At 43.1% G+C, this 144,179-nt stretch overlaps 1 protein-coding gene across 1 annotated transcript; it reads left to right on the top strand.

Moving 5' to 3' along the window:
• Window positions 1-46,382: 46,382 nt before the first annotated feature.
• LOC124620070 (ankyrin repeat domain-containing protein 65-like) lies at window positions 46,383-117,644 on the top strand. The gene is made up of 6 exons (XM_047146737.1): window positions 46,383-46,572; window positions 71,445-71,594; window positions 85,897-86,166; window positions 102,037-102,530; window positions 108,941-109,122; window positions 116,744-117,644. The coding sequence occupies exons 1-6, from the start codon at window positions 46,516-46,518 to the stop codon at window positions 116,929-116,931; spliced, it is 1,341 nt and encodes a 446-aa protein (XP_047002693.1). The 5' UTR covers window positions 46,383-46,515; the 3' UTR covers window positions 116,932-117,644.
• Window positions 117,645-144,179: the final 26,535 nt, after the last annotated feature.

Genomic DNA, 144,179 nt, shown 5'->3' with positions numbered 1-144,179 from the left:
GCTAATTCCACGAAAAGTATCGAGAGAAAGACAACAACCTCCCGAAGGAAAGTTCGTTGCCGCAAGAGACAATCAACAGCCTTATTGCTTATTTTGCTCTTCTCCCTATGTTATACGAGTGGAGTTGGTGGCTTTGAAACGTGCGTGTTTTTTCAGATATGCAAACGATATTTTTGTTCTTTGGCCTCATGATAGTGAAAATTCAATGACCTTTTAGAACAACTTTATTCAATCCGCCGAAATACTAGTTTCACGATGGAGGTGGAAAACGATGTCTGGCTTTCCTTCCTTGATGCGTTGGTCTCTAGCAAGGTTGATGGTACGATGGGACATGCTGTTTACAGGAAGTCGACCCACACTGTCTTGTATCTAAAGGTTGAGTGTTGTCACCTTCTGGATAAGCCGGAAGGCATACGTCGTGAGCTGTGCGTGCCTCGCAATCGGTTTCGAGTGTCTTGATATCGGGCATTATTCACTGGCGCTACTATTGGCAGTGCGAATCTATTGTAGCTTGTCACTGATTCTCTCTGGCACAGCGAGTCCTAAAGTAGGCCGTGAACAGCGTTGGTGGGGCGGTAAAAGCACGGCAATGAATGACGGCGGCCTAGAGGACATCATGGGCCGAGTTCCGGACATAATGGGTCATTTGGCCGTTAGTTCTGTTTATATGACGATTTGGTGTAACTGGTGAAGTCGGAGTTAAGACATGAGCTGAGTAAGGGATCCTTCTATCCGCGCCAGCTGACTTGTCCGGAAATTTGGAAATTTGTGGTAAGTTCCTATGGGACCAAACGGCTGAGGTCATCGGTCTCTATAACTAACTTACGCTAAGGACAACACACACGCCCATCCCCGAGGGAGGACTCGAAACTCTGACGGGGGAAACCGAGAAAACCGTGCAAGCCGCCTAAGACCTCGTGGATACCTTGTTCGGAGACATATCTGCCGCATTGTGCGTTTATTTCTCACACTGCAATACGCTCACCTCTGTTGTCTGTGCTTGGTGGCTTACTAAAATGTTTGTTTGAGCGTAATTATCTGAGCTAAAGTTCTGTTCCTTCAGATTATTTATATTTCTGATCAGTCGAGTATTTGAATGTGTATTAACTGAGCCTGTGTTGAGGATTTCTGTGCACCACTGAGGATTCGACTGTCGTATATTTGTGTTGACTTAACGCAGTGTGAAAGACTAAATTCAGTGGTCAATCTTAACCTTAAATATTTCCCCTTGATATGCATGTCGGCTTTCTTGCGCCGTAGTCTAGGGATAGCGTGTTTGATTAGTAGTCATAAAGTGCACGGTCCCGGGTTTGAAACCCGCCACCGCTTAACTTTTCATTAATAATCAGCATTGGTGACTCAAGACTTCCTGTATAAGTAGCCTTCATTCTGCCAGCGGCCAGGTCAAAGATTGCAGAGGAGCTGATAGAGGTTCAGGGCACTCTCTTGTCCTTGGAATGACAAACTACCCCTGCAGGCGGAAGAATCAGGAATCAACAATGGCATGGGGATGCAGAAGGCCGAGTTCCGGACATAGTGGGTCATTCATCCACAGGACGTGTGGCACGCAATTGAAAAAGTGTCATGATGATCTCTCTATTGGCAAAAGATTCCGGAATAGTCCCCAATCGGATCTCCAGGAGGGGACTGCCAAGGGGGAGCTGATCATGAGAAAAACATTGAATAATCAACGAAAGGATAACGTTCTAACAATCGGGGAGGGGAATGTCATAAGGTTGAACATGATGGTGAAGTTAGTAAATCTGAAAACGGAAATGCAGATGCTCAGTCTCGATACAGTGGATGTCAGTGAGATGAAATGGAAACAATAAAAGGTTTGTGGTCAGATGAGTGTAGGGCAATATCAACAACACAGAAAATGGTTTAACGGGAGTAGGATTCGTTATGAATAGGAAGGTAGCGAAGAGAGTGTTACTGTGAACCGTTCGGTGATAGGGTGGGTCTCATCAGAATCGGCAACAAACCAACATTGAAAACGACGGTTCAAGTATACATACCGACATAGAAAGCTGAAGATGAAGAGATAGAGAAAGTATGAGCGGATACTGAAAGAATAGTACAGTAAGTAAATGGAGATGAAAATCTAATAGTCATGAGGGACTGGAATGCAGTTGTAGGGGAAGGAGAAGAAGAGACAGTTACAGGAGAATATTGGTGAGGGATAAGGAATGAGAAGGGAGAAAGGCTAATTGACTTCTGTAATAAATTTCAGCTATTAATAGCGATACTGTGTTCAAGAGTCACAAGAGGAGGAGATATATTTGGAAAAGGCCATGTGATACAGGAAGATTTCAGTTAGATTACATCATGATCAGACAGAGATCACAAAATCAGGTAATTGATTGTAAGGCATACCCAGGAGTAGATACAGATTCAGATGATAATACAGCAGTGACGAAGAGTAGGCTGCAGTTTAAAAGTCAGGAAGAACCAATACCCAAATGAATTGGATACGGAACTACTAAAGAGTGACGAGGTACGCTTGAAGATCTCTAAGGCTACAGACACAGCAATAAGGAACAGTTCAGTACAGTTGAAGAGGAATGGACATCCCTAAAGACGGCCATCACAGAAGTTGGACACAATAACGATGGTACAAAGATGGTACCTGTGAAGAAAAGATGGGTAACAGAAGAAATACTTCAGGTGGTCGATGAAAGAAGAAAGTATAATAATGTTCAGGAAAATTCAGGAATACAGAAATACAAGTCATCGAGATAGGAAATGAACAGTTAGTGCAGGGAAGCTAAGACGAAATGGCTGGATGAAAAATGAGAAGAAATCGCAAAAGATATGATTGTCGGAACGACTGACTCAGCCTATAGGAGAGTCAAAATACCCTTTGATGAAATTAAAAGAAACAGTGGTAACATTGATAGTGCAACGGGAATTCCACAGTTAAATGCAGAGGAGAGATCAAATGGTTCAAATGGCTCTGAGCACTATGGGACTTAACATCTATGGTCATCAGTCCCCTATAACTTAGAACTACTTAAACCTAACCAACCTAAGGACAGCACACAACACCCAGTCATCACGAGGCAGAGAAAATCCCTGACCCCGCCGGGAATCGAACCCGGGAACCCGGGCGCGGGAAGCGAGAACGCTACGAGGAGAGATCGAACAGGTGGAAAGAGTACATCGAGGGCCTCAATGGACGGAATTTTTTTTTTTTATGTGATAGGAGAAGGAACAGGAGTTGATTTAGAAGAGATAGGGCATCCAGTATTAGAATCAGAATTTAAAAGGACATTGGAGGACTTAAGAACAAATGGTTCAAACGGCTCTGAGCACTATGCGACTTAACTTCTGAGGTCATCAGTCGCCTATAACTTAGAAATAATTAAACCTAACTAACCTAAGGACATCACACACATCCATGCCCGAGGCAGGATTCGAACCTGCTACCGTAGCGGTCGCTTGGTTCCAACTGTAGTGCCTAGAACCGCATGGCCACTCCGGCCGGCGGACTGAAGAACAAATAAGACATAAGGGGTAGATAACATTCCATAAGAATTTCTAAAATCGTTTGGGGACGGGGGGGGGGGGGGGGGCGGGGTGTCAAAGAAAAGACTGTTCACGTTGGTGTGTAAAATGTATGAGTCTGGTGACGTTCCACCTTATTTTCGGAAAAGTAACATACACACAATTCTGAAGACTACGAGAGCACACAAGTGCGAGAATTATTGCGAAACCAGATTAAACCTCGTGCATCAACGTTGCTGACAAAAATGATATACAGGAGGATGGAAAAGAAAATTAAATATGTGTTAAATGACGGTCAGTTTCTCTTTAAAGAAGATAAAGGCACTAGACAGGCAGTTCTGACGTTGCGGTTGATTATGGAAGCACGACTAAAAAAGATCAAGACCTGTTTGTTGGATCTGACGACCTGGAAAAAACTTAGACAATCTAAACTGGTGCAAGAGCTTCAAAATTCGGAGAATAATAGGTGTATGCTGTAGGGAGAGACTGATAATATACAACATGTACAAGAGCCAAAGGAGAATAATAAGAGTGGACGACCAAGAACGAAGTATTCGGATTAAAAAGGGTGTAAGACAGGGATGATGTCTTTTGTACCTACTGTTCATTCTGTACATCGAGGAAACAATGATGGAATTAAAAGAAAGGTTCAAGAGTGGACTTAAATCTCAAGGTAAAAGTACATCAATGATAGGATTCGCTGGTGACATTACTATCCTGAGCGAAAGAGAATAAGTATTACGAGATGTGCTGTATGTAATGAACAGTCTAGTGACTACTGGATATGGATTGAGAGTAAACCGAAGAAAGACGAAAGTAATGAAAAGTAGCCGAAATGAGAACAGCGAGAAAATTAATATAGTCACGAAGTAGATGAATTTAAGGAATTCTACTACCTAGGCGGCAAAATAACCAATGACGGACGGAGCCAGGAGGATTAAAAAGCAGGGGCATTCCTGGTTAAGAGAAGTATACTAGTATCAATCATAGGGCTTAATTTGAGGAATAAATTTCTGAGAACGTACATTTGAAGCACAGAATTGGGTGGTAGTGAAACATGGACTGTGGGGAAACCTGAACCGAAGAGAATCGAAGCATTTGAGATGCGATGCTACACACGAGTGTTGAAAATTATGTGGACGGATAAGAGGAGAAGGTTCTGCGCAGAATCTGAGAAGAAAGGAATAAGTGGAAAACAATGACAAGGAGAAGGTATGGCATGGTACGACATCTATTAAGACATCAAGGAATGACTTCCATGGTTCTAGAGGGAGCTTAAGAGAGCAAACATTGTAGAGGAAGACGCAGATTTGAACACATGCAGCAACTAATTGAGGACATAGGTTGGAGGTGTTACTCTGGGGTGAAGAGGTTGGCACACGAGAGGAATACGTGGCGGTCCGCATCAAACCAGTCATAAGACTGATGACACTGGATATTTCCAGGACTATCAAATATCTCTGCGCCCCCCCCCCCCTCCACGAACCATGGACCTTGCCGTTGGTGGGGAGGTTTGCATGCCTCAGCGATACAGATGGCCGTACCGTAGGTGCACCCACAACGGAGGGGTATCTGTTGAGAGGCCAGATAAACGTGTGGTTCCTAAAGAGGGGCAGCAGCCTTTTCAGTAGTTGCAGGGGCAACAGTCTGAATGATAGACTGATCTGGCATTGTAACCCTAACCAAAACGGCCTTGCTGTGCTGGTACTGCTAACGGCTGAAAACAAGGGGAAACTACAGCCGTAATTTTTCGCGAGGGCATGCAGCTTTACTGTATGGTTAAATGATGATGGCGTCCTCTTGGGTAAAATATTCCGGAGTTAAAATAGACCCCCATTCGGATCTCCGGGCGGGGACTACTCAAGAGGACGTCGTTATCAGGAGAAAGAAAACTGGCGTTCTGCGGATCGGAGCGTGGAATGTCAGATCCCTTAATCGGGCAGGTAGGTTAGAAAACTTAAAAAGGGAAATGGATAGGTTAAAGTTAGATATGGTGGGAATTAGTGAAGTTCGGTGGCAGGAGGAATAAGACTTTTGGTCAGGTGAATACAGGGTTACAAATAGAAAATCAAATAGGGGTAATGCAGGAGTAGCTTTAATAATGAATTAAAAAATAGGAGTGCGTGTAAGCTACTACAAAGAGCATAGTGAACGCATTATTGTGGCCAAGATAGACACGAAGCCCACACCTACTACAATAGTACAAGTTTATATGCCAACTATCTCTGCAGATGATGAAAAAATTGATGAAATGTATGATGAGATAAAAGAAATTATTCAGGTTGTGAAGGGAGACGAAAATTTAATAGTCATGGGTGACTAGAATTCGAGAGTAGGAAAAGGGAGAGAAGGAAACATAGTAGGTGAATATGGATTGGGGGAAAGAAATGAAAGAGGAAGCCGTCTGGCAGAATTTTGCACAGAGCATAACTTAATCATAGCTAACACTTGGTTTAAGAATCATAAAAGAAGGTTGTACACATGGAAGAATCCTGGAAATACTAGACGGTATCAGATAGATTATATAATGGTAAGACTGAGATTTAGGAACCAGGTATTAAATTGTAAGACATTTCCAGGGGCAGATGTGGACTCTGACCACAATCTATTGGTTATGACCTGTAGATTAAAACTGAAGAAACTGCAAAAAGGTGGGAATTTAAGGAGATGGGATCTGGACAAACTGATTAAACCAGAGTTTGTACAGAGTTTAAGGGAGAGCATAAGGGAACAATTGTCACAAATGGGGGAAAGAAATACAGTAGAAGAAGAATGAGTAGCTCTGAGGGATGAAATAGTGAAGGCACCTGAGGATCAAGTAGGTAAAAAGACGAGGGCTAGTAGAAATCCTTGGGTAACAGAAGAAATATTGAATTTAATTGATGAAAGGAGAAAATATAAAAATGCAACAAATGAAGCTGGCAAAAAGGAATACAAACGTCTCAAAAATTAGATCGACAGGAAGTGCAAAATGGCGAAGGAGGGATGGCTAGAGGACAAATGTAAGGATGTAGGGGGTTATCTCACTAGGGGTAAGATAGATACTGCCTAAAGGAAAATTAAAGAGACCTTTGGAGAAAAGAGAACCACTTGTATGAATATCAAGAGCTCAGATGGAAACCCAGTTCTAAGCAAAGAAGGGAAAGCAGAAAGGTGGAAGGAGTATTTGGAGGGTCTATACAAGGGCGACGTACTTGAGGAAAATATTCTGGAAATGGAAGAGAATGTAGATGAAGACGAAATGGGAGATACAATACTGCGTGAAGAGTTTGACAGAGCACTGAAAGACCTGACTCGAAACAAGGCCCCGGGAGTAAACAACAATCCATTAGAACTACTGACGGCCTTGGGAGAGCCAGTCCTGACAAAACTCTACCATTTGGTGAGCAACATGTATGAGTCAGGCGAAATACCCTCAGACTTCAAGAAGAATATAATAATTCCAATCCCAAGAAAGCAGGTGTTGACGGATGTGAAAATTAACGAAAAATCAGTTTAATAAGCCACAGCTGCAAAATACTAACGCGAATTCCTTACAGACGAATGGAAAAACTAGTAGAAGCCAATCTTGGAGAAGATCAGTTTGGATTCCGTAGAAATATTGGAACACGTGAGGCAATACTGACCTTAATACTTATCTTAGAAGAAAGATTAAGGAAAGGCAAACCTACGTTTCTAGCATTTGTAGACTAAGAGAAAGCTTTTGACAAAGTTGACTGGAATACTCTCTTTCAAATTCTAAAGGTCGCAGGGGTAAAATACATGGAGCGAAAGGCTATTTACAATTTGTACAGAAACCAAATGGCAGTATATTGAGCAAACAATAAAGGAAACCAAGCAAAAATTCGGAGTAGGTATAAAATCCATGGAGAAGAAATAAAAACCTTGAGGTTCGCCGGTGACATTGTAATTCTGTCAGAGAGAGCAAAGGACTTGGAAGAGCAGTTGAACGGAATGGACAGTGTCTTGAAAGGAAGGTATAAGATGAACATCAACAAAAGCAAAACGAAGATAATGGATTGTAGTCGAATTAAGTCGGGTGATGCTGAGGGAAATACACTCCTGGAAATGGAAAAAAGAACACATTGACACCGGTGTGTCAGACCCACCATACTTGCTCCGGACACTGCGAGAGGGCTGTTCAAGCAATGATCACACGCACGGCACAGCGGACACACCAGGAACCACGGTGTTGGCCGTCGAATGGCGCTAGCTGCGCAGCATTTGTGCACCGCCGCCGTCAGTGTCAGCCAGTTTGCCGTGGCATACGGAGCTCCATCGCAGTCTTTAACACTGGTAGCATGCCGCGACAGCGTGGACGTGAACCGTATGTGCAGTTGACGGACTTTGAGCGAGGGCGTATAGTGGGCATGCGGGAGGCCGGGTGGACGTACCGCCGAATTGCTCAACACATGGGGCGTGAGGTCTCCACAGTACATCGATGTTGTCGCCAGTGGTCGGCGGAAGGTGCACGTGCCCGTCGACCTGGGACCGGACCGCAGCGACGCACGGATGCACGCCAAGACCGTAGGATCCTACGCAGTGCCGTAGGGGACCGCACCGCCACTTCCCAGCAAATTAGGGACACTGTTGCTCCTGGGGTATCGGCGAGGACCATTCGCAACCGTCTCCATGAAGCTGGGCTACGGTCCCGCACACCGTTAGGCCGTCTTCCGCTCACGCCCCAACATCGTGCAGCCCGCCTCCAGTGGTGTCGCGACAGGCGTGAATGGAGGGACGAATGGAGACGTGTCGTCTTCAGCGATGAGAGTCGCTTCTGCCTTGGTGCCAATGATGGTCGTATGCGCCTTTGGCGCCGTGCAGGTGAGCGCCACAATCAGGACTGCATACGACCGAGGCACACAGGGCCAACACCCGGCATCATGGTGTGGGGAGCGATCTCCTACACTGGCCGTACACCACTGGTGATCGTCGAGGGGACACTGAATAGTGCACGGTATATCCAAACCGTCATCGAACCCATCGTTCTACCATTCCTAGACCGGCAAGGGAACTTGCTGTTCCAACAGGATAATGCACGTCCGCATGCATCCCGTGCCACCCAACGTGCTCTAGAAGGTATAAGTCAACTACCCTGGCCAGCAAGATCTCCGGATCTGTCCCCCATTGAGCATATTTGGGACTGGATGAAGCGTCGTCTCACGCGGTCTGCACGTCCAGCACGAACGCTGGTCCAACTGAGGCGCCAGGTGGAAATGGCATGGCAAGCCGTTCCACAGGACTACATCCAGCATCTCTACGATCGTCTCCATGGGAGAATAGCAGTGTGCATTGCTGCGAAAGGTGGATATACACTGTACTAGTGCCGACATTGTGCATGCTCTGTTGCCTGTGTCTATGTGCCTGTGGTTCTGTCAGTGTGATCATGTGATGTTTCTGACCCCATTAATGTGTCAATAAAGTTTCCCCTTCCTGGGACAATGAATTCACGGTGTTCTTATTTCAATTTCCAGGGGTGTAGATTACGAAATGGGACACTTAAAGTAGTAACGGAATTTTGCTATTTGGGGAGCAAAATAACTGATGATGGTCGAAGTAGAAAGGATATAAAATGCAGACTGGCAATGGCAAGGAAAGCGTTTCTAAAGAAGAAAAATTTGTTAACATCGAGTATAGATTAAGTGTCAGGAAGTCGTTTCTGAAAGTATTTGTATGGAGTGTTGCCATGTATGGAAGTGAAACATGGACGATAAATAGTTTAGATAAGAAGAGAATAGAAGCTTTTGAAATGTGGTGCTACAGAAGAATGCTGAAGATTAGGTGGGTAGATCACATAACGAATGAGGAAGTATTGAATAGAATTGGATAGAAGAGGAGTTTGTGGCACAACTTGACAAGAAGAAGGGACGGTTGGTAGGACATGTTCTGAGGCATCAAGGGATCACAAATTTAGCCTTGGAGGGCAGTGTGGAAGGTAAAAATCGTAGAGGGGGGACCAAGAGATGAATACACTAAGCAGATTCAGAAGGACGTAGGTTGCAGTAAATACTGGGAGATGAAGAAGCTTGCACAGGATAGAGTAGCACGGAGAGCTGCATCAAACCAGTCTCAGGACTGAAGACCACAACAACAACATCAAATATCTGCCGCATTGTGCGTTATGGTCTGTATTCCTTACACTAGAATATACTCACCTCTTTCCCTGCTCTCTGTGGCTTACTGAAATATTTATTTAGTCTTAATTATCTGAGCTAAGACTTTTTTGCTAGATATTATTTGTATGTCTGATCAGTCAAATATTTGGCTGTAAACGTAACTGTGCTTGTATTGGGAATTTCTGTGTTCTGCTGAGAGCTTCATTGTAGCGCATTTATGGTGGCCATATACAGTCCGAAAGACTAAATTCAGTGGTTAATGTTGGATTTACCCATTTATATGGCTGTCGGCTTTGTTGTGCCGTGGTATTCTGGCTAAGTGTTTTGTCAGTAAGCTGTGGGAAAAATTTTGCCGGTTAAATCGTGATGTGAAATGTTTTTGAGGATTTTTCATTTAACCTTTTATTTCATATTTTGTTCGCTTTAACAGAAATTTCTTGTATTTAATATATCATTTATAATTGTGTTGTAGATTTTCAGGTCTAAATACCACAGAAGGAAGCATTGCTTGTAAGATCCAATTATTAAGAACTGCCTCGTTGAGGTAATCTTGTCATTTTCCTTAAGTAACTGTTCGGTTCACGGAAGGTTCCTTGACAAGCAGTTTGCCTAAATTAATGTCAGATCTTTGTCTCTGGACATTTATTAGGTTTTCCTGTATAAAATTTTATTCAGCTAAATGGTTTAAGGGATACTACCTTCGCCACTACTACGGATTCTTGATGTTTTGTAAACTTAGTTAAAGACAAATTTTTGAAATTTGTTGGCATATTAAGAGGCCTTATGCTGACCATTTCTCTAGAAGCTGGCCATTAATATTTGCTTAACTTGTTTGTCTGGCCTGTGTTTCACCTAAGTAGTGTTTGCTGACAGCACTGCTTGGTTTTCTGATATTCGCGTTTGCTTTTTCAGCAGCTGGTGGCGCCAGGGGCTTGTTCCTTTTACACACCACGTTCGCTTTTATTGGCTGCCTTTGAGGCATGTCCGAGACTGCCTTAGCACACTGGTTCATGGTGTCTGCTACTAAATTTTGAGTTACGCAGTGGCTATATTACTTTATGTTCTGATTTATCGAACCTTATTTGAGGTTTCATTTAAAGCTGTACATCTCCGTTGGAATATGCTTGTATTGCCCATGGTATGAATTTTGTGTAGCTAAGTTTTGTCTAAACTTCCTCAAGCACAAGGTACTGTGTTGTCTATTACATTACACGAATATTTCCGAAACTTTAAGCCATAATTATTGGTTTGAGCCCAAACTGGGATTGTACTTGCCTCACGTGTGGAAAACCTTAATCATTTTCGCAGTTTTGGTACTTGATAAAATTTTCCGTGGATTTTATGCTCACTTTTTAGCAGTGTGTTTGCCCTCTGTTTCATTAAAGAAAATTTATTAGTTTTCCAAAAGTCCTTTGGAGGCCTTAAGTGATCTTTTCTTAAAATGTCTTAAAAATACTTTGCTATTTTCCTTTGAGCAGCTTCTGTTCTTTTTTTTAAAAAAGAAATAGTAATTTATATATATATGCTTAGACTACGTTTTGAGGCTTGTTGAGACAAAATAATTTGTTAAGGACAGTTATTGCAGTAAGCAACTAATTATCATATTTATTTAGTCTTGCAATTATTTGGTTGTTAAATAAATGTAACCATTCAAACGACAAATTATGTTGCTATTTTGCGTTCGCCCTTCCCCGTCCTACCTCATTTCGTGTCTATCGGTCTCATTTAGTACCTATTTTCACTGGGCCAACGGCATTTCAGACCGTGAGAGTTTGTCAGAGTTAGCCTATCTTGAAGTCACCTTCCGTTAGAATGAATATAGTGAAAGAAAGATTGAGACTGTGTTGCACCGTCGAAAAATGTTGCGCGGGGTGAATAATGGTAACACCGAGTTGGTAGTTAAGTCTACGGCCTTTCTGCCTTACACAGGACGACTCTTCAACAAGATTGGTCATATTTTTCGGAAATAGCACATAAAATTTTTTTTCAATCTCCATCATTTTACAGGGTACATGTTCCCAATCCATACCCCCTCCTTCCCCATACTTCAATGCTTTACTATTTCTAAGACTGAACTGTGTGTGGATTATGATGGATGTTGCAGTTTTGTATCTGCGCGCTCCGTACGGCCGCGTGGAACTACAGAGAGGAAAGTCCATCGTGTTCGGTGTATGGTTCTGGCCCATCGTACTGGATTGGCAGCAGCAATATCCGCAGTAATTGGCCCCACAGTCACACAACGGAGGACTATTACAAATTGGTTACTTCAAGGACAGCTCCGGACCACACACCCTGTTGCGTGCAGTCCACTAACTCCAAAACAACTCCATTTGCGACTTCAGTGGTGTCAAGGTAGAGCTCACTTGGGCACGGTGGACGCCTCATGATGAGGTAGAAATGCCTCGCTGCCAGTGATGGCCGTATGTTGGTTAGGAGCAGGCCAGATGATGGCCTGCAATCAAACTGTCTGTCTGGTAGTCACACTGGACCTAAATATGTAATTATGGTCTGGAGTGCAATTTCGTACGACAGCAGGAGCATTCTCGCAGTTAGCTCACGCACACTCAGTGCAAATTTGTTCATCACCCTGGTGATTCGACCTGTTGTGCTGCCTTGCATGAACAGCATTCCAAGGGTTGTTTTCAAATGGGGTAGCGCATGCCCATATACCGCTGTTGTAAGCCAACATGATATACGTAAAGTCGACAAGTTGCCTTGTCCTGCACGATCACCAGATATGTCTCCAATGGAGAACACATGGAACATCATTGCACGACAACTCTAGCGTCTTCTAAAACCAGGTTTCACCGTCCCTACATTGACCGACCTAGTGCAGCATGCTTGGTGCTCCATCCCACAAATCGATATCCGGCATCCGCACAACACAATGCTTGCACGTTTGCATGCTTCCAGCCAAAATTCTGGCGGTTACGTCGGTTATGAGTGTAACAGGATGTCACATTTCAAGTGGCATATCTCGCACTTACATTGACCTGTGATCTTGCAATGTTAATCACTTGAATTTGTTGCCTAGACAAACGTATTCCAGAAATTTTCGTCAGTGTATTATGTTGTAATGCTGTGGGAATCATGGTTCTAGTTTGTTCACTCTGTGTGCCTAACACTACCACATAATTGTTTACGGGAAAACTGTTGTATTGTACATGCTATCATCGAGGCAGCGCATCAGTGATTGAGTTCATATCATGATGTCAACCCAATATAATGTAATTTTTCAGCAAACGTGGTACACAATCACGCTCTGTTGCTTGAGAGTTCTGTGTGAGAAGCGCTTAGACATTCTGTCTCAGACTCACCTCTTTGAAGAAAGGAGACTGTTTCTGAGGCATCGAATTTCGGGGATTGCCAAATGGTAAACGATAAAGAGTGTCTTCGTTTGCATGGTTTTAAGTGGGGCAGTAAATAGTAACATATTAATAATTAGAAAGAATGAGCAGCCAACATTGTTGCTTTCGAGCAGTTCGATCTTGCAAACTTTTGCTGGATGTATAAGGCTGTCAGTGGGTTGTGATCAGTGAAACACAAAAAGAAAAATTTTCTCCATGAAAATACCGGTGAAAATTTGCGACTCCACAAATGATTGCCAAGGCTTTTTTCTGACTGTAATTTTCTTGAAGTTCTCGAAAATTGTAGACAGGCGTGCATTCAGTGTACGCAAACTTGTCCTAAAACTGAACCTTTAATGTTCGGATGGTTTCCCAATCTTTGGCAGTGGGACGTTTTTCCTGACAAGTACAGCTTACGCATTACAGAATGACAATTTTGGGAAACGAAATTTCAATCCTGCCTTAGATAAGACCTGAAAAAGGCATTCTAAACTTCTAAGCTCTTCTTCCAATGTCTATATGCACATAATAATGTCATCCAAGTAATTAGAACATGGCGAATCTTCGTCGTCACTTGTTGTAAAAAGAAAACATTGGAATAAAGCAGCAGTTGAAGCGACTCCATAGGTAAGCCGCTGAGACAGATGTACGGGTCTTTGAACGTATTAATTAGCACCACATCTTTTATTTTGATGTCAAGGGGAAGTTGCAGGTAAGCGACAGTTAAATCGGTTTTCGAGAAAAATCTTCCTGCTTCTCACCTTTTCGATAATCCCTCGGTATATGGTAGTGTGAATGATTCTATCACTGTTTCGTAAATTTGCAGTTACTTTGAGATTTGCACTATTCTGAATTTTCCTGTTTACTTGCTAGCGATTATCAGACGAGATGCCCACTGGGTTGCGATACGCCGGTTTGTTCCAGTTCAGTAACTCCTCCGAAGAGTGTATGGTACAAGAAGTATTTTGTAAACTTAGCGTAACACACGATTGTAAATCCTACATTTAAGCAGTGCGTCACCGAAACGTATGTTGATATTTCCCACATAATTCTTGAATGCTTTCGTGTGAAATTTGATTACTGACTGCATGTATATTATCTTTAATTCACAGAATCGAATTGGTGAATATCAAATATGTTCAGTTCCGCTTCGAACGCCGAGCGGGAAGATTCTTGTTTATTTCACTTGCCGCAGCGTCACTTGTGTGAAGTTTTCCTCGTTAGCGTTGTTCTCCCTGCCGAGTGAGTCCTAGCGCTTCCGCTCCGCCTTACTGTCTGTTTGTGTTAGTCTAGTTGCAGCGGCGTCGGCCATTCCGCCATGGCTATAATGGTTTCCACGTGTATTCCACGACAATGTACTGTAAGATTCACTTTCGATAAACCAACGCTCCATGTGCAGTCCGGGTCTCTAGAAATCCACGATTGGCTTGTCGATACCATTCATGTGAACTCTGATCAGGTGCAAACCGCTTATTTTGACGCAGACGAGTACGTGTTTTACGTGAAATTTATGGATCCTCCCCACGTTGAAAGATTATTGTCGCGAGATGCTTCTCAGGTGCCATTCAAGCATCGCGATAATTCCGTTAGTATGGTGTCACTCGCAGATGCTGAAATTGACTACAGCAATATTCGAGTGTTCAACCTCCCGCCGTAGGTTGATGACAACTTTCTAAAGAACATATTGACTCCTTACGGTAACGTTAAAAACGTCCGTCGTGAACGTTGGTCTACTCGACACACATATTACAGTGTTATAGTGGAATTCGTTCCTTGGAGATGCATGTCAAACGCAACATTCCATCACATTTACTGGTGTGTGGTTATCGCGTTCATGTCATCAATACTAGTCAAGAGGGAACCTGCTTTCAATGTAATGACAGTGGACACGTTCAGCCTAATTGCCCATCGAGGTTTTTTGCATTAGAGCCGTCCTTATTGCAGCGTCGCAAATTCACGGTTGCTGATCTTGCACCTTCCACTCCCGACGTCAGACGTGCTTCTGCTTCAGATCATAATGAACAAAAATTCATTTCTGATAATCGTGAAACTGAATTTCCGCCATTACCTCCGCTACAGGTTCATAATTTTATTGCCCCGGTATAGAACCCGTAACAGTGACAAACAAGCGACGACGCACTCAAGATGGTGAGGACGAGGATTTGGCTGTGCCTTCTGCCCCACCCTCCTACACATCGATTGCGTCCTCTGCACCTCTCAATGCTACGATACCTCCCATCCGTGGTACGTTAAGAGAAGTTGCTCCTCCTGAGCTGCCTATGTGTAGAGAGGAAGCGAAGTCCGCCCCCCCCCCCCCCCCTTTAGTCTGTGTGTCCTCTGTTACAATCTGAGACAACGCAATGTCCTCCTGCTCCTTTGTCTTCAGATTCCGACGATTTCCAGAATTTGCCGCCTCCAACTCCTCAGCAAAATAAAAAAGGCGACCAAGTATCACCCGTTGTGTTGGTAGTTCCACAGAATGCTTCCGCCTTAGTGACTGGAGCTGCAGTACATGACTCTTGTTCTGAGTGGCAGGAGGCTGTCCGCCATATCACGTAGAGGCAGAAACAACGTATACAACCTGACCGTGTGGTGGCACGTAAGAAACCTTAGAAAAAAGGTTGTGATTATGGGGGTTCTGGTCTCCCGATGTCTGATTCATCTGTGGGCTCCACAATGGACCTTGACGCTCCGCTGTCCACCTAATTCTGCTCAATGCGTTCCGTACATCGTTGTATACCTGTGATCAATGACCCAAACCTACACGTTCCTTTCCTTAAATGTTAATCGTGTGGAATTAGAACTACAATTGGCTTCGCTGCGTCAGTTCATTTATGATTCATGTGCGGACATAGTCTTCTTACAGGAGGTGTTATTTAGTAATTTCTCCTTACCCGGTTTTCGTATGATCTACAATGTAGCATCCGAATATTCTACGAGGACCGCCTTATTTTTCCGCGAAGGCATTCCTATTGCTGAGGTGGAAATGTTGGGTTCTGGCAGAGGCATAGATTGTCAATTTTTTATTCTTACCTTGATTATTTTATTTGCCCCTTCTGGCACTGGTCGCGCAGTGGATCGTTCGCGTTGTTGTTAAGAGGATATTGTTTATCTGTTGCGTAAGAGTCCACTGGGTATTCTTTTGGGTGGCGATTTTAACTGTGTATTGCGTCTTGCAGATCATATAATGTTACTTAAAATCCGTCTTGATTGCAAATTTTTTTTTTTCTTATTATTCATATGACCGGTTTCGGTTCATTCAGAACCATCTTCAGATCTGTAAAAATAATTATACTAATTTACTATTTCACGAAAGCAAATCTTTTTCATCCTATCTACTCAACATCAAATGTACCAGAACGTACCTGATATTTCAGTTACATGAGTAACCCGTCCAAATCCAGCAACTTTCACATGCTACGTCACATCAGTCTTCAAATTTTAATTTCTCTCGTGAATTACATGAATTGGTCCGCTCCTTACGCTTAAGGACGTCTGGATACGTAAATGCCCAACGTTAGTTAAATTTACCCCCTTTACTGCGACTTCTAGTAGCAGTTTAGATAGGTTTTGCTATCACACTGCCTGAGCGATTGTATTCTTAATGCTAAAGTCATCCCAGCTTCCTTCACGGATCACTGTACTGTGGCCACAACTCTCAATCTTGCACGGCAACCAGTCAAATTGTTTCGCCCACCGAGGATGTTAAACGCTCTCTCGATGACATAATGCGAGTCGTGTGGGAGCGTACTATACGGTCCACTGGGAAATACTCTTCCATCCTTGACTGGTGGACACAGCTAGCAAAACCGAGGCTCAGCCAAACCTTGATACTTTTCTGCGCTGCCAAAGCGCGGGACTTTCGGAGAACTTATGAATATTACTATTCCATCCTGCGTGAACTTTATACTGCTTCGGATCACGCTCCTCTGCGAATTGCGGATGTTACGCGTGTAAAGGCTAAATTGTTGACCTCGAGGAGAACGTTTGAAAGTCCGATCGAAGCCGCGTTCATTGGTGACAGAAGAAATGACTTCCATACATCATTTGCCTCGGCATCAGACCCGTCGCCGACGTGCTTGTATTTATTCTCTCACGACAAGTGATGGACGTATCCTAATGGCGCAAGCTGATATAGTGTCTATCTTAGACCAGTACTATGTAGACATCTACGACATCGATGAGTCCACTGAAACCCTTTACGTGCCACGCGTCAGCGTCTTGGATACGACAATTACACCTGAAAATAAGCAACACTCTTAGCTGCGTTTCAGCCTGAGGAAGTTTACACACTTATTGTGGGATCGCCTTCTCAAAAGTCCCCTGGTCGAGATGGACTACGCAAGGGATTTTACGTGCGCTTTTCGCCGTTGTTGGGTGCTACCCTTACCTCCCTTTTGAATGAAGTGTTAGAGGGTAGGGTAGTATCGACCTCGTTCAAAATGGGAAAAATTGTTTTAAGCCGAAACGCACTGGACCGGCTGCCCCTTCTAGCTTTCGCCCACTTACTTTGTTAAACTTTGATTATAAGACTGTGGCGAGGGCAGTTAATAGTAGGGTGTCGGCTCTGATGGAGACGATTGTTGCAAAACATCAAAGCTACACACGTGGTCGTATCATTATTACCCGTATAGTCGAGTGTCGTGACGTGGTTTCGGTTGCTGCTGTAACGTCCGTCCCTTCTGCCCTTGCTCTTCTAGACTTCGATAAGGCATTTGATCGTGTTAATCACGACTTCTGCTTCGGATCCTGGAGGCAGCTGGTTTCACTGTTGACACACGGCATGTGCTCTCAGATCTGTTTACGGGTATTTCGGCTTCAGTGGTTGTTAATGGCCAACTGACGCCCCCAGTTAACATCCGTAGGAGAGTGCCTCAAGGAAGTCGGCTGTAAATGACATTGTTTGTGTTGTCTCTGGAGCCCCTACTTCGGATGCTAGCATCCCAGCTGACAGGTTGGACGCTTACTGGTGGGACTATAGCTTTTCGTGCATACGCGGATGACGTGATGGTTCTACTTCGCAATCCTGCTGAGATACCTCGACTGAAGGCTGTAATCGAAGATTTTTGTCGGAGCTCTGGTACAAAACTTAATGAAGGTCCCTTGCGAGGTTTTTATGACGCAGTTGTTCCATGGGCTGCTGCGGTGGGTCGACATATATCTATCCGTATCATCATTGATCGTTTTCCACTCAAAATGGCGGCGCTCAGCTGGAAGTGTGTTACGGAAAAAATTCAGGGAGCCATACTAGAGCATGAAAGGCGTTCTCTTACTCTGCTCCAGAAAGTCCGAATACTGGATACATATGTCTTATTCAAAGATTATTACGTTGGTCAAGTTTATCCGCTTCCCTCGATGATGGCGAAGAAACTGGTCGTTTCTTACGGAAAAGACATATATTTCGCTTACGTTATGAGGCGATTACGAAGCCTCGTTCTTTTGGGAGCTGGACCTGACTGATATACGAAGAAAGACGTAGACGCTATATGTGCGTCGTACTGTTTTGACGATGACTCCAGCAACTCACACATTCAAGTCTCATTTATTTCTCTGTGTCCGTCCTGCATAAATTATAAGTTAAAACACATGCGTGACTTCTAAAATGGTTCAAATGGCTCTGAGCACTACGGGACTCAACTGCTGAGGTCATTAGTCCCCTAGAACTTAGAACTAGTTAAACCTAACTAACCTAAGGACAGCACAAACATCCATGCCCGAGGCAGGATTCGAACCTGCGACCGTAGCGGTCTTGCGGTTCCAGACTGCAGCGCCTTTAACCGCACGGCCACTTCGGCCGGCTGCGTGACTTCTGTCTTGCGGTGAGCTGTTTAGGGGCTGACATCTTATGGAGACCTGCTCTCACCACTAAATTCCTAAAGACTCGTTGGGAAGCAGTTCCTTGCCCTATCTTTGGTGAAAGAGAATCCCCGCAAACAACTAGGACGACAGTTTGGTTCAATATCAATCGATTTTGCCGATGCGCGTAGCATCCTCGTGATATAAGGTAGCAAATACCTCGATTCCAATGAACGAGCGACTTTTCCGTATTGCTCTTAGTGACACGGATTTATGTCGTCGTTGTAGTCTCCAGATACGATACGACATCGCTTTACTTGTGGAGGTCATATGGCAAACTGGTTTTGGATCGGAACGCAACTGGCCTTCGTTACTCGATAGTCTATTGCGCCCGCATTTTTCTTTCTTTCCACAGTTGAAAGCCCATACCGTTATGAGGCTGCCGGGACACTGCGTTCATTATGTTGTAGAAGGCGAGGGGGAAGATCGCATGAACTTCATGCAGTACATGATCGCTGCTAATTGGACATGTTTGCGAATGCCTCGATATCGAGTCCTCTTCGCCAACATGTAAAATCTTGTTTCCCGTCTCCAAGGTGTTGGTTAATTTAATTTTTTTGTGATAAGTGCTTTTCTTTGTTATGTATGTTCCCATCTGATTGCTTCGGCTTGTCCTATCCTGGTTTCCCTGTTCGTTTTGTTTAGTGTTTTGACTCAGCGTCGCTCCGGTTCTATTGTAAAATGTGTATAGATGAAGTATAGCTACACATGAGCGTATACAATCCTTGCAGTCAGACTGGGATTTTTCTTAGTTTGCTATTCCGAATGTCATCTGGTTTCGTTTTTCGTTCTTCTTTTAGATTCTATTACAAAGTATTAAAATATATAAAAAACACAAAATAGTAAACAAATTAAAAAATTACTAAAAAACCATATAAAAGTAGTTGTTGATACATATGATGTGAGCTTGGTGGTGGTTTGTCGGCTACGTTCTCGATTTTTTTCCTTCCTCCTTTTATTTATTTTCATGTTATTATCATTCATTTTTTCTCTCATTTGCAGCTTATATTACATGATGATTAGGCTATAGTCAACTGAAGTGTCATGATAGTAAAAAGTCATTCTGATAATAAAAAAAATATGTTTGGAGTGGTGTAAAACCGAAATGCAGTCAATGTCACTGCTTTGGTCACATTTTTGTACTGTGCTCATACTGTACACGCCTCGAGAAGAGAAATTCTTTCGCCATTGTAAGTATTAGATGATGGTATGATTGCTGAAGCTTTTGGCTTCCTGATAGTTCGTATTATTTACTGATTAGCCAAAGTAACTGAAGCACTAGTGATTAATTCCACAGATTGATTTGCAATTAGTGAAATAATGATCAATTTGCGCTTATTTTCCTGTAAGACAGTTAGGCTTATAATCTTGGGTTAGTTCACGATGTGATTTTAATCTGTTTCAGGAGAGACCATGTTACTTATCAACACCGAAATTTTCATTTGCATTATTAATTTTACGCTTCGTGCGATTTCTCTTCCGTTTGACATGAGTCCTGTATGGAGGAGCGCCTGTATGTTCCGTTTGTGATATCATGTTTATTTTCCATTTCCGTAATTGAACTCCACGAGGAACTGAAATCACTTTGCGCATCTCCTGTAAGCATACTGCCGGCCGGTGTGGCCGAGCGGTTCTAGGCGCTACAGCTGGAAACAAGCGACCGCTTCGGTCGCAGGTTCGAATCCTGCCTCGGGCATGGATTTTTGTGATGCCCTTAGGTTACTTAGGTTTAAGTAGTTCTAAGTTCTAGGGGACTGATGACCTTAGAAGTTAAGTCCCATAGTGCTCAGAGCCATTTTGTAAGCATACTTGCACCGTGTGTCGCATTTTATGACAATGTCGGCACGCTGCTTGGTGGCTGTCTGTTCTGTAACACTTAGTACTTTGGCGCATGGCGGCTGCTGTTCCGGCTCCGTCGCTCTGCGAATTATTTCCGCTTGCGTCACCTAGCAACAAGAGCAGTTAGTGACTTGCTGGCCCGTGTTGAACACTGCTGCAACTATGGCCGCGTGAAGATCTAATTCCGAGAAGCCTTGTACTGTACGAGCTTATCACTCGCAAGACGTCGTTCAGACAGGTACTTCGATACTTTGTGTTTACTGCAGTAATTTTATAGTCTGTTGTATTTCCGATAATGACATCGTGAAGCAAATCGGTTCAAACGGCTTTGTGCATTATGGGACTTAACAGCTGAGATAATCAGTCCCCTAGAACTTAGAACTAATTAAACCTAACTAACCTAAGGACATCATACACATCTATGCCCAATGCATTATTCGAACCTGCCACCGTAGCGGTCGCGTGGTTCCAGACTGAAGCGCCTAGAATCGCTCGGCCACACCGGCCGGCACATAGCGAAGCATTTCGTCCCGAAATAAAGCTCTACAAGTGCAATTAATTTGTCATTTCCCAGTTGTTCCTTTAAGTTCTGCTATCCAATCTTCGTAAGACTGGTTATGATTTGTAACCGCTCTGAAACATTCGTAGCGAGTAGCCACATGTAGCTAAGACTTATAACATTCATCTGATTTATTCACTAAGTCAGCGTAGTCTGTCACACCACTTGTCGAAACAATTTTCTGAAAGGTTAGCGTAGGACGAAGTCTGTCTCTCTACACGTCGAAACAATTTTCTAAAGTCTCTAAACGTTTCTACTCGTTCCCAATATAAGAAAGAGTGACCGTCAGTGTTGTGCGCAGAGAAGTGCTGCTGGAGCTACGTCTTGCGAGGGGCGCTCAATGAGTAATGCAACACATTTTTTTCAAAGCAAATTTCCGCAGAAAAAAGTCAGAAATTGTTGTGGGACATTGTGGAGTATTCCCGCTTCAGCCCCTATGGTTTGATGAAGTTCCTAGACCTGTCATGGAGCTTCTTTTGGTGGAAAATCAGAGCATCAGAGAAAGTCATATGCATTTGCAGAATATCTACGGAGACCTAGCAGTAACAAAAGCATGGTGAGTCGTTGAGCGAAGCGTTTGTTATCATTGCAACAAGGTCGCGCGTACTAATCCGATCTTCCGCGTGCCGGCCGGTCGCACACAGCTGAGCGCTGTGTTGTTGGAACCTGCGAACGCTCACATTACAGGTGATCAACGGATCACGTTCAAACACCTCGCTGCACAACTGGAGTCTCTGTTGTTAGTGCTGACACAATGGTCCACCAGTTGGGGTACACAATGGTTTGTGTCATAAAGAGCACCGCCAGACCATCTTGACGAACTGAAAGCGCGTTATGAGGCTGATCGAGAAAATCTTTTGTCTAACATCGTCGCAGTCGATGAAACATGGGTTCATCACTTCGAACGGGAAACAAAACAGCAATGCATGGCGTGATGCCATACCACCTCTCCTCCGAAGAAAAGATTGAAAGCCGCACCCTCAGCCGGTAAATTAATGAAGACAGCCTTCTGGGACTTTAAAGTGGTTATTCCGTTTGATGTTCCTTTCCATGGTGCAATGATTAGTTTTGCAGTGTAGTGCTCTACCGCAAGAAATATTCGTCGCTACAAAAATGCAAACTAATTTCTCCTTCTCTATGACAAGGCAAACCCTTACACAAGTCTGCGTGCCAGAGAGAAGCTCAAAAGCTTCATTGAACTGTTCGTCAGCCATCCCACAGCCCGGATCTCGCACCTTCCGACTTGTCTGTTTAGCCCAACGAAGAAAGCACTCCGCGGCAAGCAGTACGTGGACGATGTGGAGTTCATTGACGCTGCAAACGCTTCCTCCGACGTCTACCAGCGGAGTGGTACCATGCAGGCGTACAGTTCCTGCCAGTAATATGGCGTTAAGGCAGTCGCACTGAACGGACATTATGTTGAAAAATAGGGTTTTGTAGCCAAACGAATAGGGAATAATACGGTTTATTGGAATCCTGAATAAGAACAACCTGCTTTCAGAATAAAATATGTTGCATTACTTACTGCACTCGTAATTTCGGGTCATTCTTCTACTTTGGCGTCGAATGATCGAAATGGTGGAGACGGAACTGAACCTGCGTAATTCTGTGCTACATTGCTTGATTTCCGCACTGCTTGGCGGTTTTGTTCTGCTTGAAGCAGTTATGTTGCGCAGGTCAGTAGTTTTTTAATTTGACGGCTCTGAAACTGCATAAGCATCGTAAGTGATTGCCCACCACTGAGAACCATTTCGACACAAATATTCAGTTAAATTAAAGAACAGCATGTGCAGTGTGGCCCAGGCATTTGACACTCAAAGACTGCCAGAAAACAAAGACAAAAGAAAAAAATTTTGTTTCAAATATGACGCTTCGATCCGTAAATAGTTAGACGCTTTTTCCTGCTGCTAATTCTTGGTTGCTGTTAGCGGCAGGTTTAATCTGGGTGTTTGCAAGCTAAATGTCACTGCAGTTTGTTCATTTATTATCTGCCACATTAGTGTAACCGTTATTCCTTTCACTGTATATCATGGGGAAGCCACACAATAACTTTTTTTATACTCAGTAGACATGAAGTCTATGTACGTAGTATATTTCTCTGTCATTTTGACAAACAGTTGTACTGCTACAGTGATATATGAAATGAAAGGATCCTCCTCCTCCTCCTCCTCCTCCTTCTTCTTCTTCTTCTTCTTCTTCTTCTTCACATTTCTAATAATGCTGGGTGAAAGTCCCTTATGGAACTGCTCACTCAAACTTCCTTGTGGTCAGCTGAGCTCCCAGCATGCTTTTGGTTTGTAGATGTATGCTTGTTGCAGGGGACGATCTTTGGTTATCCGTGATAAATGTGAGACCCATTACACTGGGTAGTTTGGTACTTATATCAACATAATATTCCTGATGAGCATGATTACTACTAAGTATATACATCTTGCCCTGTCGAAAAACTATCATATCTGTTTGTGCCCTTTCATGCCGTACTGTCTTAATGTCCATATCTCACATTCGTGAAAAGGTGATGGCTTCATGAAGATAAAATGCAAGTGGTTTTAAGATTTTTATTCGCATGTTTCCCACAGACCTGTAAATCTACCCATTCAGTCCGTTACACTTCTGAAAATTGTATTTTAGCGATAAACTTGTTAATGGAAATAATGTTTTGTGCAAATTTATGAGCATTCTCAACATTTCCAGCATTATGATTTTTGTCCAAGGCCGTGAAACCCTTAGGCTACGTACGACTCTTACCATTTTTCGCACGTGTGATTATTCAACAAACGATTCGCGAGCGCCAGATACGCTGTGTAAGTACCTTCCTAAAGCAAGACTTTGCTGTCTATGTGCTGGTCACGTATCTAGCGTTCATTTTATGTTAGTTTCATGACGTGAAGTGGCGGATGCGTGATTAAAGGCTGAAGCTGCTGCTTTTCTGTCGATAACATATTCAATTCTGGTTATGTTAACTGTGAGTCCTTAAGTGGTGGATACGAGATTAAAAGTCAAGCCGGTAGTGTTAAAAAGTTTATTTCAAGAGGGAAAAAACTTATACCAAGTAGTGTAACATATATTCTGCATTTCAGAACGCCTGCACAGCTAGTGACATCACTCCGAAATTTTTGGTGCAGTCTTTTGCGGCATTTTTAATATCGTTTGATCTCCATGCTAACAAACGTAAAATGATCATCAGTCAGACAGGGCAAAATACGAGCTACCCATTGCTTGTGATGCTGTCAGCACTGTAAGTATAGACGACTGCGTCTTCGAACTCGTATTCGAGCTGTATTACTAGTGAATGTCTTATAGGGAATGTGAATTGATCAAAAGTGTAGCCATATTTCTACAACATAAACAATAAACAAAGGATAATCATTGAGTTTTGCAACTCAAATAAAAATTTTTGACTTATTGAAATTTTTTACACTTATTGCTATTTCTTTAGTGGACATATGTTTCATAAAAACATGCTTGTTCTTCAGCAGTACCCAATACTCTATTGATACCAATAAAAACATCAGTTAAATCCCTTTTGTTGTCATTAGGCGGTCTCTCACATGTAACCAGGAGTTCTATATGATTGACACTGCATACAGATACTAGAGTAAGCATGTTATACCACATTTATAAAATAATAATTGTAATAGTACTGTTAAAAAACACACATACACACAGTTTACATGCGTCCGTGATAAATAAACAATAATTAGAGATTACGAAAAGGTGTGATTTTAATAAGCGCTAGCAGCGATGAGCATGGAAAGAGGGGCGGTCGACGAAGGGAAAGAGGAATGTGTTAACGCACAGTTAAAGAATAAGAGCCGGCCGGTGTGGCCGAGCTGTTCTAGCCGCTTCAGTCTGGAACCGCGCTGTCGTTGCGGTCGCAGGTTCGAATCATGCCTCGGGCATGTGTGTGTGTGATGTCCTTAGGTTTGTTAAGTTTAAGTAGTTCTAAGTCCTAGGGGACTGATGACCTCATATGTTAAGTCCCATAGTGCTCAGAACCAAAGAATACAATGGACAGGGCAAGAGAAAGGAGCATGTTTGGGAGAAAAAAGTACTGGCTTTATTATTTGACAGATGCTTGAATTGTGGAAATACCACAGTTGGATGTTGCATCATGACACAGCGCCACCTCAGGTGTCACTCCTTGTCTGAAACTGTCTGGCACAACACCACAATCCCGTTGTGCTCCATCCACCGTATTCTACGGACTTTTTCCTGTTTCCCAAGCTGTAAAACACTTTGAAAGGACATAATTTGCCAACCATAGAGAAGAGACAGACAATGAGACGAGAAACCTACCCGCATCCATCAAAATTTGTTTCAGGAGGCGTTCCGAAACTAGAAGAAACGACGGGAACGGTGCATTTCCAGTAGAGGGGACTATTTTGAAGGGAAAAGTGCTTAAAATGTTGTACAATACGCAGTAAAGCTGATACAGCAAAAGTTCTGTTTCTTTTTCAATACACCTCGTATACGTCAGTTTGGAGAAGCACTATGTGGATGACAGGAGAAAGAACTACCCACTGTTACTTAAAAGCAGCAGGACATCGAATTCTGCAGAGAGTGCAGGGCAGCTTGTTCCAGAGTCGGACAGCAGCGACAACTAATGAGTCTGCAAATGTTTCCGTTTTATGGTTAGGTACAGCTAGGAGACTAGATAAGTGAGACATTGCGTTTATTTTATGGTGGCACGAAGGATGTTTAATCTCTGGCAAGCTACAGAGGTGCCTATCCAGTGAGAAGCTAGTGAAGTAGACATAGCTTCTGGTAGTCCCATACTCTGCCCTCAGCCATCCGAACTAGGGGTACGAGCACTGACAGGTCATATCGATGAATGCTGCATATGTTCACTATTAGCTCTAACCTTCTCGTGTTTTCACTGCTCGTGTCATGCTAAGTTACATCACAATGGTGGGTGTTCGATAGAACGAGTGATTGCACGAATCTGCGTTTTATATCCTGTGGAAATATGTTCAGAAACTTTCTGTGTGCACAGAGGAAAGCGGAAGTCTTCCGGTGCATGGCAACAGTATTCTCTACCAATGATGATGCCCCTCCAAAATTAAACCAAGTTAGTCACTGCTTTCTAATATGGTACTGGGACGCAGTCGCGTTACATTGGGGGGGCAGCTGATCGCGGAAATCTGAACTTACTAATTTCTGATGAGCTACTATAGGTGAATACAGAAGTTCCATGTGGACAATGTTACCTATAGAGCTCCCACAAAAGGAGACGCCATCACTTACCTCTTTGAAGGGACATTCTCTCGGCGCTCACCGTGGTGTGTGTCAACAGTTGTTTGTAGACAGTGTAAGAAGACTGTCAAAACTCTTAATTACATAAAACGATGTAGCCAATATAACCCTATTCTTTGCCTTGAGTAAGCTCTCGGATATCGACAGTAACAATCTGAGAGCGAAACATGGGAGCGCGATTCTAAGCATTTGTAACCTCCCCCTCACTTATCGATCTTAATGACAGTGAAAAATTAAACCGCGTGCACCTAATGGAAATTTGGGAAAAGCAATCGTCACCGATGTTAATTTGTCGGTGAAGAGGGAGAAACGTGTTACATCTAAATGAAAGCTAAAATGCAAATGAAACTGGTGGAAATTATCTTTGAAAAGTGGTAAAGTTAGTAAAGAAAGTAAATGTGCGGTTGTTACGTCAACAATTAACTGGCGTTAATTAGATATTTGAGATTTGGAGAAAATTACGGTCGCCAGTCCTATGGACAACTACTATAATAACTGAAAATGAAGGATTAATGCACATATATTTAGCACTAAAATGGTGGCAACTAAAGGTTGACATGTGTTGTGTGAAAACTGAATGTTTGTCAGAAGTAATAAATTTCGCTACACTCTGACTTAATTTAGCAAAAGAAGTAATAAAACCGGAAAATTGAAAGTTAATTTAGTGACTGAAATTAATAGTGGACTCTGTTTCTGAAGCACTACGAAATTCAATAAAATAAGGTTAGTCTTGGGCTACCTCAACAATCATTTCAAAAGCTACTTGAATCCACGCAATTTAGAAATAAGAGATTTAACTTTGAACTTGAATTAAATGATTCTGAACAATTAACAATAGTAAAATTTAGTACGTACCAAGCTGAGCTGCAGTCACAGGTAAGCCAAAATGTGGTAACAAAACTCGCACTCTTAATTTGTGCTTGTGTAATCTAAATATTGTAGCCAACTATGAAAACTTTAACTGAACTTTGAAATTAAAGCAGTGAAATGGAATGATATTACATTAATGCTGGCGTATGAATTTCAACGACACTCGAGTTCATTTCGGAAAAGGAAGGGACCCTGCTTGGTAATGCAATTGGGACAATGAGCAACAAAGGTTCATGCTAAGTTGCTGTATTTTGCTAATGGAATAGTTTGAAAAGCTGAGGTCTGCCATACAGTTCTAAAACTTTACGTGCTTCCAGTCTTCCTTGTTGGTTGATTGAAGGTTTGAAGTCGTCGGTCGAGGGGGTGGCGACAGTCACTCATTGTCGGCCGTCGCTGTTGCAGAAGCTGGATGTAGGCGCGTTCTTCTCGACACTGTCACCAGGCGAAACGGGCTCTTGATGTGCGCCAGCTAATGCTTCCCGTCCGCGACACCGTGTCAGAAACTATCATAGCAAGTCGAGTGCTATTACATGCAGCCAAACCCCAAAAGCGCGGCAACTGGCGGGAGCGTCACTCAGCCAGACTCTCTCTGGCTGCGCCCCATGCGGCAGAGTCCACTACTAAAGATCCTAAACACTTTGGTTCTCCACACGTCCTTTCGATGTAGTCGTTCGATAGCACAGTTTTCCCTAGGCCAGACCCAGCATAAAAATAGAAATAATATTTACAAAACAAACCAATTATACATCGACATAAATGAATATAGTAAAACAATTACAATATATAAAGACACAGAAATGTCATATCTCCAGGTAACAAAATAAGGAAAAAATTCATAGTACAATAGATGGAAATAGGAGGATTGCATTTCCGGCGTTACATCTGCCCCACATTGTCTGAGGATGTTCGTGCAACCTAAACAGACTGCAATGTCCCAAAAAGGAAAAAAAAGCAGCGGAAATGCTTATGCTCAAAATATCAAGAAAATTTAGCATTAGGCTAATTAACCATAAACCAATTTTTAGACAATAATAATTGAGTGGAGACACTGGCTCAAATGGTTCAAATGGCTCTGAGCACTATGCGACTCAACTGCTGAGGTCATCAGTCGCCTAGAACTTAGAACTAATTAAACCTAACTAACCTAAAGACAGCACACAACACCCAGCCATCACGAGGCAGAGAAAATCCCTGACCGCGCCGGGAATCGAACCTGGGAACCCGGGCGTGGGAAGCGAGAAGTGGAGACACTCCTAACCTTATTCCAGTCTGTCATCTTACACAAAAGAAAACAGGTTGACAACATATTAAAATTCATAGAAAACATAGAAAATGGTTCAGCTATTCTAAATCAGCAACATTCCTAACAGTATCAAGAAATGGAATACTATTTACAAAATTAACCAGAGTACATGGTCACAAAAACAGGTATATCAAAATCCGCAAATTAATAATTAATTACATAGAATACACATTTTTAAATAATCTTTTCATAATTAATATTCTCGTCATGATAGTCCACTTAACGCTAAACAAGAAAATAATATTCAGCAGATCGAAGAAAACATAAATATTGACAGCAGAATTATTTCACATCAGCTGTCCGGGAAGAAAAACAACTCCGCCTTCCGTACCCGCAACTACAAAGAATGCCGAGAGCGGCACAAGAGCCGACAGCGGCTCCGCCTCGCCAGTATTGTTTCGCTCGCCTGTGCGGCACGCTTGATCTCACTCGCCTGTGTATCGGCATTTCCAGAACGTCCGTTTCACTGAATTCTTTCGGAAAAACTCACTCCCGAGTAATCTCAAGGAGTCCATTAATACTATCACAGTGGATAACTTCATACTGTCCAGCATCACATCCATCTACTAGCCTGAAATTTAAAACAGCGTCTAAGTACACCGGCAGTGACTAGTAAACCACATATTTATGAAATCTTACAGCTAGTTACAAAATCATATTTGCATTCCTTAATCTACTGTGACTCAGCTGAAAACTTAAAATAGCAGCTTGGACATTTCAGTTGATTAATAATGGGTTACTCTTAAATCATTTAGTCAAAATTAATTACTTATTAATTACAACTTCTTTAACGTCCTCTTGGTCAAGCAAACGCATGGCAATCTAGCAAATCGTTAAATCTTACACTCTATATTTACATACTTTACAAATTACCCATTCTGTGGTATTAATCAATCCTAGGTTGGTACAATTTCAAGTCTACTATTTTCCGTATACCTAATAGGTTTCCAGATCTTGGATACTCTAAGCAATAAGCATTTGTGTGAGGTAAACCAATGACTTTTTATGGTCCATTATAAACAAACTTAAATTTAGGGATTTCATTGTCTACCTCGCTCGATTTCTCTTGAGTTTTTACAAGTACTAAGTCTCCGTTTGCAAACTTAGCAAAACGCGCTTTAGCGTCACGACGACGTATGTGAGCATCGGCTTTTAGCTCCATTATTTCTCGCAAACGATCTTTTTTCACACCAATACTAATGTATTATCTCTTCCACTAAACTTTTACTTCTGTCATCCAACAAGATTTCCTCTGGAGAAAATTCCGTGGATTCATGTCTCAAGATGTTCATTATTCTCTCAAATTCTCCTACATATTTTCCCCATGTCCTATGGTTGTGATGGCAATAGGTATGGCAAAGTCGGCCTCGTCTTTGTTCATATTTTACGTTTGACACACCGTCTATAATACTCTCCAATTCACTTTCAACACTATTGTCAATGCTGAGATTCCTCACGTTAGAGTAGTTCAAATTCATACCTAAGTCAAAGGCATCCGGCCAGTTAACAATGTGTATAGGCTGGTATTGCCTATGCACACTGTCTCCTGCCTCATCAAAACTAACTACTATTGTTTTATCTTGGGACGTACATGTCAAACTTCTGCTTTCGTAATTAATCACTGCACGGTACTTTAATAGCCAATCTAACCCGATAATTATTTTCTTTGTTAAGTCTGATACGACGGCAAATTCTTGTTCAAATCGTGCCCCACATATCTCGAAGTTGACAAAAATCTGTTTTGTGACCGGATCTATTGGCCTTCCCAGTAGCACCGATAACTTTCACTCCTGTTACTGGCACAACTACGATACCAGGTCTGTCTTTCTGTAACTCAAATATTTTTCCAGATATAGCACTCAATTCTGCACTGGTGTCAATCAACACGTTTAGTTGTAGGCCGTGCATATTAACAGACACTACTATCTGTCTACTCTTATCCTCGACTGTTTCTTTATTTTCCCACAATAAATCCTCGTCTATATCCAGGTCATCCCAGAAAAAACCATCCGACTTTGATCCTAAATCCGGCTTATCTGGCGGCTTTTTCAGCCTCTGTTCACATACAGTTTTAATTTCAACACGTTTGTCCTGAGGCTTAGTCTGTAGCATCGCCTCCAATACCGAAACTTTTTCCTGTAACTCGTCAACTAGTGAGTGTTGCTATGCTATCAGTTCACTAATTGTCACCTTCGTTGATTCCTCTTTGGCCAGATTGATCTCATCTGCCAATCTACCTGGATGAATGTGCCCAGTAGTATTTGCAATTACTTCCTCTGGATCTGCGCAACCCACACTGCTACTGTCCGACCGTATAACGTCAGCTCTAACCTCATACACGCTGTAATCTACGTGCTATTCTACCAATCGTGTCCGGCTATCGCTAAAATTTCGTAATCTATCTCCTTAATACTCTCGCAATGTTTAAACTGGAGTTTTGCGTAGGATGGGTCGGCTATTTCTACCACTATAACTTTCGGTAACGTCTGCTGGTTAGGACCAGAACTTTCCATTACTATCTCAACATCCAACTCCTGCGGGACGAAACACGACGAATCTTGCTCGTGCTCTCCATTAACATCAACTGTTTCTGGTAAAGTCTGCCGGTTAGGGCCAGAACTTTCTATCACTTCACAAACACTACCTTCCTGCGGGACGAGACGCGGCAAATCCTGCCCGCGCTCCCCATAAATACTTCTCCCGTATAGCCCCCTATAATCTCTTAGTTCGTCGTATAAGCGACCGAACTGCCTTAACCAGACCTCATCCCCCTCTGCATCCCCTCGCTCGATGACGGACGTGTTATCCGACATCTGATCTTCTCCCAACAATTGCAAATCATTCTTAAACTCAATCTCTAGCTCCGCTGTGGGTGTTACAGCTGCCACTTTATAATCGAGTTCCGGAACACTACTTAAATTGTTCTCACTGACAGTGAATGTATTTTCTACTGCCGTGTCTACTACTGATCTACTACTTGTGGGCGCACTCCTTTCTCTTAACACAGGCACACTCTCCAGCCGTTGATTATTCCTTACGGAATTTTCATAACGACGACACCTGAGTTTTCTCCTGTTATTGGGCAGACAAAATTTCTCCACGCCCAGTCGGCCCCTCACCGGCGCGGCTAATGGTTTCCCTGTCTCGCCCCAGCAAATCTGCTCTCCGGATGCTGCTGAGACGGCTTATCACACCCTCTGGCGTTATTACTATTCTGTGAAGCCCGTATCACGTTAGTATGATACTGGTTTCCGTCATTCCTGTTATTATTTGCATTGTACCGATTGTCATTATGGTCCGAACCGTTATTGTTATTGCTGCCATGGTTTCGGAATTTATTATTCCCATGGTTATCGTTGTTGTGGTTGTTGTGGTACCCATTGTTGTTACCACGGCCTCTACCACTGTCGTGATTATTGCGCCAATTGTCCTCGTCCTCAACTCTTTCCAGGAAATCATTGATTGTCTTGTGATTGCTTCCAACGTAGCGTTTTGTATCATCTGGAAGCTTCTTGCAGAGTTCCCAGACTATTTCGGATTCCGTGCGGCGATCACGCAAATATTTCAACTTGCGGATCCAGCCCTCACAAAACTTCTTCATCGAACCGTGCGAATTCGCATCGAAAGGCCTCGATACGACAAATTCGCGCCAGACACTTTGTTGTTTTCGCTCTGACCAGTATTCAGCCAGAAACAAATTTTTAAACTCGTCAAAAGTCAGGTTCGTAATGTTGAGGTTTAAGCCCCGACGTTTGGCATCACCAGCCAACAAGTCAATAACCGCATTAATTTTTCTCTCATTAGTCCATGATCTGGGTAAAACTCTTTCACAATTTTTAATGAAATCCTCGTGTGTATACCGCCTTTTTTCAAGGGGTCGAACCGCTCCTCTTCCGTCAACAATTCCGAACTATGTGCACAGATTGGCACATAGCTCTGTTTTTCGTCAAGTTTCTTTTCTAATTCCGACACTCTTGTAACTACTTGGCAAGTGGTTGTCGCAAGCATTTCCACTTCTCTCTTTTTCTCTTCGCAGGTATTACCCTGCTCCCTAACTTTAGCATCTACTTCGGACACTAAAGCCTTTAAGGTTTCCACCTTCTGTTGATCCTCTTTTTTCACTAACTGAATTTGTTCCGTCACCTTATCCTCGATGATCGGAGCAACTGCTTCTCCTACACTTTTCTCGATTCTGCAAATTTCGGAATCAAAACGAGTATTTATGCTCGCAATTTCCGTCTGAACGCCTATCATTTCCTGTTTAAGATTACCGATTTCGGTATTAATTACAACAATATCTTCTTTGATTTTATCAACTTTTGTGTTAACAACTCCAACATTGTTGTTAACAACATTAATAGCTTTGTTCTGATTGTCTAGCTTCCTGTCCATATTTTCAGACTGATCTTCTTGCTTGGCAGACTGAGCTTCTTTCTTAGCAGACTGAGCCTTGATTTCGTTAATCAAAACATTCAATAAATCAGATAAATTCCCGGAAACTTCCGGTTTTACTTCCATAGCGGGTTCCTCTTTAATTGTACCCCTGTATTCCTCATCAATTGGTTAAAATTTGATTTTCATTTCCGATTCAGAAACATTTTCTTAAGTTTGGAATTCCATTTCTGCTCTTTGTTGCGTTTCGGCGGTCGCGTGTTTCATGCTAGCCGCCTGCCCCTGAGAAATGGGTTACGCGGTGCGCGTTTACCACTGTCCGACCGATTGTTCCGTACCCAAGTCTACCAAATTCTGGTAATTGTTACCTTCACTCATTTTACCAATTTTCAATATAAATGCCAAATCTCAAATATAATTAGGATGCCTCGCACTACTTATTCTTGCTGACGTAACGACCTGTTCGTAACCAGTACTTTGTTACGAGATTTTCACAATGCAAAATTCGTGTCCAGGGCAACCTCAAATCCGAAGATTGTCCTGTCACCAGGTCGCCACGTGTAATCTCCCCCTCACTTATCGACCTTAATGAAAGTGAAAAATTAAACCATGTGCACCTAATGGAAATTTGGGAAAAGCAATCGTCACTGAAGTTAATTTCTCGGTGAAGAGGGAAAAACGTGTTACATCTAAATGAAAGCAAAAATGCAAATGAAACTGGTGGAAATTAATTTTGAAAAGGGGTAAAGTTAATAAAGAAAATAAATGTGCGGTTGTTACGTCAACAATTAACTGACGTTAGTTAGATATTTGAGATTTGGGGAAAATTACGGTCGCCAGTCCTATGGACAACTACTATAATAACTGAAAATGAAGGATTAATGCACATATATTTAGTACTAAAAGCGTGGCAACTGAAGGTTTACATGTGTTGTGAGGATACTGAATGTTTGTCAGAAGTAATAAATTTCTCTACACTCTGACTTAATTTAGCAAAAGAAGTAATAAAACCGGAAAATTGAAAGTTAATTTAGTGACTGAAATTAATAGTGAACTCTGTTTCTGAAGCACTATGAAATTCAATAAAATAAGGTTAGTCTTGGGCTACCTCAACAATCATTTCAAAAGCTACTTGAATCTACGCAGTTCAGAAATAGGAGATTTAACTTTGAACTCGAATTAAATGATTCTGAACAATTAACAATAGTAAAATTTAGTACGTACCAAACTGAGCTGCAGTCACAGGTAAGCTAAAATATGGTAACAAAACTCGCACTCTTAATTTGTGCTTGTGTAATCTAAATATTGTAGCCAGCTATGAATACTTTAACTGAACTTTGAAATTAAAGCAGTGAAATGGAATGATATTACATTAATGCTGGCGTATGAATTTCAACGACACTCGAGTTCATTTCGGAAAAGGAAAGGTCCCTGCTTGGTAAAGCAATTGGGACAATGAGCAACAAAGGTTCATGCTAAGTTGCTGTATTTTGCTAATGGAATAGTTTGAAAAGCTGAGGTCTGCCATACAGTTCTAAAACTTTACGTGCTTCCAGTCTTCCTTGTTGGTTGATTGAAGGTTTGAAGTCGTCGGTCGAGGGGGTGGCGACAGTCACTCATTGTCGGCCGTCGCTGTTGCAGAAGCTGGATGTAGGCGCGTTCTTCTCGACACTGTCACCAGGCGAAACGGGCTCTTGATGTGCGCCAGCTATTGCTTCCCGTCCGCGACACCGTGTCAGAAACTATCATAGCAAGCCGAGTGCTATTACATGCTGCCAAACCCCGAAAGCGCGGCAACTGGCGGGAGCGTCACTCAGCCAGACTCCCTCTGGCCGCGCTCCATGCGGCAGAATTCACTGCCAAAGATCCTAAACACTTTGGTTCTCCACACGACCTATCGATGTAGTCGTTCGATAGCACAGTTTTCCCTAGGCCAGACCCAGCGTAAAAATACAAATAATATTTACAAAACAAAACAATTATACACCGATATAAATGAATATATATATATATATATATATATATATATATATATATATATATATATATATATATGTGTGTGTGTGTGTGTGTGTGTGTGTGTGTGTGTATGTGGAACTAGTAAAACAATTACAATATATAAAGACACAGAAATGTCATATCTTCAGGTAACAAAATAAGGAAAAAATTCATAGTACAATAGATGGAAAAAGGAGGATATGCATTTCCGCCATTACACATTGTTGCGAGAATGGAAGTAGTAGTGTCAGTCGACAGCTCGGAGACAGAAGACGTGTCACGCTACCCTTACGTCCTTGGTGACAGATCTTACCACAGTAAAGGGATGGTTTCATTTATATAGCCATGAGAGATCTAGATGGCTTAGCTACGCTTGAAGATGGAATTCAAAGTAAAAGCCGCAAGCAATACTCAAAAGCAGTTGCAGAGTTAGGCAGAAGACGTGTCACGCTGCCCTTACGTCCTTGGTGGCAGATCTTACCACACTAAAGGGATGGTTTCATTTATATAGCCAGGAGAGATCTAGATGGCTTAGCTACGCTTGAAGATGGAATTCAAAGTAAAAGTCTCAAGCAATACTCAAAAGCAGTTGCAGAGTTAGGCTCGTGATTGGGGCAGAGTTTGCAATAACCCCATGTTTTTGCTTGTCGGTGAAAGAAGCCTCCTTATCCCCCAAATAATGATAATTGTTGTCCACATCTAATTAATATATAACTGATGTCGTTATGAAATGCTAATGTAACTTTGAAATGGAAATAATTTGTTAATCTGGCACTCAACCATTATTGGTACCATGTCATTGTAATTCTCATTGTCTATTATTGGTTATGGGTTATGATGATTCTAAAGTTTTAAATAGTCTTAGATTATGAAATACCTTCTCACAAGATATTTAGCAGGTAACTGGGCCCAAGAAAACTCCTTTTCATTAAATTAATTCTTAGTAACAATAAGCTTTAGCAGCTGCTGCTGCATGCTGCTTCTAATTTCTGTAAACCACATGGAAAAAGGTAGTTATCAAAAGCGGTGAGTGCAAAAATGGTTCAAATGGCTCTGAGCACTATGGGACGTAACTACTGTGGTCATCAGTCCCCTATAACTTAGAACTACTTAAACTTAACTAACCCAAGGACAGGACACGCATCCATGCCCCTAGGCAGGATTCGAACCTGCGACCGGAGCGGTCACGCGGCTCCAGACTGTAGCGCCTAGAACCGCTCGGCCACTCTGGCCGGCGTGAGTGCAAAACGTAGGGCCACAACAGAGACACTGACACACCACAACATGTCATGTACTCTAATCCAGGAAATTCCGGTGTACTCGTTCAATCCAGATTCTGTATCAGTTGTAAATTCTTGTTTAAAATGCAGTACATTACAACAGCCAATCACAGAGTTGCGGTAAGACGATGCACCTGAACTACTGTGACAAGACAATAGGCTATATGATTCAGATTTTTATTATGCTGAATGATTGTAATATTCACAAAGAATTTGCGGTCAATTTCCCATAAAATATGTATCATTTTTGAGTAATTTAAGTAAAAAAATCTATAAATTACAAGATTTGATCATGTAATAGGTAATCTCTCTGTCACTGGCTGAAGCTCTGGAGACGTCGCAGGGTAGGAGTTAGATGAAGCAATACCTGTTCTATAGAAGTATTAGCCGAAGTTACTTGTCTTTTTCCGTACTTTTTCTGCAAACAGATTAATTATTTAGCATTGGAAAACACAACTTTTAATTAGCAGTGGAGACGAATTCTGTGAAGACTGATAGTGGCAGTTTTGGTCTTCAAAAACAACCCAGAAATAAGAAAAGTGAAACTTGCAGTGCATGGTGATTCGGACGGAAGTACCGCAACAGAACAATAAGTTGCAGAATTGTTTTAAAACAGGAACGGATTATTTTCTTGGACCACGCTGAAAAAGTTTTTCAGGGCGACTTGTGAAAGCCTACAAGCAGTTTTTTGTTCTTCCTGGTCATTAATTGAACCAGAGGAAAATTATGCCTCTTAAAAAGTATGCACCTGACGCGGCAGAACCTTCAAGTATCTGTTATTCTACTGCATTATTAACAGCTGCTGAAACACTATAATTGTGCTACCGAACGAGGTGGTACAGTGGTTATCACACTAGACTCGCCTTCGGTAGGACGTCGGTTCAAACCCCTGATTAATATTTTTCGTGATTTTCCTAAATCGCTTCAGCAAATGCCGGAATGGTTCCTTTGAAAGGGCACGGTCGGTTCACTTCCCCATTCTTCCCTCATCCGATGGGCCTGCTATCCTCGCTGTTTTGTTCCCATCCCAAATCAGCCAACCAATAAAAAATTTTTAAGCGGTCCAACTTTCATTTCATCGTAATGTCCGAGTCTTATGACATTTTCTTGTAGGTTGCAAGCAATGATCAACTGTTCTCCGTCAAATTGATACAGCTTCACAACATGCTAAGTGAAGACAGTAGGGAAAGGCAAATTCCGGCTGTAACGACTTGCTTGGAAAGAATAATGTTGTCGGAAATTGTTAAATGTTTTTTTAATTTTTCTTAATAAGACCTACATCATTCTTGAAGTACAGTTTCTTAACAGCATTGCTGTGATTCATCTCAAATCGATCAGGTGTAAAATGAAACTAATAAAGTAAACCTGATATTAAAACATAAATATTATAGAATTTAAAGCTCTTACATATCAGTATTACGAATAAAGTAAACTTTAGAAGACAGCAGTATTAAGCGAAGAGAACAGGATGGTAAAAGCAAAGAAAGAAACTCTTAGGAATGAGAATCTATCTTGCGAACACTGTATTAAAAATCCAGCAGCCATACCTAGTACGTTATAAGCGTCAATATGTTCATTTTGAGGGTTTCCTTCCATCAAAATTATCCTCTCACAAATAAATACAGGTAGTGACCGCTAAATCATTTGTATCTATACAAACGAGGCGCAACCACATTTTACGCATATTCTCGTTTTTGGGAAGACACGAAAATAATTTTTCCAGAGTGTTTATAAATGTATTTGTACAACTTGGCACTACGCTCCATTTGTAGCCCCTTTTCCGAAACGTAAATCGAAAGCATTATATTAATGTCAATGAGCCTTGCAATAGTGAGAGAAGCCTGCTAACCGGTAACGTCACAGGCATTACATGACTCAAATGGAGCATTTTATCGGTGTTACAAATACAGTGGATTTCATTTCTTTCATATTCTGAAATTGAAGATGAAAAGGATATTACATGCATAAAGCGACGCAATAAACATTTATGACGATTTACAGAAAACAGTTAAATCCCTGTTGTGTCATATCTGCGTCGATATAATGACAATGTGCATTGTGTACTGGAACACAAAGAAAATAAATAGCAGGCTTATTCACAAATATTAATGAGATAAACGAAGTAAATGTATAGCACCTGATACGTAGCCGAACTTTGATACTGGAAAGGAACTAAGTCTCACATAATGTGCGAGGTCTGACTGTCTCGTGAATTCCACTGTCATGAAATAATAAATTGTCTCTTTCAGTTCACAAAATATTAGGTATTAATGTAACATGTCCATGCTTTACGCCATAGATCAGTCTATCACCACAATTCTAATTGTAATAAAAAGCTGTTGTATAACATTCAATGGTTTTGCTAATTCACTGCGAAAGTATCATATTTCAACCCAACCTAGACACCATCGTGCAATACTGACTCACATTACTCTCATTAGGGATCACAGCCGTTTGAATCACCGTCTGGCTAACCAAATCCAAGTTTCCAGATCCTAGATCGCTAAAGCAATGCCGGGTTCGATGCTTTGAAATAGACATGATCGACTTCCCTCCTCGATCCGAGCTTGTGCTCAGTGTCTTAAGAACACCTCGTCGACGGTAAACTGCATTCTAAACTTCCTTAAGCATTTTCCTAATCCAGACATCGGGATATGCAAAAAATCAGTCTGTTCTCGCCGCCTGTATTCGAAAGGAAAAGTAATATAAAAATGCGACCCGCGAAGAACGTATAATGGTTCCACTTTTGACTTCCGAGATACATCGCCTCTTTTCTCATAGCTTATGGATTACCAAAATTTATCGTCTAATTGTTTGCATAAAACTGACATGTTGCTGACATATGTAATGTAGAATAAAATCGCTGATACGATATTGCTTCTCTTTAGGCTTTTAGCACTATGTAACCATACGTGAAAATTGTGACTCTGTTGTCTTCTCGCACGTATTTAAATTTGTGATGACTCTATATTGTCACGTCTCCACCACAAATTCTGTAAATTATTTTTGACCACATATCAGCAATTCTGTAATTGTTTCCTGGTTTGCTTCATTTAAGACGGACTAGGATGAGGGCCAAGTCTTCACCACAAATGGTCGTAATTTGGTTATTCAAACAGCCAACGAAAATATTATTGTAATCCGACGCTTGGTTAAATTCTGTGAATAGCTGTTTTTTTTTTCAGTGTAATTCAAGGAAGAAATTTAAAGTTTTCCATATTAAGAAGCTGTTGTGACCTGGGGGCATCCACTTTGATGAAAATTTCGTTGCTGGTGAGTAAAACTAATAAAGGCGTCCTGGTTGTACGGTTGCGTGGGTTCTAGGGGAACATTCACGAAATGAAATTAACACAAAATAGTGAACAAAAATATTCAAATGCGTATGATGACTTATGGGACTTAACTGCTAAGGTCATCAGTCCCTAAGCTTACACACTACTTAACCTAAATTATCCTAAGGACAAACACACACACCCATGCCCGAAAGAGGACTCGTACCTCCGCCGGGACCACAGCACAGTCCATGACTGCAGCGCCTGACACTGCTCGGCTAATCCCGCGCAATAGTGAACAGTAAAATATATTTATCAGCTTTGGCAACTTAGGTTACAGTAATTGTAGGATGCGGGTTTAGCCTGTCTGTTCTGCGTTGATTACAATTCCATGAACACAAAATAAATAATTTTCTCTGAACTAAAGTCCGGAGAAAACAAATCCTTTGTCCTGATGTACTGTTCGACGAACAGTTCCAGACTAACAGTACTCAGTTAAATCTCTAGGCAGACGGTCTTTGTCCATACACGATAATTCTATTCAATGTTCTGTTTCTACTGAATACTAACCACTGTCTATCTATCGGCCACTGTTTCTGTTCCAATCGACGATTTGAAGACTTGAAGACACGACGAACGTTGTGCAGCAACTCCCTAGTAAAGCTCTGACTTACTTGCCGGCAACTTTTTCTCATGCACTGTTACTTAAGCGCGCGTCTCTGTCCCTGGTGTCGCTGCCACTCCAGAGGGCGAGATCCTCGCGGACAGTGGTGTTCGTGCCACGGACGGACGTCCACGGAACTTCTGGTACCCGCTGTCGTAATCTCTTCTTGTGTGGTCTCGCAGTATGGTTGAAATGGCTCTGAGCACTATGGGACTTAACATCTGAGGTCATCAGTCCCTTAGAACTTAGAACTACTTAAACCTAGTTAACCTAAGGACATCATACACATCCATACCCGAGGCAGGATTCGAACCGGTTATCGCAGCAGCAGCGCGGTTCCGGTCTGAAGCGCCTAGAACCGCTCGGGCACAGCGGCCGGCCGGTGTCGCAGTAGAGCACACAATTAATAGCTCACTTCGTCCTTACAAACAACAAATACCGTTTTGCAGAAAGCAGTGGTACTTCGCAGCATGACAGTTTCACGTCTCTCAAGCAGCTCTTGAGCCATACGCTGCCCGGTCTTGTGTAACCACGCGCACGAACAAGATGCGTCCTCTGCCAGTGTCGGTAGCGAATGACAGGCGCCACATCGAGCATCGTCCGGGTGTGAGTCATCCGATTTGGCACGTGTATATTTCTGAAACTAATAAAAATATACAATGAATTTTGTTTTTTGATGAACGGGAAACTCAAAAAACTTTTTCATACCTTTTCATAGGTGTTCAATATGCTTTGACCAATATGTCTCAAATAAAGTAATACTTATGATTTTTTAAATCGGATGCACCCCGTATACAGGTGAACTGTTTAAAACCAGTGCGATAATTTCTCACTTTTGTCATTTCACACAACTTCAATACTTTTACGATCGTATACAGTCAGTTTATCAAAACTTCCTCAAAAAATACGTCAAAAATTGTACTTCTTCCATACAAACATTAGGAAATATTAATAACTAAGTCATTATTTTTGTCTTTACAGTAATTTAAGTTGGGCTTATTTATCACCACAGATTGCAATATGATGCCACAATCAACATTAGCTCACCCTGAATGCCAGGAAGGTTCTACAAATTGACTCACTTAAGGAATATTGAATTAAAATTTTATCCATCCAAGATACAAGATTATCAGATGAGAACACTGTGGATATTGGAAATTAAAGACTGTATAAAAGTAAAACAGACAAATGGAACCTTAAATATACATCATATCTCATTTCCACAAGAATTTATTAGTTCCGCAACGTCTGTAACGGAGATAAAACCTGTAGACAATAGACTGATGACAATGTACTTAAAATGTGCAAATAAAATGTACTAAGTAATTAATGCACGCATGGTTTCAAGTAAGAAAATAAAAAAGTCATGGAATGTGATAAGAAATAAGCTCTATAAATTCCACAAAAATTTACAAAATTTCTAATGGGCGAGTTTAGTGTACAGTTAACGAAGCGTGAAAAATCAGGAGAACTCAGGAAAATGAAAAATGTACCATTCAGAGTGGAAAGAGACTACTAGAGCTGTACAGAAATTTCAGCCCCAAAATTAGGTCAACACATTTAAAGAAAGAACGTGGCGATCATCCAACGAGACTACAGATGAATTCCAAATTTATCATATAACAGTCTCGTACCCGCATCACAAAATTGGAAATTTGTGGGAAAGTCTTATGGGACCAAACTACTTAATCTAACTTAAAGTAACTTACGCTAAGGACAACACGCACACCCATGCCCGAGTGAGGACTCGAACCACCAGCGGGGTGAGCCGCCCGGACCGCGAAAAGACACCTGAGACCGCGCGGCTACCCCGCGCGGCTACCCCGCGCGGCCGGCATCACAAGCTCATTCTAAATCTTCATGTACCCAAAAGAGGCAATACTGGCCTAGACGCCTGTAAAAGAACTTCATAAGGTGGTTTCCGCGCTTCTAACTGCCTGTTGTACAGCACTGACTTCTCTCGCTATGTTACACTGGACTCGCATTCGGCAGGACGACGGTTCAATCCCGTCTCCGGCCATCCTGATTTAGATTTTCCGTGATTTCCCTAAATCGCTTCAGGCAAATGCCGGGATGGTTCCTTTGAAAGGGCACGGCCGATTTCCTTCCCCATCCTCCCCTCACCCGAGCTTGTGCTCCGTCTCTAATGACCTCGCTGTCGACGGGACGTTAAACACTAATCTCCTCCTCCTCCCCCTCTCGCTATGTTAAGGCAACGCCATCGAGGGACAAGGTGGCGTTAACTATGGGCCGCTCCTTTGCGACAGCAATAAGAGGACGGATTCGCCCAGTAACAGCTCGTAAGATAATTAAACATTCGTTGACACTTACAGGTAATATGTTTTTTGCAACATTCTTTCGAAGTTACTGTGGAATATACAGTTTAGACTTCGTCAAAATTAATTTTATTTCTTACAACTACCGCATAAGTGCAAAATATTGACGCAATGATACAAAAATACATTTTTTGTGCACCAAGAACATACAAGTAAACCCGACATACGACAGCCCTGCGAATCGTGGAAGTTATTAAAGGTCCTTAGAAAAAACTGCGCCGGTGTTAGAAATGAATTAGGTCTAATATCAGTATATTTCGAGGAGTGCCACGCATATTTAATCAAACGTCGAAACGGTGAAGAGGGAAACTGATAATGTACAACTAATTGAAACTTGAGAGTATTGTCATGCTGGTAGATTGGAAACTGCAGTGATCTGCAGACAATAATTTTCTCTCTTAGTTTTCTGTAAAAAGTCTTCCAGTGAAATTCTCTGTCTAGCGGCTGAATTATGTTCGTTGTCCGGCTGTAATGGGCGCTTTACCTACTTGTTTGTCAGGAAGAGCTCAAAATACAACTATTAATGAATCAGAGCTTTTATGATCTGGCCACGAATCTAGAAGGAGGTCTTTTCCGGAAGAACAGAAGAAATACATGACACATGGAAATTGTAACGTTTTCATTTCCATTTTTCCTGACTTCGATGCGTCTACCGCAAAACTGTCTGCGTAGAACATTGTTCTTCTAACACGTGATCCCAAACGTCCCGTTGATTTTTGAAGACATAGTTTAGACAGTAATGAACCATCCAGAGTAATTATGTGCATTATAGTGTCTGAATGTGTGATTGTAGTCATGACCTGCTCAGTCACCTGTGTATGTTTTTGCCCTTTGAATGACAGTGTTTTTTAGAAAGCATTTCTTTTTGAAAACCGGACTGATCTGCATTGTAAAAGTAAGATTAACTGGAGCTATCGAACTTTAGCTTTGCATTCTTAATAGAAGCTTCTATTATTTAGATTTGAATCACTTCATTTTCCGACTGGTGCCTAGAAACAAATTAGTTAATGTTCTTGCCACAATTTTATGTGATCTCTTGGAGCGACAAATACAGCTTTGAGCAGTTGTAAATTCTTTAGCGCCAATTACGTTGACAATATCTAACACTCAGTCACGTAAAGCTGTATCCCTGACATTAAATGACTTGTCTGGCTTTGGTAAATAGCTCAAAAAGTCGCGCATTTAACTTCATCGGAATTTCCAGTCAACTCTTACGTCGTTCAGCTGCTTCCTTTTTGCATATGTACAATTCACGTTCGGAATGGACAAAGCGATACTTAGTTTGAACAGTACTGACACGTAAGCGTTTCTTACCGTTTTCATTCACCACTTTTCCTTTGCCTGATCAGGTAATTTTAATTCCTGGTGTTACATTCAGGGTTTATTGATGATTATATGTGGCACTATCACGGGAAGAGTCTTAAGAGTACAACTTTCTTCAGTTTCTTCGCCGTCTGTGGATTCGCAGTCTGCAGTATCAAATGTTTCAGTCGTTTCTGGGCACAAGTTTACGCTGTTTACATACTCGCCTAGAAGTTTAACTACCATTTCGCACATCTCAATGTTTTCATGGATGTTTTCTGTTGATAGCTTCATTTGGCGCCTGCCGTCTATCTCCATAGCAAGCCCATTTAGCCTTACCCATTATCATTATTTCTTTGTGTCTCTCTAACAAGGGAATTATCAGACTTGTCATGCCCAAACAATTATTGATTTTTGTAACGTTGCCAGTTAACTGTGAGAAAAGTCCGCAAGCAAAATAGTAGCTGCTGACATGGACTGGATGTTATCTAAGAATATCACGAAATCCGCTGTTTTCTTGCTTAGCGCTTGCAGTGAAGGCTGGCCACCCCTGAAAACCGCTATTAAAGAGATGTTAGTATGGCGAGTGTTGCGAGAGTGATCATGAAGTGTGCCCGTCTTATCGCAGCGTTCACTGAAGTCCTAATATCGCTGCAAGGTCTTCGTTATTAAGGGGAACTAATATTTGTTTCATTGGGATGCACTTTCTTTTAATTGTTCGTACGTATTTAGAAACATAGATTATGCTAGAACTGACATGTGATTACATTTTCACGCAAATTTAGGTGCATAGATCCTGAAAAATCAGTACTCAGAACAACCACCTCTGGCCGTAATAACGGCCTTGATACGTCTGGGCATTGAGTCAAACAGAGCTTGGATGGTGTGTTCAGGTACAGCTGCCCATGCAGCTTCAACACGATACCACAGTTCATCAAGAGTAGTGACTGGCATATTGTAACGAGCTAGTTGCTCGGCCACCATTGACTAGACGTTTTCAAATGGTGAGAGATATGGAGAATATGCCGGCAGATGTATAGAATGTGGTTCACAACCCGGTATAGGGTCAGGACAATATGCCGGCCAGGGCAGCAGTCGAACGTTTTCTGTTCCCAGAAACGCCCGTAGAGGACCTGCAACATGTGGTCGTGCATTATCTTGCTGAAATGTAGGGTTTCGCAGGGATCGAATGAAGGGTAGAGCCACGGGTCGTAACACATCTGAAATGTAACGTCCACTGTTCAACGTGCCGTCAGTGCGAACAAGAGGTGACCGAGACGTGTAACCAATGGCACCCCATACCACCACACCGGGTGATACGCCAGTATGGCCATGACGAATACATGCTTCCACTGTGCATTCACCGCGATGTCACCAAACACGGATGCGACCATCATGATGGTGTAAACAGAACCTGGATTCATCCGAAATAAATGACGTTTTGCCATTCGTGCACCCAGGTTCGTCGTTGAGTACACCATCGCAGCGCTCCTGTCTGTGATGCAGCGTGAAGGGTAACCGCAGCCATGGTCTCCGAGCTTATAATCCATGCTGCTGCCAACGTCGTCGAACTGTTCGTACAGATGGTTGTCTTGCAAACTTCCCCATCTGTTGACTCAGGGATCGAGACGTGGCTGCACGATCCGTTACAGCCATGCGAATAAGATGCCTGTCATCTCGACTGCTAGTGATACGAGGCCGTTGGGATCCAGCACGGCGTTCCATATTACTCTCCTGAAGCCACTGATTCCATATTCTGCTAACAGTCATTGCATCTCGACCAACGCGAGCAGCAATGTCGCGATACGATAAACCGCAATCGTGATAGGCTACAATCCGACCTTTATCAAAGTCGTAAACGTGATGGTACGCATTTCTCCTCCGTACACGAGGCATCACAACAACGTTTCACCAGGCAACGCCGGTCAACTGCTGTTTGTGTATGAGAAATGGGTTGGAAACTTTGCTCATGTCAGCACGTTGTAGGTGTCGCACAGGCGCCAACCTTGTGTGAATGCTCTGAAAACCTAATCATTTGCATATCACCGCATCTTCTTGCTGTCGGTTAAATTTAGCGTCTGTAGCACGTCATCTTCGTGGTGTAGCAATTTTAATGGCCAGTAGTGTATGTCCATAACTCCACAGAAAGTATAACGTTTATTATGTTAACCTACCTCACCAGATACGCCTTTCACATTTTATATTGTCAGTTACAGATAAAAAACCTTATCTGAAACACTCTGTATGTAGGTGTAGTCACACATATATGTTCGCAGAGCAGGGTGTAGCGACACTCGCCCCTGAAATCTTCTTACGGCGAGCGTACCTGGCCGGCCACTGTTTGCTAGTACGAGGCGTCTTCAAAGCGCGTCACGAGTATTTATAGCCGGGGCGGACTGCGGCGTCTGACGACCTAGCGAGCGAGGAAAAAAAGAAGGAAGGCGCAGCCAGAGACGTGACAAGGCCAGGCGGGCGGCCCGGCTCACCAGCTGTGGCTGTGGCGCTGCGGTGCCGCCGGGCCGAGATACGGCCGCGATAAAAGCGGCGGTCGGCGGCCGAGATAACGAGTCGCTAGCGGCGGGCCGCGGCAGCACGAGCACCACGCTAAGGCTACTAGCATGGCGTCTGCGGCGACGGGGCACCTCTGCGCTGGCCGCGCCGAGTCGGCGAACCAGGTAGGCGCTGCGCTGCCGCAAAGTACGCTGAGGCGACATAGGTCGTGGCATAGCTATGTGCACGTATACAGATGGAGGTAGTGCCGCATAATCAACGTATTACAGGGCAGTGCATTGGTGGAGCTGTCATTTCTACTCAGGTAATTCGTGTGAAATAGTTTCCAACGTTCAAATAACTTACGGGTTTGCCCCCGGGTGACGTCGTCGACCACCGCCGATATTTCGACAGGAGCACACCCTGCCATTCTCAAGGCACAAATGCAAGGAGGAAGAAATATGCACGGAAATTTAATAGCCGGCCGGAGTGGCCGAGCGGTTCTAGGCGCTTCAGTTTGGAACCGCGCGACCGCTACGGTCGAAAGTTCGAATCCTGCCTCGGACATGGATGTGTGTGATGTCCTTAGGTTAGTTAGGTTTAAGTAGTTCTAAGTTCTAGGGGACTGATGACCTCCGCTGTTAAATCCCATAGTGCTCAGAGCCATTTGAACCATTTGAAATTTAACACCTCGCTTCACAGAGGAGAAACAAGGAAGATACCACACACAGAACAAGAGTCAACACAAACAAAAATGACCAACATCAGAAATATCGATAGTGACCATTAATCAACTGGTGAGGTAGCACTAATTCTGTCCCTCTGTTTTTTGATGAGAGACAGAGCCGGATTCCAAGCAGCATTTAAACAAAATCCACCATCTCTGTTAATAAGGTTGCTTGATAGTTTGGTTTCAACAGCTTCCTTAATAACACTATCCCAGTTGCTGGACGTGCAAGCCAGAATCTCCGTGTTGCTGTATTCCATAGGATGACTTGTTTCAAGGCAATGTTCTGCAATAGCGGATTTGCTCGGCTGTTGTAAGCATGTGTGACGCTTATGTCCAATACACCGGTCTTCCACAGTCCGGATTGTCTCACCAATATATGACCTTAATCTTAGAAGGTGGTCGAAAAACACATTTCACATCCTATTTCCGCAAAATACTACCAATCCTGTTGGAAATGATTCCTGCGAAAGGCAAAAAGGCCGTAGACTTAGGTGCCACTTCGTTGCTACCGTCACTCACCCGTTGCACAGAAGGCTGATAGCGCAACGCACGTTTGATCTGCCTCTCACTGTAACCATTCTGACGAAAGGTGACTTCGAGATGTGATAGCTCAGCTGCCAAACTTTCAGGGTCTGAGATAACGTGGGCCCTGTGAACCAAGGTACGAAGTATTCCTTCACTCTGAGCTGGATGGTGACAACTATCAGCTAACAGATACAAGTCAGTGTGAGTAGGCTTCCTATAAATAGAATGTCCCAACGTACCGTCAGTCTCCCTTTCGACCAACACATCAAGGAAGGGAAGGCATCCATTCTTTTTCACCTCCATAGTGAACTGAATATTCGGGTGGACTGAATTCAGGTGTTCCAAAAACCGATTTAAATTCTCACTACCATGAGGCCAAACAACAAAAGTATCGTCTACATATCTGAAAAAACACGCAGGTTTCAAGGTCGCTGACTCCAATGCACGTTCCTCAAAGTCCTCCATAAACAAACTGGCCACAATAGGTGACAACGGGCTTCCCATTACAACTCCATCAGTCTGTCTCACAGAGTTTCCAACGTCATTATTGGCGCACGACTGGAATTAACAACTTTAAACGCGAAATGGTAGTTGGAGCTGGACGCCTTGGACATACCATTTCGAAATTGGTTAGGGAATTCAGTATTCCGAGATCCACAGTGCCAAGCGTGTGCCAGGAATACCAAACAGGCATTACCGGTCACCACAGGCAACACAGTGGCCGACGGCCTACACTTAAAGACCGAGAGCAGTGGCGTTTGCGGGGAGTTGTCAGTGCTAACAGACAAGAAACACTGTGTGAAATAACAGCAGAAATCAGTGTGAGACGGACGACGACATATCACTTAGGACAGTGCGACGAAATTTGGCGTTAATGGTCTATGGCAACAGACGACTGACGCGAGTGCCCTTACTGGAAGCGCGACATCGCCTGCAGCGTCTCTCCTGGACTTTCGACCTTATCGTTTGTACCCTAGACCACTGGAAAACCGTGGCCTGGGAAAATGAGTCCCGATACCAGTGGGTAAGAGCTGACGGTAGGATTCCAGTGTGACCCCGGGAAGCCATGGCCCCAAGTTGTCAACAAGGCACTGTGCAAGCTAGTGGTGGCTCCATGGAGTATGGGCTGTGTTTGCGTGGAATGGACGGCATGCTATGGTCCAAATAAGCCGATCATTCCAGAATGAGATTTTCACTCTGCAAGGATTCCCATTTGAGTTCCCGAAAGATCTCCGTTTAGTCCCATAACCCCCATTAATCAATCAATCAATCAGTCAATCAAGCAGCTCCGTAATCTGAAGTGCTTCGATTTCCTCCTTCAATCCGGCGTGGTGCAGTTCCAAGACACTCGACCAGTACTCAAAAATGGGTTGAACCAGTATCTTACATGTCGTCTTTTTTACACATGAGCTACACTTATTAAAATTCTCCAAATAAATCGATGTATACCGGTCGCCTTCCCTACTACATTCCATTTCATACCGCTTTGCAGAGTTACGCCCAGGTATTGATTGTGTCAAGCACCACACTACTGATGCTGTATTCGAACACTACAGATATGTCATCTTGTATCCTCCTACAGCCATTCCACTACGACACCTTCCGGTAAACAACAGCATCATCAGCAAACAGCCGCAGATTGCTGACCGCCCTGTCCGCCAGATCATTTACGTGTATAGACACTAACAGCGGTCCTGTTAAACGTCCATTGTTTGTCATGAACGCTCACCGCCTTGCACGCCGTACTGGGTTCTGTTGCTTAAGAATTCCTCGACCCACTCCCCATATCGGGGAACCTTTCCTGTATGCTCGTACCTTCGCCAACCGTTTCCGTTGGGGCACCGTGTCAAACATTATTCACAAATTTATGAATATGGAATCTACGTGTTGCCCTTCACTTATAGTTTGTACGATATCATGTGAGAAAAGGCCAAGTTGAGTTTCGCACGAGCGATGCTCTCTAAAACGGCCCTTATTCGTGGTAAGAAGCTTTTCCGTCTCGAGTAAAATAATTATATTGGACCTGAGAGCATGTTAAAGAATTCTGCAACCAACCGACGTTATGGATATTTTTCTGTATTCTTAGTGTTCATTCTTTTATCCGTCTGATATACAAGAGTCATCTGCACTTTTCTCCGATCGCTTGGACCTTCGCGATAAAAGCCTGCTGTGTACAGGAGTGCCGGCCGGGGTGGCCGAGCGGTTCTAGGTGCTACAGTCTGGAACGGCGCGACCGCTACGGTCGAAGGTTCGAACCCGGCCTCGGGCATGGGAGTCTGTGATGTCGTTAGTTAGGTTTAAGTAGTTCTAAGTTCTAGGGGACTGATGACCTCAGAAGTTAAGTCCCATAGTGCTCAGAGCCATTTGAACCATTTTTTTTTTTTGTACAGCAGTCTGTTCAGTGGTCAACCGACTGCATGTTCGTACGATTCTCATGCGTGATTTATTTCTTAAATGCGATATGTAAAACTTCGGCTTTCCTTTTGCTCTCTTCTACTGCCACACCAGACTGGTCAACGAGTAACTGGATAGAAGCCCTAGACCCGCTCAGGGACTTCACGAATAACTAGATGATGAGTGCAGAACCCCCTTTGACGTTCCTTAAAGTATTCATAAACGAAATTAACAAATATTGCCTGCTTCCTTCTGCCTGTCTTCATATTGTTTGCCTTGTAATCTGTTGGTGCTGTACGATTATCGCTGCAGTGTCGCCGTGAGTGTAGCGAAATGATGTCTGACGCTGCAAGCTAGCGCGAATGTTACTTGCTCGTTTGCATCGGGCCTTATGGTCTAAATTAAGTCATGGCACAGAGCACTTTGGGATAAGGAATTAATGGTTATGAATGAATATTTGGATTTCATATGAGGTAAACAACTTACATCTTATAGCAACAACTTGAGCTCTCCGTAACTATTCAGACTAAGTATTGAATTCGCAATAGGCGTATTACTATAAAAACTGTTAACCAAACTGAACTCTGGATTTGAAATCGTTTGAACCCATTGCTTGCTGACCTTTTTCTAACAAGACAGCAATTCCTGCCCGACTTCAAGCCTCCAAACTGAGTTCTTCGAAGATCAGAATGACAGAGAATGTTATGGCTGGGTGTAGATAAATGCTCTGCCATATAATCCAACGCCATTCCCTTAGACTCTAAAGAGGGATCAGCTCTTTCTGTGGCTTCAATGACAGTTCGTCGTTCGAATGTGCCTTTAAAAAAATAATAAAGAAGATTACGCTTTTACTTACGATCAACGACTGGGTCATTGGAGGCGCAGCACAGGCTATCAGCCGTGTCACTTTCAAAGAAAGCTTCCGGTATTTGGCTTAAGTAATTTCCAGAAACCATGGGAAACACAAACATTTAAGGCCGACTGGGGTTTGAACCCCCATCCTCCCGATTGTTTGTGTCCTGTATCTTATTCCACATTCACGAGGACCTTTCTATTTAGGATCTGTTGGAAGAGCACTAGCATATCTGTTTTTACATACAGATATTTATAATCTATTCTTGATATACGAGGGACGTACCGAAACTAAGTTTCATCATTGTGTTTCACATGGAAAGTTTATTGCCAAAAGCACGGTGGCATCATGAGCTACACACCTTGCGCCATTTTTCGACGTAGTCGCCACTGACATTCAGACATTTATCGTAGCGAACAGTCATTTTGGAGAAACCACTGTGGTAAAATTCAGTGCCCTTCGATGCCAAGAACTGGCGCACAGCCTACTCCACCTCAACGCAGCTTTGGAAGTGACCCCCCAAGCGTGCGGCTTTCAATGCAGGGAACAGCTGAAAGCCCTTCTCTCAATACGCAACACCAGCGACCAACCATTTGACAAGACATGACTTCTTCATCATACACGGACGGTAGGCGTTGTTGGATAACGAAAACAATAGTTCAACGCGCACATTCAGAGTATAGATATAAGCGTCAGAAAGTCGTTTCTGAGAGTATTTGTATGGAGTGTAGCCATGTATGGAAGTGAAACATGGATGATAAGTAGTTCGGTCAAGAAGAGAATAGAAGCTTTCGAAATGTGGTGGTACAGAAGAATGCTGAAGATTAGATGGGTAGATCACATAACTAATGATGAAGTATTGAATAGTATTGGGGAGAAGAGGAGTTTGTGGCACCACTTGACTAGAAGAAGGGACTAGTTGGTAGGACATGTTCTGAGGCATCAAGGGATCACCAATGTAGTGTTGGAGGGCAGCGTGGAGGGTGAAAATTGTAGAGGGAGACCAAGAGATGAATACACTAAGTAGATTCAGAAGTACGTAGGCTGCAGTAGGTACTGGGAGATGAAGCAGCTTGCACAGGACAGAGTAGCATGGAGAGATGCATCAAACCAGTCTCAGGACTGAAGACCACAACAACAACAAACAACACGCACTTCCACTGGCGACCACGCTATCAGTACATGTCCGTCTGCCGTCATGATGCGTACTCGAATAACATCGGGCACCCCAAGTTTGCTGATACTCTCTCTTCTTCAGTGGTCTGCGCATGTGGCATTCCTGCTCCACTGATGCCCCTTCCATCGTCGAAGCAGCAAAGAGTGTGGATTCATATGGCGTTTGTTTGTGTCACTTTGTGTGCCATCTGCTCTTCCAAAAACAATGACGACACCCACTTTCGGAACGTCCTTCTTATCAGTGTTCTACAGCCTAGAAGACCTCCTCACTCGTAATCTGTGGATGATAAAGTAATTTAAGATAACCGTTGGACAACTATGCTCGTGCCTAAGTTCAATCCACGACGATAAATTTGGTCTATTCTTTATGGAGCTGTTACGAAGTTTTACTCGTTTCATTCAGGAACCGAGACACTGCGTCCTGCTGCACCATATACTGAATACGACCTTGCAAATTCATTTAATGAGAAAAAATCGTACGTCGACAATCAGCCAGAAATTGTGAACAGTAGCAAACTTCGAACACGATTGTGTAATGCTTTTCAAAGTGGCACCACTAGCGTTGATGTGGCTGGCAGTATTTTTGTTAAGAGTGTAAACAGTTTGCAGATGCTCTGCCTCTTATTTATTGCCCATTGAAGGCATGGTACTGGCTGAAAAATTCACTTCCACATGTTCGTCTCTTGTCTCAAAAAGCTCGGTTTACAACCTCGTGCTGTCTGTACAATTTTAACGCAAAATATTTTCTTGAGTTGAGAATTTATCTGCAGGGACTGAACAACAGGGTATGGACATATTAATATAAATGCCTAATGTTCGGATCTTGTTTTCATAATAAGATTTATTTCCCCGTTATTGTAAAAGATTTGTATATATTGTTTCGAGATTGTAGTATACCTGTGTTTTGTTAGCATACTGCCGTTTGGAATCTTACAGACGACCCACTTAGTTGGTATAAAGGGGGACCAAGAAGTTTCCTTCCGAAGGCCGTAAAGTCCAGAATCGGTATGCCAGTCAGGCAAAACCACCGTGAGCATCGAGGCAATCAGGCTACCGACGCATCAGATTGGAGATACTCGTTTAGTAAAACGCCGTGTCCTTCTGTGTGAAGTAGACCCTAATTATCTGCTGCAAATCATCGTCCAACAGGAACCGTCGGCGCTTCAAGGGTTATTTAAGGGACCGAAGGTGTGATAATGGCACGGGGAAAGACCGGTACTATAAGGCGGTTGTTCGAGTCTAACCCATTTGCGTTGGCGTACCTTCTGCATTACGATATTTGAGATATGGGGACATGCGTTATCACGAAGCCACAGCACCGCTTGGCACGCCATTTCACAAAGTCGAATTTCGACAAACACACTTCTGCACACGCGTTCTTTATTCTCCGATGTATGTCTAACTGTATTCGTCCTTCGGCAGCCAAAAAGAGAATATCAGGTTGTTCTTGTTTGAAGGTATTTGGAAATAAAGTCGGCATAGTTCATGTTTTCGAACTTACCGTACGCACGCCGGAAATACACGAATGCCGTACTGATCATTTGACTACACGTCGGTGCTTATATAACCGCACCTCGGCTTCAACAACATCCTGAAACGGAAGCCTTTTGGCAACCCCTTATTGTTCTGCCGTTACAATCGCATTTACCTAAGAATCGTCTCTCGATATTGTCTGTACTGATGTGGAAAGGTACTGAGCAACAAACTGCAACTTAAAATCTGAAAGTGATGAGTGAGACCACAACTGAAGTATAATGTCAGCCCCTATCTTCGGACCTGTAATAAACAACTGAAATTAACATAACCTCGGACCAAGAGTTAATAACGAAACGGAGTATAGTGGTACCTGGAACTACCAATAAGCACACTAGACAAGAAATTCGAGACACTCAGGAGAAACCACGCAGCTTTTAGCTTTGATAGCGTGCACAGTTCTGAGACGAAGAGAGCTCATTACTGTCTGCAGGTGTACCGTGTCCACCTGAAGTCACCCATCAGTGATTATATTCCATAAAGCTACCATATTACGGGGATTCTGAATGCGACATTTCACCCGCTGTTCAAACCACGCACTTTATAGGCCAGGGATTTCTAACCTTAGCTTACCTGGGCCACAATGGAAGAAAGGGAGTACTTTGAGGCCGCTCAAAATATGATTAACTCCAACAATAACTGTTAGAGAGAGAGAAAAAGAAGGAAAAATGACAAAGGAAAACGAGATGGTCCAATGAAAGAATGTCTAATACTAATTTTATCATAACTTTACACAGTCGGAACTTCATCTAATTTTTTTTTTTGCGTATTTATGTTTTATCGACCGTGTGATAGATGCTCACTTGTTTTGCTGCATAGATAGTTGGTTTGGGCCACATGAGGCCCGAAGGCCGCGGGTTGGACACCCCTGTTCTAGGGTATTAAGACCGGATAATTTAGCGGGCCACTCAGTGTGCGATATAGTTCGTGAGTGTTCGCAAACCATGAAAGATTTTTGTGCAGCCCTGCGAACACCGCTGTTGTCGTTTTGTAAAATGTTGGCTCGGAAACTGGTTGAGATTCACCGTCAGTTACTGACAGTAGCAGTTCCTACCGGGTCTGAAACCGATCATCATTCACAAGGATTGACACTCGTTGACGGTCCTAGTCAGTTATGATCCTTTTATGGCCACCGTTCTTGTACCGGCTTCCACGGCTGTGACTGATACGCCATGCCTTCAAAAATGGTTCAAATGGCTCAGAGCACTATGGGACTTAACTTCTGAGGTCAACAGTCCCCTAGAACTTAGAACTACTTAAACGTAACTAACCTAAGGACATCACACACATCCATGCCCGAGGCGGGATTCGATCCTGCGACCGTAGCGGTCGCGCGGTTCCAGACACAAGACGCCAACGAATATCGCCTAAAAGCATGTTTTTTTCACAGTACATTCAATTTATGTTCACTTGTCTTCAGATGTTTGCATTTATTCATACGTAGTGAACGTTGTTTCTTTACTTACGACGTTTTACATTCGCTGTCCTAAAACGTTCCATTGCAAAATTCTGCTACGTGGCTAGTAAAGAAACAATCTTCGAGAAACGTAAATAAATGTAAACGTCTGAAGATGGAAACCAGGCATCTTTAATTACATAATGGAGAAATAAACACCTACAGGATAGAGTTGTTGGAACTAATTACTTAATCAGTAGATGTCGTGTGACTAGGGCCTTCCGCCGGGTAGACCGTTGGCCGGGTGCAGGTCTTTCGATTTGACGCCACTTCGGTGACTTGCGCGTCAGTGGGGATGAAATGATGATGATTAGGACAATACAACACCCAGGCCCTGAACGGAGAAAATCTCCGAGCCAGCCGGAAATCGAACCCGGGCCCTTAGGATTGACATTCTGTCGCGCTGACCACTCAGCTACCGGGGGCGGACACTAATTACTTATAAATTACATTTAACTTGAACAGTTACAGTGTTCTAACTTGTCCACAACGGGTAAGAATTATTCACTAACGTCAATGCGAGTAAGGACAGAAAAACAATACAGCATGAGGTAGGCAATTCCAGTCTACAGCCGGCCGCGGTGGTCTAGCGGTTCTAGGCGCGCAGTCCAGAACCGCGCGACTGCTCCGGTCGCAGGTTCGAATCCTGCCTCGGGCATGGATATGTGTGATGTCCTTAGGTTAGTTAGGTTTAAGTAGTTCTAAGTTCTAGGGGACTGATTACCACAGTAGTTAAGTCCCATAGTGCTCAGAGCCATTTGAACCATTGAACCATCCAGTCTACAAGGAATTAGAACATAACGATTTTGGGGTGGAGGCAGCTCATTTGAATGTTTGAAATTTAGTATGTTAATATCCGCAAACACTATTAGGAAGCATTTTTCAAATATTTGTCCTAAAATACTGATGATGAAACATCACATAGGCATGGTTTTTTTCCTGTAACACCAAATACTGTCAGGAACGTAGAAAATAGCACCCCAAGAGGCAGGGGGGGGGGGGCATCGGATGAAAACGGAATTCATTAGACGTAATGATACAGACGAGAGATTCTCCTGATCGCAGAATCAACACATTTAAGCCGATACAGTTTAGACAAATACAGTACAACAGTAGTAACGTGTTGGGCCACCTTTTGCTGCAATATATGCCACAGCGTGGTCCTATATCGAGTTCATTAGATGTCTGATGTTGTCCTGGGGAAGACTTGGCCACAAATCTTGAACAGCCACCTCCAAATCATGTACAGAGTGACAGCTGGTCTCACAGGTGCTGCATAGGGGACACGAGTAGGAAGCAGGCCGGGCATGGAAAAGTCGTAAATGACGCAGCAATTCTTGAGCATCTAGAGCTTTGTATTATATTACTGCGGAAGTTCCCGTGGTAGACAATGGAGGAAAGCTCCTCACGGGATGATTGACGAATATTATGATTATAACCCTGGCCCGTTAAGGTTCCACGAACCACAATGAGGCCGTCATCCCCCCCCCCCCCCCCCACTCCCCCCCTCGCCTGCAGCTAGACCATTAGGCCGGCAGTGCTGACGTCCACTAGTCCGCCCACATGCGGTTATTGTCTGTCCCCAAAACGCATCGGAACTCATCGTTAAACGTCATGTTTCGCCAGTCTATGGCACTGCAGGTCTGTTTGGATTGGCACCACTTTATACGGAATCGCCGATGTCTTGGTTTTAAGGGCAGTGGGCGACAAGAGCGCCTGGATTGCAAATTCACACCCGCAAAGTGTCTGGGAATGGGTTGTGGAACAGCTAGGGCCTGCACATATGCTTGTGACGTCGAGCGATTTACTGTAGGATCCCTGGTCGCCTGCTACACGAACCTTCAACCTCTCGGCTCGTTGTCTTCCTGGTCGCTCCGGACGTGGCACACGTGAGTGCCATTTCGTGTCCACTGTTGGCAAACAATCTGACGGAAAACCCCGAACAATCGGCATGGCGACTCACACGGCGTGTCGACCATATAGCGATTTTCATGATTAAGTCCCTCTCAAACTTGATTAACTGTGAGAAATGTCGTCTAACACGTCTCCCTGGCTTTATCTGCTTACTAAAGTCCTTCTGAAGTCGGGATGAGCTCGTCACGCATATGGCTCGTCGCCTATGCGCCGTTTAAATAGGAACCCATGTGTGATGACAGCGGAACTGCAGGGTCTGCAGGTGTGAACAGTGGCACAAAACTTGTACTATCGGGATGTCGGATCTCACTGTAGTTATCTGCGAGGTATCGCGTTTGTAATTCCTTCACGAAAGAAGACGAAGTAAATATTCCAGAATTCGAAACCGGAACAGCTGCTAGCATGAGCGACGTAACAGTAGATGCCTTAGGTGTTGCGAAACAACTCAAATCAATTAAGGCAACTCTTCCGGTCCACATGGTATACCGATCAGGTTCCTTTCATAGAATGCAAACGCAATGGCGCTTTTCTTAGCAATCATATGCAACCGCTCATTTGACGAAAGGTCTGTTCCTAAAGACTGGAAAGTAGCACAGGTCACAACAATATTCAAGAAAGGAAATGGGAGTAACCCACTGAATTACAGTCCCATATTACTGACCTCAATTTGCAGCAGGATTTTGGAGCATATACTGTACTCGAACATAATGAATCACCTTGGAGAAAATGACTTATTGATGCCTAACCAACACGGATTCAGAAAATATCGTCCTTATGCGACACAACTAGCTCTTTATTCCCGTGAAGTAATGATTGCTGTCGACAAGGGATCTCAGATCGATTCCATATTCCTAGATTTCCAGAAGGCTTTTGATACCGTTCCTCAAGGGCGACTATTAATCAAATTGCGTACATATGGAGTATCGTCTCAGTTGCGTGACTTGATTCGTGATTTCGTCTGAGAGGTCACAGTTCGTAGTGACATACGGTAAATTACCGAGCAGAACAGAAGTGATATCTGGCGTTCCGCAAGGTAGTGTCATAGGCCCTCTGATGTTCGTGGTTTTCATAAACGATCTAGGTGATACTCTGACCAGCCCCCTTAGATTGTTTGCAGATGATGCTGTAATTTACTGTCTAGTAAAATCATCAGACAATTAATTCCAGTTACATAATGATCTAGAGAGAACTTCTGTATGGTGCGAAAAGTGGCAATTGGCACTAAACAAAGAAAAGTGCGAGGTAATCCACATGGGTACTAAAAGAAAAACGATAAATTTTAGGTATACGATAAATCACACAAATGTAAGGGCTGTCAATTCGAATAAATACCTAGGTATTAAAATTAGGAGAAACGTAAATTGGAAAGGCCGCATAGATAATATTGTGGGGAAAGCGAAACAAAGACTGCGCTTTGTTGGCAGAACACTTACAAGACGCGACCAACCTACTAAAAAGACAGCCTACATTACACTTGTCCGTCCTCTGCTGGAAAATTGCTGCGCGGTGTGGGATCCTTACCAGGTAGGATTGACGGAGGACATCGAAAAAGTGCAAAGAAGGGCAGCTCGTTTCACGTTATTGCGCAATAGGGGTGAGAGTGTCACTGATTTGATACGCGAGTTGGGGTGGCAGTCACTGAAACAAAAGCAGTTTTCTGTGCAGCGAGATCTGTTTATGAAATTTCAATCACCAACTTTCTCTTCCGAATGCGAAAATATTTTGTTGACACCCACCTACGTACGGAGAAATGATCATCATAATAAAATAAGAGAAATCAGAGCTGGAACGGAAAGATTAAATGTTCCTTTTTCTCACGCGCCATTCGAGAGTGGAATGAGAGAGAAGTAGTAAGAAAATGGTTCGATGAACCCTCTATCAGGCACTTAACTGTCAATTGCAGAGTAACCATGTATATGTAAATGCAGATGTACCTTTGTTTCCTCTGGGTGAGAAACTTTCAGTATTCCTGAGTGTAAGTATGGTCTGATTGCTTCCTTGCACATCCGTTCCTTACATAAATGCTGGTGAGTCCGTGTTGATACTCCAACATACCAGGGAACTCAATTCACGGTGTACCGTCATGCGCACGTTCTTTGAGTTAACTCCTTCCTGCCTTGTCACGTGTACAGGTCGGAGCGTCTTACTGCGCTGTTACCACACGACTGGCCGGCACGTACGCAACACTTAACTGTCATTACCTACGTTAGCATCACAACGTCACACGACCGCATCGTACCAGTTTTACACAACCGACAACTCTCCAAAGCGTCTACCAGTGTGTTCTTTTGAGAGGAAGAGTCATATTTATATTGAGAGAAGCAGAACTCTCACTGAGAACCTGTAGACATCAAACATCAGTGCTGCTCCACGTCAAAGCAAATGGTGAACTGCATTTCTGATCTCAAATTCTGAGCAGGAAGCGTGTAAATTCGTTGCATAGTGTCTACAGATAAACGTAGTGGATGAGCTGGAAAGGTCCCTTCGTGGTGCGTTTTCTGTTCCCCATATTCATATCTACGTTTCAAACGTTTAAAAATGTCAGCGAATTTAGGAAGATAGCTACCACACTGTTCCCCCTCGGGAAATACTTATCGCGAGGCTCTTATTACGATCTTTTACAGTACCTGAATTCTCTAATGTGCTCACTTACCTCATTTCGCTGATTTAGGTATCGCAATTAAATGGTTCAAATGGCTCTGAGCACTATGGGACTTAACATCTATGGTCATCAGTCCCCTAGAACTTAGAACTACTTAAACCTAACTAACCTAAGAACAGCACACAACACCCAGTCATCACGAGGCAGAGAAAATCCCTGACCCCGCCGGGAATCGAACCTGGGAACCCAGGCGCAGGAAGCGAGAACGCTACCGCACGACCGCGAGCTGCGGACTGTCGCAATTATTGCCTACTATACAACTGTAATCAATCCAGATTATTCCGTTGATAATTCAACACAGACTCCATGAAACACGACCTTCTCCGGTGTGTGCTTGCTTGCATGAATATGTTGTGCGTGTGTTCCTTTTTCAGCGCCAACGGCCTTTCCGCAGTGGTAACACCGCTTCCCGTCAGATCACCGAAGTAAAGCGCTGTCGGGCTGGGCTAGCACTTGGACGGCTTGACCACTCACTCTGCCGAGCGCTGTTGGCAAGCGGGGTGCACTCAGCCCTTATGAGGCAACCTTATGAGCTACTTGATTGATAAGTAGCGACTCTGGCCTCGTAAACTGACATACGGCTGGGAGAGTGGTGTGCTGACACATGAGTTCCGTTTTTCCATGAAACTGTGCTCCGTGATTTCTATAAACTTCCCGTGCCCATTACACCTACTACTCTTCTCTGCGTACAAAGTGGCGTAATACACACGAACATGCCCGAACAAAGTTTGCTGAAAGGTCAAGCTGTTGAACACTAAGACACTTCACTTCGTTGATATTACTACAGGCCTTAACAGAAATGATTCAGATGGAGTATGCGTATTGACGACACGTATATTTCTGCCTGACACGTTTGACCTACGCTTGAGAAATGATACATTGCAGCTGAAAAGTCTCCAAAGCCGAAATCGGTTGTGGGTATGATAGTCCTCATTGGAGTCAAATGCCGAAAATTTTGTCGTTTAGGAACTTTTGGATGACTGTGGTGGCCAATAAAGAAAACATAACGTAGATTCTGTCTCAGTTCACGGAACTTCTATCTTCATGTTCTGTTTTCTGTAATTTTATAGCAAACTGACGACAAAAACTTCAATATTTATCATATCATCCATCCTAAGCCGCGCGTTATTTGCAGCTTTTTCATCACTTCCCTCGCTGTATGGAACTAAGCTTGTTCTGTTCCTTCTCTGTTCATATATCTGAATACATTGATACTTCGTTAGTCACGACTTCAAGACAGGCTCTCTGAAATACCACCATATACGAGTTGTGGCTATGAAATAACGGGATTGTTGCTGTAAAACATTTTATTTCAAAAACATACATATTTACTGATCGACACCCATAGTATGCTTCACTCCTCTATCACTATAACGCCTCATACCAATTTTCCTTTGATGGAAATAGCACTGGAAGTCTTCCTCTATGAGCCGCTTGATGGCGCATGCCGATTATCTTTTCACTGCTTCATCGGTCTGAAATCTTGTTCCTTTGAATGCAGATTTGACCTTGAGGAATAGATTAAAGTTACATGGTGCTACGTCACGCAAATAAGATAGGTAGTCTTCCACGGGATGCTGTACATTGCCAGAAACCTCTTAACAGACAATGCCACATGAGTGGGTGCGTTGCCTTGATGCACACACAACCCATCGCATATTCTTCCACAGTCTGGGTTGATTTTTTCTTATTTCCTCATGATAGTAATGTTTATCAATAGTTTGACCTTCAGAAACCCAGGGAAGATACACAGTTCCATCAATATCTAAAAAAAGAACAGTCGTTATCGCAGAAATATTGAATTGCTCATTCGACGTTTTTTTGCTCTCGATGCAGTCGAGCCCTTCCAATGTATGGATTGGCATTAATTCCTGGATCATAAATTGGAAACCAGATTAGCTGCATGCTATCACTATTTCCAAAAAAATCAAGGTTATTTTCAATAGTATTCACAGTGTCAGTACAAACATATTCTTGAGCTTGTTTTTGTTGAATCTTGCGGCACCGGTTCCACATACACTTTTCTATTGTTAAGTTGGTTATGCGCCTCATTCGACTCAGAAGACTTAACGCTTCACAGCTATTGGTCATTGATCTTAGGCGCATGCATACTGGCTGTGTGACAGCATCAGTTCAAGTTATTTTACAGCGACACCTTGCCTAGATGGTTGCTGTGTAGAAGTATTGTAATTATACGTAACAGACAGCAGAGTAAGTAAATGGAAATATACGTAACCGCGAGGAGAACGTTGCGCAACTACTTTCGAGGAAGTCGGAACCTTACACTGCGCAATCTTACAGAGTCTTTTCCCTTTGCTCGTTACGCGGCAGACAACTGCGAGCGTCAAATGAAGAAGGTGTGACAACCGTGCCTGGGACTGAAGGCCGCACAGTCATGTTTTATGCACGAGCACGGCGCAGCCAAAGAGGTTCCCACGAGTGCTGACTGCGTGCATTCCACTGGACCACAAGCTAGTTTAAGAGAAAGCAAAAATGTGGATCACATAACGCTGCACCTGTCGACGATACAGAAATATCAATAATTCATGGCAGAGACCCGTCCGCTTTGCACTACACAGTAATTTATAACACGGACATAAATGAAATGCCATATGAGTGACAGCGCATCCATAACAATTGTTATGTACTGACAGCTAGTTTGAGAGGATAAATCACTTAGCTACCAGTAACGTCATACTTAATGTATTAAATAGATTGATGTTTATTGACAGTTTTGGAATAATTTGAAGACAGATCCAAAATAAATTTCCTACTAAGCGAATTTCGTTTGCTGTACCAGAGAATACCTAGCACTGATGAGCGAATTGAAAAAGAATGGAGAAGTGACTCAGATTTAAATATTATTATAAATTCCCCTCTTCAGTTTTGAGTCCCGCCAAACAATGATTATTTAAAAAGCAGATTCTAAGAGCAGATTCGAAACTGAAATGTAAAATTACTGGTTACGTCTTTTATTTGGCGTTAACATTTCGAAATGCAGTTAATCAATGGCCTTTTGATTGTCTCCTTAGCTGGTGCTTGCCCTCGCCAGGACAGCTTCAACGTTGTACGGCCTTACGCCGACAATTCGTGCTTCAGATTCGCTGGAATATTTTCCGCTTTGGATACATCGTATTTATAGGAAAGGCAACGCAAGGCTTCTCAATAGAAAAAATTTAAAAAAGGAGTGAAATATGATTCCTCAAGCAGAAATATACGAACCAAGAAGACTTTCCAACCCGGAGCCACATAGCATTCTTACTAATTTCAAAAGTTTCATTCCTTAATCTACTCAGATACACATCACACCTTGGCTCAAACTTTCAGGCTACCTTCACATGTTAAACTCTACTGATTAGATGCTACGCAGTTGGCTTGACAAACACCGATGAGCGAAAGAGCGATGTGGAAAATTTTAAAAAGTATTCTTAAAGGTTTGTGTCTCACAAAACAACGTATGGCAACCATTCTAATTCTATTTCTTCGTGACATAAAAGATGTTCGTCTATGCAGCAGTAGATTTTAGTATGTTACTGCATATATCGGTAACAAAAACTGAATGACGTACAGCACATCACGTTCATGTTGGAAGAAGTAAACTCGAAAGGAAAAGAAGCAACGCCTGGCAACATACCTCAGCTACAGTCGTTTGCTTCTTGTACGGAGATAGTCACTATTTATGTGTGTAGCTGCTAATAAAGCATGTATATTTTCAACAACAAAATTCAAACAGTGATTTCTAAAATCAAACTGTGATTTGGTATAATGAGCTGTTAACTCATTAATTCAGTGATAGAGCCATTACGATAGTTTCAAAAACTAAACGCTTAAGACACGAATGCGTACACACCGAGCGCGCTAATGATCTATACTGCAGAAAATTGCTGGAGCATAGGAAATAAACGTCAAAGGAAGAATGAAGTATCTGATTTCAAGTTTTAGATAAATAAAAAGTACATTTTTTGAAGAGAGCGCACGTGTATCAAAACGATTCTCTTATAAATACATTACATGAATGTTGACAAAAGGAAACAATGTCATTATACGGGAAGTGCATTTTACAAGTAAGGAAATTAATGTAAATACAAAGAACAAAACATTCTTATATTTCTATTGCTTATCGGTGCCATTCAGCAAGGCTGAAGGACAAAAGAAAATGATAATATCCAATGGAATATGAAGACGAGTTGGTTAGTTAATAAGTCAGTTTCAAGTTCCATGGATCATTTGGACCATAAATCGTCATGGTAGGTTACGAGTTATTTCACAGTCAATAAAAAAATAATTTGTAAGTACAGTTACATGCTGATATTTTTTAAGTGTATAGGTGTGAGTTAGTAACTGCTCCTCAGCCCGCATCTCGTGGTCGTGCGGTAGCGTTCTCGCTTCCCACGCCCGGGTTCCCGGGTTCGATTCCCGGCGGGGTCAGGGATTTTCTCTGCCTCGTGATGGCTGGGTGTTGTGTGATGTCCTTAGGTTAGTTAGGTTTAAGTAGTTCTAAGTTCTAGGGGACTGATGACCATAGATGTTAAGTCCCATAGTGTTCAGAGCCATTTGAACCATTTTGAATTGCTCCCCACCACCTTCACACATTAAATAACTGAAACAGTTGTATGGAACAGAAAGTATTGGCAAGTAGAAACTTCTTCAGTTTGCTTACAAATTTTACTTTGCTGTCCGTCAGACATTTTACATCACTAGGCAAGTCACCAAAATTTTTGGTTGTAGTACTGTGCACCGCTCTTTGTTCTAAAGGAATGAGTGCAATTGTTTTACTTCTGATATTGTAATTATGTATATCATTGTTTCTTTTAAACTGCAGTTGATTATTTACAACATACTACACTAGGTAATAAATACATTATGAAGCAGTAGTCAAAACGCCTAACTTCTTACACAGTTTTCTACAAAATGACTGTGTGTGAACTCAACATGCTATACTTGCAGCACATTTTAGACCTGTCAAGACTTCCTTCTTAAAGATGAGTAACCGCAGAACATTACAATTGTCTTGTAAAAAAGAAATATTCTTTTCGATGATGGAAGGAAACATACATTCTAACCATGTTTATTCGCAATATGATCACGATTTCGTCAGAAGATGGGAAGAAAGAGTATGCCCTCACTTTCTGTTAACTAGCTAAGACAGGAAACCGTTTATAGTACCGGCACGCGAGGAAGATATTAAGCCGAGCCGATTGGCCACGTGGTTTAAGGTGCCATGTGATGGATTGCGCGGCCTTTCCCACCGGAGATTCGAGTCCTCCCTCGGGCATTAGTGCGTGTTGTTCTTAGCATAAGTTAGTTGAAGTAGTGTGTAACTCTAGGGTCCGATGACCGCAGCAGTTTCGTCCCATACGAATTTACACACAGTTGAAGAAATTAATATGAAAACATAAAAGATGGTACGAAAATCCAGATTCGCTTGCTTTTCATTTATAATTTTTTTCGGCACTACTTACATACAGGTTCGAAGTAACGGCTCTGTTGCGTTATGTTAACCCTCTGTTACGGTTTTAAAAATACTGTCCCTCTACTAACACCGATAGAATTCTTACCTTGTGGTCATTAAATAGTTTCGCCTACATTTTTACCGAGTATATGACAAATACAATTTCTTTTTCTACTTTTTGATACATTCAGCGATTGCTTTTCATCTCCCACACCCCTCAGCACCTCCTCGTCTGGCAGAGTGTCTGCATACTTTATTTTTTCTTAATCTCTGCTATGTGCAGATTCCAAATGCACACAGCATCTTCTTGACTGCCCTCCTCATTGTCCCAGCTTCGACAATGCACAGTGGGGAACTCAAGACAAAACTCTTTATTAGCTTTTTCGTAAGTAATATTTTCATTGTTTTGAGTCATCAGTCGCATGCTCCTGTACGGTTAAATGATGTTGGTATCCTCCTAGGTAAAATATTCGTAAGGTAAAACAATCCACCTTTCGGATCTCCGGGCGAGAGCTACTTAGGAGGATGTCGTTATCAGAAGAAACAGAACTAGAATATACGGTTCGGAGCGTGTGACATCAGATCTCTTGATCATGTAGGTAAGGTAGAGAATTTGAATAGAGAAATGGATATCCTAATGTCAGATATAGTGGGAATTAGTGACGTTCTGTGGCAGCATTAACAAAACTTTAGGTCACGTCAGTAGAGGGTTATAAATGCAAAATAAAATATGGGTAATTCAGGAGTAGGTCTAACAATGAAAGAGAAAGTAGCAACGATGGTACGCTACTGTGAACAGCACAGTCAACCCATAAACGTTCTCAAGACAGTCGTGAATCCAACATCCACCACACTACTAGAAGTCTGCATGCCAACTCTATAAGCAGAAAATGAACAGAGTTAAAGAGTTTATGATGAAGTTAAGAACATTTTAATTGTGATGGTTTACTGGAATTCGGTAGCAGGATAAGGAGTAGAAGGAAAAATGGTAGGAGATCACGAACTGCGGTAACGTAATGAAAGATGAAGGCGTCCAGCAGAATTTCAAACAGAATTTAATCATCGCTGTTAAAGAAACTGCAGAAGTGTGAGACATTAAGTAGATGGGAACTGGATAAGTTGAACGAAGCAAAGCACGTTGAGAGTTTCAAAAGAAGTGTTATTAACGAGAGACGAAGGTAAGGAGCACAACTCTAGGCAAATTAACCTTGAGAGATGAAATAGTGAAGAGACTGGAGAACCCAATAGGCAGAAAGACAAGAAGGCCCAACAGAATTACTGGAATAACACAATAGATACTAGGTCCAAATGAGGAATGGGTAAACACAAAAATGCAGCAAATGAAGCTGGCAAAAGGAACTACAGGCGTGTAAAAACTGAAACTGGCAGGAAGTGGAAAACTGGAAAACAGAGCATGCAAGTACGTAGAAGCATGCAGAACGAGGGCAAAAATGGATGAGGTCTACAGAAAAATTAAGGGATCTTTGGGGATAAATACAAGAGGCTGTACGGATCTCAAGAATTCAAAGGGCAAGCGGCTGCTAAGAAAGGAAGGAAAAGTTGAAGGGTGGAAGGAATTTAATGAAACCGGCATACAAGGGAAATGAAGATGAGGGAAATATTGTAGAAAGGAAAGAGGAAGTAGACGAAGATGAGTTTTGTACAGAGCACTGAAATACTAAGACGAAACTACGTGCGTGAAACACACGATATTCCTGCGGCATTATTGAGACCCTTGGGAGAGCCAGCCATGACAAAACTATTCCACCTATTGCGCAGGATATAGAAGACAGAAGAAATGGCGTCAGACTAATGCAGAAAGTAATAATGTCAGTTACAAAATAGCTGGCACTAATAAATGTGAATATTACCAAATTATCATTTAATAGGTCATGATTGCAAAATATTGACAAGTTTTTACGGAAGAATGGAAATACTGATAGTAAGATATTAGTCTGGGTTCCAGAGAAGCGTGGGAATTCGTGAGAAAAAGTTGACCCTACAGCTCATCTTAGGAGGTAGTATTCGTCTATAGCATTTGTAGGTTTAGAGAATGCTTCTTACTAGGTTAACTGGATTACACTCTTTGAAATTTAGAGGGTAGCAGAGATAAAAAAAACGGGAAACAGAAGGTTATATACAACTTGTACATAAACCAGACAGTGGTTATGAAAGGCATAAAGGAAAGCTCTAGTTGCGAGAGGACTGAGCCTGTCGTACCCCAACCCCTGTATACTGAAAAAGGAGTAAAGTAAACCAAGGAGAAATTAGGATATGGAATTAAAATTCAGGGAGAAGAGCTAAAACTTTTGAAGTTTACCAGTGACATTGTAATCAAACCAGAGCTATCAAAGTCTTGGATGAAAAACCTGAGTGGTGTGGATAATGTTTTGGAAAGATGTTATCAGCTGAATTATAGCAAAAGTAAAACAAGGTGATGAAGTGAAGTCGAATTACATCAGGTGATCGTAAGAAATAAGATTAGGAAATGAGACACTAAATGTAGTAGATGAATTTTACTGTTTGGGCAGCAGAATAATTGATGATGGCCAAGGTCGAGAGGGTAGAAAATGTAGACGGGCTAGAGCACGATAACAGTTTAGAAAAATAGGAGTTCCTTAACTTCTAACACAAACTGAACAGTTAGGAACTTGTTCCAGAAGGTATTTTTCTCGACTGGAGCGTTGTACGAAAGTGAACTTATAGGATTAGCTATTCAGACAATAGGGGAATGCATACTTTTGAAATGTTTAGCTATAGATGAACGCTGAGGAGGTAATAGGATATTTCTGTGTACGAAGGAATCGTCATTTTGCTTATGGAAAGAGTCCGGGAAGAATGCCGTGAGTAAAAATTGGAGACTAAGGGATGAATACTGTAAACAAGTTCAATTGACATAGGTTGCACTTTTTGTTTTGAGTCAACAGTGTTCTGATTGCTTTGATGCTGCTCGCCACGAGATCCTCTCCTGCACTAACCTCTTCATCTCAGAGTAGCACTTTCAGCCTACCTCCTTAGTTATTTGTTGGATGTATCCCAATGTCTGTCTTCCTCTACAGTTTTCAAATTTTATAGCCCCCTCTAGTGCCTTGGAGATTTTTCCCTGACGTCTAAACGCAAGTCCCATCATCCTACTCCTTCTTCTTGTCAGTCTTCCATATGTTCCTATCCTCGCTGATTCTTCGGAGAACATCCTGATTCCTTACCTAATTTTCAACATCTTCTATAGTACCACTTCTCAAATGCTTCGACTACTCTGTTCCGATTTTCTCACTGCCCATGATTCACTATCACACAATGCTCCGCTGTAAACGTAAATTCTGAGATTCGTTCCTCTATTTGAGGCCTATGTTTGTTATTAGCAGACTTTTCTTGGCCTGGGATGCCCTGTTTGCTTGTGATAATCTCCTCTTTATGTCCTCCTTACTTGGTCCGTCACGGGTAATTTTGCTCTCAAGGTATCAGAATTCCTTAACTTCGTCTGCTTCGTGACCACCAATTTTGATTCTGAGTATCTCGCTACTCTTATTTCTATTAATTTTCATTATTACGGTCTCTTTCCCATTCACTCTCAATCCATATTCCGTATTCATTAGATTGTTCATCTCATTGTAGTATTTAAATGGAGCGAACTCAACTAATTGTTACATGTGTTACAATCTATGTCTTCCTCCACAACTTTTGCCTTCTGTGGTTCCCTCTTGCACCATAAAAGTCGTTTCCTGTTGTGTTAACACGTGTCCCATCATCCTTCTCTGTTCTCCTATTGCCCACACTTCCTTTTCCTGAATGAATTTTTGAACAAAACCTCTCAGTTCTACAATACAAAAAAAGCGAAAACACCAATTTTGCCATTGGCATGATCAGTTTACTGTTGTTGCTACACCTCTAACTATTTTTTTACTCTACTCCTGACATGCTTAAAGCATTGCAAACATTGTAGTTTCTCTCGATTGGGCATTATTTTTATTCATTCATTTCCTCCTGTTATTATTTTCGTTGTCTTTGCCGTATTGTCCTTCCACAATAGTTTGCTGTAGCTTGAATCTTCTCTACCATTGCTTGGAACCCTTTTCCTTCCTTGCCTAGTAACGAGCGAGGAAGTGCAGTGGTTAGCACATTGGACTCACATTTGGGAGGACGACGGTTCAGTCCCGCGTCCGGCCATTCTGATTTAGGCTTTCCGTGATTTCTCTAAATCGCTCCAGGCAAAAGCTGGGATGGTTCCTTTGAAAGGGCACGGCCGACTTCCTTTCCCATTCTTCCCTAATCCGATGAGACCGATGACCTTGCAGTTTGGTCTCTTCGTCCAAACACCCCACCCCCTTGCTTAGTGTTGTGACGAGACGAAAATACTTTCACCTGGCCATAACTTCCGTGTATGCCCTGGGAGAAGATTCATCAAACTAGAACACCTGAAATATTAGTTTATTACATTATTAAATAAAAAATTTGCTTAACTTCCACATACCTCTTTGTCGCAGGTCTACTGGACAATTTACAACTATTATGGAATAGTAAAGCATCGCTTAATACACTGATTAACGAACTTTACTCGTGAGTTACACTGTTCAACATTTTCTAAAGAGCCACTTCATCAGGAACTTTGATAACCTGGTGGTCCTACACTGTGATATTGACTGCTTCGGACGAGGTACTGCATGCGTGACACAATATTGACCTGAACGCTGATATGCTGAGTGGGAGAGTGTGTCTTCTGGAGTGCCTCTCACTGGTTCTTGCGGACTGCAGCGAAGCCTCGGTAATCTCTGTGGTATTTATTCGCGTTGCTGATTTTGGTGTGGCACCGCGATTTATGGACGATAGCATACCTACAAAAACCGCATCCTCTGCAAAACTCCAACACCCTATTTGTCGAACTGTGAGGTTATGCCACATGGTCCTTTCGTTAGCAACGCTGAAGCACAGATTCTAAATATAATGATAAGGGTGATGATGACGATGTTTGGTTTTTGGGGTGCTCAAATGCGCGGTCATCAGCTGTCGTACAGAGTCCCAATTTTTCACAGTCCAATTTTTACACAATCCAGTCGAGCTACCGTCACGAATGATAATGATGATGATGATCATGATGACGATCATGATGATGGGGAAAACACAAAGCCCACTTTATGGGCAGAGAAAATTCCCAACCCGGTCGAGAATCGAAGTTGGGCCCCGTGATCCAGAGGCAGCAACGCTATGCACTTATTTTTTTTTAATAACTGCCAAGGCCACCAGTGCCCAAGCCCACACATCACACAACCTAAATTATCCCAAGGACAAACACACACACCCATTCTCGAGGGAGGACTCGAACCGCCGCCGGGACCAACCTCACAGTCCATGACTGCAGCGCCTTTTTTTGTTTCTTTTTTCTTTGACACAGGAAACACACTAAAATGGCAGTGTATTCCTTCAAAAAACAAAATATTCTCGTTTTTCCCAAAACACTTATTGAAGGCAACCAATTAAAATAAAACAAAAGAAGTCATTTCGACAAAAACAAAAGAGTGAAATCAAAAAAACGTATAGGAAGGATTGGGGTCAATTTCAACGTTCCCACACATTCTTTCTTCCGCCACTTCTACATGGTGGAACATATAAATCCATAGAAGTGCCCACAAAAATAAAAAAAAATAAAAAGGGGGCATTGCAAGTCATCGAACGCCTTGGCGACGAAAAGCAAGATACAACATACTAGAAAAGAAATTCACGATAACGGGGCATCCGGAGCCACGTCCAATGTGCGGTGGCCATATAGTGGAAACAGGCACACGGATCTGCGTCACATCCACTCACCATCACGTATTGGACATAATGGCCAACAAGCCACATGACGGTATTGTTCTTCGACCGAGGAAAGAAGGCTGAATCGGGACGTACGAGAATCTCTTCCGAGATAGCCGCCTCTGACGTCCTGAGGAGAAAAGCCAGTTGTCGGCGAAACCATCTCCAATGGTCATGACCGCAGGAAATCAACCGATGAGGTAATGTATCAGTTTCATGGCAACTATTGCAGCGATCCATTACACTGAGGCCAATACGAAAAAGTCGCACGTTGGTAGGTACACCACTAGACCACGAGCTGCGGACAGAGAAGAGTGCGCCAGATAATAACCACACTTCAAATCTGTTCCTTATGCTATCCACTCTGTTTTATCGGAGCCTTTTGATTGAGCTGTAGTTAGTTAGGCACGTGTCTGTCAAACCAGCTCTTTACCTTGAAATGTGTTCTCAACAAGCTTCTCCCAGTTTACATTGTCAAAAGCGATCAGAGCAACAAAAGTTTCGACGTTAACGGTTGTAAAGCCTCTGGCTCAGAGGGCACGTTGACAGACGGCACTCCTTCCCCTGTGCAGAGCACCACCAGCAGACACCGAGTGAGTTCGCTGCATGCGGCGGCGCGGCGCGGCGACTGCGAGGCGCTGCGTCACCTGCTGCAGGAGGGCGCCTCGACGCACCAGAGGGACTCACTGGGCCGGACCGCCCTCCACTTCGCTGCGGCTGAGGTGAGGACAACACCTGCACTCTCTCTACCGCTCCCGTGCAATCTGCCTTTTCGATTTATATATATATATCTATCTATGTAACTTCATTATATGCTATGTCATGAATAGGCTAGATCGCTACTCACCGTAAAGATGGACGTTGAGTATCAGATAGGCACTTCGAAAAGGCTGTTACAAGATCGGAGAAAGCAGTCATGTGTGTGAGGTGTGCTTGCTTGCGTGAATATGTGTATGTCTTTCTTTCCAAAGAAAACGACCTTGCCGCAGTGGTAACACCGGTTCCCGTCAGACCACCGAAGGTAAGCCCTGTCGGGCTGGGCTAGAACTGAGATGGGTGATCATCCGGTCTGCCGAGCACTGTTGGCACGTGGGGTGCACTCAGCCCTTGTGAGGCAGCCTGAGGAGCTACTTGATTGAGAACTAGCGGCTCCGGTCTCGGAAAATGACATACGGCCGGGAGAGAGGTGTGCTCACCAGATGCCCCTCCATATCCGCATCCGGTGACGCCTGTGGCCTGAGGAAGGTACGGCGGCCGGTCGGTACCGCTGGATCCGTCAAGGCATGTGGACGAGGTTTCATATTTACGTTTAAATTCCTTTCCAAAGAAGGCTTTGGTCGAAAGCTCATATGTCAAAGTCTTTTCGTCGTTTCTGTCTCCAGCTCAACGTGCCATCTTTGTGGTGAATAGAATTCCATCCTTTTTCATAATATTGGTGATACGACAACGTTAACTTCCCTTTATTTAACCTATACATCTGCAGTACACAGAAAAGATCCATATGCTCTCAAAGACGTCCGTTTTGAAGTTGCCAGCTATGTAGCTAACAGCACATAAGAGTTTCTTTTGTGGGTATTCCTTCCTACTTGTTGGAGAATGGATCTGCACGAACTTGACACCTGAATGTGGTTTTTGTCTTTATTCTCCCATAACCGTTACACACAGTGACACTGTAATTGGTCCCAGCCATGTTCCAAATGGTTGAAATGAATGTCTGAGTTTTAGTTCACATACACAGTGTCTTTACTAATACGAGTATAAAAGCAAATATTTCTATTGCTGTCTGACGACAGTGTACTGAATAACATTACATCAGTCTTTCTTTCATTTGGGGCGTAATAATTGTAGCTATTAGGAGGACTTGCAAGTAGGTGTGACAAGAGAAAGCCTTTATTTCTTATTTTTCGCTGGCCAGCAGGACAGGTGTTTAACAATGGACACGTGGAGGCAAAACTGTGAGCCTATAATGATAATCGTAGTCCACATAGTGGTGCAGTTACGACCGTGCAGAAAACCCCAGGTAGTAAATTATGTGACGTGTTTGCGGGAAGACTATCGACAACAAACACACTGAAGTGGATACATTTTAAAATACCAATGATCACAATATCAGCATTTATAAGCCAAGCACCCTTCATATTTTACATGTTATGAACCACAATGGAATGACTGGGCAAAAGTATTTCATGGTAAAACAGAAATAGTCGGATTTCACTTTGATGCCCGAACATCAGGAAAGTGGTAGTGTCCAAAAGTAATTCCAAACACCGTAATTCATTTTTCCATTGACAACAAGAACGAAAAGAAACGTTCATCAGCAGAGCGTCACACGGTCTCTGCCGAAATTCACTGTTATTGCAAAATACTCACTCCCATGCACGGTCGTCATTTTGCTACATCGACGACTGTGAGTAATCACTTCGTACATCTTCCACTTACTAAAAATGCGATCATTCCAAACCACTTCGCGTTTTTTCACTTTTTATAAGTGAATATAGGCAGCAGAACAACCAGAAAAACGGAGTTATGTTGCTTCTCTCAGTGATTGTCCTACCACTGATCTCTGCAACTGAGCTGTAATTTATTTCCTAAAATATGTGATGGCAGTGCTAGTAGTCTGTTTCATACTCTGATGCTCTAGTTTAGAATTGCACCTGTTCCGGGAATGGTTTCGTTTATTGCTACAATGTGTTTGTACAAAGGGACCCCAGTACACAGTAGGAAAACATCTCGCTGGACAATGATGCCACAGTAGCCTTCACGAATGCGTATGTAATATGGCCACCCGGAGCGGCCGCGCGGTTTGAGGCGCTATGTCACGGACTACGCAGCCGCTCCCGCCGGAGGTTCGAGTCCTCCCTCGGGCATGGGTGTGTGTGTTGTTCTTAGCATAATTTAATTTAAGTAGTGTGTAAGTTTACGGACCGATGACCTCTGCAGTTTGGTCCCTTAGGAATTCACACCCATTGGACGTTTATATACAATGTGAACCTCCATGTGGCAGGTCAACATGGTAAAGAACATAGGAGAGCAGACGCAGAAATGTGACCGAAGGCATGTATCAATAACTGCTAGATTCTGCGAGAGGAATTGTAAGCTTTTCATTATTGTGAAGTGCTCTTACAGAAAACGATGTTACCAAATGTGCACTATTAGTGTAGGGAAATAGAAACAGATGTTGCTAGAAAATAAATCGGTGGGACGACGAAGGACCTGAGTTGGCCAAAGAAACGTAAGGTCCCACAGAACTCGATTTTGTTTTTTTTACTTTTCGGGTGGAGAGACGAGAAAAGTAGGTATTCTGCTGTTGCGCACCTCTTTGCAGCACCTAACTTGAGGCACTTCTGCTGGAAGGTCGCCCGAGACTTTGGCACTGAGTGTAAGCAATGGCAGTCGACCATGATCATTGCGGGAAAAAACCTGATTCAGTGTGATACGGCCACAGTCGCACAGTCCGGCCACAGTTTCAGCCCAGAAATGCGGTCTTACAAGCCATTGGACTTCAGATAAAGCCTCGTAACGATACACACAAAAACATTCCTGTAAAATACTACCTGCTACGCTTCGCAATGTTTAGGTGCCTAAGTGAAGTTTCCACTTGACTAACAACGGATGCCGCACTTCCAATCCAGCGAAACATCTCTTAGTGGACGTTCGACCGTGCGGATTTCTAACTTTGAACTGACTTATCCGCTGACACATTCTGATATAAAATTATAATATGCCGCTGAATTGTCCCCGGACTCAAATTTTCCTGAAGCTGTGAGTGCATGAACAGAGGAATAAAGTAACTTAAAAAGCGTTGAAGGATCTTTATGTTTCCAGCACAGTAAGATACCAGGTCAACCACATTGACAGCTCACGTTTGTTGTCTTCTCTGCTGTCGGCAGAAGATGAATTGGTGGTTTCCAAGCAGATTGATACAACAACATATTTCATTGCTAGAGAATAATACGAGCTTTAAGAGTTGTTTCACAATCAATGGCTTTGCAGAAAATTTCCTCCCATTTGACTAAACAGCTATTAGTTTTAACACAACTGATATCGTATAATGTAAGCACAACTAAACAAAAACCGTCCCGTAACAACACCTGCACTTACTTTGTTTACTGAAAGTAGAGCTGTTCGCAAGACTTACTGTTATTCGCTGGATTACAAAGACTTTTGGTCTTAGTTCGGGCTGTGAAATGGTTCGCAGACTGTTCTGTTGTTGCGGTTTCTCACGGCAAACTGGCACATACTTTACTTGGTGTTGGTCGCAGACTGGTGCACCCAACTCACCCCTACTCTGCATTTGTTACTGACTCTTCTGACCGCAGTCTCCCAGTCCTCAATGGATTTAGCCCCAACTGCTACTGAAGTTGTCAGGTTGGCAGTTGTGTCTGCACGGCAGCCTAAAATCTGATAATCTCTTCAGTGGCGACGCTGCCAGGTTCTCGTTAGACGAATGATAATATTACGAGAACAGCTGACGTATCACGCCATATTACGCTTAATCTTAGTAGGCTGAATTTTGTAAAACAGTTTTAGAGTTAGTTCTTCGTCTCTGTTTCGTTTCCCAAAATGTTCTACGATTACTGAGCTTGTGCACAGGGAAAGGTAAATATTTTCTTGCACTGAGCGCCACATACGTACAGATACGCTTTATCTGAGACCAGGACGTGTTACTGGATCAGGCAACGTGATATCTGTTTCAGAAGATTTTTGATAAGACATAACAGAGACGTAGTTACTCGTTACGAAACACATTAAGGATTCTTAGAAACTTCCTCAACATGTGTGCGATATCAGCACATGAACATTTGATAGACGATACCGTACCACTTTACTTTTCAGTGGAATAGCACAGATCACATTCCTTATAGGAGGGCAGCAGAGCATCAGTAGAAAATCAGTCAAATGTGAAATAGACGTTTACTCGTAAGAGGCGTGATAGACTGACAGGAGCTCTTTTTAATGTATTTCAGGAACAATACGTTCCCGACATAAACCTTAATTCGTACCATGTGTATGCGCATTCGTTAGTGTGTTTAACAGAGAAAATTGACTACTTACTAGACACATTTAGCTACATACTGTACCTCAGGTTTACTTTGTGTGTGTGTGTGTGTGTGTGTGTGTGTGTGTGTGTGTGTTGCGGCGGGGGCGGGGGGGGGGGGGGGGAAGGGGGAGTGTCTGTATGTGTGTTTTTGGCTGTAGTTTTGATTTATTGCTAACATTATAGAGTCATACAACAGTTTAACTGTCCATGTTTGGAATTTATAAACCATATCAGGTAAGACTGACAACATATTCAGTCGTATCAAGTTATTATTACAAGGAATAGCTATTTCTCGGCATACATTACCTGGCCATATCTACCTACATACATAAATGAGATATATAATTAAATCTACAGAAGAGGGGCAACATCTTGACATAGTTTAAGGAGGTCACCCAGTTTTAGGAAACGAATGTAAAGAAGAGGCTTAGCCGGTAATAAGTTAATAGAACTCTTTCAGTATATTTTCTAAAGTACTCTCATAACGAGATCTTTGAGAGAGTACACGCTGAGCAATGCAGTGAGACATTGGAGAAATATCACTTGGAGCGCAACTGATACTTGAGTCTTGTAATACCATGATTAACTAAACATTTAATTGACAGTAACAACCAAAGGCATATGATGTGATTACACAGTTTCTCCTAGTGTGTTTATTTATCGAACAGTTGACGGGTGTGCTGCCGGTTCATAGCGTCCAACGCGCATAATGTTTCGCCCATCAGAAGTGTCTCCATCGTCAAGTGCGCTGACGAACTGAGACGAACTGAGCTCCTGAGGGCGCGTGGCCGACTAATATCCACTGGCCCCGCTAGTCACTCCCTCCTTGACCCACGCCGGCGGCCGCAAATCGGCTGCTACGGAGACGCAAGCGTCGCGTCTGTGATAGCGTTGATGTGGGTGCTCTGTTCGCACTGGGCGCTAGATCGTTTTGTTTGCTGAGAGTCTTCTTAATTAAACTCAGTGCTGGCTCCCAAGGCTTGTTAAGATTATAGACGCAATCTCGGTTGATGAGATCATCCCTGGTGCGGACTTCTATGGCCTCTCTAACGACACTGTCCCAGTATTTAGAAGTTGTGCGAAAATCCTAGTATGTTCGTAACCATCGCGTCATTCTCGGACAAACAGTGCTCACCGACCGCTGACTTGTTGGGATACATCTGTCGAGTGTGCCTCTGGTGTTCTCGGCAATGACCTTCGGCGGTGCGAACTGTCTGTTCAACGTATGTCTTTCCACACTGACATGGAATGTGCTATGCGCCGGCCTTCCGCAAACCAAGACCATCTTTGGCGCTTCCCAATAATGGTAGCGTTTTATTGGGTGTGCAAAAGACAGTTTTTACTCTGTGCTTCTTCAATATGCGTCCGATTTTCCCCGATAGTGCGCCAGTTTACGGTGTAAAGGCAGTTGCTGCCTCTTCCTCCGTGACCTTCCACATTCACAGGTTGTACTGTTGTGGTGGGTGGAGAGCGCTCCTAATCAGCCATTCTGGTTACCCGTTTTCAAAGGTGTTCCTGCTCCTGGGGTAGACTCTCTGCGGCTGTAATGGTGCGCGCCCTTTCTACCAGCGTTTTTGGCACCCATTCCTCTTCGGAGGCAGGTGACAGCTGTATGCATTCCAACACTGGTCAATATGCATTTTCTTCCAGCACGCACCGTGTCCCAGGGTGCCACCAGCTCATCTCTTGATCATGACGTCCAAGAATGATAATCTACCTTCTGATTCGGACTCCACAGTGAATTAGATGTTGGGATTACGGAGTTCAAATGTGTAAGGAAGTCAAGAAGTTTGTCCGTTCCTTGTTGCCAGATGACGAACGTGCCATCCATATACCGAAAAAAATAAGTGCGTTTCTATTCGGATGACGCGAGGACTTCCTCTTCTAAGGACCCATACACAAATCCGCGACCACAGGCGAGAGTGGGCTTCTCACTGCGACTCCTTCCATTTGATCGTGGTATTCTCCATCAAACAGAAAATACGTGGAGGTCAGGACATGCCTGGAAAAATCGTCGGTCATCTTGTCAAATTTCTAAGTTACAAGCTGTAGTGACTCTCGTAGAGGTACCCTGGTGAACACACGAAACGACATCAAAACTTATCACGATATCTGAGTCTTTCACCCTGAAGTTGAGGCGTTTTACAAAATGCACAGAATTGCGAATATGGTGAGTGCATTTACCACATAAGGGCTTGGATTCCCGTCAGTTATTTCTCCAGTAAATACGTACGTGCCCTAAAGTTGTTGACGGTGGAACGTAACGCCGCCCCATTTTTATGGACCTTTCGGACTCAATTACGTCTTGGTGGTACAGGTCTATGAGGTAACAGTTTCTTTGCGACTCCCTCTGGTAAATCCGTGTCCTTGAGAAGAGCGCTAGTCTTGTTCCCCACTTTTTTTCTGTGGTCATATTTGACCTTCGTGTAGGAGTCGTCATCTATCAGGCTTTTCATCTTCTCAATGTTGTCCTTGTGAGAAAGAATAACAGTAGCGCTGCCTTTGTCAAGCCGGCCGGTGTGGCTGTGCGGTTCTAGGCGCTGCAGTAGGGAACCATGTGACCGCTACGGTCGCAGGTTCGAATCCTGCCTCGGGCATGGATGTGAGTGATGTCCTTAGGTTAGTTAGGTTTAAGTGGTTCTAAGTTCTAGGGGACTGATGACCACAGATGTTAAGTCCCATAATGCTCAGAGCCATTTGAACCATTTTTGTCTTTGTCGTCAAGTAAGACAACAATCTCAGGGCACTCTTTTATGTACCTAATAGCCGCCCTTTCTCTGCTGATAATGTTCGACTTCGAACGGTTAATTCTTATCAGACTACAGCATGCTACACGACGTACTTCTTCGGCTGCTTCAGGCCGTATTCGCGCCACAGCCCGTTCAATTTCGCTGACGATGGCCGCGACCGAACTGAGGGGTGGTATCGAATTTAAGCCCCTTCTCCAGAACTGACGCCGTACCGTCACTCAGGTTCACGTCACTCAGATCGATCAGCATATTGCACGGTGCCTCCAGCGATGGTTTGTCAGAAATATGAACAAGCAGATGGAGTCGCAATGAGCACCCCACTATCGCCCATGATCGCGAATTTGTATATGTAGTACTTCCTCGGAAATAACAGCCTGAATGATTTCCGAGGAAACGCTTCCTTGTTCCTCTCTGCTGTGTCCAAGATTTTCGGATTTTCCGAAGTATTACCCGGTTATCCTTCCGACCCCGCTACAATACCGGCAAGCCGTCGCTGTATTGTCAGCGGTCAGGTGCCCCGACTGTCCTTCTTGGCTACTTCCTGTGTCAAGCAGGACCAACACACCAGTGCGGGCTTTTCCACCCAAGGCTTCAGTTACACCTGCCGTTTCATTTCCACTGGCGTTCCAGCGTCTACTAGTAGAGGCAATCATTCATTACGCCGTTGTGATAATAGACACTCCATTTCTTTTCACACAATGGGCGTTAACAGCTATTTACAAGGTGTACGTGACAATGTCAGTCTTCTTTAAATATTCATATACACAATGTACAACCTATCAAATGATACCTAATTCCGGTTGTAAATCACGGCAAAGTATGTAGATGAGTACTGTAAAGTGCGAAATTATAGCCACTTTACAACCTATCTTCATATGAAGAGAAAAACGACAGAGTAGGAGGTTACATCTGCTCAAGAGACTAAGCATGTCGAAACAACTATTTCTCAGAAGTGGTACCACTTTAAGGAAATACAGACTTTTAGACTTCTGATGGTCCACATGCTAAAGATGTTTCACTAATTTGTTTAGGTCGCAATTGATATTAAACGATTTTGGTAATCGGCGTGCCGTAAAAGTTTGCTGCTGTATCAGTGGACTTGTAGCGAAATAACGTAATGACAGGTTTAGAAGGTTTCTGAGCTTGACTTTCCTATGAAAAGAAAGGAAGTAGGTAGGTAGTTTGTTGTAAACATCGACGAAAAGCAAAACTAACATGCACAGTTAGAAATCGTCTGCCAGAGAGGCATTAAAATCTTGAGCAAAATAGCAACAATTGGTCAAACAATATTTCAGCTGCGACTCCGTCCGTCACTCGTTATTTTAATGCCTAGGTAGCAGAATTCCTTAAGTTCCTCTACTTCGTGACCATCAATCCTGATATTAACTTTTTCGCTGTTATCATTTCTATTACTTCTCGTTACCTTCGTCTATCTGCGATTAGTCTCAATCCATACTCTGTACTCATCAGACTGTTCATTTCATTCAGCATATCGTGCAATTCTTTTTCACTTTCACTCAGGATAGCAATATCACCAGCGAATCGTATCATTGATGTCCTTTCACCTTTAGATTTAATTCCAGTCCTGAACCTTTCTTTTATTTCCATCATTGCTTCCTCGATGTACAGATTGAACTGGAGGGGCTAAAGACTACATCCATGTCTTAAACCGTTTTTAATACGAGCAGTTCGTTCTTGGTCGTCCACTCTTATTATTCCCGTTTGGATGTTGTACATATTGTATATGACCCGTCTATACCTATAGCTTACCCATATTTTTCTCAGAATTTCTAACATCTTGCGCCAATTTACATTGTGAAACGCTTTTTCCAGGTCGACAAATCCTATGAACGTGTCTTGATTTTTCTTTAGTCTTCCTCCCATTATTAACCGCAACGTCAGAATTGCCTTCTTCGTGCCTTTACCTTTCTTAAAGCGAAACTGATCGTCATCTAGAGCATGCTCAATTTTCTATTCCATTCTTCTGTATATTATTCTTGTCAGCAACTTGGATGCATGAGCTGTTAAGCTGATTGTGCGATAATTCTCCCACTTGTCAGCTCTTGCCGTCTTCGGAATTGTGTGGATGATGTCTTTCAGAAAGCCAGATGGTATGTCGCCAGACTCATACATTCCACACATCAACGTGAATAGTCATTTTCTTGCCACTTCCCCAACGACTTTAGAAATTCTGCCTTACTTGATCTTAAATCCTCCACAGATCTGTTAAATTCTGATTCTAATGCCGGGTCCCCTATCTCTTCTAAATCGACTCCTGAAATGGAAATGAACGTTTGGCGTCATTGGCCGGGAGGCCCCTTGCGGGGCAGGTCCGGCCGCGTTGGTGCAGGTCTTATTACATTCGATGCCACATTGGGTGGCCTGCGCGCCGGATGGGGATGAAATGATGATGAAGACAACACAACACCCAGTCCGTGAGCGGAGAAATCTCAGGCCCAGCCGGGGACTGAACCCGGGCCCGTAGGACGGCAATCCATCACGCTGACCACTCAACGATCGGGGCGACTCCTGTTTCTTCTTCTGTCACATCAGACAAATCTTCCCCCTCATAGAGACTTTCAATGTTTTCTTCCCATCTATCCGCTCTCCCGTCTGCATTTAACAGTGGAATTCCCGTTGCACTCTTAATGTTATCACCCTTGCTTTTAATGTCACCGAAGGTTGTTTTGATTTTCCGGTATGCTGACTCATTCCTACCGACAATCATTTCTTTTTAGATTTCTTCACATTTTTCATGCAGTGATTTCGTCTTAAATTCCCTGTACTTCCTGTTTATACTCTTTCCACCTATCCCATCTCTCCTCTGCATTTAACAGTGGAATTCCCGTTACGATCTTAATATTACCAATCTTGCTTTTAATTTCACCGAAGGCTATTTTGACTTTCCTATACGCTGAATGAGTCCTTCCGACAGTCATATCTTTTGCTATTTCTTCAAATTTTTCGTCCAGCCATTTCATCTTAACTTCCCTCCACTTACTGTTCATTTTCATTCTCAATGACTTATATTTCTGTATTCCGGAATTTTCCTTCACATTATTATACTTTCTTCTTTCATCGATCACCTGAAGAATTTCTTCTGTTACCCATCTTTTCTTCGCAGTTACTTTCTTTGTATCTATGTTTTTCTGTCCAACTCCTGTGACGGCTCTTTTTAAGGATGTCCATTCCTCTTCAACTGTACTGCATACTGATCTGTTCCTTATTGCTGTGTATATAGCCTCAGAAATCTTCAAGGGTACCTCGTCACTCCTTCCGTATCCTGTTCCTTTGGGTATTGGTTCTTCCTGACTTTTAAACTTCAGCATACTCTTCGTCACTACTATACTATCATCTGAGTCTATATCTACTCCTGTATATGCCTGTCTGATCATGATGTAATCTAACTGGAATCTTCCCGTATCACCTGGCCTTTTCCAAATATATCTCCTCTTCTTGTGATTCTTGAACAGAGTATTTGCTACTAGCAGCTGAAGTTTATTACAGAACTCTATCTTTCTCCTCTCTCATTCCTTTCCCAAGCCCATATTCTCCTGTAACCTTTTCTTCTACTCCTTCCCCTACTACTGCATTCCAGTCCCCCATGACTATTAGATTTTCATCTCCCTTCACATACTGTATTACCCTTTCAATATCCTCATACACTTTCGCTATCTTTTCATCTTCAGCTTGCGACGTCGGCATGTATACCTGAATTATCGTTGTTGGTGTTGGTTTGCTGTCAATTCTGATAAGAATAACCCTATCTCGGAACTGTTCACACTAACACACTCTCTGCCCTATCTTCAATCGAGTACATAGGGATATCATCGAACGACAACTCCAGCATCATCCACAAAAAGCGTTAACCACCCCTGTTTTGACCGACAAAGTGCTACAGGCGTGGAACGCCATGCCACAAACTGACGTCTGGCCTCCGTACAACACAGTGCATGCACGTCTGTATGCTTGAATTAAACATCTGGCGGTTTCACCGATTATTAATGTGCCAGAATTTCACATTTACAATGGCTTACTTTGCACTTGCATTAACATGTAATCTTGCAATATTACCAATGTTAAATATGTTACCAAGACAAATGTATTCCTGAAATTTTATTAATTTTCATCAATTATTTTTTTGGCTTTTCTTCCAACAGCATATTTTAACATAATTTTAAATGTATAATTCAGCGTCATGGTGCTGAAGGGGAAAAATGGACATAAAATATCTACATAAAAACATTTATTAAAGAAATGGAAATAATTTGCAAGCTCCTTTTTGTCATCTGTCGCTCAAAGATATATGCTAATCCGGAATCCAGAGGGGACATGTTGCTGGATCACAAATTTTGTGGTTTATAACTCTGGACTACACTACTATACACTTCATTATACAGTCATACACTACACCACACTGCACTACTGTACTTGAAATAAGAACCGAGCTAGATTCCTACTTTGTCTGGCCGGCCGGTGTGGCCGAGCGGTTCTAGGCACTACAGTCTGGAACCGCACGACCGCTACGGTCGCAGGTTCGAATCCCGCCTCGGGCATGGATGTGTGTGATGTCCTTAGGTTAGTTAGGTCTAAGTAGTTCGAAGTTCTAGGGGACTGATGACCACAGCAGTTAAGTCCCATAGTGCTTAGAGCCATTTGAACCTACTTTGTCTGCATAGTTAGCCCCCCAGTATGCTGAGATACAGCTCAGGATTCACAGAGCCTCTGCTGCTGTGACACCCACGATGTAGAGATAGGGAGGCGGCTGTCAGGATTCAGGAAATCCTTACTGGTCTTCCCCAAGGCCAATCGCCTCACTGCTTCCGGAAGGTTGTTGTAAGTCGATGTTCTGCTGTCGCATCCCACGTTACCATGACGTATGATCTCTTGTTTGTTGTCACTCCACTATGTAGGCCTGCAGTTCATAAGCCGATATTTTAGCTGTCAGCGAGTTCCAATTATGCCACAGTTCCTCATACCTTGTTATGTTATAGACTGTAGAATTACGAATAACTTCCCTGTCCTGATTTATTTCATCTTGTCTAATGGCAACATACCCAGATTATATGGTATGAGAATCCGGTTGACCACATTCGCAAATATTTGTGGTGCGTTGTCACATTTTCAGCAAGTAACTGAAATTTCAACGATGTCCCGATAGATAGTGTATAGGTCCCATGGTCGGAAGGAATGTGACACTCTTTTTTTGGTTTTATTCTGGGAAGGAAGTGGTAAATTCTTCTCCCAGTTTTTGCCTCGTCCCAGATTTATGGCGGTTCCTTATTCGATGTGGCTCTTGTTCCCAGTATCTCCTTTAACTTACTACACTACTGGCAATTAAAATTGCTACACCAAGAAGAAATGCAGATGATAAACGGGTATTCATTGGACAGATATATTACACTAGAACTGATATGTGATTACATTTTCACGTAATTTGGGTGCATAGATCCTGAGAAATCAGTACCCAGAACAACCATCTCTGGCCGTAATAACGGCCTTGATGCGCCTGGGCATTGAGCCAAACAGACCTTGGATGGCGTGTTGTACAGGTACAGCTGCCCATGCAGCTTCAACACAATTCCACAGTTCATCAAGAGTAGTGACTGGCGTATTGTGTTGAGCCAGTTGCTCGGCCACCATTGTCCAAACGTTTCCAATTGGTGAGAGATCTGGAGAATGTGCTGGCCAGGGCAGCAGTCGACCATTTTCTGTATCCAGAAAGGCCAGTACAGGACCTGCAACATTCGGTAGTGCATTATCCTGCTGAAATGTAGGATTTACAGGGATCGAATGAAGGGTAGAGACCGTGTCGTAACACATCTGAAAAGTAACGTCCACTGTTCAAAGTGCCATCAATGCGAACAAGAGGTGACCGCGACGTGTAACCAATGGCACCCCATACCATCACGCCGGATGATACGCCAGGATGGCGATGACGAATATACGCTTCCAATGTGCGTTCACCGTGATGTCGTCAAACTCGGATGCGACCATCATGATACTGTAAACAGAACCTGGATTCATCCGAAAAAATGACATTTTGCCATTCGTGCACCCAAGTTCGTCGTTGAGTACACCATCGCAGGCGCTCTTGTCTGTGATGCAGCGTCAAGGGTAACCGCAGCCATGGTCTCCGGGCTGATAGTCCATGCTGCTGTAAACGTCGTCGAACTCTTCGTGTGGATGGTTGTTCTCTTGGAAACGTCCCCATCTGTTGACTCAGGGATCGAGACGTGGCTGCACGATCCGTTACAGCCATGCAGATAAGATGCCTGTCATCTCGACTGCTAGTGATACGAGGCCGTTGGGATCCAGCGTGGCGTTCCGTATTACCCTCCTGAACCCACCGATTCCATATTCTGCTAACAGTCATTGGATCTCGACCAACGCGAGCAGCAATATCGCGATACGATAAACCGCAATCGCGATAGGCTACAATACGACCTTTATCAAAGTCGGAACGTGATGGAACACATTTCTCCTCCTTACACGAGGCATCACGACAACGTTTCACCAGGCAACGCCGGTCAACTGCTGTTTGTGTATGAGAAATCGGTTGGAAACTTTGCTCATGTCAGCACGTCGTAGGTGTCGCCACTGGCTCCAAACTTGTGTGAATGCTCTGAAAAGCTAATCATTTCCATATCACAACATCTATTTCCTGTCAGTTACATTTCGCGTGTGTAGCATGTCATATTCGTGGTGTAGCAATTTTAATAGCCAGTAGTGTAACTAACGCTCATGAGCTTTAGCGCAAACACTTGAAGGAAATCAGATTTACAATGTCATGGCAGCGCTATTGGAGTTACTGTTGCACGCCTGGCGCGAAATTAGAATAATCGTCTTTGAGATACAGAAACTCACCCGCCAACTTCCGTTTATGTCGCACAACTTCTATTTGGTGTTGCGTTTTTTTTTTTTTGTCGGTGTATCACGTGCTAATTTCATGCCAGTTCATGTGCATTATTTTGTCAGATGCTGTATGTACATAACAGAATAATGAAAATAGGAAATAAATAAGTGTGGGTGTTGACAAAATATCGCGATAGCAACGTGACTATAAACCTAAAAGTGTTCTAGCTTCAAATTTTTTTTGACTGTGGCTCAAGGATCTCAGGGTAATGGCGTACAACAGATGCCAGTATCGAGTATACCCCTCGCATCCAGCTGAGCCTCACCTCCGTGTCCTCAGCCGGCAGTAGACTGAGGATGAGTGGCGTCCGTTTGCAGAACCACGAGCCGGCCTGCGCGCTGCTGCTGGAGTCCGGAGCGGAGCCGGACGCACGCGACCACCACGGCCGCACTGCGCTGCACGCGGCGGCGCGCCTGGGCCACGAGGGGGTGGCGCGGCTGCTGCTGGCCGCGGGGGCGGACGCCGGCGCCGCCGACGAGCTGGGCGCCTCGCCGCTGCACGCCGCCTCCAGGGAGGGCCGCCGCAGCCTCGCCCGCCTCCTCCTGGAGCGCGGCGCTCCCGTCTCCGCACACGACGCACTGTGGCAGGTAGGCATTATGGATCGACTGTTTTCAAGTCCCAATTCTTCCGGTTGTTAATTGCATTTTGTTTATCTGGCTCTCTTGCATTATATTAAGTTGCCCATGATGTTACAAAGATTGGATGATTTATTAATGAGAAAGAGCTTCCCAAAATTAGCAAGTCACACGCATTGGCCCACCTCTGGCCCTAATGCAAGCAGTTGGTTTGACATTTATTGACACAGTTGTTGGATGCCTTCCTGCGTGATATCGTGCCACATTCGATCCATTTGGAAAGTTAGATCATCGAAATAGAGAGGTGGATGGAGGGCTGTGCCCATAATGCTCCAAACGTCGTCATCTCGTGGGAAATCCAGCGACTTGCTTGCCAAGACAGGGTTTGCCAAGCACGAAGACAAATAGCAGAACCTCTCACCGTGTGTGGGCCGGCATTATGTTGCTGAAATACAAGCCCAGGTTGGCTTGCTTTGAAGGGCAACCAAACGGGGCGTAGAATATTGCCAGTGTACCGTTGTGTTCTAAGGTGCCACGGATGACAACAAGAGTAGTCCTGCTATCGAAAGAAACTGCACCCTGGATCGTCACTACCACTACCAGGCGACAGGCAGGTTGGCTCAGAATGGTTCAAATGGCTCGGAGCACTATGGGACTTAACATCTGAGGTCATCAGTCCCCTAGAACTTAGAACTACTTAAACCTAACTAACCTAAGAACATCACCAGCATTTGAGGCCGACTGCAGTACAATTTTACTGTCACCAACTTATATTTCGCGGAAAGACCACAAAGATAAGATGAGAGAGATTAGGGCTCGTACAGAGGCATATAGGCAGTCAATTTTCCCTCGTTCCGTTTGCGAGTGGAACAAGGAGAGGAGATGCTAGTTGTGGTACGAGGTACACTCCGCCACGCACCATATGGTGGATTGCGGAGTATGTATGTAGATGTAGATGTAGATCACACACATCCATGCCCGAGGCAGGGTTCGAACCTGCGACCGTAGCGGTCGCGCGGTTCCAGACTGAAGTGCCTAGAACCACTCGGCCACACAGTCTGGCAGTCAGGTTGGTATCCAACCGCTCTCCCCAGACACGTCGTCTCTCGTCATTGGGACTCATTTCGACGTGGAACTCATCACCGAGGACAATTCTACCCCAATCATTGCAACTCCAGGACGAAGACGTCTCTGCAGAAGCCGGCGACTGTGGAGAGGTACCAGTTTGACTATGGCCCGCCATACGGCCCCACAACTGTGAATGATGGGCTGGAGTGTCATTACTTTTCATAGTAGCACACATTTGGTTGTCATTGGTGGTACACTTACTGCACAACGCTACGTCGACGATTTTCTACGTCCCGTCCCTTTGATGGCAAGCCATCCTGCACTTACATTTCAGCAAGATAGTGCTCGCCAACAAACAGCGTTAGTTCCCACTGCTTCTCTTCCTACCTGCCGAGCCATATCTTTGTCAGCAATGTTGCCGAATTCTCAACAGCTGAGAACATTCGAAGCATTATGGATAGCGCCCTGCAACCATCTCGGGATTTTGACCTCACCCGAAAATTTCAAAGAATTTGGGACGATAGGCCTCATAAGGACATCCAACAGGTCTGTGAATCAATTCCGAGACGAAAAACTGATTGCGTAAGGGCTATATATGGACCAATGCGTTGTTGACTTGCTCATTTCGTGAAGCTTTTTCTCATAAATAACACTGCCAATATTTTTGAAATTGTAACCCTTTGTTTGTTTGTACATGTACATCATATCTGCCGATTTTAGTTCTACAGCATTCAGATAAAGCTATCGTGTTGCGTCGTTTTTTTTTCCTTTTTTGACTTAGAGTGTGTCATACACAAGGACCAGTGGACGCAGTACCTTATATAGCATAACACCAATGTATTTCCATAATGTTGGTAGAGATTTTTAGCAGCGGTTAGAGGTAATTAGAGTGCCTTTCTCTGAAGTTCCTGCTCGTTTTAACCAGCGTGGCCGCAAGGTTACTCGCGGCGTTTTGCGTCGTATTGTGATTCTGTGGACGGGAATGGGCTCTGCGTTGCCGTGATTGTCCGTTTCGTTGACACTTTCTTTGACTGTTATGCGCATTGAAACCAGGCATCTCAGGCCAATGTGGCTTTGGTATTAGTTGTGTGTTGGAGGCAACTCCTAAGGTGCCGAAAATTTATGCTCCACATGAAGATCGCCGTGTCGACTTTTGCATGCAACGTGGACAAAATTCCATGTGCGACTCGCATGTTTGCTGTGAAATGTGTGAATAGAAACGGCCTCACAACTGATATTTGTGCGACACCAGCATTGACGTCAGTGAGCATTCCATGCCGGATGTTCTCACTGAGTTTATGTGCGAAGGGATGAAGAAGGACAATTGGAAGACTTGTGGCTGCTAGTGCATGCTAAAACGAAAGAGAGTGAGTTCGACTATACCTCCAAAACCCTTACACATTCTGTACACACTTCTGGCAATACAACCGATGCATTTAAATATCTTAGATGGCTACAAACGCGTTCGCTCCTACCCTAAAAACAATGGGAAACTCTTCCGAAATCGAGTCAGAGAGATATTTCCTGCTGATAGTAGGCGTTGCACCATATGCAGCGCGCTTCACAATTCCTGTTCAGCCCATGTAGAGGTTGTAGAGCGGCCTGAGTATATAAAGTTTTGTTAATAACCCGTGCTCGAAAATGTACCATTTAGAAATAAGAGATGTCTGAACATCGAATGGCCTTCAGATCTCTCCTTTCACGGTACACACACAAAATGAGAAGAGTGCGCTGTTGTCAGTCTCCATCGTAATTAAGACATCACATATTATTTTTGCCCGACTACAACAACGGCTACCAGAAACTAGTACGTTCACAGCCGGGAGCACTGACTGTGGTACTCCATGGACGTGCTGCTAACCTTTGAAGAGTACGTCTTTCGTCTCATAGAAGGGAACACGACAGTGACTATTCAAAACACTAATCGTGCCATGTGTTCCAGCACAGCACAGAGATCAGAGTTCATTGTTTTCGCTGTATGGATACCGGGATGTGCGTACCGTGAAATAAGACATTTGAAAGTGACCCGATCATGAAATTTATTTTCCATCCAAACGGTACTTTTCCGGAAACGAGATCCTTCTCAAATGTTTATGTAATATGTGCCCTCTACAACGTCTAGAACCTGGTAATAGGATTTTTAAAACCCTGTGTATTTGGTATATTGGAAAACAAGAGCACACTACGACGGTACGACTTGTCGCATGACTACGGACGTGTAGCCAGATCTTGTACTGGCCATCCATGTGACACTCTAGCGCAGCATGAACATACGTATGACATCGGTTACACCGTCAGCGAGAGTGCACCGCTAGTTCCTGCTACTAATAAGGCGAGTATACCGTTGGCTTTTTGCATATTTTTACAAGCTTCAAACAGGAGCGGCTGCAGTAATGGATAGGAACTGTGATTGTTGTGTACAGATGCGAGCTGAGTTGGCGACCCTTCGCTCACAACTCCAGGCCGCGTTGGCTTCTGTCACACAGCTTGAGGCTACTGCCAAGGGGCGTCACTGTGGGGGATCGGACGCGGGGATTCGAGGGACGTCGAGCACGTCCAACGGTTCCTCTGATCGGTCCACTGCTGTGACTGCCCCTGGTACTGCCTGCACTGAGGTTGACACCACACCCGTGGTCTAGTGGGAGATCATTCCAAAGTCTGGCAGGCAGCGAAAGATTTTCCGAGGGGCCGATCATAGGGCCTCCCCTGTTCGTTTGACGAACAGGTTTCGGGTGTTATCTGTGGCTGACGATGTCTCTGAGCCGAATGCAATCGTCCACCGTGTTCCAGAGGAAGCTTCTCGGCCGACAAGGTCTGGGCATTCGCAGGTGCTGGGTTTTGCTGGTAGGTGGGAGCTCCAACGTTAGGCGCGTAATGGGGCCCCTTAGGAACATGGCTGCTAAGGAGGGGAAGGAAGCCGGTATGCACTCTGTGTGCATTCCGGGGGGACTCATTCGGGATGTGGAAAGGGTGCTTCCGGATGCCATGAAGAGTACAGGGTGCAGCCAGCTGCAGGTGGTGGCTGATGTCAGTACCAATGACGTGTGTCGCTTTGGATTGGAGCAGATTCTGTCTGGTTTTGGGCGACTAGCGGAAATGGTAAAGACTGCCAGATTAAGGCGGAGCTCACCATCTGCAGCATCGTCGATGGAACCGACTGTGGTCCTTTGGTTTAGAGCCGAATGGAGGGTCTGAATCAGAGGCTCAGGCGGTTCTGTGACTGTGTAGGCTGCAGATTCCGCCATCGGGTGGTGGGTTTCTTGGATCCGCTTAATAGGTCAGGAGTCCACTACACACAGGAGGCCGCCACACGTGTAGCAGGGGCTGTGTGGAAGGGACTGGGCGGTATTTTTATGTTAGAGGATCTCAGGGAACCACAGATGGGGCATCTGTCTAAAAGTGGGCAGGTAAAACACAGTAAGGTAGTTGTAGAAACGATTGGTATTGTAGTTGTAAATTGTCGTAGCTGTGTTGGGAAAGAACCAGAGCTCCAAGTCGTAATAGAAAGCACTGAAGCTCAAATATTTGTAGGTACAGAGAGCTGGCTAAAGCCGGAAATAAGTTCTGTCGAAATTTTTTCAAACGATCTAACAGTGTTCTGAAAGGATAGATTAAATGCAGTTGGTGGGGGAGTATTTACTGCTGTCAGAGGTAGTTTGCCTTGTAGCGAAATTGAAGTAGATTGTTCGTGTGAAGTAGTATGGGTAGAGGTTATACCTGATAATCGGACTAAACTATTAACTGGATCGTTTTACCGACCCCCCGACTCAGAAGATATAGTTTCTGAACAGTTCAAAGAAAACTTGAGTCTCATTTCAAATAAGTATCCCGCTCATACAATTATAGTCGGTGGTGACTTCAATCTGCCCTCGATATTCTGGAAAAATTATGCGTTTAAACCCGGCGGCAGGCATAAAACGTCACCCGAAATTGTACTGAATGCATTCTCAGAAAACTCTCTTGAACAATTAGTTCATGAGCCCACTCGAAGCGTAAATGGATGCGAAAGCATACTTGACCTTTTAGCAACAAATAATCCTGGACAAATAGTGAGTATTGTGACGAATACAGGGATTAGCAACCATGAGGCAGTTGCTGCTAGGCTGAATACCGTAACACCTACAACCATCAAAAAGAAACGCAAAGTATATCTATTTAAAAAATCTGATAAAAATGCTCTTAACGCCTTCACTCCTTCCGATCTGATCATGTAAGTGCAGAAAAGTTGTGAAATGTTTCCAAAGTGATTGTATCGACAGCAATTGAGAGATACATACCACATAAATTAATAAGTGATGGTACTGATCCCCCATGGTACACAAAACGGGTCAGATCGTTGTTGCAGAAGCAACGAAAAAAAGCATGCCAAATTTAAGGGGCTCCGGAACGCCCTATACTTGCAATGTTAAAATAACGCTTATAAATTACATCTTTCCTCACAAAGTATTTGAGGTAGGAAGTGTGACTTTCTACACATTATTTATTGGAATATGGGCTACAACTTAACACAGGGATTTTACAAAATTTTAGTTCAGTTATTAAAGATGATTTTTTTCAATTGTAATGAAAATTCACAACATTTTTTGCAATTTTTTATTTATATATTCAAAAATATACAGTTTTTTGGAAAAAGTCTGTGTTAAATTATGCAGAAGGTACTGTGTAACATTTACTGAAAGTTTGAAACAAATATGTTTGGAAGATCCTTAGAAAACATGTAATTAGCATGAGAAAATAAAAGTTTTGGGAATCGAGCGACAAAGATTGGATTAACTTTTTAGTGCATTCCAGGTCCATAGGATGGATTATCTTCATCCTCTGCAAACTCCTCCTCCAGCTTCCTCTGGTTCCTCCTCCTGTTTACTCTTGCTTGTAATTCTAGACTCTTTACAGCCCTGTCTGCAGCCCGAAGGCGTTCCTTGTCTAAAGCAAGCATCGCTCGTTGTTGTGTTCGTAGATTTTGCTACCATTTTCTTCAGTTGCAGTTACTGCAACACTGTTCCAAAAGGTGGTCATGTATGAACACTTATCACATTTCAGTTGTATTTCACTAGCAAGTCCTACGTGCTTTATTATGGAGAGTTCCAGACCAACTTCACTACAATGAATACATCTTACACAGTTTGAAAAAATTCCTTTGAGAACCGACATATCAAATATTTCATTCACATCCGATTCGCCCATAAAACATTCATAGTTTTCACTCATTGAACCAAGCTTCTTCTGTGAAGTATTTTCTTTCCCACTTTGACTGCTATGGGCAGGTGTACTTGAGAGGTTAGGTTCACTCACTTGGTTATCGTCTTTATTGTTTACAGTAATAACACATACCTTTGGTTTCCAACATTTCTCCTTTTCTTAAATGCCTTCAGAGGATTTCTAATAACTTTACTTTTACTCATTATTATACTTCAACAAAACAGAGACTCAAGAAACAGAATTAATTACGAATATTTTCGAGATAACGAAAGAGTAAATAAACATGAAACAATCGACAATCACACCAGCGATATATATTGAACCATCACAGGTTAGCCACAACACATACTTTATCTCACATCACTAAAATGTAGCTGATGAATACGGACGTTAATAATAACACCATTTGACAGCAGTTTAACAGCGCCACAGTGGGTCACGCCCATGTAGAACACATTTCAAAAAAAATTTAAAAATAGTTGTAGTCTTCGGAATTGAATAAATTATATATCTATTAAAAGGTAATAGTCTGCAGATCCTGAAAACGCAAAAAAGTAAAAATTGAACTTTTCATTATTTTGAGCCTTTCCGGAGCCCCTTAAAAGAACGCAAAATCCCCAAGATTGTCAAAGTTTTACAGAAGTTCGAAACATAGCGCATAGTTCTAATGCGAGATGCCTTTAATAATTTCCACAACGAAATTCTGTCTCGAAATCTGGCAGAAAACCCAAAGAGATTCTGGTCATACATAAAGCACACCAATGGCAAGACGCAATCAATACCTTCACTGCGCTATAACAACGGTGAAATTACTGATGACAGTGCCACTAAAGCAGAGTTATTAATCGAGGTTTTCCGAAACTCCTTCACCAAAGAAGACAAAGTAAACTTTCCTGAATTCCAATAAAGAACAAATGCCAAGATGAGAAACATAGAAGTAGATATCTTCGGTGTAACAAAGCAGCTTAAATCACTTAATAAAGGAAAGGCCTCCGGTCGAGGTTGGATACCAGTCAGATTTCTCTCACAGTATGCTGATAAAATAGCTCCGTATCTAGCAATTATATACAACCACTCGCTCACAGAAATATCCGTACCTAAAGACTGGAGAATTACTCAAGTCACACCAATACCCAAAAAGGGAAGTAGGAGTAATCCGCTGAATTACTGGCTTATAACACTTACGTCGATTTGCAGTAGGGTTTTGGAACACATAATACTGTATTCGAACATTTTGAAGTACCTCGAAGAAAACGATTTATTGACACATAGTCAGCACGGATTCAGAAAATATCGTTCTTGTGAAACACAACTAGCTCCTTATACTCATGAAGTAATCAGTGCTATCGACAGGGGATGTTAATTGATACCATATTTTTAGATTTCCAGAAGGCTTTCGACACCGTTCCTCACAAGCGTCTTCTAACCAAAATGCGTGCCTACTGAATATCGCCTCAGTTGTGCCACTCTATTCGTGATTTCCTGTCAGAAAGGCCACAGTTAGTAGTAATAGAGGGGAAGTCATCGATTAAAACAGAAGTAATATCCGGCATTCCCCAAGGAAGTGTTATAGGCCCTGTGTTGTTCCTGATCTATATTAACGACATAGAAGACAATCTGAATAGCCGTCTTAGATTGTTTGCAGATGATGCTGTCATTTACCGTTTTGTAAAGACGTCAGATGATCAAAACGACTTGCAAAAAGATTTAGATAAGATACCTATATGGTGCTAAAAGTGGCAATTGACCCTGAATAATGAAAAGTGTGAAGTTATTCACATGGGTACTACAAGAAATCAGTTAAATTTCGATTACGCGGCAAGTCACACAAATCTGATGGCTGTAAATTCAGCTAAATACTTAAGGATTACAATTACAAATAACCTAAATTGGAACGATAACATAGATAATATTGTGGGTAGAGTAAACCAAAGACTGCGATTCATTGGCAGAACACTTAGAAGGTGCAAAAGGACTGCTTACGCCACGCTTGCCCACCCTATTCTGGAGTACTGCTGTGCGGTGTGGGATCCGCATCAGGTGGCACTGACGGATGACATCGAAATAGTACAAAGATGGGCAGATCGTTTTGTATTATCCCGAAATAGGGGAGATTGTGTAACAGACATGATACGTGAATTGGAGTGGCAATCATTAAAACGAAGGCGTTTTTCGTTGCGACGGGATCTTCTCATGAAATTTCAATCACCAGTTATCTCCTCCGATTGCGAAAACATTCTGTTGGCACCCACCTACATAGGGAGAAATGATCATCACGATAAAATCAGGGCTCGCACAGAAAAATTTATGTGCTCGTTTTTCCCGTGTGCCGTTCGAGAGTGGAACTGTAGAGAGACAGCTAGAAGATGGTTCATTGGACCCTCTGCCAGGCACTTTATTGTGAATAGCAGAGTAAGCACGTCGATGTAGATGTAGATATCATTTCGTAACTGCATGGTTACGGACACCGATACAAGCTATCTCGAAGGACATGAACGCTTTACAATTACCACATTCCGTCGTATCTAGTGTGTGCCAAGTTATCTTGGTGAATACTTATGAAATTGCTTTGAATTGGTACGAAGGCACAATGGTCCATGAAAACGTTGATGTAACTCAATACATACACAGTACGAAAAAAATTTTTCGGTGTTTTGCGTATTAAACGGAAGCGTTGAATATATATCTTTATTTGTTGATTAGCAAAGGTTGCTTTGTATAGCAGCCTTTTCAACACTGTACTAGATTTTGCGCAAGGTGATTAACTTTATCAGTTGCGCGGAGGAAACTGAGATACTGCAGATAAGGTCACCATCTCCATAATGAAGCTGAATGATTGACAGCTGTCCAGTTTTACATCTCGTAAAAATGGGAACAGCAGTGAGACGTGATCCAGCAGATTTATGTGGCGGAAAAAAAACATGTAGATCACGTGACGTCATACAGAGAACTTTCCTAGAAGATATTTGAAGTAAGATTTAGAGTACGTTGATCTAAATAATGAAACACTGCACCAGCTACGTGCAGTTAATGATACAGACATTCGGAAAATCTGGACGACTAATTTAGGTTACGCTTTCTTCAGCATTTTGTATATCAAACTGAACAATTTTTCTGGCTGCTGTGGTAGTTTTGTAATGAGTGGGCTTCTTGCTGGACTAAAACAATGTCGAGAAGCAGAGAAAGGAAGAAGGAAGAAAGATTATGGCATCAATTTACAAGAAATCAGATACTATAATTGTAGAAGGACTAAGAAGGAATTACAGCAACCTTTCAAAGTATCTAGCCTGGCCCCGGCCCAACGTAATTTATGAAAACCGTGACAAAGTCGTATATGGATGGTAGGATGCGTTGCTAAGCCCGACTCCTTTCTAATGTTCCTTAATCTGGCACAAATGAAACAAAGAAGAGTAAGACGGAAAGCGTTATCGTAACTCCAGTCGCACCAGCTTCAAGAAACGTTTTGTGCATGGGAATAGGGTTTACTGTTTAAAACCTGCGAGAGCGTGCGTTCCTAGAAAAGTCAACCAATGTTTTGGATGTGGAGGTAGAAAAGCGACTCCTGTAACTTACATACGCTACCAGCTCACTCAGTAATACTGTTCAAGTATTCAACAGAGAACATAAATACCGTTCCGCTGGCTGCAGTGAGGTTTCGCTGCCAGATTTGATTTGATTTAACTCATCCTGTATCTGTGTATAATTGTGGTGTAAGATACAGTGTGTTTCAAAGAAATTGTTCTTGATTAGACAACACTATACCACGTGCGTCATTGAAAATAGAAACCTGCAAACTGTAAATTACGCACAGAACTACAATGTTTTTACTGTCATATAATTATCTCATGATACAAGAATATATATTTTACATGCACCCACATACAACCTTCGGGTGCCTTTGACAATTGCGTTCAGGAAAAAAGTTTTCGTTTACCTTTCACGAATGTTCGATGCGCCCTTCACACGACGCAAGGCTAACTTTCAGACACTATCCAAATTCGTCCCATTCTTTTGCGAGCGTGTCTGGACTTATTGTACGCACTGCAGTTCATACAAGGCGTCACGCTTCGCCCAACGATGTTGGAAGGATAGAAACCCAGAAGGAACAACGTGAGATTAGGCGATCTTGTAGGCCTGTGGCTCAGTGCGATATCAACACGCCCTTACGGTCAGTCCATCGTTTGGGATGCTCATTGATTAGAAATCTTATATTTCGGTGCTACTGTGATGGTGCTCCGTCCAGTTGAAAATGAAATTTTATGTTATCGTGACTGTGGAAGAAGCTATAATGAACAAGCGAGCAACCCTGCAGACAACCACCTTACAACTGGCACCAGGGTAAACAATTCCACGCGAGACCGCTTATAAAACACTAATACGACCACTTCTTGAGTACTTCTCGAGCGTTTGGGATCCCTATCAGGTCGGATTGAGGGAGGACACAGAAGCAATTCAGAGGCGGGCTGCTAGACTTGTTACTGGTGGGTGTGATCATCACGCGAGTGTTACTGAAATGCTTCAGGAACTCGGGTGGGAGTCTCAGGAGGAAAGGAGGCGTTATTTTCGTGAATCGCTACTGACGAAATTTAGAGAACCAGCATTTGGGCTGACTGCAGTACAGTTTTCCTGCCGCCAACTTATATTTCAAGGAAAGACCACAAAGATAAGATAAGAGAGATTAGTGCTCGCACAGAGGCATATAGGCAGTCATTTTTCCCTCTTTCTGTTTGGGAGTGGAACAGGGAGAGAAGATGCTAGTTGTGGTGCGAGGTACCCTCCGCCACGCACGGTATGGTGGATTGCGGAGTATGTATGTAGACGTAGATGTAGATGTAAGTTGAAATTTATCGCAAGCTTATGTTTTCGTTCACTTAGCAAATATAGTCTTGGAAATTTGAATCTTTTTGAAACACTTTGTACGTGGAATGACCTTCGAAAGATTTTATCCTTATTTTATTTCGTAGAGGAACATTTTATTCCTTATTTCTAATACGACTAAATGTACCCACAATAGTTGCGACTCTCTGGTGACCAGAAGTCAGTTATAACGTTCAAACCGAAGTATTGTGTTTCAAAGGAAGCGCTAATATTAAGATGCTAACATTAAGGTACAACAGGACAGTAGCTATCACGTAAGACAGACGGAGGACACGAGGTACTTAGCGGACCTTAATGTACGAGGTGTGTGTGCTGTGCTTTGGAAAGAACGTCTTTACGACAGGCAATGTGTGGTTGCGCTTTCTCTTGCTTATATAAGAAATCCTCCATAAATATGTCGTAACTCTGAACTCTGGTAGAGCGAGGTGAAAGAGTGTGTGTGTGTGTGTGTGTGTGTGTGTGTGTGTGTGAGAGAGAGAGAGAGAGAGAGAGAGAGAGAGAGAGAGAGAGAGAGAGAGAAAGAGAATGAGAGAGAGGGAATTTTGAGTTTACACATTTTTCTGGTGTTAAATTCTATTTCTCATTACTATAAATTTTGTTTCAATTTCCACAATTTTACTCCAATGACTATGAAATACTGCAAACTAAACGCATTTCGATCGAGTCTGCTGATATTAAATGTGTTTCTTATATACCAAATTAATTTAAGTGAATCATTGAGGGAATAGCAGTGTTCTTTACATATCGTTTAACACATATAAGCATGTTTCGTCATATCGTCTCCACATTAAGACCACGACATACATAAAGTAAAATTGACGTACGCGTCTGCTTAACTTTTATAAGTGATTTAATATTTTTTAGAATTGTATAAGCGTTATATTAGCTCTCGGAAACTAAAGGACTACTCCAGTCATAAAAGGAGGTTCACTCAAGTCTAGTTTCACGTACGTCGTCGCTGCTGAATCTGCAAATGTTAAAAGGAGATAAAAGAGATAGAGACAGAAATTCCAACACTCCCTGGCTTACTCTGCAAACGTTAGTTATTAGTCAACATGTATAACAATATGGCTTGGGGGAAGTAAATGTACTTCTTTGACAAATTTACAAATAGTACCTATCATACTGAATAATTAGCTCTCCTCTTTTAATAATGACAATTTGTAATTCAATACAGATGTGAAAATATATGTCTCAATGAAAGTTAACGTACACCGTAATTATGTTAGCTACAGTGAATGTGATGGGATACTACACCTGAAAGATATTCGATGACTCTAAATCCCGTTAACTTATTGAAATTCTTTGTTCGAGTTAAACACGTTTTAGTGAAGTAATTGTAGCTATTGAACATTAACAATCATTCCTGTATAAAAACTGTCTGAAGAGCCAATGTTATATAATTTGGTTACGTTTTCACCAGGACAAAGGGCGTTCGCGCACGCAGCTTGTAGATCCCAAAGACGTTGTTTCCACTATCACTTTACGTCATCAGTCATTCGAATTCTCAGAGATACTCCTCCCCTGTTTGGCGAATAATTGTCTTGAAATCAGATCTCGAATACTAGTTACATAAGAATCAAAGTATGCGTTCGCCAATCACACAGATTTCCTTGTGTAATTCAGGTGACGAATTCGTCATTTGTAATATCTTAAGTGACAAGCCATATCTCCAGTATCCGCAGGCGACAGAATTCTCAGCGTCTTACGTAAAAGAAGATAAATTTCTTTGTGTCAGTTTCAACGATTTATGTATAACTAGATAATTTCAAACGGGAATTTTACATATAAGTAAAAGTGCATTTTCCGTCTTAATATCCATACCGCAGTGGTATTAACCCTCCGCTAATTTATCATGGATATGTAGAGTATCGATATTCGTTTCTCGAAATCTCATTGCGCACCCGCTCCTCGCTAACCTCCTCTAAAGATGGTTAAAATACTGTAATTAATTGGACGACAATCAAAATTCACTAAGTAAGTTGCATTTTGCAAAAGACGTTTCTTTCTGCAGAGATATTCATGGGAGGATTAACGGCTGTTAACAATTACCAAATGTAATTATAAGTTTAATCATATTCGTGAGACCTCATTAGCGTTCCCCTAATTAAATAGAACAGAAATTATGAAACGACACTGTTCTCAATCCAGTATCAGGAAACTGATTAATCAAGGACGAGAATTAGATACAAATGATTGTCGGAGAAAGTCTGCTAAGACCTACACAAAGGAATAGGTGCAGCACTCACCTTGAAGTCTTGGATAAAATGCGGAGAAAAGAAATCAGTACGACTACACATGGATGAGAATGCCCAAAAAAGTGAGTCCACTGTCCTGTCCCTTGCTTTTGCTCGATCAAAGACGAAATTCGAGCATGGGGAGAACAAAGTCAACACTGAAAAATAAACTGGCTTCCATCTTATTGAAATACTTGGTTTCTAAGGTCTCAGTGCACCGCGCGACCGCTACGGTCGCAGGCTCGAATCCTGCCTCGGGCATGGATGTGTGTGATGTCCTTAGGTTAGTTAGGTTTAAGTAGTTCTAAATTCTAGGGGACTGATGACCTCAGATGTTAAGTCCCATAGTTCTCAGACCCATTTAAACAATTTTGAAGGTTTCAGTGCATCGGAAATGTGGGACAGCATTTATTAAAGTGTACTCGTAGTTTCAATATTTATCTACCGAGAAATGTAGCGAGCCAATCTTTGTATCTGAATTTGTATAGAACACAGTGTGAAGTTCGATGAACCGTTATGGATTAATGTCTGAGTTACACTAATTGAAGGAAGTGTTATTTGAAGTTGTCTCAGCAAAAAGTCGTCTTGAGCAATTGAAGCAAAGAATAATTATGGCCATAGCTGCAGCTGCCTTGATTTTAGAGAAGAGTCAATATGATAAACATATGATTTACATGTGATTACATCGTTCCCTTTAAGGTATGGTTGCACGCATCATTAACAAATGTCAACAGCTATCTTAGAACAGTAACAAGGTTACTGCAATATGAATAGAAGAATTGTGGCTAAATTTGTTGTGGCGTTTCGAGAGCTCTGTATACTGCAGACTGTTTTCAACCCTTGTTAATGCTCGTTGCTCTACTCCCTTATACATGCTGACCCTGCTCTACCTTTCCTTACACCCCAAAATTTCTCTTCACTCTCTACCTCTGGTTCCCCTGTCTAATTTGATTCTCAGCTCTACCATCTTCCTCCTAACCTTTCCCGTCTTCAGCCCCATCTACCTAGGCTTTCCTTTCTTGCTCTTCGCTCTCCCCAAGTCCTCTATTTCCTTATCTCATCTGCCTCTACTGTCCTTCTACCTTAATTTCCTTCACAAGTAGTAAGATTTGTAATGTAATCTCAAAACTTACACAACCACACTTGCAGTAAAAGCAGTCATCTCTGCAGTGGGGGATCGTTTCTTCAAAAACGGCACGGTTGCTTCTCGTCTCTAACTACGACCAATCCCAGCTTGTGTTTCGTCCAGACGACCTCGGTGTCGATGGGAGGGTCTACATATACTCCATGAGCCGTATGGCGCGTGGTGGAAGATACCCTGTACCACAACTAGCCATATCCTTTCCTATTCCACTCGCAAACAGCACATACGCCTTCTTACGAACCCTGATTTCTCTTATTTTATCTTCGTGGTCCTTACGCGAAATGTACGTTGCCGGCCGTAGAATCGATCCGCAACCGGCTTCAATTGCTGGTTCTCTAAATTTTCTCAGAAGTGCTCCTAGAAAAGAAGGCCTGTTCAGAAGGAGTTTAGTTTAGTTTATGCACTTAGTACACAGCACTCAGTCTTCTTCAAATAACTCCAAACACATCATGCACTTTTCAGTCCCTGCTCTTAACTCTTTATCTCCAGTAAATTCCAGTTTTTTTTCCTCGCATTATAATTGGTTTTCGATGGCCACCCTTTTCGTGTTTATTTTATTTTGCAGCACCCGACTTAAGTTCAGCTTTCTTCAACTATATTTTAGTTTGTATTTTTGATGTTTTTAATATCTACTCTTCGATGACGATCTTTTTCTTTTCTAATAGTTAAAAACGCTTAAGCTCCTACCGCGCGGTCCTTTCGTTAGACATAACATTGCTCGCAGTCATTTCCGTGCACTCTTCAGTTTATTTTCCATTTACTCTTTTCCCATTTTCCACCTATTCAGTCTGAGTGGAAGTAAGAAGAAGGAAACATAATTTAAAAACTTATATTACTTTTGGCCAATACTGAACGACAGTCGGGTAACCAGTATTGCAAGACAAACACGAAGATGGATCTAGACATATTGTACGTTCTTTTAAAGAAATCATCATGAAATATTTTGTGGATGTTATTCCTCACATAATATAGACAACCGAGATATATCAGTGAAATGAATCACTTATCCTAAAAAGGAGCACCTACCCTCAAAATTCTTCCCGGCGCTAAGAGCTACAGCAACACCATCAAGCACTCAGAGCGGACAAAGCACTGAAGAGATATTCGACTCCAGTGCACGGGGTTACACAAATTTGCTTCTGCTCACTGCACTCTTCCACCATTTGGGGGCGGAAAGTGAGATCACAGCAGCAGCCGGTTGGTATTGCACGACTCTCAGCTATGCACACAGAGGACTTCACTCTTACCGACCCCCTCACAATCTGACGGTGTAGACAACTCGATATGCGACCACGGAACTTAGCTTGCCCTCCGTGTACAGACCAACTGGTCCCAAAGCAGCTGCTGTTGTGACAGGCGACGCCGCTGCACCGCGCCGCGGCCGGCGGACACGTGAGCACTGCGGAGGCGCTGCTGGAGGCGGGCGCCGACGCGGGGGCGGCGGACGCGGATGGGTGGACGCCGCTGCACGGCGCCGCCGCCGCCGGCCACTACGAGGTGGTGCGCCTGCTGCTCGACGCCTCCGGGACGGACCCGCGTGACCGCCTGGGGCGCACGCCGCTCTACCTGGCGGCGGAGGCGGGCTACTCCGCGGCGGTGCGCCTGCTGCTGGGGGCAGGCGCCGCCTCCTCCGCCGCCGACTGGCGCTGGGGGCAGACGCCGCTGCACCGCGCCGCCGACAGGGGCTGGGCCGGCGCCGCGCGGGAGCTGCTCTCCGCCAGCGACGCCGCCCCCGACGCCAAGGACGGCCGCTGGGGGCAGACGGCGCTGCACCTCGCCACCGAGGGCGGCCACCAGGCGGCGCTGCGGGCGCTGCTCTCCGCCGGCGCCGACCCCGACGCGGAAGACAGGTGGGGCTCTCCTTCCGCGATATTACTGAAATACTTGTCCGGAATTTATCCACTGTACACTACTGCTAGCAGCGGTGGTCACGGGCATGTACGGTGGCAAGAAGACAGAGCTCTGGAAGACCGTTGTGTTCGGCGTATGGCTCTGGCGCATCGTACTGCGTCTGCCCCAGCAATTCGAGCAGCAGTTTGCACCACAGTGACACAATGAACTGTTACAAATCGGTTACTTGATGGACAGCTCCGTGCCTGGAGCACTATACCGTGCATTCCACTGACCCAAAACCACCACCACTAGCGCTGTCGCTGGTGTCTGGCGAGAACTCGTTGGGATGCGATGTGAACGTTGAGCTGTGTTGTATTTCCTGATGAAAGCCTGTCCTGCCTCGTAGCCACTGACCGCCATGTGTTGGTTAACAGCAGGCCAGATGGTCACCTGTAATCAACCTGTCTTCGGCCTAGACGCACTGGGTCTACATCTGGGGTTATGATCGAGGGTGTGATTTTGTATAAAGGCAGGAGCACTCTCGCGGTTATCCCAGGCACCTTGCCTGCAAATCTGTGAGTCAGTGTGGAGATTCGATCTGCTTTGCTGGCATTCGCGAACAGAATTATAGGGTGTTTTCTGCAACAGGATAACGCTCGTCCACATACCACCGTCTTAACACTACGTGCGCTACAAGGTGGTGTCATGTTGACTTGGCCTGCTCTATCACAAGATCAATCTCCAATCAAACACGAGCTCAAGCATCGCCCACAACCAGTATTAACCGTCCCTGTACTTACCGGCGAAGTGCAACAGGCATGGAACTCCTTCCCACAAAATGACATTCGGCACCTGTATGGTAGAATGCACGCACGTTGGCATGCTAGCATCCAACATTTTGGCAGTTGCACCTATTATTAACGCACCAGCATTTATGATCTGCAATGTCTTATATCGCTTACATTAACCTGTGATCTAAAAATGATAATCATTTAAATATATTACCTAGACAAATATATTCCCGAAATTTCATTACTCTAGATTATTTCTTGGTGTTGCAGTTATTTCCGTCAGTGTATTCAAAGAAGGCAGAGTGTTGGCAATCGAATGTAATACACAGAGCAATATTGACTCCCGTCTTAGTGTAACAGAAGTCTTCTTTCCTTTTGGTGTTCAACCCAGAGGTTGGTTTGCAGCAGAGCGCCATTCCTCTCTTGTCTGCCTTCCTCTTCATTTCCACGTATGTGTTACATCCAACATCATTCATGATCTGTTGCATGTATGATATCCTTGGTCGCCGCCGCCGATTCCATCCCTCAATAGCTCCTTCTGCTATTGATCCAATGATGTCGTTGTGTCGTAGGATGTGCCCCAAAAGTTTGTTCAAAAATGTGTGAGAAATCTTATTGCACTTAACTGCTAAGGTAATCAGTCCCTAAGCTTACACACTACATAACCTAAATTATCCTAAGGACAAACACACACACCCATTCCCGAGGGAGGACTCGAACCTCCGCCGGGACCATCCGCACAGTCCATGACTGCAGCGCCCCTGACCGCTCGGCTAATCCCGCGCGGCCCCACAAGTTTGTCTCTTCTTGTTTGGATGTGCCTCCACAGAGATCTGGTTTCCTGTACTCTTCTAAGAACCTCTTCATTTGTTACTTTGTCTCTTCAGCTGATCTTCATCATCCTTCTATAGCACCACATCTCCAGGGCCTCTAGCCGTCTTCTCTCTTCTCTTCCAATTGTCCAAGTTTCACTTCCGCATAGGGCCACACTCCAAACGAAACCTTGTATGATACGTTTCCTTATTTTCAGACATGTTGTTGCTGGTGAGTAAATTTCTTCTCCGATTAAATGCAATTTTGTCCTTTTGTATTCCGGTCGTATTTTCTTTCCGCCTTCTTCCATCTCTTGTGATTTTGCTTCCCAGGTAAGTAAATTCCTCTATCACTTCCAGTCCCTCTCTTCCAATTCTCATTCTCAGAGGTTCATATCTTGCTCCTGTACTGCATACCATCACTTTAAGTCTTTTTCTTATTTATTCTCATTCCATACAGATTGCATAGAATTTTTTCCGTTGTTCTGATTACTTCCTCTAGATCTTCTTTTGTCTCTGTGACAATAGCAATATCATCTGCATAACGTAGCATGTCTGTCTTCTGCCCATTAATTTTGATCCCCACCTCAGTAATTTCTCGAACTTGGTCTGTAGCTTCCCGGATGTAAGCGTTGAATATTAGACGAGAGAGAGCACATCCTTGCCTTACCCTTTTCCTAATATTTGGTTCTTTTTCATGGTGTCAGTTCCTAATCACTGCCACCTCATTCTTATAGAAACTGAGTATCACACGGATGTCTTTGTACTTTATTCCACTTTTCCTCAGCACTCTGAACATCTCTTGCCAGATAACGTTATAAAATGCATTTTCCATGTCTACAAAGGCATTATAAGTTGGTTTATTTTTCTGTAATTGATTTTCGATAACGAGTCTCAATGCCAGAATTGCCTCTCGGTTCCCAATCCACTTCTGAAACCAAACTGATCTTCACTCAGCATATCCTCCACCATCTCTTCAATTCTCTTCAGAACTATTTGTATGAGAATTTTTGATGCATGTGATATTAGGCTTAGAGTTCGGTACTGTTCACATTTTGTAGCTGCTGCCCTCTCTGCTACAGGAACAATGATAAATTTCTGGAAGTCTGTCGCTATCTCTCCTGTTCGCATTTTGTAGCTGCTGCCTTCTTTGGTATAGGAACAATGACACGTTTCTGGAAGTCTGTCGGTATTTCTCCTGTGTTATAGATGGATCTAATAAGTTTAAACAGCATCTTCATGCTGTCACCAGTATTTCGTATTAGTTCTGCAGGGATGTCCTCAGTACCAGTTGCTTTGTTGTCCCATAGTTCTTTTAGAGCTCTGTCAAATTCTTCTTGCAGAATGTCATCTCCATTTTCATCTTCGTCTGCTTGCTCTTCTCTTCCTATTACTTCCTCCGAAAGAGGTGTTCCGGCATACAACTCCTCTATGTATTCTTTCCATCTCTTCACCACGTCTTCACCAAACAGCGTTTTCCCCTCTTTATTTTCTATTGCGCCTGAGAGCGTTGTTTTACGTTTGTTAAAAAACTGATTTGCTGTTCTGTAGGCTAAATCAGTTCTACCGTTTTCGTTTTGCATATTTTCTTCCACTTCTACATCTACATTTATACTCCGCAAGCCACCCAACAGTGTGTGGCGGTGGTCACTTTACGAGCCATTGTCATTACCTCCCTTTCCTGTTCCAGTCGCGTATGGTTCACGGGAAGAACGACTGCCGGAAAGCCTCCGTGAGCGCTCGAATGTCTCTAATTTTACATTTGTGATTTCCTCGGGAGGTATAAGTAGGAGGAATCAATATATTCGATACCTCATCCGGAAACGCACCCTCTCAAAACCTGGACAGCAAGCTACACCGCGATGCAGAGCGCCTCTCTTGCAGAGTCAGCCACTTGAGTTTGCTAAACATCTCCGTAACGCTATCACGCTTACCAGATAACCCTGTGACGAAACGCGCCGCTCTACTTTGGATCTTCTCAATCTCCTCCGTCAACCCGACCTGGTATGGATCCCACACTGATGAGCAATACTCAAGTATAGGTCGACCGAGTGTTTTGTAAGCCACCTCCTTTGTTGATGGACTACATTTTCTAAGGACTCTCCCAATGAATCTCAACCTGGTACCCGCCTTACCAACAATTAATTTTATATGATCATTCCACTTTAAATCGTTCCGCATGCATACTGCAAGATATTTTACAGAAGTAACTGCTACCAGTGTTTGTTCCGCTATCATATAATCATACAATAAAGGATCCTTCTTTATATGTATTCGCAATACATTACATTTGTCTATGTTATGGGTCGGTTGCCACTCCCTGCACCAAGTGCCTACCTGCTGCAGATCTTCCTGCATTTCGCTACAATTTTCTAATGCTGCAACTTCTCTGGATACTACAGCATCATCCCCGAAAAGCCGCGTGGAACTTCCGACACTATCTACTAGGTCATTTATATATATTGTGAAAAGCAGTGGTCCCGTAACACTCCCCTGTGGCATTCCAGAGGTTACTTTAACGTCTGTAGACGTCTCTCCATTGAGAACAATATGCTGTGTTCTGTTTGCTAAAAACTCTTCTATCCAGCCACACAGCTGGTCCGATATTCCGTAGGCTCTTACTTTGTTTATCAGGCGACAGTGCGGAACTGTATCGAATGCCTTCCGGAAGTCAAGGAAAATGGCATCTACCTGGGAGCCTGTATCTAATATTTTCTGGGTCTCATGAACAAATAAAACGAGTTGGATCTCATACGATCACTGTTTCCGGAATCCATGTTGATTCCTACAGAGCAGATTCTGGGTTTGCAGAAACGACATGATACGTGAGCAAAAAACATGTTCTAAAATTCTACAACAGATCGACGTCAGAGATATAGGTCTATAGTTTTGCGCATCTGCTCGACGACCCGTTTTGAAGACTGGGACTACCTGTGCTCTTTTCCAATCATTTGGAACCTTCCGTTCCTCTAGAGACTTGCGGTACACGGCTGTTAGAAAAGGGGCAAGTTCTTTCGCGTACTCTGTGTAGAATCGAATTGGTATCCCGCCAGGTCCAGTAGACTTTCCTCTGTTGAGTGATTTCGGTTGCTTTTCTGTTCCTTGGACACTTATTTCGATGTCAGCCATTTTTTTCTCTACACATTCTCTGCACATTTCTTCAAGAAAGCGTTCTTTTGCTTTCCTAGCTTCTCTATTAACTAAATTCCTTAGTCTTCTGTAACAGAAGTCGTCTGTAACAGAAGTATTAGGAGAAAAATGTTAATAAGAAGAAGGCTTCCATTCTACATCTACATCTACATCTACATCTACATGATTTCTCTGCAATTCACATTTAAGTGCTTGTCAGAGGGTTCATTGAACCACAATCATACTGTCTCTCTACCATTCCACTCACGAACAGCGCGCGGGAAAAACGAACACCCAAACCTTTCTGCTCGTGCGCTGATTTCTCTTATTTTATTTTGATGATCATTCCTACCTGTGTAGGTTGGGCTCAACAAAATATTTTCGCATTCGGAAGAGAAAGTTGGTGGCTGAAATTACGTAAATAGATCTCTCCGCGACGAAAAACGCCTTTGTTTTAATGACTTCCATCCCAACTCGCGTATCACATCTGTCACACTCTCTCCCCTATTACGTGATAATACAAAACGAGCTGCCCTTTTTTGCACCCTTTCAATGTCCTCCGTCAATCCCACCTGGTAAGGATCCCACACCACGCAGCAATATTCTAACAGAGGACGAACGAGTGTAGTGTAAGCTGTCTCTTTAGTGGACTTGTTGCATCATCTAAGTGTCCTGCCAATGAAACGCAACCTTTGGCTCGCCTTCCCCACCATATTATCTATGTGGTGTTTCCGACTGAAGTTGTTCGTAATTTTAACACCCAGGTACTTAGTTGAATTGACAGCCTTGAGAACTGTACTATCTATCGAGTAATCAAATTCCAACGGATTTCTTTTGGAACTCATGTGGATCACCTCACACTTTTCGTTATTTAGCGTCAACTGCCACCTGCCACACCATACAGCAATCTTTTCTAAATCGCTTTGCAACTGATACTGGTCTTCGGATGACCTTACTAGACGGTAAATTACAGCATCATCTGCGAACATCCTAAGAGAACTGCTCAGATTGTCACCCCGGTCATTTATATACATCAGGAACAGCAGTGGTCCCAGGATGCTTCCCTAGGGAACACTTGATATCACTTCAGTTTTACTCGATGATTTGCCGTCTATTACTACGAACTGGGACCTTACTGACAGGAAATCACGAATCCAGTCGCACAACTGAGACGGTACCCCATAGGTCCGCAGCTTGATTAGAAGTCGCTTGTGAGGAACGGTGTCAAAAGCTTTCCGGAAATCTAGAAATACGGAATCAACTTGAGATCCCCTGTCGATAGCGGCCATTACTTCGTGCGAATAAAGAGCTAATTGCGTTGCACAAGAACGATGCTTTCTGAAACCGTGCTGATTACGTACCAATAGATCGTTCCCTTCGAGGTGATTCATAAAGTTTGAGTACAGTATATGCTCGAAAACCTTACTGCAGATCGACGTCAATGATATAGGTCTGTAGTTCGATGGATTATTCCTAAGCCACTCATGCTAGCAGCTGTTCGTGTTTCGAATTCAGGAATATTCCATTCGTCTTCCCTGGTGAAGGAATTTTGGAAAACTGCGTACAATAACTCCGCTTTAGCGGCACAGTCGTCGGTAACAGTACCATCGGCACTGCACAGCGAAAGTATTGACTGCGTCTTGCCGCTTGTGTACTTGACATACGAGCAGTAGCGATGGTAGCCATGATGCGCAGGTTCGGCATGACGAGTCTGCACCGCGCGGCCGAATGGGACCAGGCTGAGGTGGCCCGCCTGCTGCTTGGGGCCGGCGGGTCCGTGGACCGGCGGGAGCCGCTGTTCCAGAGGACGCCGCTGCACGTGGCGGCCGCAGAGGGACACGTGGCCGTCGCCCGCGTGCTCGTCGACGCCGGGGCAGGTGAGCTGTGTGCTCTGCGGCTCAGCTTATCTCCGGATACTGCGGCTCCAGGGCGATTATCACGCATATCTTAGGTGACCACACCCATCATCCACCTCGATGTTTGAATGAACCGTTGTGCAAGTGCTTGCCTCACCCGTCCAACACCAATCTCTTAATGTGCGCTAACAGCGCCGGTGATTCTACCATGAACCCTGCATTTCGCTGTGAGATGCATGGCGGAAGGGAGTTTCTACGGTGCAACACATTAAGGTTTGGAAGAAGAACACACGAGCGATACCTAGTTGCAGTATGATTTTCTTTGTTCGTGGCTGACTAGTTTCCATTGCGTATGGTAGCAATGGCTCGGCCTGTCAAGCTAGTATGATATAATTACGTTTGCTAGAAGGGAAAAACTGGTAGAAACCGACCTCGGGGAAGATCAGTTTGGATTCCGTAGAAATGTTGGAACACGTGAGGCAACACTGACCCTACGGCTTATCTTAGAAGCTAGATTAAGAAAAGGCAAGCCTACGTTTCTAGCATTTGTAGACTTAGAGAAAGCTTTTGACAATGTTGACTGGAATACTCTCTTTCAATTTCTGAAGGTGGCAGGGGTAAAATACAGGGAGCGAAAGGCTATTTACAATTTGTACAGAAACCTGATGGCAGTTATAAGAGTCGAGGGGCGTGAAAGGGAAGCAGTGGTTGGGAAGGGAGAGAGACAGGGTTGTAGCCTCTCGCCGATGTTATTCAATCTGTATATTGAGCAAGCAGTAAAGGAAACAAAAGAAAAATACGGAGTGGGTATTAAAATCCATGGAAAAGAAATAAAAACTTGGAGGTTCGCCGATGACATTGTAATTCTGTCAGAGACAGCAAAGGACTTGGAAGAGCAGTTGAACGGAATCGACAGTGTCTTGAAAGGAGGATGTAAGATGAACATGAACAAAAGCAAAACGAGGATAATGGAATGTAGTCGAATTAAGTCGGGTGACGCTGAGGGAATTAGATTAGGAAATGAGACACTTAAAGTAGTAAAGGAGTTTTGCTATTTGGGGAGAAAAATAACTGATGATGGTCGAATTAGAGAGGATATAAAATGTAGACTGGCAATCGCAAGGAAAGCGTTTCTGAACAAGAGAAATTTGTGAACATCGAGTATAGATTTAAGTGTCAGAAAGTTGTTTCTGAAAGTATTTGTATGGAGTGTAGCCATGTATGGAAGTGAAACATGGACGATAAATAGCTTAGACAAGAAGAGAATAGAAGCTTTCAAAATGTGGTGCTACAGAAGAATGCTGAGGATTTGATGGTTGGTTGGTTGTTTGGGGAAGGAGACCAGACAGCGTGGTCATCGGTCTCATCGGATTAGGGAAGGATGGGGAAGGAAGTCGGCCGTGCCCTTTCAGAGGAACCATCCCGGCATTTGCCTGGAGTGATTTAGGGAAATCACGGAAAACCTAAATCAGGATGGCCGGACGCAGGATTGAACCGTCGTCCTCCCAAATGCGAGTCCAGTGTCTAACCACTGCGCCACCTCGCTCGGTGGGATTTGATGGGTAGATCACACAACTAATGAGGAGGTACTCAATAAAATTGGGGAGAAGAGGAGTTTGTGGCACAACTTGACTAGAAGAAGGGACCGGTTGGTAGCACATGTTCTGAGGCATCAAGGGATCACCAGTTTACTATTGGAGGGCAGCGTGGAGGGTAAAAATCGTAGAGGGAGACCAAGAGATGAATATACTAAACAGGTTCTAAAGGATGTAGGTTGCAGTACGTACCGGGAGATGAAGCAGCTTGCACAGGATAGAGTAGCATGGAGAGCTGCATCAAACCAGTCACTGGACTGAAGACCACAACAACAACAACAGAAGATGACAATATTATTGAAATTAGTCATTGAACAACTATAGCAACATTGCAACTTAGAGACGGCCATGTCTTCTTTATTCATATACTTAGCCGCTGTGGAATATCACATACACAAAATACAGTGAGCTACCTCCGCATTTTATTCAAGGCCAGAGCGAGGTAGTAGAGACTGCTCCTACACCTCTGTTCAGAATCTTATTTCCCGAATGTCATCAACGCAACTACATGATCTTCGATACTTAGTGAGCTGGACAGCATCCGTAGTTTCTACCCTGAAAGAGGTGCCCTGTAGTCTGCAGGTTTTAGTGGCTCTCGAGGAGTACCTACGACTTGAGATCTTATCACATTTTTATCACTCTCTTTTACTACACAAAGAATACTTTGATCATTCGTACTGCCTTTTTTCTGTACAGTCGATTTCTGCTTTTAGGCGTTCCTCATAGGGGTACCATACGCTCCCTGGTTAAAAGTATATGGACATCCCTTCTTCATACGGAACTGACCACTGCAACTCATGAAAGGCGGACCTGCCAGAATGAAAAGCAGTGGGGAGTGTCGTGTTCTCAGTAGAGCAGCGGTAACAGCTAAAATGTTCGTTCAGGCGAGCTCAGTCGCTTCCAGTGTGGACTAGTTACTTGATATCCATGAGGGATATTTCAGTCCTTCTAAAACTGCCCACGTCGACTGTTGGTGATGTGATTATGAAGCGGAAACGGGAAAGAACAACCAAAAGTAAACCAAAATCAGGCAGACGTCATGTGCGAACGGACACAGACGGAACATTACGGAGGGTGGTAGTGAAAGATCGCATGAAATCAGCAGATGGAATCTCTCGTTATTTGCAAAGCGGTACCAGCAGTTCCCGTAACACAATAATTGTGCGCAGGGAGTTAAAAGGAATGCGGGACCATTGTCTGTCTGCTCCTTATAAGGCACACAGGTGTCTGATTAGTGCTAATCGATGCTTGAGGCGGTGTACAGTGACAAACCGATGCATGGGCTCACCTGCGATAATGTGCAGCTCCATCAGCGAAGTACGGAGGTGGTAGTAGAGTATTGGAGGCTACTTTCATCGTTTGTGTGTGGTCTCCCTACCGCGCTTAAGAAAAAGCTAAATGCCGAAAGAGAGGGACACGTCTGAAAGCTTCCTGTTCTGAGAAAAGAAGAACAGTCCTGTGTTATCCTGTATTTTCAGGACAACAGAACTTGAGAAAGTGCATTCGTCGACTGCTGCAATAAAATATTTTGGTATTTCTTTAAATGGTCTGGTCTGAGACCTCAACCTAATGGAAAACTTGTGGGATGTTTCAGAAGGTCGATTGAACTCGTTGTCTCGGGATTTCCGGCAGAGTAGCTCAGCGTGTTCGGTTAGAGGGCTGGCTGCCCTGTATAGTAAAAAAAAAAAGAAAAAAAAATCCAACCTGAGTAAACGAATGAACGGTGAACTTAAACGGGTCTCCAATGAAGTCGTCCAAACGAAATGCAACGAACAATCACGAAGAAAATAAGAAATAAAGGCTCTTTGATTAGTATTCAAAACGTCTTGGATTGCGGGTTCGAACACCGCTGCCACTTACATTTTGAGTAAAAGTCACCAGCAATGGCGGCCGAAGACGTTCGGCATAAGCAGCGGCCTTCTTTCAGCCAACGGCTTTGTCAAACAAGGCGGAGGTGTGGACAGAAGTTCAGGGCACTCTCTTGACCTTGGGATGGGAAACGGCCTCTACAAGGCGGGAGAATCAGCAATGATCAACGACAAGAGGAAATGGAAACCAATGCATTAAAGATATGTAATGTTCATCCACAGGAAATGTGGCCTGTAACTGAAATAGTTACGATGATCCCTCCGATGGCGAAAGATTCCGCTCTAATCCCCATTTAGATCTGCGGGAGGGGACTGCCATGGGTGATGTCACCATGAGAAAGAGACTGAATAACCAGCTACAGGATAACGTTCCCGAGTCGGGGCGTGGAATATCATATGCTTGAACGTGGTGGGGAAGCTACAAAATCTGAAAGGAAAATGAAAAGACTCAGTCCAAATATAGTGGAAGTCAGTGAGGTGAAATGGAAAAAACCCAAGAACTTGCGTCGAATGAGTACAGGGTAATCCCAGCATCAGCAGAAAATGGTATAACGAGAGTAGGATTCCTTATGAATAAGAAAATAGGTCAGGGAGTCAGTTACTGTGAGCTGTTCAGGGATAGGGCTGTTCTTATCAGAATCGACAGCAGACTGACACCGACAATAGTAGTTGAGGTATACACGTCACAAGCCAAAGATGAAGAGACAGACAAAGTGTATGACAATATTCAACGAGTAATTCAGAACGTAAAATGGGATGAAAAAGTCATGAGGAATTGGAATTAAGATGTAGGGGAAGGAGTGGAAGAAAGGATCACTGGAGAATGTGGGCTTGATGCTAGGAATGAGAGAAGAGAAAGACTAATTGAAATCTATAATGTATTTCAGCTAGTAACAGCGATTACTCTGTACAAGAATCACGAGAGCAGGAGGTATACTTGAAAAGGGCCGGGAGATACGATCATGGTCAGACAGAAATTCCGAAATCAGATACTGGAAAGGAAGACGTACCCAGGAGCAGATATAGACTCAGATCACAATTTAGTAGTGATGAAGCTCTCTTCAGCAAGTTTAAGAAACTTGTCAGGAAGAATCAATGCGCAAAGAAGTGGAATACGGAAGCGTTAAGGAATGAAGAGATCAGTTTTAAGTGCTCTGAAGCTATAGAAATTCCGATGAGGAATAGTTCAGTCGCCATTTCAGATGAAGGTTAATGGTGATCCTTAAAGAGGTCAGTTACTGTACTTGGAGAAAAATCATAGCTACAAAGAAGATAAATACGAAGAAACCATGGGGAACAGGAGAAATACTTCAAGTGATCGATTAAAGAAGGAAGTACAAAAATGTTAATGGAAATGCGGGCAAACAGAAATACAAGTCACTTACGAATGAAATAAATAGGTAGTGCAGAGATGTTAATGCGAAATGGCTGCCGGAAAAATGTGAAGGAATCGAGAAAGAAATGATTGTCAAATGAATTGACTTAGGACATGGAAATGTCAAACCGCCATTGGCGCAATGAACGACCATAAAATGTGATTTGTCAACCCGTTAACAGAGGGACTTGGAATAGAGCTATCTGGAGATATTAGAATATGTGCTACTTCGTTCTGAATGTCAATGTGGCAAGAATGATGCAATCAGGAGATTGTCAGAAGCTAGAAGAAGTGGAAAGAAAATGGGAGAGATAATTTACGACCACGGTCCGTGAGGAATATTTTGGACGCCTATTCGTGTGGCATATTCGTTAATGTATTTGGTAATTTTAATATCACTCGCTGAAAACACGTTGCCTCTTCTAGAAGATATATTCTTAGTGCAATGTGACAGGTGCCACATGACTGTGTATTTGTATCCTGTGTAGTTTCCACTTGTGACTGGCACGAGACACCGAAGTTTGTTCAGATAACGATAACAGATAAGGCAACTGAGTGCTGTGGCCGGTATCTCACTGTGCAAATACGCTCCCGTACTGTTGATCTCGTGGTCCCCCGTTCACATTCATAGCGTATTACCTTTAAACGAAGGACACATAATGCACATAAACTCTACAGAAAACCTAACGAATTCGCTAATTTTTCATCACATGCGTTTTTATTGTTACGTTCAGACTATGACACTGATGTTGAAAACAGATGGAGGTTGTAGGTATTAGTATCAGTATTATATTTTCTTAAAGATTTCACTTTATCATATAGTAAATCTTCTCGAATTTTTGCTGCTCTCTTTGTTTATTGATACTTGTCGCTTTTTGTTGGCTGTAGAATATTCTTTATTGTATTTTGTCTTACTCTCCCGTTGCAATTTAAGCTACATTTTGTCAATCAAACATTTTTTTTATTTTGCTGTGTTGCTTGTATGGATATGGTAAATGAACGATAAACACTACAAAAAGGAAGAGAACAGAAGCTTTTGAAACAGGATACTGGAGAAGAAACCTAATAAGAGGTTCTGTATGGAAGTGACGAGGGAAGAGCTTGATCGCACAACTTAGTTAAAAACTGGATAGTATTATAGGTAATATCCTGAGGGATGAAAAAATACTAAATCTGGGAATGGAAGGAAGTGATGAGTACGAAAAATGTGGAGGTAAACCAAGACTTCATTACAGTTAGCAGGTTCAATTGAGTGGGGGATGCTGTAGTTATAAAGAGGTGGAAAAACATTACAGAGTTCATTTGCATGCTGAGCTTGTAATGGTACTTGAATTACGTAACCATTACGGCATCTCAACTCAACCTCTCGATACCAGCAATATTCTACTGCATTTCTCTAAAGTAGTTGACATATTTCTGAGACAATATTCAGATTTTATTTCATTAATGTAGAGGTTCTTTGATACATCGATATGTTTATGTTGCAATGATATTATTCATATGCGTATTCTTTCTTTTGTCACTATGATCTTTGACGTACTTGTAACTCTTGATTTTTGGGCGCTTAAGCGATTATTAGTTAGTTAGAGTTGTTAGAGAGTCGGACCTTGAGAAAATCAAGTCTTGGACGTCATGTTGAAAAGACGTAAATTGCAGTCAGCTTATAAAACGTGAACTTTAACAGCGAGGAAGATGTTTTCAAGTATGTTTTGTATTGTGAAGTGATGTTTTGTGTGTTACGTGATATTGCAACGAAAGCAGTAAAAAGCAAGTGTAACTTTCATTCGGAGTGCTGATTACTTTTTTACAACACCATTGTGCTAACTTTCAAAGGTTCAATCTTCAAGAATGGTTTCTGAAACACATCTATAAAACTTTTGAATATCGCATAATAAAACCTAGGCCTCTTTGCATCCGAGCTTGGAATCATCACCACCTAGATTTTCGACGATTGAGCCATGATTTTACAACGAGACCAGCGTGGGAAACACGAAAAGATGAGTGCCTAGTTTATTCATTATTACATGAAATGACTTTATTAACTGTGCTCTAAAGACACCTGCCACATAATGACTTTGTTGTTGCCCGAAAATGCAATATTTAGCAGCGTGAGCAACACCACAATCATTATTAAAATTTTGACCTCTGTTGTGGTGGGGTTGTTAGAAGCTGCAGCAGTCGGTCCTTGAACCGATGTCTACGGCGACCGAAATTGCTAGCATAATCTTGAACCGTTAAGTTGGGAATCATCTCCTCAAGATTCAGCTACTAAATTGGGCTGTTTGTTGACCTATACGGAAGCCCATCAATGAATAGTGGACTTGTTAATGGAAAGAAGTGGTTGGGCTCAATTGGCTCTGAGCATTATGGGACTTAACATCTGAGGTCATCAGTCCCCTCGAACTTAGAACTACTTAAACCTAACTAACCTAAGGACATCAAGCACATCCATGCCCGAGGCAGGATTCGAACCTGCTACCGTAGCGGTCGCGCGGTTCCAGACTGAAGCCCCTAGAAGCGCTCGGCCACAACGGCCGGCTAGAAAGAAGTGGTGTGAGTTAAACTGTAAGGGGAGTCCAAGGTCTGAGCTCAATAATCAGGTTCAAATGGATGTAGTAGGGAGCTGTAGTTACGCAAAATGAAATATCCTGTACATGGTTCACTGGAGTGCGGAGCTGCATCAAAACAAGCCTCGATGTGATGGCTACTACTAAAACAAGAACTCTCTGCTTAATTTTGACTCTAATGGTTTGAGGCCCGTTGTTTGGCTACTGAAGTGGGTTCTCATTTCTTTTCGTTGACAGACGTGGAGGCGCGCGACAGCGACGGCCGCACCGCCCTGCAGGTGGCGGCGGCGAGCGGCTGTTCCGGCGTCGTGGCGCTGCTGTCGCCGGCAGCCGCCGGCCTGCCACAGGAGGAACCGGCGGCGCACGGCTGCGGCGACTTGCTGCTCGACGGCCCGGCCAAGGCTGCGCCGCAGCTGCTCGCCTGATGACGTCACACAGCAGAGAGCAGCGTCTCGGCGGCAGTGAACTGCCTGCCGCGCGTGATGTCACCGCGGCCAGGTTTTGCGTCACGAGGGTGCGGCCAGAGGCAACTTGCCCAACAGCTGGCCTCAATCCCAGGACGGTGTTTACTCCAGAACGTGTGCGAGTGTGTTCTTTAAACGGTCCGTTGAGTAGTGGAAAATCTGTCCTGTTATAAACATCGCATGCAAGCAACAATACAGTAGGTTTTTTTTTTTTGAAAATGATAGCTTGTCTCGTTGAATTATTGAACATCCTTGGATAATAGAGGCTGCAGAGAAACCAGTCCGTTCAGGAGCTATACAGAGCATGCCTCAGGCCCTAAGCGCGACGTTAGACTATAGCGACATTTCAACGGCGCAGTGACCGCAGATCACTGCGCGTGACGTTATATGATGTTTTCTAAGTGCTGTAAGGACTACGTGTTCGTTGCATCTTTAACACAAAAACTGAAAACGGATCTGCAACAATCTGACTTACAAACAATCACAGAATACAGTTTTAAGAATGCTTTGTAGTCACATAGAGATGTTGTGGATGGTACTACGAATATTGATCAAGCTCCTCAATCATATACTATGCACAATCAACGCTAGTATTGCTTCATGTGAACTGAATAATTTGTATTAGTGGTTAATGCAAGAAACATGTATATGTGAATAAATTTCATTACCAGTTATTATAATTTATTTAAGCCATGTAAGAATGAAAATCTGCTACCCAGTTACTACAGACCTTTCTAAAAAATAATACTGTGTGTTCGAACCCAGGCCTTACCTTTTTGGCACTGTTGTTATTGGTTGAACGTTCAGGCACGGCTCACGACCTCTCCTTACGGCTTTAATTCTGTAACCATACGTCTTCCATTTTACAAAACTTTATAGAAACTCTGCTATATGCTCTGTTGGAGTAATACTTCTGGGAGATATAATAGCGTGAAGAAACTGGATTAGCCATAACCTGGACAGATGTTTCCATAATGAATCTGTCATCCTAAAGTGCAATTTTGAAACTTAGTGACAGATAAAAGCTGTTACAAGAACTGAGGTTCCAAGGGACAGTTCCGAGTCCGTGTTTAGGAAAAGATCTCAGTTTTACATGTCGGTAAGTTTCAAAATAGTTTCAGAATTTCACAAAAGTGTAACAGATTCATTCGAGAAAGCTTTTTCATCCCATAACCAATCACCATCAAAACCTGAAGCTGAAGTATCACATGATATACCACTGCCATGATGCATATATGTTGCTTCATGAGCGATAAACATTGTCTCCCAGTAGTAGTGAACTAATATACACGTCTGAAACACAGAAAATTTACAATAATAATCTCCGATTTCAATAAAACGATTATTTGCTTTGAAAGGTGTCACCATATTTAGCTGCATATCCATTAATATCCAAAGAAACAAGAAAATTGATTTTGGAACAGAAGAAGATTAACATGAATGTTTATTAAAACATTTTGGGTTTCATGAGTATATCTTCTGCTCTTCTTATCTTCCCATCTTCAAGGTAGCTAATTAACTGCATAGTTAGGGTGCACACTCAGATTGAATTTCTTGCAAAGGTGTGTAAAATTCGGAAAGCAGAGTCTGACTTACTACTATCGTCGAAGAATTTGCCACCTACGTTACCATTAGTATTATCATCATCATCGCCCTTTCAGGTGTTAGGTCTTTTCAACACTTGTACGGGAACGTGCTTTAGAATTTTTCATGGTAGTCTGTAACGTTCCAGCCTTGTAACATGCTGAAAAGTATTTCGTGTTCGTGGAGATATTCAGTTATGGGTGTTATGTCGACTGCTTCTCTTACGGTTTCATTACGTTATTTCCAGTACTTTTTCTCTAAAATTTCATACCAACAGCTGTCAGCTGCTTACTATACTCATTCCGAACGCTCCAGGTTTCCCTTCCGTTACAGAGAGTCAGCCGTGCTTAATTTATGCAAGCTGTTTATTTTCTCTCTTTTCGAACTACCTTTTTTAAAACTTTCCGTAGCGATTTTGAATGTTCATTCTTAGTTTTGAATGTAATACGATATGCTCTCATGTATACAACAAAACGTGTAGCATAAGTATTTAAAGGAACTGATTTCCTCTGTTACTGAATAGTTCGCGCAAACTTTAATTGTCATGGATATTTTCCTTTTATAAACTGTGTAATAAATGTTTTCCGGGGGAAATCCAATAGTTACGTACCTCTAGTTCACTGGGACATCGCAGTTCATGAATTCCTATCAAAATCTTGATGTAATTCCCTAATAAATGAAAAAAATTGCAACATGTGCAGATAACAGTTGGAACACTAACTCATTTGACTCTACTGAACACATTGATTTTATGCCATTAAATCGAACATTCTCTCATCTATCTACCATTAATACAAAATTTGTACCGCAGAAGACAGAACAGTGTAACTCATATGGCCATCATTTCTGTACTGTAATGTAGTGTAACATATTATGTTTCTCAGACGTGAACTGCGGGATGTCCACAAATTTTCTTTGCTACTTCAGATTTTAATAACTTTAAAACCACACTATCTAAGAAGTTGCTTTTAACAAGACAAATATTCAGACATGTCAAGTCTTGCGCCTACATCTGCACAGAGGAAATTGAGGTAGAGGTGGTATCGTGCCCATTCTGCTGGAGTATGACGTCAGGTTTCTGGTATTCTGTTAGCTGAACAGCAAACTATTGTATCGTGTTCACATAAACCCACAGTTTACGTTAGACGCACTAAAAGCGAGTGGACCAATGATATATTTCCGCTTAAGTCCGCACCGCCCACTGATTCTACGATTGTCTCTTTCCATTTGACACACTGATCCCCATATATGAACGTTAAGACTGTTCACTTTTATGCGTGCATGAATATTTGACTCATTGTAGAATCAAATCATTTCCAAAAAGTTAATCTAGCCTACCATATTCATAGCAAACTATTCGAGCAGACGTTTGTCCTTTCACTTGAAACCTAAAGCAGCTGCAAATTGTAGACTTTAGAACGTAAGGTGTTATGCAGAACTTCGTGCGCTGTTGGTTATGGCATTTCAAACTCATTGGATGAGATAAACTCTGACTCCATGCAATCCCCTGCAGTTGTTCGTCCACTTTGGCGTCTGAAACAAATGGGCGACCGCCCCTATTTAACTTTTGTAGGCGAACAACGAATGTCAGATCCGGATAGTTGGTACTCTTTACCCGAAAGTTTCGTTGCACTTGGTATTGGACTTCATCTTAATGAACCAGGCTCCGCACTAAGCTCTCGACTGTTACGTCCACGTATTTCTTCAAATCTCTGGTACCTCGAAACGAAACGGAGGTTATCAGAGGTTATTTATGTTATCAGATGTTGAACCCCAGGATGTGTTATCTAGTCCAGTGTTACGATTATCAAAGACTAAAATTTTATGGAGAATTTATGGACCCTGTAGCATCTAATTTTCCTTTATACATAGAATACAATTCCAATGAATTTAGCAACGTCCGACTGCTTAGCTGGGTGGTAGCGTGCTTGCCTCTCATGCACTGGGCCCGGGGTTCGATCCCCGGTCGGGTTGGAGATATTCTCCGCTCGTGGACTGAGTGTTGTGTTGTCCTCAACATCGGCGGCAAGTAACACAATGTGGCGCAAAATGAAATAAGATTTGCACTTGGCGGACCAACCCGAATGAGACAAAATTGGTTCAAATGGCTCTGAGCACTGTGGGACTTAACATCTGTGGTCATCAGTCCCCTAGAACTTAGAACTACTTAAACCTAGCTAAACTAAGGACATCACACACATCCATGCCCGAGTCATGATTCGAACCTGCGACCGCAGCGGTCACGCGGTTCCAGACTGAAGCGCCTAGAACCGCACGGCCACACCGCCCGGCCGAATGAGACATCCCGGTTAACAATACCATACGATCATTCAATTTATTTTCACTTTTGAAACGCCTCTGTTTCATAATACTGTTGTCTCATTTGATTCTGTTCATATAACATTCTCTGCATAGTTTATTTGCAGTATTGTTCTATTAAATCTCCCAGGACTCAGCAGAGGAGTTGATGAAAATATAGTGTTTATCTGATATTAAATGCGGGCAACTTGTTCTTTGCAACAGTATATCAATACTTTATGTGATTCACTTATTTGCCCTGTACAATCCACCCCCATATTTATCATGTCCTTCCTTTAAGTCACCTTGTGTGTGCTACAACGTAAGTGAATGAGTTTTACCACGTTTTCGGGTTTGTTCTGTGTTTATTAATTGAGTTGCTTTTCGTCTGCTAGGATCACAATTTAACTAGCCTTGTATATCTAATTTGGGCAAATAGGCATATCCATATTGTTAGAGTGTTGTCTGTTTGTTTGATTGTGGTGGTAATGTTCCGTCTGGTAGCGTCCGTATCACGCTTGGGTTTTCAGGATGCTCTAAGCGAAGCCATACTCTGAGACTAGCTGTTGATTACTGTGGGTCACAGATATTAAGTAAAACTTAAGCTACCAGCGACGAGACAAGCCGTAGCTTTAACCGTGGTCTTCAGGTGTGAAATCGTTGAGAATAATTAAGTTCTTCAGCCTAACTGAAGTGTGCTGATTAATTCTGCAGGATGTGTAGTCACTGCTGATGACAAGCAGTGCATGAGTTCCCCCGGTTTTATCAGTGATTGAAGCTTACTTCCTTCTTTTCGAACATTTCGATGTGGAGTTCGCTCCACGGAATATAGTTAGGCTGAGTTAGGGTGCCTTTAAACCTGTGTGAATGCAAGAGTAATTGTGACTTCGTGTGTGTGCGAAGTTTCTTTTCATTTTTTATACTTTTTCACTCACCTGTTTTAGTGCTTCCCTTATTCTAGTATTGTCCCACGTATGCTTTATTCTGTGAGCCTTCAGCTTCGTTGCCCCATCCCTATACGTTGTCCCATCTAGTTTAACTGATCAGTACTGGGAGCATTAATTGGGCCGTCGCATTTTCGTGTTCTGTGGGAACCTTTGAAAACTGCGTTTTTTTCTGGTGACCACTGAGATCTTCCAGTCTGCTGGTTTTGTATCAGTTCACGGCGATTCGTAATCTATTCGTTCTTTTAGTCGTGCTTACTCATTGGTTTATACATTTCTTGATTTTCTTGTATTTCTGTTGGGATTGGATAAATGTGTGACTTAGTCCACCACGTGATCAATTCGGTTTATTGCGTTTTGAGTGCGCGAATTCTTGCGTCTTGTGTTTATGCTAACAAGATGTGAAAAGCGGTATAAAACTCTTTTCTCTTAGTGCTTTGTTCCTCTGAAAGTCGTCTTTGTTCGTGTGGATTTAGATTGGATGAGTAAAGTCGTGTGTTTCCTATTCCTTTTCCTCTCTTTTTCTTTCATGTGCGTCTAGTTAAATTGTGTAATGTCAGTTTATTTTATCAAAGCACAGTAATTTCTTAAGAATGTTGATAGGATGCCCACACAACATTCTTTGTGGCTATCTACGAATAAATATGTTTAGTAAGAGCTCATATCGTGTGTGCTGTTATTTCCTCTATAGCTCATCAAATAACTTTCTAATTAGCAGGTTAATGATTTTAGAGATTTATTCTTTAAAATATTAGCATGGTTTTAGATACTACACAAGGGCAAGTTGTTGATTAATTTTTGGGCTTATTTAGCAATATTACGTACCCCGACGTTTATGTAATTCACTACAGTTGAAATTTTAATACTTTTTCTTAACAAGTAGTCCGATAATTTCTAGTCATTTCTTGCATATTAAGAAAGGCTCGTTCTAATGGTGACCTTGTGATCTGATTGAACAGTTATGTCTTGTAGGTGGCTTAACCACTGTTTGCGCACGTATGTTAAGTGTACATGCAAACTGGTACTTAACATATATCGATTTAGTCAAGTACCAGCAGAACGATAGAGAAGTGTAGCTTATACTCTCTCTATTTCAGTACTGGAGTAGACTCCAAAGGTGACAGTTTTGGAGCCAAGACTCCGTAATGACAACAAAGCTTGCTCTAGAGTTACATGAGATGCTATCTGTCTCCTCTATTCAAGAAGTCGTAGGAATCTAATTATAGCAGTCTACGTGTGCCCCTGAAATTCAGAAGAGCACCTGGACTGCGTCCGTTCGAAAGAGTCGCGGAACAGCGAGCAGACGAGACGTCTGTGAACTTGCCGCGTCGTGGGCGCCCCGTCTGTCTGGAAGAAGCGAGAACACGGGGACTGTACGGGCTCAGCCAGCCTTAGGCCTGTCCCAGGGCGGCGGGCTCTCGATTACTGCCGGTAGCGCATGCCTTTTGCGAGAAGTTATTCTGTTAAGGAATGGAAAGTTTAATTGGAAAAGTTCACTGCGAAAGGATTCTTCTCCAAATTAAAAATAGTGAAATTTCTGTCTTGCGTTTCAGTGTTCGTCGTTCAGCTAACTGAGAACGTCCACGTTTTGATTAAAGGAACAATCTAGAGTTTGAAAAAGTTCCCGCTTGACGCTGTGTCACAGGTGAAATTGCAGACCGGTCTGCTGAATCTGTTCCGTAGGCCAAAGTAGTAAACGGTGAGCACTGTTGACGTAGTGAGGTGCAGATCCACTCATTAAGGATCCTCAGCTTATTCCGCGAAGTCTCGGAGCAGAGCGATATTCATAATATAGTTTTCAGTTTCAAGTACGTTATAGCGACCAATGTAAAATACTTTCTGTTGTGGAACTGTTGTAACCAGTAGGTGATACCCCAATTGAGAAAGACTAAATTTGGATTTCCATTTGGACTACACTTACGTATCCAATTGCAAGCTATATAGTGTCGTAGAAAGACTCTTTTCTTAAAAACATGTAGAACCAGAAATAGACAAAAAAATAATCATTGGTAATCTCTTAATTCGATCGAAATAAGCGTTTCGACTTCTTGTGTGTAAAAAGAACTTCCAAGCACTCAGGTGGCAGGAACCGATTTCTCTGTACAGTAGCAAGAACACAGTGCTCCTTTGCACTGTGCTCTCAGATACAGACGATAGGTGGAAGAACAGAACGGATATCCACGTTTCGTCTAATGGAACACTAGAGTCTCATGAACTGACTGCGCTTGATTTTTACGATTGAACTCCGCAAAAGGCAATATCCTTTCCTTTCCCTTTAATTAGTCTTTAGTCTTTCAAGTTATTTTACATTTCTCGCTATCTTCCCCATCTCTGCATAACTACTAGATCCGACAACCTTTACCTACTCCTACTATTTTTCTCCTTTACTGCTCCTTCCTGTGCCCCCAGTCTCATACACACACACACACACACACACACACACACACACACATATATATATATATATATATATATATATATATATATATATATATATTGTCGCTCTGGTTCTCTCCAATCGCAAATCTACGCATGGTCGCAAATGGTTGGTTTTTAATGTTATCCATATTTTGGATATGGGGTAACACTTGTTATATTTTATGGGTAATAACTGATAGCATTCAACTTCCTTAATCCTACTTTGATGTCGTACGGGCCCACAGCTCTCATGTAATTATTTGACAAGGTCGTTTCCCCTTACTTCCGTCAAAAATATATTTTCTTTTATTTATTACAAGTGAACTTCCGAGTATTAGTCATTTGAAGACTGAAAACTAGATAGTAAATATACACAGAGATATAAATACGTTCGCTAGCCTAAGCACCAAGTGAATACGAACGCCGTCCCAGGTATGGACTATTTTTACGTTTATTTCTGTACTCTATAGATATACTCTGGTTTTATGTTAATGTTTGTATTCAAGGTGACTTGCATGCCATTCGTAATCGCTTGGCGTTTTGACTAGCGGCAGTATGTACATCCGTTGGTGTATTTCCAGTTAAAATATCTATCTGAAGTACTCGAAGTGGCAATCGTAATAAACAAAGAATAAGTAATTTTGACAGGTGTAAATGTAACTGACCATGTTCAACGGCAGTATGTACATCCGTTTGTAGATTTGCATTTAAGATTTGTATCTGAAATACTCGAAGTGGCAGTCGTAATAAACAAAAAATAAGTAATTTGTGACAGGTGTAAATGTACGAGGGTCACTCCAAAAGAAATGCACACAATTTTTTAAAAATCCATCTGTTATTCTACATGTTTGAAAGATTTACAGTGTGTAGATACATCCTTCAGGAATAATATTTTCATTTCTCCACATAATTTACATCCCTCTCAACTGCCTTACGCCATATTGGAACCAGCTCCTGTATACCCGCACGGTAAAATTCTGAACCAACCTGTTGGAGCCACTGTTTGGCAGCGTGCACAACTGAGTCATCATCTTCAAACCTTGATCCATGGAGAGAGTCTTTCAGTTTCCCAAAGAGATGATAGTCACATGGAGCTAGGTCAGGACTGTAAATTCGGGTGTTTCAGTGTTGTCCATCCGAGTTTTGTGCTCGCTTCCATGGTCTTTTGACTGACATGTGGCCTTGCGTTGTCGTGCAACAGCAGAGCATCCTGCTTTTGCCGATGTGTTCGAACATGACTCAGTCGAGGTTGAAGTTTCTTCAGTGTCGTCACATATGCATCAGAATTTATGGTGGTTCCACTTAGCATGATGTCCACAAGCAAGAGTCCTTCGGAATCGAAAAACACCGTAGCCATAACTTTCCCAGCAGAAGATGTGGTTTGGAATTTTTTTTTCTTGGGTGTATTTCCATGATGCCACTCCACTGATTGCCACTTCGTCTCTGGTAAAAAATGATGGAGCCATGTTTCATCACCTGTCACAATTCTTCCAAGAAATTCATCTTCACCATTCTCGTACTGTTCCAAAAGCTCTCTGCATACAGTTTTTCTTGTTTCTTTGTGAACCACTGTTAACATTCTGGGAACCCACCTGGCACAAACCTTTTTTAACGCCAACACTTCCAGTATTCTGCAAATAGTTCCTTCCCCTATCCCAACGTAGCGTGACAATTCGTTCACTGTGATGCGTCTGTCAGCAGTCACCAATTCGTTAACTCTCTGCACATTGTTTGGAGTGTGTGCAGTACGAGGCCTGCCGCTGCGAGGACAATCCTCAATATTGCCGTGCCCGCTTTCATCACGTAACCTGCTTGCCCACCGACTAACCGTACTGCGATCGACAGCAGCATCGCCATACACCTTTTTCAACCTCTTGTGGATGTTCCCCACTGTCTCGTTTTCACAGCACAGGAATTCTATGACAGCACGTTGCTTCTGATGAACGTCAAGTGTAGCCGCCATCTTGAAGACGTGCTGTGACGGCGCCACTCACGGGAACAGGTTGGAATAAGTTTGAAAAACAAGCGGGAAGGATGTATCTACACACTAAAACTTGCGCACATGCAGAATGAAAACTGTATTTTTACAAAAATAGTGTGCATTTCTTTTGGAGTGACCCTCGTAAGTGACCATGTTCAACCCTTTTAATAGAACTTCATGAAATTCTACAACGCGTTTCGAGAGACAGTACCCCGATCGCCAGTTTGTCAACACGCAAATCATGTGGTTAAAACACTAAACACTAGAAATGTGTTTGCGGCGTTCAAAAAATAAAATAAAAGCACGTCGGTCTATGGTTCACATCAAAATCACCGTATCTGTCCTTTACAGTTCCACCACACACAGCAGTTGGTTGTAGAAGTATTAAAATTTCCGTCTTGGCACTAGAAAAATTTAATGAAGTGCTGTGTTTTGAATACAGCTCTATGTATGGCTGTGAAACGTAAACGACGGGGAAGACAGAAGTGCAATGCCTTGGAAATGTAGTGCTGCAGGAAACGGATGAAGATAGGGTGGAATGTTCAAGTAAGGAATGATGACTCCACTCTACATACGTCAAAGTATACATACGGTTACATTGGGTTGCAGGAAGTGTGTTGTATCTGCTAATATTCAAGGGTATAACCAGTATTGACGGTAAAAATCTGTTGGTAATGTACAATAAATGGTATGGGTTACTTCCTCAAATGCCTGTGATTGTCTGCATATGCTAACCTACCAATGTCTAGCCAAAAATAAGTGTGGAGTCTCGTTTCAGTTGAGCTACGTTTTGTCAGATCAAATAAATTTTAAAAGTAATTAAGAGTTTATCGTACTGAAACACCTGGAAGGCCTAATCTATCCTCCGGACTGGGATTCGATCACAGATCACTGCCTCTCGTGGACAACGCCCTGTCGGTCGAGCATTCCGAGCCTTACTCAGGGACTGTGTGACATCTATGGCCACTGAAGCTTATCTCTGTTTAATGCACTGTGACACTGGTGTAGAGTCTATGGGAGAAACAAAAATGGCTCTGAGCACTATGGGACTCAACTGCTGTGGTCATTAGTCCCCTAGAACTTAGAACTAGTTAAACCTAACTAACCTAAGGACATCACAAACATCCATGCCCGAGGCAGGATTCGAACCTGCGACCGTAGCGGTCTTGCGGTTCCAGACTGCAGCGCCTTTAACAACACGGCCACTTCGGCCGGCGGGAGAAACAAAAGGATTGAGAATTGACTAAGAGTCGTTTCTGACTTTCATCTCATCCAACCCCTCAGCGTTAATGGGTACTTGCAGCAACTTGACATATTTCGCAAGTCGTACTAAAACGATTCTTTCGTCCATAATCACAGGCTAAGCGGCGTGGCGCGAAACCTTACTAGTAGCGACTCGGAGAATCCACATACATCTTGCTGAGTGTTAAGCGACTTGGAAGTAAATGTTGTTCATTTACCCGGAAGCGTTTACAAGCGAACCAGATTAATACTCTGGACTGCTACACTTACAAAATAAAATATTTTCTTCATGCTGTTACCAGCAGCGGATATATGTTTCAGGAAAATAAAGAGACAAGGCTGCAGTAGAACAATTTATTTGCTACCGGTTTCGGTCTTAGAACATCGTATGGGACGAAAAATTGGCCAATACAAATCATATGTCACTCATGTAAAAACATAAACTCACAGTAACTATCACGTTCATTAAAATAACAAGGTAGACAATTATTTTTCCTCGTCAGCAATTGTCGTCATGTATCAAATACATTCTTGCATGAATTGATTAGCAGATAGTCTCACACTTATCGGTGGTGATTCCTACTGTCGTGTCATGATAGTATAGTGACAGAAGTTGCTCACTGGATGTAGTAACGAGTCTTCACTCAAGTTTTAGGTCTTCCTGCATCTTCTACATGCCCACCAGAAATGGCTCCAGAGGTAAGGATGTCTGCCTATGCACTACATGTTCAACGGGCTCCTGCGGCTCCATCACCTGTACTCGTATGTCCTTCACGCTCTTAGCCAGTGACCAGAAAAGTTTCCATACGGCCAACCTTTCATCTATAATATTCAAACTGGTCCTTACGATGTCCAGCTTTAATATAACAGAAACCGTTTTTGCCTATGCCGTTAACTCCCACGTTACCTCCCCAAGCTTAAACATGTTATTCAGTACGCTATCTTCCCGGTTTAACAATTGCATGGTGTGCAATTCTACTACAGCTTTGTTAATACATGCTACCTCCTGCACTCACGCAAGAGTATTATTTTGCTGTCACATATCGTCGGCATCTACAGTTCCGAGTACCATCTTTCGCACATACCCTCCTGCATCGGGCCATCATCTCTTACATAGTCGTAACATACGTGGTAGTATCGCATGGCGCAACTGTTTATACATACACTCGTATTACTCACGTGGCCCCTGATATTCTGCTCTTTTACTCCCTGCTTCAAATTTGAAAATGGAAATAAAATTTTGGAGCTTTCGATGGCGATCTCCGCCAACGTTGTCAGGAGTAAAACGACTGACTGGTGTGGTTTTCCGCTTATATAGCCAATCAGACAGGGCCGAAACGACACGTGTGGGCCGAAACGACACGTGCGCGGAACATAATTGGGCGGCTCATAGCGGCTCCGGCCCGTCACGGGACCAGGAGAAAGGTAGACCGTGGCGCGTACGTCACACCACGTCACACTGGTCTTACGGGTGAAAGCAGCTTTCTCCAGCGGGCAGCTAGTAACTTTTTCAGGAGAGATTAATAACTCTCGGCTGCACCTTTAAACTTACGCAAGCTCACGATAGCACACGACAGAGATAAGACTTTTAGTCGATACCTTTCCGGTTATATATTGATTTCCCGTGAGCCCTGCACGATGCTGAGCGTTCTCAAAGTGTGGAGGATAAGCCGACTCGAGGTCCACGCGAAAGACAGGCCGCGGCGCGTGCGGCACGCAGGTAGTCCTGAACTCGCTGGCTCGCTCAGCTCAGCAGACAAAATGCGTTTCTAAACCTGTTAACTCGCAGCTGGGTGTGTAAGTACTAACGAGAATTGCATCTTCCACTGGAATCTGTTATTATGAAGTCTTACCGATTACCAGTACCACAGGAAAATTTAATTTTAGATCAATGTTCGATATAAACGGTATAACGGCTTGTTTATAGCATTTAGTCTCTTCTGCTTAACACTACTCATTACATGAAGTGGTGCCTTATGCAACTGATAATCATTTTAGCATGATTTTATTATATTGTACGACAGTACAACATAAACAAATTATAAGTAGGCATCATTATAGGACTAATAACAGATTCCATAATAGCAGATTCCAGTAGAAGATTCCGTTTTCGTTAGTACGGACATGCCTAGTTACGAGTTAACAGATGTAGACACGTAGTTTGTCTGCTGATTCGAGCGAGCGCAGGACTACCCTTCGTGACGTACGCGCCGCGGCCTGTCTTTCGCGTAAGCCTCGAAGCCGACTAGTGTGACGTCGTAAGTTTGTGGCAAGGCCCGTACATCTCGTTGGCGCCGCCAAGGGACCGAGTGACGTGAGGTGCCGCGTGGGCCGGGAGCAACGTCTGAAACTGCCGCTCCTGCCTCCCTACAAGCGTTAAGCATTCGTCGTTGATTCCTTTCGACAACCAGATCCCAAACCAATTCGTGCTGAGTTGAATCCGTAGTCCCTGTTAAAATTGTTGCTGTACATTCTAATTTCAGACGCCTGTTTTATAACGGAAACTCAGTATGCTCAAGCATGAACCAAGACTCGCGTGTTGTCAAACTCCCACTCTTTAATGTGTCGCTTGAGCTCGGTACAATACTCTGCGACTGTGCGAAATGTGTGACCTATATACACACATCAAAGAAAATTTTGCACACCCCGGTTCCCGGAACTCCTGAAGATAGTCATTGACTGTGGATATTGTATCACAGACACAGGCCCTTTGACTGTTCAGGCCGGCCGGTGTGGCCGAGCAGCTATAGTCGCTTCAGTCTGGAACCGCGCGACCGCTACGGTCGCAGGTTCGAATCCTGCCTCGGGCATGGATGTGTTTGATGTCCTTAGGTTAGTTAGGTTTAAGTAGCTCTAAGTTCTAGGGGACTGATGACCTCAGATGTTAAGTCCCATAGTACTCAGAGCCATTTGAACTAGCCATTTGACTGTTTAGGGATGTCACTAAACCCGCCCAAAGATGTGAACAACCGTGCATGAGCAGCGGCTATTTGACGGAGGTGTCCGTCAGCCGTTCAGCTCCACTCATTCCACCAGGAAGGAGGTTTATGGTTCGCGTTGTCTTTAGTTCAACCATGCCTAGACGATCAATACCGCCATTCGATAGCGTCCTCCTTGTTACATTGTGTCAAGAAGGATTCTCAACCAGGGAAGTGCTCGGTCGTCTCGGAGTGAACGAAAGCGATGTTGTTCGGACATGGAGGAGATACAGAGAGTCAGGAACCGTCGATGATATGAGGCATCATGCCGCCCAAGGGCTACAACGGCAGTGGATGACCGCTATCTACGGATTATGGCTGGGAGGAACCCTGACAGCAACGGCACCACGTTGAACAATGCTTTTCGTGCAGCCACAGGACGTCGTAACACGACGCAATAGGATGCATGATGCGCAACTTCAGTCCCGATGTCCATGATGAGGTCCATCTTAGCATCCATGACAGCATGAAGCGCGGTACAGATTGGTCCAACAACATGCCGAATGGATCGCTCAGGATTGGCATCATGTTCTCTTCACCGAAGAGTGTCGTATATAGCTTCAACCACACAATGGTCGGAGACGTGTTTGGAGGCAACCCGGTCAGGCTGAATGCCTGCGTATTGGCGAGGTATTCGTCTTCATGGACGACGATTCGCGGTCCCATCGGGCAAATCTTGTGAATGACTTCCTTCAGGGTAACGACATTGCTCGACTAGAGTGGCCAGCATGTTCTCCAGACATGAACCCTATCGAATATGCCTGGGATTGACTGAAAAGTGCTGTTTATGGACGACGTGACCCACCAACCACTCTGAGGGATCTACGCCGAATGTCCGTTGTAGAGAGAGACAATCAGGATCAACAGTGCCTTGATGAAGTTGTGGATAGTATGCCACGACGAATACAAGCATGCATCAGTGCAAGAGGACGTGCTACTGGGTATCAGAGGTACCGGTATGTACAGCAATCCGGATCACCACATCTGAAGGTCTCTCTGTATGGCGGTACAACACTCAGTGTGTGGTTTTCGTGAGCAGTAAAAAGGGTGGACATGATATTTATGTTGAACTCTATTCCAATTTTCTGTATAGGTTCCGGAACTCTCGGAACCGAGGTGATGAGAAAAACTTTTTTTGTTGTATCTAGTTGCTGTTATATTCGCAAGGAACACCATACACACCGACCACACGAAGAGCTATTTCGTCTTTAAGAGAGCGCAGCATATATCGTGTCTTCGTGGCGGGCCGGAACACCGCTCTCAATCTATGTCTCTGCAGTACACAGTTTGACTTGCTGCTCGTTGCCCCACATCATGGCAGGAAAGCCAACGCTTTTGCCCCTTCAGCCGATTCACAAGGCTTCCTTCTTGGGTGGCACCTGAAAGCGTTCACAATGTCTCTCTCGCTGTAACCATTCTCTCTGTGCTGCAATTCAGACTGTAGGAGGTCATCGTCAGAAATAACGTTTGCTGTGTGTATTACGTGTCCAGGGCTGCTTTCTTGTGTACAAGCTGGTGAAAAGAATTGGCGTTTGAGTATCGATCAATGTGTGTCCATTTCTTGTAAACTGAATAACCAACTTCTTCTGCTCAACTAAAACATCCAAGAACGGTAGCTTGCCATCCTTCTGGATCTCGATGGAAAATTTAATGTTGTGATGGACACAGTTCATGTGATCCACGAACTGCTGCAGCGTATTTTGTCAGTGAAGATATATCAGGTAATTGTCGTCGTCGTGTCTTTGGAAGCGAGATAAGACGGTGACTGCCTTCATGGTGAAATATGGTTGCCTACGGAAAGATGACTGTATTCGGATTTGCACATCGTCGTCCAAAGCAAATCGACAACCGTGGATGTCTTTCTTCAGGACTCCTAAAATACGGATATCGCATAGAGAGAGATAGGGACTGTTTGGAGGATGTGTAGGAGCTTCCCAACGAATCTTCTGCAGCATAGTCAAAACAACCTCCCAACAAACTGCCCGCCCACAGGTTGCAAAAGTTGGTGCAAGCAGCAATCCGGCAGCTAGCAGTGCCAGAGTCCAGAGTGGCTTGTTGACCCAAGTACACCCGTAGATTCGTAGACCGTCGTAGGCCGGCTTCACGGCTGGCGGTAGGCACACTGCGATACTCTTGACTAGAAATAAGAATTTATACTGACTTGGCCCACTCTTGTTTTGTTCCAGCATCAGTTCATATCACGTAATCCACAACAAACCGTGGTTCGGACGGGAAGCAACTAGGTCAGACACATTGCATTAGTTCTGCCTTTCTATGTGTGAACGTCATTACGCTTCGGGTGCCTCCACTTGGTTTCAGCCTGCAGTAAATGACCCAATACCCTGAATTCAGTCCTCGGCATAGTATCTCAGATCTGACCCACTTCTGTGGCTTCTTGTACTATCTGTGGCAATGGCGGTTATTCAGCCATGTCAAAAACTACTAATGGCGCTACACTATGGGTGTGGTATGTGTCACAATAATCCTAGTGTAAGTTGACAGTTGAATTCTGGGCCGCTGCTTGTGTTGTTCGGAACCCACAACGCCAACTAGCGACCGTCATGAATATCAGTTATTGTACAACTCTTTTCTCACATGTACACCTGTCAGATGCAAATACGTAAGCGCTTACCACCGCTGTTGTATTTCTTGTGGTAGCACTGTGCGCCACTGTTGTGGTAACAATATACGCAACTCTTGTGTCAGTTCCTTTCCGAATAAGTTCTGTTTATGTGATTATCGCTTTTTATGTGCACAAAAGACTACAGTACAATAAATTTCTGATGACACAGCAGTTTTCTTAACGTCAAATTTCTACCTATTTTTTAAACACAAAACACGAACACAGTTTTTCTTTTACGCAAAGTACGCTGGCGTTTAATCTGTTAAAATGGATTAATCCCGCGTGAGCTCTTAAATGTCCAGAGGTTCGTTTTCAGTGATGCAATGTTATTTGTCCTGCGCCACCCATTTAATCGCCTGTTTGCCAGCGAACTAAGGCAGTTTTTTTAAACATTTACAGTACTTGGAATTGTTTCAGAATAAAAAGGTATTTATTGCAAATAACGGGATGTGAGACAAATACTAATTTCTGGAGTCAAATGCAGTAAAATATCGAAGCTAGAAAAACTTCAAGACGTTGATCTTCAATGTCATTTGTGTGTACGACCTCTTTTTACAATGTCGTAAAATAAAATAAAATTTCTTCAAGGACAGGTACATTTAACGCCGTCTGTGTCAGTTCTGTTGTAGTAGTATTGTATTCTTGGTTTTTCTTGAAGGAAGTACTCTTCTAACATAATCTGCTGTTTTGGTTTGAAATAAACATGTTACTTCATCATTTAACATTAAGAGTAAAAGATGTGTGCTGCTCCGCACTCCTTTCGTAATTTATACAATTTTTAATCTTACGATTGAATCATCTTATTGCTCTTAATTTACTATATCAAAATTGCACACTTGAGGGAGGAGGGGAACGAGTTATTTTGTTTTATTTATTCTTAAATTCAGCAGCATCTCTCCTGTAGCCATAATGATTTCCTTTCCCGCCATGACATGTATCTTGAAATCATGCGTGAGCGGCTAGAATGTCTTGTAGAGGCCAAAGAAGTCCTGTATCTCGCAGGTATAAGTACCAACCCTTAGACTCTCGATTTTCGCGTATCTTTGGTGCCGCAAAGACTTCTTCCTCAACCACACTTACGTATCAGTGACCATATCACCTCGTTCGGGTTGTCTGCTAAAACATCAAGTACTTTTCGTGGCTGTTCTGCCCATTCTCATTCGCTAATGGAGATGGCGCCACCTGACTTTCCTAAAAAAAATTGGCTTCCGCTCTGAACAGGCGACAGAGGTTGAGTTTGTAGGGAAGTCGTGTTCTTGGTCGGTAAGTATGTGAGTTCCTAATGGATGCGACGTTAGATTAACTCATGATGTGTTTAAGTTAGGAAATCAGTAATCTTGCAAGCATGAACACTTCCTTTTTCTATTGTAAATTCTTCGAGTATTTTTCTACTCATTGTCTGTGAAATTCACTCAATTTTGAGCGCTTTTGGACAGAATATAAACGTGTGTCATTAGGTGGAACTGAACCAAAAGAAAGTGCGTTATTAGGAGAGCTACAGTGAGATATATTAATAACAGTCTTCTTAGGCAATTTCTTCAACCTTTGACGTGAAATTCCACATCATCTTTTGAACGAGCAACACTTCCCAATGAAGGCAGCCTGTTCTAGACACTCCATACTGCTGCTTTGCACTGCCAGACACCTCTTTTAAGAGTGTGGCTGAAGCATAGTAGTTACGAACACCACTACGAGGACATGTTGAAAGTAATAGCTGCGACCTTTTAATGTAAAAACACTATAAGCATTTTAAATAAAACAAATATTATTAACATTGTGCATCTTTGTTCTTCATGTTTAAATAGTTGCAGCCCTCTGCCTCTAGAGAGCTCCGAGTTGCAGGTGGTGGCTCCGACAACAACGTCAAACACTGTGCAGTGATGGTAAGGCCAAACTGGTCTCTCGTTGGGAGAAATGTGTTCCCTGCCACGTTGCCCATGTTGAGAAATCAATATGTAGACATAAAGAATAAAGACGTAGAACGTTTTATTCAAAAAGCTTTAAGAGTTTTCAGTTAAAGAATTCGGAGGCATTACTGTTCAGCAAGCCCTCGTACCCCAAATGTGATGTACATGTGTAAACAGGAAAAAGCGCAATCCTTACATGTGATTTGTTACCAAGGCAGCATACAACACATTAAAATACGTTTGTGTAGCTCTTAAAGTGAAAATACACATAGCGGAGTCGGTATTGTAAAATCAAATCGCACCCATGTAAACGAATTTAACGGCACACTCTACCGTCAAAGATATGTCTTTGACTATACAAATATATCTTTGACTATACAGTTCTGAGCAGCCTTCGAAAGAAGTCTGAGAAAGGCGTAGCGCTCTTTAGCTTCTCACACTGTTATGACAGTAGTATTTGGCTACCGGCTTGAGCTCAAAATTACGCTGAAACCTCACAGAGTCACGGTGGTACTTCGACTGACCAACGCAGATACTTGTACTCAACGTCACTATAGCAGGTGGTTACTGAGGCTGGGCACGACGACGACGTTAATTCTAAAATGGTTTCCTCATTCTCTCACTCCTGATGAAGCATGACTACATTTGTCAGGGTAAGTGAACACGGGAACTATCCACTTCGTTGTTCTGAAATTGGTTGAAATGGCTCTGAGCACTATGGGACTCAACTTCTGAGGTCAGCAGTCCCCTAGAACATAGAGCTAGTTAAACTTAACTAACCTAAGGACATCACACACATCCATGCCCGAGGCAGGATTCAAACCTGCGACCGTAGCGGTCACGCGGTTCCAGACTGAAGCGCCTAGAACGGCTCGACCACACCGGCCGGCGTTCTGAAATTGTTGATCAGTTTCATGAAGAGCTTGTGCGAAAGTAATACAGGATTATTCTACGCAGTTAGTCGTCCTATCTTCTATCAAACAACTTCTGATAAGTATGTCACCATTATAATGGAACCTTACTTCGGAGAGGTCACAACTAAGAAGACGTACTGTTATTTCTTGCTGGACAATGTCAGAGCAATGCGTCTAGCATATTACTACATGGCGTTTTTGACGATAGGCTAGGCCGTGCAGTAATTGGGTCTAATGACTCCAGAACTGCGCTTGCTTTGTGAGTGAAAACATTAAGTGTCACTAGATTCTGCAGTGTAACTATTGAAGTTACACTGAAGAACCTTTGCTTTCAGCATGTACTATGCGTCTATGGACAACAGTTTTATTGGAAAGATTGTTTGTATTTCTTCTGAGGACGTGGTTTTCACTCTGCTGAGAAACGCTATTGACAATCGTTCAACAGTGACTTCGCAAAACCGCCTTATTTTTAACACACATAATACTGCTCTTATCTTAACAGTTTGAGCTTATCGCACATGAGGTAATCCGGGCCATATAGCAAGCTGTCTTATCTCCCTTTCCTTCGCAAGTACAGGAGAACCGTCGATGCTAACACAGTAAAGTTTCAAGAGGAAAATTTTTCTTTTTGAAAGCAATATGGCAGAGGAGGGGAAAACTGTTGAACACGGAGAAACAATAATTGCATGCAACTGTTCTTACGCGTGTGCTATGTTCAAAAATAACTGCTTACATGGCTAAAATACATTGAGTTACTTAGATACTACTCCCAACGAAGTATTCGTACTACCCAAAGCACCGAATCAGGAAGGTGAACTAAGAAGAATTTTAAGGAAAGCAGGATAGGTATACTGGAAGTTTCGCATACAATGAAAGTTACATTGGATGAAAACTGAGGAGCAAAGGAGAAGCGATCCCCTTCAAATCCTGTTTATTGTCTTTACAACAATCTTCGTGTGGACCGGATCACGGTATTGGTGCACAGACCACTATTTGGATAGTAACTGCAGTCACTCGTGCTGAACTCAGCGTGCGAATAGTACACTACTAAGTGCCGGCTATTGCTTCCGAATAGAATGTAATGATAATTATCTGTGAGTCCATGAAATCAAAAAAGACCCAGTCAAAATCTAGACAGGATGTCTTGGGAAACTGTGACTATTGCTCATAAATTTAAAGAAAACGCGTTATATATTATTATATATGTACTTTCGAGAACCGCCTTCGTGTGTTGGGTAAAATTATTCCATAAAAGGTAAGTGGAGTGGTGCAGAAAATATTTCGTTCATTGTAAAGACGAAGTAGGTTGCCGAGCGGTGACCACGATTACTTCAGTGAATAAATTACGGACAGTATCACACAATGACTAGTGTGGCGGACAGCACAAATGTTTCTTGCTTATATACGATAGAGGCTGACAGTAAACAGAATCTGTTTTCTTGTATTCGCTAACCCTGAATGACAGCTTAAAACTGGTGGTAACGTTTGAAGAGTATCTTGTATACCCTTTTACAATCAGAAAATATGTTTGTAGAGAGAGAAGAAATGTTTTGTTAATGACCATGCTGTGTGGAGTATAATGAAGGGATGTAGATCCTATACGCGATCTGAGCACAATATAAACACAATTATTACATTTCGGTTAGGATATTCGAAAAAAAAGTGAAAGGAATATTTTTCGCTTGAAACTATGATGGCTGGGTAGAAATTGATATACAAATATTCAACTAAGTGAATGCACTTGTATATACAGGATGTATCATAATTATTGGCGTGAACACTTGCAGGTAAAACTACATACTAGAAGCAGATAACTCTCATTGAACGTGGGTTCTAAAAGGCATACCTTAAAAGCTATGAACACTTCATCATCTTCGATACTGTGAAACACATCTCTTCTACAGCAACCTCTTTGCTTTCCATGTTTTGGGAAGAGGTAGTTTGGATCAAACCAAAAAAAAAATGTCATGCCGACATGGGTTCCACAGTGCATTCCTTAACAGCTATGAACACTTGTTCAATAGAAGCGGCGTGATTCACAGTAATGAAGATGAACAAGTGCTGATAGCTTTTAAGATACGCTCTTTGGAGCGCCTGGTAAGTGAGACTTGATTGCTTCTGTTGTTGTGAACTTCCAATTATACACAGTTACACCATTAATAATGGTGCACCTTGTATAAAAGACATGAAATCAACCTAGTCAAATTGAAAGCCAACTGAGGTACTATACATACTTTTCACTACTTCAGAAGCTTGACCTCCATAGGATATAAGTAATTGTTAATATCCTCATTTATCTGCAGTTATTATTTACTGAATCAGAATTTTCTATGGTATATTTCAGATACTTTGTTTGGTTTATGAACACTAATCCCTCTTAAGAATTTGTGAATATTTAGGAATAATTTAATTATCTGCTCTAATATTTCAGTAGCATTTTTGAATTTTTATTTTTAAAACATTGTTATACCAAAACACTGTTTCCAAATATAACATTTTCTGCTTTGCAGAGATGTGAGATATGTAGCTCAGTCTCCATAACAGAAATATAGCACAGGAGAGGATGCCGATTTGCATTAACAATGTAGGAAGTACCTGTTGCTATGTTAACGACGCAGGAGTACACATACAGGAACTGGCGCTGAGCGCCTCCCTCACTTCTGCTAAGAGTTCTCTTATGTTAACTTTCGTCAGCTAGTGATGTAGCGACTGGATATTTTATTACTTGGCCGTAACGTGGTGTTATAACGATCGTGGCTGTCGTCATGTCAGCGCGGACTAAGATTAAAAGAACGATACATGTCGTCGGCGTTCGGCTGGGGATCGTGTGGTATGCTGATTTCGGCCGTGAATTGAGCAGGAAAAGCGCCCTGGCTCGCTGCGACATCGAGGATGCCCTTCGGCGCCTCTGGGCCTGCCGTTAGCATTGCACAGGCAGGTGTATTGGCATCTACGGTAGTGTCGGCTTCTGCGAAGACCGACGGTCGGGATGACACGCCACACTTGGCGCCCAAACGGTCTTCTTGGTCGTAAGCCAAGGCTCTAGCCCAACTTTCTAATGTCTCACTCATGTCTGCTTGTTTGGAAAAGGAACGAAAGAGCCGGCGTGAACATTTGCAGGTAAACCTGCATACTAGAAGCAAAAAACTCTCATTGTTCTAGGCGCTTCAGTCTGGAATTGCGATACTGCTACGGTCGCAGGTTCGAATCCTGCTTCGGGCGTGGATGTGTGTGATGTCCTTAGGTTAGTTAGGTTTAATTAGTTCTAAGTTCTACGGGACTGATGACCTCAGATGTCAAGTCTCATAGTGCTCAGAGCAATTAGAACCATTTGAATAGGAACGAAAGAAAAGAAAACTGTCTCTGGAAAAAGTTAGGTCACTCAGAAAAATGCAGTCACCAGCTACACTGCAGCTATCGGGAAATGAATCGTTCATCCGTCACAGCTACTATCTCGCCCAAGTATAGTCAACAACAGACTTCAACTCCTGTAAATGCGATTGAGAATGTGTAAACAGGACAGCCTAATAGCTTCTGGTAAACCTAGACAACAAAAGAGCTCTGTCACGGTCGCCATGTTTTGCAGCGACTCGATGTTTCATTATTTGGTCGTAACGGTGTAATGCGACTTTGTGCATTCATTGCACACTCGGGTAAAAAAGTAAAGAATAACCAAAGAATTTTTTTCCTGTCCGAAAGAGAGAGATTAGGAAAATAACCTGCCGATCTTATGCCCCAGGTCAGAAAGACATCCGTCTTCATAGCTTACTTGCCTGGGTCTATAGCTTCGTTGATGATATAGTTAACAAAAGTAAGAGGAGAAAGCTGCAGTAAGTGAAAGGGTTCTAATTGAAATCAAACTTGACAGTATACTGAAAACCAAAAAGGACGATAAATTCAGGTGCCTGTGTCACACGATTACATTTGTCCAGTCGCAGTCACTTGCTAGTTGGAGTAGGCCGAGTATTACAAAAGACAAACACATCAAGAATTTCACTTAAAAGAAAAAGAAATCTAAAGTCAGTCTCTAGAGAGAGAGAGAGAGAGAGGAGATAAAGAGAACTAATTAGCAGAACCGGAGGAATATTCTATTAATACTGACGGACTTGAGGCGCTGAAGACGAACTAAACATTCGGTGTGACTGGACGAGTGCAACTTCGGTACTTGCTTCAAAATCTCTATCTCCAGTCATATTATTTGAGACCTATCGGTCTGCACACGATGCTGCTTTCGAGGTGATGAGAACTCAGCCATGTCCTAAGACGGCGGTAACGTCCGCATTGCGGCTGCCCACGGAGAGACAGATCTACTTCTCAGAAGGAGCACTTGCCCGCGACAGGCAGATGTCCCGAGTTCGAGTATTGGTCAGGCACAAAGTTTTAATCTGTCAGGAACTTACATCAGCTCACACTCCGCTGCAGAGTGAAAATTTCATTCTGGAAACACCCCCAAGCTGTGGCAAAGCCGTGTCTCAGCAGTATCCTTTCTTCCAGCAGTGCTTGTTCTGCAAGTTTCACAGGAGAATTTCTGTGAAATTTGGAAGGTAGATGACGAGGTACCGGCGGAATTGAAGCTCTGAGGACGGGTCGTTAGTCGTGCTTGGGGCGCTCAGTTGGTAGAACACTTGCCCGCGAAAGGCAGAGGTCCCGAGTTCGAGTCACGGTCCGGCACACAATTTTAATCTCCCAGGAAGTTTCACATCAACTTTTGTTACCTCAGTCGCCACCTCGCAGTACGCTTCAGCATGTGGCGATGAGATGCCCGTAGCCAACATAACTGGGAAAGGACGCGCTAACGGTGTAAGTAGGCTGTTTAGGTTTTCATGATGGTAACGCCACGTAGCACTCTGTATGAAAATCACCATCTGTGCTGTGTGCAATCTGTGGCTGGTTGGCATTGATGGAATATTCGCTATTGTAGTGTTGGGCAGTTGCATGTGAACAGCGTGTAGCGCTGCGCAGTTGGAGGTGAGTCGCCAGTAGTGGTGGATGTGGAGAGAGAGATGGCAGAGTTTTGAGAGGTCACTATAAGCAGACGACCTGGACGAGTGTCCGCCAGAAAAAGGAAATTTGTAAAGATGGATGTCATGAATTGATAGCTATATATATATATATATGATGACTTTTGAACATTATTAAGGTAAATACATTAGTTGTTCTCTATCAAAATCTTTCATTTGTTAACTAGCCTATCAGTAGTTTGTGCCTTCAGTAGTTAGAATCTTTTATTTAGCCGGCAGTATTGGCGCTCGCTGTATTGCAGTAGTTCGAGTAACGAAGATTTTTGTGAGGTAAGTGATTCATGAAAGGTATAGGTTATTGTTAGTCAGGGCCATTCTTTTGTGGGGATTATTGAAAGTCAGATTGCATTGCGCTAAAATATTTTGTGCCAGTTTAGTGATGATCAAAATAAGTAAAGAGTGAAATGTCTGAATACTTTCAGTTTTGCTCAGCTGTTTGAAAATCAAATAAAGTAGGAGGTTTTCCAGCGCAGTCATTTTTTAAATTTTTTGTAAGGGGACGTTACAACGGTTGCTACTGCTTCAGATCGGTGGTGCGTCTCGATCGTTTGGGTATATGGGGCAGTGGTTCTTCGAACACACAAGAAACTGGTATCCCTACGTGTGCCCTCTGGTCAAGTAACGGCTCCATCGTTAAGGGAACCAGCCATCTTGAGTGATTTTAGTATTACCTGAACAGAGAATGGGAATAATGTCTTTCAACCTCCGTCTGATGGTTCCCCATGTAGGTACGATATTGGTGATGTTTGTTGGATATGGAAAATTAGTTTTGATACTCAAACTGCTCCACTTAATTAGAGAGCTTTTAAGCAGGCAATTGAGGGGACAGTGCTTGGTACCAATAAATACGTACTGGACATATATGGTGTTGTTGTTGTTGTGGTCTTCAGTCCTGAGACTGGTTTGATGCAGCTCTCCATGCTACCCTATCCTGTGCAAGCTTCTTCATCTCCCAGTACTTACTGCAACCTACATTCTTCTGAATCTGCTTAGTGTATTCATCTCTTGGTCTCCCTCTACGATTTTTACCCTCCACGCTACCCTCAAATGCTAAATTTGTGATCCCTTGATGCCTCAGAGCATGTCCTACCAACCGGTCCCTTCTTCTTGTCATGTTGTGCCACAAACTCCACTTCTCCCCAATTCTATTCAATACCTCCTCATTAGTTATATGATCTATCCATCCAATCTTCAGCATTCCTCTGTTGCACCACATTTCGAAAGCTTCTATTCTCTTCTTGTCCAAGCTATTTATTGTCCATGTTTCACTTCTATACATGGCTACACTCCATGCAAATGCTTTCAGAAACGACTTCCTGACACTTAAACTATACTCGATGTTAACAGATGTCTCTTATATCCTCCCTACTTCGACCATCATCAGTTATTTTGCTCCCCAAACAGCAAAACTCATTTACTACCTTAAGAGTCTCATTTCCTAATCTAATTCCCTCAGCATCGCCTGACTTAATTCGACTACATTCCATTATCCTCGTTTTGCTTTTGTTGATGTTCATCTTACATACTCCTTTCAAGACACTGTCCATTTCGTTCAACTGCTCTTCCAAATGCTTAGCTGTCTCTGACAGAATTACAATGTCATCGGCGAACCTCAAAGTTTCTATTTCCTCTCCATGAATTTTAATACATACCCAGAATTTTTCTTTTGTTTCCTTTACTGTCTGCTCAATATACAGATTGAATAACATCGGGGAGAAGCTACAACCCTGTCTCACTCCCTTCCCAACTACTTTCATGTCCCTCGACCCTTATCATTGCCATCTGGTTTCTGTACAAATTGTAAGTAGCCTTTCGCTCCCGGTATTTTACCCCCGCCACAGGCAACATTGTCAAAAGCTTTCTCTAAGTCTACAAATGCTAGAAACGTAGGATTGCCTTTCCTTAGTCTTTCTTCTAACATAAGTCGTAAGATCAGTACTGCCTCACGTGTTCCAATATTTCTACGGAATCCAAACTGATCTTTCCCGAGGTCGGCTTCTACCAGTTTTTCCATTCGTGTGTAAAGAATTCGTGTTAGTATTTTGCAGCTGTGACATATTAATTGATAGTTCGGTAATTTTCACATCTGTCAGCCCCTGCTTTCTTTGGGGTTGAAATTTTATATTCTTCTTGAAGTCTGAGGGTATTTCGCCTGTCTCACACATCTTGCTCACCAGATGGTAGAGTTTTGTCAGGACTGGCTCTCCCAAGGCCGTCAGTAGTTCTAATGGAATGTTGTCTACTCCCGGGGCCTTGTTTCGACTTCAGTCTTTCACTGCTCTGTCAAATCCTTCACGCAGTATCGTATCTCCCATTTCATTTTCATCTACATTCTCTTGCCGGCCGCGGTGGTCTCGCGGTTCTAGGCGCGCAGTCCGGAACCGCGAGACTGCTGCGGTCGCAGGTTCCAATCCTGCCTCGGGCATGGATGTGTGTGATGTCCTTAGGTTAGTTGGGTTTAACTAGTTCTAAGTTCTAGGGGACTGATGACCTCAGATGTTAAGTCCCATAGTGCTCAGAGCCATTTGAACCATTATTTTACATTCTCTTCCACTTCCATGATGTCCTCAAGTACATCTCCCTTGTGTAGACCCTCTATATATGCCTTCCACATTTCTGCTTTCCCTTCTTTGCTTAGTGCTTTGCTTAGTGCTGTGGTGTTACTCCAACCTATTTTGTGAGTCTTCACCAAACTACTAGTTTGGATATCCAAAAATCGGCTGAACTTTATACCAGTTTGGCGTTTGTGGGATGTAGTCCACACGACGTTCAATTTTAATGGTCGTTATTTTATACTGAGAACATTACTGGTCCTAATGCACTTGTTTCCCTATGGTTGCTTTCGCTTGTGTACAGCGTTTGCCGTTGAGTGCACCTAGCTAGGGTCTATTTCAATTGAGCCCTAGCGAAAATAGCTGGTGGCGGGGTAGACAGCGCACAAAATATCGGCAGCCCACAGGAGAGAGAGAGTGCGAATTTCCGTCCGCTGCTGGCGGCGGCGTGCCTCCCGGCGGCCGACCGCGCCATATGTCGGTGGGCGCCCGCGCGGTCCGTGCTGGTGCGGCGCGCCAGGCAGCGCTCTGAATAAAGACTAGCCGCAGCCGCTACTAGTCCTTTTCATCTCATTAAATATGTATGACGCCAAGATGATATGCGCTGCATGCATAATGCAAAATCCGCGGAGGGCGGGGGAGGGGGGGGGGACGGGGGGGGGGAGGCAAGAATACCAGCAGCACCGAACAAGTGGCGGAAAAAACTGCTTCCAATTTACAGGGTAAATAGTAAACGAATCAGTCACT

Source organism: Schistocerca americana, chromosome 6 (assembly GCF_021461395.2).
Source record: "Schistocerca americana isolate TAMUIC-IGC-003095 chromosome 6, iqSchAmer2.1, whole genome shotgun sequence".
In the NCBI taxonomy this organism is placed as follows: domain Eukaryota; kingdom Metazoa; phylum Arthropoda; class Insecta; order Orthoptera; family Acrididae; genus Schistocerca; species Schistocerca americana.
This window is presented reverse-complemented; position numbering and strand designations above follow the sequence as displayed.

What these genes read in the sequence shown, in the direction of transcription:
- LOC124620070 (XM_047146737.1), top strand. Translation starts at nt 46,516, where the DNA reads ATGGCGTCTGCGGCGACGGGGCACCTCTGCGCTGGCCGCGCCGAGTCG. An exon ending in GCGCCGAGTCGGCGAACCAG is followed by an intron (nt 46,573 to 71,444) that starts GTAGGCGCTGCG and finishes TCCCCTGTGCAG; the next exon opens with AGCACCACCAGCAGACACCG. An exon ending in CACACGACGCACTGTGGCAG is followed by an intron (nt 86,167 to 102,036) that starts GTAGGCATTATG and finishes CTGTTGTGACAG; the next exon opens with GCGACGCCGCTGCACCGCGC.